Source organism: Takifugu rubripes, chromosome 5 (assembly GCF_901000725.2).
Source record: "Takifugu rubripes chromosome 5, fTakRub1.2, whole genome shotgun sequence".
Classification (NCBI taxonomy): Eukaryota; Metazoa; Chordata; class Actinopteri; order Tetraodontiformes; family Tetraodontidae; genus Takifugu; species Takifugu rubripes.
In genome coordinates, this window is record NC_042289.1 from 10,543,113 (window position 1) to 10,681,740 (window position 138,628).

The 138,628-nt window shown below is 49.9% G+C and overlaps 8 protein-coding genes and 1 long non-coding RNA gene across 18 annotated transcripts; 4 read left to right on the forward strand and 5 right to left on the reverse strand.

The window, feature by feature from the left end:
• The first annotated feature begins 7,101 nt into the window (after nucleotides 1-7,101).
• On the forward strand, nucleotides 7,102-16,127 carry shisa9b (shisa family member 9b). 5 transcript variants are annotated; one of them, XM_029836842.1, is made up of 5 exons: nucleotides 7,102-7,239; nucleotides 10,268-11,004; nucleotides 11,865-11,971; nucleotides 13,853-13,993; nucleotides 14,630-16,120. In XM_029836842.1, the coding sequence occupies exons 2-5, from the start codon at nucleotides 10,496-10,498 to the stop codon at nucleotides 15,007-15,009; spliced, it is 1,137 nt and encodes a 378-aa protein (XP_029692702.1). In that variant the 5' UTR covers nucleotides 7,102-7,239; nucleotides 10,268-10,495; the 3' UTR covers nucleotides 15,010-16,120. The 5 variants fall into 5 exon arrangements, with proteins under 5 accessions (XP_029692702.1, XP_029692703.1, XP_029692704.1 ...); XM_029836843.1 differs by lacking the exon at nucleotides 7,102-7,239 and having other exon boundaries at nucleotides 8,712-11,004; nucleotides 14,633-16,121; XM_003964843.2 differs by lacking the exon at nucleotides 7,102-7,239 and having other exon boundaries at nucleotides 10,496-11,004; nucleotides 14,630-16,125.
• A 3,109-nt stretch (nucleotides 16,128-19,236) lies between these two features.
• Nucleotides 19,237-21,772, forward strand: igfals (insulin-like growth factor binding protein, acid labile subunit). The gene is made up of 2 exons (XM_003964844.3): nucleotides 19,237-19,608; nucleotides 19,698-21,772. Exons 1-2 carry the CDS (start codon nucleotides 19,509-19,511, stop codon nucleotides 21,425-21,427), a joined length of 1,830 nt encoding a protein of 609 aa, XP_003964893.2. The 5' UTR covers nucleotides 19,237-19,508; the 3' UTR covers nucleotides 21,428-21,772.
• Nucleotides 21,773-24,253: 2,481 nt separating this feature from the next.
• On the reverse strand, nucleotides 24,254-33,035 carry unkl (unk like zinc finger). 4 transcript variants are annotated; one of them, XM_011604122.2, is made up of 16 exons: nucleotides 32,916-33,035; nucleotides 32,092-32,301; nucleotides 31,322-31,498; nucleotides 30,851-30,984; nucleotides 30,627-30,762; nucleotides 30,439-30,556; nucleotides 30,270-30,354; nucleotides 30,037-30,194; nucleotides 29,661-29,837; nucleotides 29,371-29,421; nucleotides 29,110-29,287; nucleotides 28,948-29,037; nucleotides 28,637-28,873; nucleotides 28,369-28,556; nucleotides 28,038-28,295; nucleotides 24,254-27,881 (listed from the first exon to the last, which is right to left on the reverse strand). In XM_011604122.2, the coding sequence occupies exons 1-16, from the start codon at nucleotides 32,978-32,980 to the stop codon at nucleotides 27,726-27,728; spliced, it is 2,418 nt and encodes an 805-aa protein (XP_011602424.2). In that variant the 5' UTR covers nucleotides 32,981-33,035; the 3' UTR covers nucleotides 24,254-27,725. The 4 variants fall into 4 exon arrangements, with proteins under 4 accessions (XP_011602424.2, XP_011602425.2, XP_003964820.3 ...); XM_011604123.2 differs by having other exon boundaries at nucleotides 24,254-25,062; nucleotides 29,634-29,837; XM_003964771.3 differs by having other exon boundaries at nucleotides 29,634-29,837.
• Nucleotides 33,036-34,785: 1,750 nt separating this feature from the next.
• On the reverse strand, nucleotides 34,786-39,035 carry gper1 (G protein-coupled estrogen receptor 1). Its single transcript, XM_003964773.2, has 3 exons — nucleotides 38,913-39,035; nucleotides 37,390-37,639; nucleotides 34,786-36,763 (listed from the first exon to the last, which is right to left on the reverse strand). Exon 3 carries the CDS (start codon nucleotides 36,427-36,429, stop codon nucleotides 35,329-35,331), a length of 1,101 nt encoding a protein of 366 aa, XP_003964822.2. The 5' UTR covers nucleotides 36,430-36,763; nucleotides 37,390-37,639; nucleotides 38,913-39,035; the 3' UTR covers nucleotides 34,786-35,328.
• A 1,150-nt stretch (nucleotides 39,036-40,185) lies between these two features.
• On the reverse strand, nucleotides 40,186-47,762 carry gpr146 (G protein-coupled receptor 146). The gene is made up of 2 exons (XM_011604125.2): nucleotides 47,476-47,762; nucleotides 40,186-43,152 (listed from the first exon to the last, which is right to left on the reverse strand). The coding sequence occupies exon 2, from the start codon at nucleotides 43,116-43,118 to the stop codon at nucleotides 42,123-42,125; it is 996 nt and encodes a 331-aa protein (XP_011602427.1). The 5' UTR covers nucleotides 43,119-43,152; nucleotides 47,476-47,762; the 3' UTR covers nucleotides 40,186-42,122.
• Nucleotides 47,763-49,421: 1,659 nt separating this feature from the next.
• LOC115250006 (uncharacterized) lies at nucleotides 49,422-56,472 on the forward strand. Of its 2 annotated transcripts, none has more exons than XR_003888584.1 (3): nucleotides 49,422-50,299; nucleotides 51,611-51,768; nucleotides 51,852-56,472. It is a non-coding gene; the product is annotated as an uncharacterized lncRNA (long non-coding RNA). The 2 variants fall into 2 exon arrangements; XR_003888585.1 differs by lacking the exon at nucleotides 51,611-51,768 and having other exon boundaries at nucleotides 51,852-51,949; nucleotides 52,878-56,472.
• A 6,980-nt stretch (nucleotides 56,473-63,452) lies between these two features.
• Nucleotides 63,453-81,241, reverse strand: baiap3 (BAI1 associated protein 3). Its single transcript, XM_029836826.1, has 34 exons — nucleotides 80,964-81,241; nucleotides 76,234-76,388; nucleotides 73,143-73,230; nucleotides 72,921-73,001; nucleotides 72,642-72,749; nucleotides 72,488-72,547; nucleotides 72,186-72,252; nucleotides 71,848-72,061; nucleotides 71,716-71,760; nucleotides 71,480-71,557; nucleotides 71,275-71,380; nucleotides 71,081-71,188; nucleotides 70,915-71,007; nucleotides 70,621-70,724; nucleotides 70,415-70,532; nucleotides 70,131-70,255; nucleotides 69,934-70,024; nucleotides 69,605-69,661; nucleotides 69,426-69,523; nucleotides 69,287-69,338; nucleotides 69,064-69,215; nucleotides 68,792-68,915; nucleotides 68,505-68,645; nucleotides 68,333-68,428; nucleotides 67,853-68,068; nucleotides 67,705-67,773; nucleotides 67,541-67,620; nucleotides 66,963-67,071; nucleotides 66,810-66,881; nucleotides 66,649-66,732; nucleotides 66,385-66,505; nucleotides 66,201-66,324; nucleotides 65,924-66,129; nucleotides 63,453-65,758 (listed from the first exon to the last, which is right to left on the reverse strand). Exons 2-34 carry the CDS (start codon nucleotides 76,365-76,367, stop codon nucleotides 65,655-65,657), a joined length of 3,525 nt encoding a protein of 1,174 aa, XP_029692686.1. The 5' UTR covers nucleotides 76,368-76,388; nucleotides 80,964-81,241; the 3' UTR covers nucleotides 63,453-65,654.
• Nucleotides 81,242-83,997: 2,756 nt separating this feature from the next.
• usp31 (ubiquitin specific peptidase 31) lies at nucleotides 83,998-93,854 on the forward strand. 2 transcript variants are annotated; one of them, XM_003964846.3, is made up of 16 exons: nucleotides 83,999-85,215; nucleotides 85,352-85,480; nucleotides 85,698-85,792; nucleotides 85,887-85,979; nucleotides 86,373-86,508; nucleotides 86,848-86,995; nucleotides 87,079-87,259; nucleotides 87,348-87,459; nucleotides 87,539-87,633; nucleotides 88,004-88,081; nucleotides 88,221-88,350; nucleotides 88,746-88,865; nucleotides 88,938-89,163; nucleotides 89,237-89,395; nucleotides 89,467-89,619; nucleotides 89,758-93,854. In XM_003964846.3, exons 1-16 carry the CDS (start codon nucleotides 84,691-84,693, stop codon nucleotides 91,194-91,196), a joined length of 3,819 nt encoding a protein of 1,272 aa, XP_003964895.1. In that variant the 5' UTR covers nucleotides 83,999-84,690; the 3' UTR covers nucleotides 91,197-93,854. The 2 variants fall into 2 exon arrangements, with proteins under 2 accessions (XP_029692685.1, XP_003964895.1); XM_029836825.1 differs by having other exon boundaries at nucleotides 83,998-85,215; nucleotides 88,746-89,163.
• Nucleotides 93,855-115,376: 21,522 nt separating this feature from the next.
• On the reverse strand, nucleotides 115,377-123,059 carry hs3st2 (heparan sulfate (glucosamine) 3-O-sulfotransferase 2). Its single transcript, XM_003964847.2, has 2 exons — nucleotides 122,172-123,059; nucleotides 115,377-116,410 (listed from the first exon to the last, which is right to left on the reverse strand). Exons 1-2 carry the CDS (start codon nucleotides 122,657-122,659, stop codon nucleotides 115,792-115,794), a joined length of 1,107 nt encoding a protein of 368 aa, XP_003964896.2. The 5' UTR covers nucleotides 122,660-123,059; the 3' UTR covers nucleotides 115,377-115,791.
• Between the last annotated feature and the right edge of the window lie 15,569 nt (nucleotides 123,060-138,628).

Consider the following 138,628-nt stretch of genomic DNA (forward strand, 5'->3'; position numbering starts at 1 on the left):
ACGCGTCGCGGCTCATTTACGCGGATGGAAACGAGAGAGATGTGATGCGACGATCAGCAATATGGCGGTTGATGATGACAGTAACCTAAAATGTGGAAATTAGGTTTGATGCTGGCGTTTGACCGATACTTTCCATTTCCAACGCCGATATCAGCCGATACCGACGGATACGCGTTCCCCTCCAAAAAAGTTGTGGCAAACAAGCAAAACTCCCTCTAAAACTACACATCAGGTCCTATTTTTTCATGAGGAGAGAAGAGGCCGAAGAGTCTGACATGCAAACATGTGCATGTTCAGTAGAACCACTCTCACTCACTCACTTTCTACCGCTTGTTCCTCCACTGAGGGTCGCGGGGGGACTGGAGCCTATCCCAGCTCAATGGGCGGAGGCAGGGTACACCCTGGACTGGACGCCAGTCAATCGCAGGGCTAACACATATAGACAAACAACCATTCACTCTCACACTCACGGGCAATTTAGAGTTTTCCATTTGGCCAAATCCCCAATCATGCATGTCTTTGGACTGTGGGAGAAAGCCGGAGGACCCGGAGAGAACCCACGCAGGCTCAGGGACAACATGCAAACTCCACACAGAAAGTCCCCAGCCTCAACCGGGGATCGAACCCAGGGCCTTCTTGCTGTGAGGCAACAGTGCTAACCACCACACCACCGTGCCGCCCCCAGTAGAACTAGTCGTTCAAAAAAGTCCAAATTGATATCGATAATTTCTCATATTTCGCTTTATAGGTGGTATTAAAATGTGTCCTTGAGTGAGAAGCTGCTGGTGTGCTGTCGCATTTCCAAGGAAAAACTGAATTCAGCCATGACTTCATGTGTGATTACGGGTCGGCGTCCAATCGGGCAATTGGGGTTAGTTCAGAAGTCCATTCCACAAACAAACAACTGAAAAGGGTTCATGTTCTCAGAGGGGCCTTGCTCTTAAATGGTCAGCACCAATCGAGCTAGCAAAGCCCAGTTCTGCGATCCGCTCGCTCACAACGCCCCTGTGTGTGCACGGCGGGTGTTTGGGGAGAAGTCGGAATGGTGACGTGACAGACGGGTCGCAGCGAGAGACGTTAGCAGAGAATGTTGGCTGACATCACATCACGGCCTTGTTTTTCCTTCCTTTGTTGCCACGCTTGTTATTAATGTGGGAACGAGTTCCCCCGAAAACATGGGTGTAGCGAGGGTGGAATGACATGCGTAGAGGAACGGATGGAGGCTTTTAAACGGTAACAGTAGGTTTTCACTTCTCGGAATGCAACAAAACAAGGAGAGTCTTCAGTGACATCCTGTGTTTACCAGTGTGCCACTTCAATGAATCATGGTTGCGCAACAATTCTGTAGGCTCACGGAGGATTAAAAGGACAACATGAGACACCAATACGGGCTGTTTTCTATTCATCGTTGTCGTATTAACAGTGTGTCGCTTGAGCACACACACACTTATTTCTGGTCCCGCTCAACAACATCATCGATGTGTGAAATGAACGTCCGGAAGGTCTTTAGGCGGCAAACAAACAAGAACGAAAAACGCTGTTTGTCTTTTGCACATCGAGAAAAAAAGTCCAGGCTAAAAAAGCCTGGACAGATGTGAGGAAGCCACGATGCAACATTTCAATAACAACTGGACGTTAAAACTCCCGTTTAAAGACCATAATAATATCAGACAGCTATGATATCAGAAACCTCAATGTAGAATTAGCTGAATTATTAGCAATTGGTTAGCTTAACGGTTTCTGTCTTTAATGTTAAACAGTGATACTTTAACAACACAACTTGTGTCCAAACCACCACCATGTGTCAGGAGCTGAACATCTTACAGTGAGGGTAAGTTCTCCCTTAAGTTCTCCCTTTGATGGTTCTTGATGTCGACCGGAGTCAAAATATTTGTCAAAATATACCTGAATCTTTGCCTCTCAGTCAGCTTAAGTTTGAAAATGCATCATCATAACAATCCTATTAGATCCCTGACGCCGGATGCCAAAAAATTCTTCACAGTCGATTCCACACTTGACTCTCCCTGAGAAAACGTCTTTGAACATCAAAGCGGTCATTAGCATGATCATTCTGAGCATATTTCTGTCCACGCTAGTGCACAGCGCCATGGGTCAAAGCGAGTTTGGTGACGACCTTCGGTGCACTTTAAAAGCTCTGGGAGTAGCTCTGCAGAGCAAACGTAATCAGCCTCAGCTGCGCCGTGCGGCTCGACCCTTTCGGCGCTGGAAGGTGCTGCCTATAAAGATTCCTCGCGGATTCGCGGGGAAGATCTGGATGCAGATTGGACGTAGCTCTGAGCCAAGACGTCTGCCCGGAGCACGACTGATCCCACGTGTAGCAGCGGCGAAGACAGATGGTCCATACGTACGTATCAGGTGCAGATGACTGATAGCGCCGTTACGTAACACCCACGTGTCACAAAGTGGAGTTATTTATCAGGGGAGTGAAAAGTCTGGGCGGTTGCCACGGTATCGCCCGAGGCTTTAAACATTCCCTGTTACAGTTCAGAACCAAACACACGTTCTGATTGTTGCCCGTGAGTGCAGCAGCAGATGAGGGAACATTAAAGACGCCACCAGCTCGGGGGTGTCCAGCGATGGTGGGAACGCCGGGAATAAATCCCCAAAGACCCTCCGGGTTCCTTTGGGGATGTGCGACGCTCAGCCGTTAAACGGGCGGATCGGAAAAGATCACCAGAAAGCAGCTAATTACGTTACACCAAAGAGTAAATGTCTCAGCCGCTGGCAGGCGACCCGAGCCGGACTCTGATTACGTCTATGTCAACACGCGCGCGGCCAAATGTCGTTTTTATTTGCCCTTTCGGAGCAGCGACGTTGCCAAACACCATCGCAGACATTCCGTCCCGCATTTTTAACATGGGTACATAATGATGCTGCCAGTTTGTCCCGTTTCCTGACTGGTTGTCCAAGATTAACAACCGCGAGCAACCGCTTTTTCCATGACATCCGAAATCCGCACCCATGACGACGCACAATAAGCCAGATCAAAGCATCAAAAGGCCACACCTGAGGCGTGAGCGAGAGCGTGTTTTCCACATTGATGTTAGCGTAGCTTAGCGCGAAAAGCCCAGTTCCCAGGACGGCAGCGATAGTCGATGTTTAGCCGAACAGGAAACAGTTGAGGATTTAGTGAATTAAAAACGTTCCGAGCGAAGAGACGTAAAATAAAATATGCACCCGATTGTTTATCTCCCAGCAGCGGAGATAAAGTGGGAGAAGGACGAAGCTAAAAATAGCCGATTGTATAGCCAGAAAGAACAGCTGGACAAGTTGGAGGAAAACATGAGATTTTCCATGTGTGTCTGTACGTGCGCGCGTGTGTGTGCGTGTGTGTGTGTGTGTGCGTGTGTGTGTGTGTGAGAGAGCGACAAAGAAAAGCAAACGTTGCAGCAGAAGTGAGAGGCTGATGACTTCTTCACACTTCCCCTCTGACATTCCCACTTTTCAACAACCGTAACTTTCCCATACATCCAATTAACCCTGGAATGGCTGCTGCTCCAGGACATTCCCCCCCCCCACACACACACACACTCTGCCCTGTTGATGGGGGGTCAGCCGGGGCCCATCGCAGACAGAAATAACCGCCTGTTTGCTCACAGACGTGCGAAGAGTGATGGCGTCACTCCGGCGTTCCTGCAGGACACCGGTGTTGCTCTCCGGAAAGATGACGGACCCTGAAGCCCCCCCCCCCCCCCACCCTCACCCCCAAACCTGCCCCGTTTGTTTTCACAGGAGATTCCCTCCCTCGGCGGGCGCTGTGACCCTGGCGGTTGTGCTGACTCCGGAGGAAAGATTCCTCCCCCAGCACCTGGTTTCAGCATCTGTAAAGAGCAAAAGAAATAATAATAAAATAACAGTTATTAATTCAAACGGCTCCTGACGCCTTTGGCCCCGCGCAGCTTTTCCACGCCTGGGCGGAAAATAATTGACACGAAGCGCTCCGCACGGGCCCGAGTCCCTCTCAAATGGATAATGTTTCACGTGGCCGGCACCCCCCCCCCCCCCCCCCCCCCCCCCGCCGCCGCCCCCACCCCCTACTTTCTTTGTCAAGTCTGCTTCCTTCATTCGTCCACTCTCATCCCGCTTTACTTCCCAGCTTCCCTCTGGGAAACCAGTTGCCCCGATTACAGACGATTTCCTTCCTCCAGCCTTTGCAGTCACGCTTGGAATGGCTGCAGTATTTACTCGGGCCCGAAGCGGTAAACTGTGGATCCCACACCCACATGACATGTGCATCACGGGCCACGAAGGCCAAGGGTTCCTGGGAGAAGACATGGTTCTAATCCCGGCAGGAAAACAACAGGCGTTCTGGGGAAACTGGGCCAATCAGTCAAAGGTCCAAACAACCTGGAGGTTTTTTAGACTGAGTACACATGAGGACCTCCGATTGGCTTCCTAACTGAATTTAGCAGGCAAAATTATAGAGAGCCCCTCTGATTACCCCCTTCACTGTGGCTTTGGGCCCCCTGAACACCCCCTAAACTTTCCACCGAGCAGTCGGAATAATGTTGGGAGGCTGGATGAGTTTCACGTCCCCTTTTATTGGGTTCTAACATGAAGAATGAGTTGTTTTTCAGCGCCCCACCACCGCTGAAACTCACGCTGAAACACATTCACGTTTAAAATGTCACAAACCATCACGTTTACTCACCTGCAGGGGAGTAGGATCCAGACCTGTTGCAGGCCTCGGCCAGACGGGGGCGCTGTCCACCAATGTTTTTAGTGGTTTCCCCACATTTAAAGGACTTTATTGTGAGGATTTACAGCCGTACCCAGAAAATTTCTAATCATGCTTTAAATGTGAACTGAAACAAACTATATGTTAAATCTCTAAACTCTTGGGAGATCTCTAAAGTCCTTAAAACGGTCCAGAAATCCTGACGGTGCCTGGAAAATTCCATCGTACAGATTACACCCCCATCTAGTGAAATGAAAGAGTGCAGGCGTTTGCTTCTCTGCTACATTTCCTCGCATCCCCTCTGATTAAATATAGAAGCTCTGTAATATCTGAAAGTGTGATAATATTATCCCCGGAGGCGAATGCTGGATCCATCACGATCCCGCAGAACTTTATCAGAACTAAATTAGGTCTGCAGCCACCAGGGCCCAGACGTTTAACAGATATAAAAGACACATTTGATGGGGGAAGAACTTTAAATCTGAAAGTTATTCATTGCAAATCACGTTGGACACAAATCTGTTATTTTAACCTCTGATGGTAAACCGAACTGAAGTGAGCGATGCCGACAGATTACCCATGAGTCACAGCGAGCCGCATCCGACTCTGACTGTAAATGTCAGATAAATACGACAGCGTGTAATTTGTCTTCCATTTACATCTGTTAAAAATAGAGATGTCTCTGCACAGCAGCTCTGGTGTTTATCAGGCTTGTTCGAAGGATTCCTTTTTCAGACGCGTGGCCTCTTGTTTCATTCTGGAGGAAATAAAGGATTCCTCGGCACCAAATGGCTGCAGCGGAGCTCTGAAGCGGAGCGGAGGGACAGCTGAAGTGAGACACACGACTGTGGGGGAGACAAAGGCGGCAGCCGTCGTCCATCCTGGCTGCTCCTGACAAGAAACACAAGGACGATCTGTCAGGAAGAGAGACGCAGCCTCAACAAATGGAGCCGCTTCATCATGCTGTCACAACAGTGTCCTGAAGCGTGTTGTGATCAGGAGCAGCTGCATCATCAAGTCCAGTCCTCCCCGTAATGGAGGAAAGACAGTTTGGCCCTCCGACCCCCCCCCCCCCCCCGGAGGCCTGATCAGAGGCAGCAACGCCCCCGGGAGGATTCAGCATGGCCGTGGGTGTGTGTGTGTGTGTGTGTGTGTGTGTGTGTGCGTGTGTGTGTGTGTGTGTGTGTGTGCGTGTGTGTGTGTGAAAGGCAGATCAGCTCCAGGGAAGAGTGTGTGCTGAAAATAGGCCTGATCGAACAGAAGTGTTTCACGTTACACTGCTGAGCTGGAGCCCTCACTCAGGTCCCCTTCACTTCCGAGGTGTCCACGACACCAAGGTCATCTGAGGGCCTTAGTCCATCAGTAGAATCTTGTCTTACTCGTGCATTTAAAGAACAAAATGTGTTTTCAAATACAAGCATTCAAAAGGGATGTCGCGCAGAGCTCGGGCAGACGTCGTTATTCGTGTTAGCCACTAGAGGGCGCCAGTTGTCCCACCCTGTTGTGCGGCTATAAATATAAAAATCTTTATTTTCCTCTGAATTATTAATCATCTCTTTAGCAACGCTACACCAGCCCTCTGTTTTGATTTGTTTCAATCAGCAGCACCTTTTCAGTGAGAGCTGAAGGTAAACCAACGAGCCACAGCAGCGTAAACATGGCCAACGTGCTCGTCTCGGGAAGAACAGGCGGACATTTCAACTTTGTGCTGTTATCGAGTCATAAGTTTCTAGGATACGAGCCAGTTCTGGATATCTCTGCAGAGGCAGCTAAGCAGTTTCTCCCCTCCAAGCATCTAATGTAGCGAAGCAGCAAAAGCATTAGAGCCCCCCCACCACCACCACCCCATCCCAGACCCAGGGTATCTGGGTCTCTCGCACATAATGCATCGCCTCCGGCCAAGAACGTTTCACAAAGGCAAGGTGAACAGTCAATGACATCCGAAAATAGCCACCAAATGGACGAGATCTCCGGAGGAAAACCGCCGACGTTCATCTGCTCTGCGTTTCTGGCCTTTTCAGTGCATAAATGTGACTTTGGATCTTTAAAACAGCCACGCGTTTCAGTGCATTAACAAGAAAAGACGACACGCATGATGAACCCGCGCCTGACTGAGGGTTTGGTTTCGGTTTCTGGCTGCTTGTGTTTTCACTAAGTGTTTAAAATACCAGTAAAAGCGAGCGCGAGGAGTGAGATCTGCACCGTCAGACCAGCGTCCCTCCCAGAGGCCGGAATGCTCATTATGCCTGAAGCTCACCGGGTTAGAAGAAGTGAACCCTCGCTCCTCAGTAATGAGGGCCGGGCAGGCGGCCAGAGAGGCCTGCAGACGGACTGGGGGAAGCAGCATCCTCGGCGGGCTGCAGTCAGGCCCGGCTGCCTCCTCTCTGGCAGAGTCAGAGGTGAGGAGGGCGGGAAAGTGCTGAGGAGATGGGAAAAGTTCAGAATTCCTCCCTTTTAATGCAGCGGCGGCTAATTTGAACAAACCAGGGCGGGTCAGTCCGAACAATCAGCATCTGCTGCAAAGCCCTTTAAGATCAAAGGTATGTTTTAATTTAATTTCCATTTAATGAAGCGGGTCGTATGTATATTTAATTAGAAGCATTTGCTGTGATTCTCCCGGTGTGTGAAATCGGACGGCTTTTCTGCAGCTCCTTCTCACTGTTATTTTTAGAGGAAATCAGCCACTTGTGATTAGCTCCTGTTTTCTTAAAGGGACCTGACCAAACGAGGCCGAAACCGACGGCCATCAGCTGCCATCGGTGCAAACGCTTTGGATCTTCCTGGGCTCGGACTCGGGCTATTTTCGGCTGCAGGGGTCCGATTTTCTGAGAGATCACAGAGACAAACTCATCTTCATCATTACCCCCCCCTTTCCCTCCTCCCAGAAAAGAATGGGAATCATCCGAGCAAAAATTGACATTTCCTCTCGCATCGGCTCATCTGATCTCACTCCGCTTTGATCTGATGGTGGAAGACTCAGAACTGCGGCCTAATCCAGCTGCAGATTAGATTTAAAATGTGCCAAAAAACCCGGGGAGGGGGGGGGGGGGGGGGGGGGGGGGGGGGTGATTTAAGAATTAGGACGCTTTGACAGCGGCGACGGGGACGTGTGTGCATGTCGACGTGCATGTGCGGCTCACAGAGAGTAGCGTCAGGTCTCCGACGGTCATCCTGGCAGCTTTCCCCCGTTGCCATGACGACGCCTCTCCGCACTCCTCTGCCTCTCGAGTACGAACGCGCGCGAGGAGCGAAAATGACAGACAGACAGACACACAGGCGGACAGACAGACAGACAGACGGACGGACGGACGCCGCTCGCTGCCCCACTTTGACTACAAATGGCTTAAAGGCGTCTGAGACGTCGCACGCGCCGCCGCTTTTAGGCCGATTGTTCTCGAGCTATCTATAGTCGTGCAAAAGTGTGTCGCTCCGATCTAAACTTCACTGTCATCCCACATTAATGGAGCCGATCACGCGGATCTCGGGATTAAATGATTAACGCGCGCAAACCTACAGCTGGATTAAATAACTCAGTGTGTGCGTGCGTGTGTACGTGTGTGTGTGTGTGTGTGAACGGTAAGACTGTTAAATATATCATCTACACACGCACACACGTGCATCTTCGGGGCTGAGCGTTTTCTCGTCGTGGAGTTTAGAGGCGAAGGAATCAAGCTGGACATTTGGAAAACCAGTCTGAGAGAATCAGTTTTTCCAAAACGTGCCAGCTCGTCTCTCACTCACACACGCACGCACGCACGCGCGCGAGAGTGTTTCCTTACTGTCACCTTTGTGTGTGCGTGTGTTCCTCTCAGCAGATGAAATGAAACCGCAGTTGAAAGTGTGTAATCTCAACACACACACGCACACACACACACACACACACACCCACACACTCCTTCCAGCGTGTGTGACTTTGATCCGGCGGTACCAGCTGCGAGCTGAGGCCGCGACACTGGATCACCAGACAAAGGCGCGTCTGTGCGCGAGTGTCTGCTGCACGTTCACGCGCCGCATCTCTGTCACGGAGTGTTTTCCTCGAACTTCTTTCGACGAGATACAGGATGGCGATGCAGACTTAGAGGTGTTTTTGCTGGTCCCGGGACAGTGAAGGGGCCGCTGCGCGTCCTTGGTCACCATCGACAGGCGCCGATGCGACAATCAAACCTGTTCACGCAGCTGATTGTTGGTTCCGAAAAGGAAAAAAGGAGCACACACACGTGTATGAATATGCAGAACTACGCGGCTTTTGACGGCATTTGCAATGAGCGGACTGAGGCAGCTGGGTGACACCGGAGGCTAATGCTAACAGCACAGCCCCATTACTGAGACGGAGTCGCTTTCTAATTGCGGGTTATCTGGGGCTCCGCGTTTTCACGGGAAGCAGCAGAAAATGGACAAAGGGGAAAGAAAGCTGCTTGTTAGAAACCCCCGGAAGCTCCTAATGTGAAGCAGTAATGAAGCCCAGCTGCTTCCACCTGAAGCCGGATGTTGCAGAACAACAAATGTGAAAGCGCCAGCAACCCAAAGAGAAGCCGGACGTCCAAAAAACAACGACGCCACAGCGCGTTAGTTGGACTTGGCAACGATGGGATGTTTAAACCGTCTGAAGTCAGTCAGATCTCAGGATTTTTTTTTATTTTTTTTTTAAAACAATCAAATCAAACTTTCCAGCCTCCTTAGGGAGCGTGCAAACTATTTCTAGTTTCTTTAAAGATGCTCCCAAAACTCTCCTGACAGTCAGTTGTAAATAAAAGCAGCCTCATAAGATGATTCAGCATCAAAGAAAGAAAAGGCTGAGATTCCTCAGGCGGCCGCTAACGAGCCTCTGTTCGTTAATCATAATTTTAGATAAAACGGATCCTCTAAAAATAAACAGCGGGCGAGCTTTTCTCCGACGTGAGGCTGTCAGGTCGCCGTGTTTGTACCTGATCACTGAGGATGCCTGTTTGACACGTTGCATAAGCGTCTAATAATAATGTTATTACGTTTCAGACAAACTCGGATTATTGGAATGTTGCTGTGCGCAAAAGGAATCTAAATAAACCCAATTATCACACAAAACGCTGATGTGAGGAGTTTTTAAAGACGCCCCAAGAGTCTCAGTGGCCAGAACAGTTGGATCAAAGCATAATACTCGACTTGTGCTAATGTTAGCAAAATTGGTAGTGGCCCTCACAGAGAGGGGCAGAGATGGACTGATAAAAAATGTTATTAGATATGCCTGAAAGCGCTGAGGATCACGGTGAGGCCCTAAAAGCGAGATGAAGTCATAATTTACATCATTTTCATTAAACTGAAGAAAAATGTCTCAAAATCTGTGGTTTGAAGAGGCTCAGTGACCAAAAAAAGAAGTGAAAATCAGATTTACGTAGAGGTTTCTCAGAAATTAATGTTTAAAATAACATCATGACGCAATACGGTAGATACTTTACCGTATGTACATTAGAATATACGTGGAAATTGTCTCATTACAGTGTTAAAAAGTGGCAGAGAGGGAAGTAATTACAGCTAAATGCGCCTCCTCTCTCCCTCTCTCTCTCTCTCTGTCTCTCTCTCTCTCTCTCTGAGGTTTCTGACACCCCCAGCAGAACCGGGCAGGTGCGTCAACAACAGTCAGAACATTAGTGCCACAGCCTGTTTTCCTTTTCTTTCCCTCGGACAAAGAAGACCTGCTGCGCTTTTACGCATCGCAGTTGGAACGAGGCGCGTTTACGCATGGACGCGGCTCTGTCCGGAGGATGCGTCCGAATTCAAGGGAGCCTGTCGGAGCGTAAAAAGGGGTGAAAACAAGCAACGATGCGGGGGGCAGAGCTGCTACTCGGGTACTTTATGCTCAAAGTTCTGGTGTGTGATGCCGAGGGCGAGCCGGGTGAAGCAGCCGACGAATTAATGTTGGTGACCGAGTTTAACGACACGACCGAGGCGGACAGAGAGCCGACAGAGAGCCCGCGCACAGAGGACAAATGCCGCGGTTACTACGACGTGATGGGCCAGTGGGACCCGCCTTTCGTGTGCACGACGGGCAGCTACCTGTACTGCTGCGGGACGTGCGGCTTCAGGTTCTGCTGCGCGTTCAAAAGCTCCCGGCTGGACCAGACCACCTGTAAGAATTACGACACGCCGCCGTGGTTGATGACTGGGAGACCCCCGCCCAAAGTGGAAGTGTCACTGGACGCCGCCAAGGATAAAACCAACATGATCGTGTATGTCATCTGCGGAGTGGTGGCCATTATGGCCCTGATAGGAATCTTCACCAAGCTGGGTTTGGAGAAGACGCACCGGCCGCAGCGGGAAAACACGTCACGGTAGGAGACCCACAACTCTCTTTCAGCTGTTCAACACAGTTCTCTCTGATTTTTAACCCGAGTGGATCCGTAAAAACGTGCCCAGCGTGCGCGGGTGTGGTGCGCGAGTGCGCAAAGACGAATGCAACAAGTGAATGTGTGGAGAGCTGCAGAATTTTAAACTTTAAAAAATGATAATTCTATAACCGGGTCAACATCTTGATCTGGTATTTACTCATGAAACAGAAAACACACACACACACACACAGACACACACAGACACACACACAGACACACACACAGTCTGATCTAGCAGCCTTTCTCCCACCCATCAATTACAGCGCATCGCCTCTGATGTAAATGGTTTCTGTCAGCTGTTCTTTGTTGACAGGCCAGATTTACGCTGACATGCTGTTAAGCTACACGTTTCCAGTCGGGTTTTAAGCACTTAATAGATGCAACTGTGAAATGTGATTGACAGCAGAGCTCTGCCTGCCATGGGCTCGGTACCCATGTCAGCGTCTGTGGGTTCAGTCTCAGTTCTTTTAGCTTCAGTCCCCAAAACGCCTGAGAAGAGAGCTCTACACCTGCGTGGCACAGGTATTCCTCAGGGTACCGTGCCCGGGCTCTTCCTTTTTACCCTTTACACTATGAACCATCACCTCCAAAAGTGATGGCAGGTGTCCCCTAAACTCATCATCATCATCATCATTGATTTAAACACATAAAGAGCTGATTGCTCTTGAAAGGAAGTGATGGAACACTTGCACAGGAATTAGGGTTGTTTCTGCTCTTGCTAACTTTTGTAATCAACAAAAACGAAGAGACAGACGCTCCTCTCCTCTCTAACGCTGTTACGCCTCTCCTCTCCACCCTTGCAGAGCCCTGGCACACGTCATCCGCCACCCTGCCTCCGACCACATGGACGACATCGGCCTCGGTCAGCACTACGAGAACATACACACCCGAGTGACAGTGAAAAGTCTCCGTGAGTACCGCCCGCCACCATCAAAACACAACTCCCCACAAACCCACGGTCCTTTCTTGGCCAGCCGGGGTCTCACATTATTCCACGCACTTATTCAGGAACGCCGATGCTGACACGCTCCCACAAAGATGTATAAAAAAGCTAACCTGATCACCGTGCTAACCCCCAACACACTCACACACCTCTCCCTGGTAGCTGGATAATTATGCAAATGACGGGCCATAAAAGAAAAGCTTTCACCGGCAGGAGAGCCTTTCACTGTTACATTCATCACCCGGACAACGGCGTTTTTTAAAGAGTAATTGCTGCCGACGCCGATTAAGTCAGCTGTCGTGCGGTTTGCACCGCGGCGACAAATGCCAGCGAATGCTTCAAAAAGTTCAAATATTCTAAGAAAAGCGCCACGTGTAAAATAAAAACAACACACCCCCTGCTGGCTGCTGATGGGCACAGATCCAATGAGTCTCCAAATCCGTTTATTCGCCGTCCGGTTTGACCAAAACCGCCTGGAAGCTCCGGTCAGATCAGGACAGGCAGCCTGGACGGACGATCCTTCCAGATGTTTGGTTGCTGGCTGGTTCGGAGGCAACGTCCAAGTCAGGAGTCCCGTTTTTGTTGCAAAACCACGTGCTTGTGTCCTCTGCTCGTCCTCTCCGGCTGGACAGATGTTCTCACATTCCAGAGGGAGCCCCGTTTCTTCAGAGAGAGCAACAATCTGTCGGGCTGGACGCTCCGCAGGCAGCCGCCTAGATGGAAACACAAAGCAAAGCATTTCAGTAGCATCGGGAAAAGGACCCTGAGACTTCCGGAGGCCGTAACCTCCCCCCCCCCCCCGGAGATGTTAGACAGGTCTAATCATTGAGCCTCTAAATGGTGACTGTCTGTCTGTCTGTCTGTCTGTCTGTCTGTCTGAGCAACCTTCTCCTTGTCCCGTTCCTTTCAGGTCGTATAGCTCCGAAAATACTCCCTTAAATCTTTGATGAGTTCCGGGGGGGGGGTGGGGGGGTGGGGGGGGGGGGTGTCTGGAGTGGAAACTTGCTTGTTTCCCCAAACAAGCGCTGAGCCTTTAACCTCACAAGCGTGCGACTCTGTACCAGCGGCGGGCACCGGCGCCACCAGCACGCCGCAGATCTGATCGTGTGATGCCGGAGCGTCGATACTTTCTGGAATTCCGGATTAATTAGAACAGTTAGAAAGTTTCCAGCTTGACCAGTTGGGAATAAGAGCCTATTAGCCTATTTCCTGTATTAATCATCTGTTTTACTGGACACGTTTTAAGTCCGTAAACTTTAAATTATGAAGTATAAAACTGAGGGATGTTCTGTGAAGAAGTCTAGAAGTTAGGTTTAAACTGGACGGATGCGCACGTGTAAAAAAAAGAGAGAGATCTACATCGTGCACAAATGGTCCCCTCCTATAGGTACAAAGCTGCATTGATCTCCTCCGTCTAAACGAGGAGGCGCCGCGAACATCTGCTTGTTCTGTGGTGCCAGCAGGCGGGAGGCCAGACTGTTTGCTGTGCACCCGTTAATTTAGCAGATGTCTACTGTGGGATTAGAACAGAACCGTCACGGCTCCCCAGCTGGGTCTGGAGGAGAAACACTGAGGGGAAAGTGGTCGCGTCTCCACGTCAGGCCGTCAAGCCCATTTAACCAAAGCCCGGATTGAAAGCAACACTTCCACCCAGGGCGGTCGCACAATCGCTCGCTCTCCTTTTCTATTTAAGCTCATGACTTTTGTCGCCATGGTAGCACGAAGCCCTGCATGCAGGTTTCCTTATATAAAGCCTAACGTTTAGCATCTGAGATCAGGAGAGGCTTAATAAGACTCACGACTGCTAACTCATCATTTCTTAGTACCTACTTGCGGTTCCTCTCCCAGATATGGACCACATGAACAACATGGCGCAGGCGTCCGCCCTGGTCACGCAGCCGTATCCGGACGTGGGGCAGCTGACCAGCCCGTACGAGCAACAGCAGCCCGTCAAGGACCTCAGCCAGTACACCACGCTCAAGGCTGTGGGTGAGGACACCTCTCCCGTGCGTCCACACAGTGAAAAAGATGCTCGCCCCTGTCCTCCTTCGCCAGAGAACTCAATGTTTCTAAAAGACAAAACGAATATATTTACGTGCCAGTTTCTCAAACACCATCTGAGGAAAATCACAACAAGTACCAAAATAGTCCCAGTCTGCAAGATCACGCCAGTGAAATTCTGCCGAGCGCTAAAATAAACACGGAAACGTCTCATCTGTATTTGTGAAATTGCGTTCTGGATGATTCTCTGAGCAATAAAAATAAGTGCAAGAATGCACCGAATAACCAGTGTTTTGCACTGACGGTGTCAAACCGGTTAACGTGCATGAACGTCTGAGCCTCTCTGGCAGCTAATCGGCTGGAGTGCAGCTGAATAAACTGATAATTAGAGAAAATAAAAATAGAGCAAAGCTTAGCTAATGAGACTGGGGACAGGGGACAATCAGGAGCTTTTAAAGCCCAACTGATTCAGGGCGCAGAGAAGAGATGCGGCTCATATTTGACCTTTGACCTGCATTCACTCTGGAGGCAGACATAGTCTGATTTGAAGTATGAGCACTGGTCCATGTGGAGGACAGGGTGCTAACGAGAGGCCTGCAATCACCATGTTTATCTGTTTGCTAGCAGAGAAAGCTAACGAGGGCTTCTACGGCAACCGGCGGCAGGTGATGGAGATGGCGACCAAGGGGAGCCTTCCCATGGAAGCGCTGGATATGGAGCCGGAGCCCAGTAACCCCTACAGCCCCCCCAGGCAGCTGAAGCAGAACGGACACAGGTATAAGAGCCACAGGAGCCACAGCTCTCAGTCGCTGTGCTACAGCGCCGCCGCCACCGCCACCAGCCCGGCGGCGCCGTGGCCCTGGGAGAGCCAGGAGGCGGCGGGCCTCCGACAGAGCTGCATCCCCAAAAGACTCTGCATCGTGGAGAAGGAGGTACGCTCCACGCGCTACGTGCCCCCGCAGCCCTACTTCGTCACCAACAGCAAGACGGAGGTGACGGTATGAGGAGGCCTGGGGACGGCGGCGGCGGCGGCGGCGACAGGGGGATGCTCAGCAGCATTCACCTAATCAGTTAAAGCACATAACTCACTGAGGCTGTGGATTATAACATCCGGCGGCCATTTTGTACATTTTCAAAAGCGCGAGCTGTGGCGGGTTTGTGGCGGGTGTCAGACCCAGGACTCCGCCCACCGAAGGCTTCATGTACTTCCCGAGCCGGTTCGCCCGCAGCCGCGTTGCCATTAGTACCAGCATGTGTGTGTGAATATCATCAATAGTCAAGGATTGAAGTTATGCCACCAAATATCAGATTCAATAAAAATCAAACACCTGCCCCGTCTGTGCTGGTTGGAGGCTCCCGGGGACGCGCTGGCTGTCAGGTTGCGCGTAAAAAAAAAAATGTATTGATTGAAATAAACGATTATGGGGATTGGATGGGGTCGACCCCTGTGAGGACGTAGACCCTCTCCTGGTGTTAAAGGCCGTTCTCGGAGGTCCATTTGGTGGGACAGCAGCTTTTCTGACGCGGTTTAATGGGCGAGTTTCCGCCCCCTCTGAAGAGGAGCCACCTGTGGCCTCAGAGCAGCCGTCTGGACCTGTTTACAGAACTTCGGCTCCAACGAGCCTCATTTTAGTCAGAGAGAGAAGAAATGACGCCAGGAGACATTTCGGTTAATTAGCAAATGATGTCTCCGACCGCGAGGGTGAGTCCCTCCGGAGATGGAACAGCACAATAACCCAGTTCAGTCAGACGGAGAGATGCCTCGGTGTCCCAGGGCGCGCGTGTGTGTGTGTGTCTGTGTGTGTGTGTGTGTGTGTGTGGTGGTGGTGGGTGGGGAAGGGGTCTCATAGTAAATTTTTCATGAGAGAATTGCATCATTTGTTGGCCGTGAAAATCCACGGGGAGGAACAAACAAACAAACAAACAAATGCACCGGCGGGAAAAATAAGGCGTTAATTCAGGGGTCGTCCTCAGAGAGCAGGTGGTGTCTGTCTGTCTGTCTGTCCTTCAGCTCCAGTTTGGGCTGAAATACACTGATGTTGACTTCAACACTGGTCTCCATGGCGATAATAATGTTTTTTAGTGTGTGTGTGTGTGTGTGTGTGGGGGGGGGGGGTGGTAGAGTTGTCCGTATTTTATGGTGTGATCTGCTGTAACGTTGGATTGTTTGCTCTGGTGGGGGGGCAGATGCTGGTCTGGAATGCTGCTCACGCTCCGTATTCACTCTGCTTGTAGAGGACGGATATCTCACATCATTGTGCTGCGGCACAATCAGGCGCTGAAGCTCCGAGAGCTTCTGAAGGGTGAGATTAGGAGCTCAGTGAGGAGCTCCTGCACCCGGCAGCAGCGGTGGTTCCAGGCTGAAGGAGCCTGATGACTCTCACAGGATTACCACGGCGACCTCTCACTTTTGGAAAGTTTGGAGGGATCATTTGTTCCTTACAAAGGGAGATAAGAGCACACGGCTCCATGACACCATCAGTTCTGAGGACGCTGATGTTCCCTCAAACACCTGCTGGAACATCTCGCCTTCATTTTCTCTCCTTGAATATCAGAGCTAGACTGAAGTAGATCCAGCAGAACCTCTGAAACAGCCACAGGTTCATCAAAATCATCAAGTTTGATTGAGTTTAAGAGAGAAAAACATCCCTAAAAATCACCATCTGCATTTGGATTGTGATGTATTATTTAACCCCCCATTATTTCCTCCTCCTGCTTCCCTGGCCGTTGCCGTACGCCTCCTCCAGAGGCGAAGACACACGACTGCCCATTTATACCGACCTGTCAGGGAACTGAAAGAAACAGGTCATCTGGAGTGGATCTGCTGGAAATTGGGTTACTTTTAAATGTAACACATAAAGACACAAAAGGAGACAAACTAACCAACATGACAGCTGAGCTATAGGCTGCAACGCTAAGTTAATATGATAACTAGGCAATTTTAACGGTTGTTGAACTGAATTCCTACTGGAATGAGGATCAGGTGAGGGCACGAGCCTCCGGGAACACGCCACCACCGTGGCGAAGGTTCAGAGGGGCTCGATGTCCCACAACTTTGACAGGTGCTGTGGTGACTTTGCTCCAGCCTGCTGTTCCAAATGAGTTTCCCGACCACAAAAATTGGATCAATCTTTCCCCTGGACACAGCTGCTGGGGAAAATGAACGACTCGTCCTTCCGAAATGACATTCAGATGTTGTAGGGAGCATCGGGGGGGCTAAAAACAGCAGCTTTACCTGAGCAGCATCGTTCTGCGCTCCATCAATGGAAAATTAGCATTCAAACATGGAAAATTCTACTTATTACTCACTCTTCCTGACTCAGAGATCCAGATGTTGGGGGACTATAAAAACAGGCCAAGATGGTTCATCTGCCGTGATGGGGGAGGGGGGGGGGGTCGAGCACAGAGAGTTTATCTTCCTCTTCAAACATTTGGAAACAGTCTTTTGTAATAAATCCTCAAATGTCAACAATCTAATATTTAAATTGGGGATTCAGCTGGAATTGGCAGCAGCACCGGTCACGTATCCGACCAGGAAAATCGAAGCGGCTTCGTGATGTCGTGGGCAGCTCGGCTCTGATTGGGTCACACCGATCACTGTCAATTACGATACGGCGGCTGGGTCCCTATCACATCTGTTACCAGAGGAGATGGATCCTCTGTCATCCCGGAGAGCAGCGAGACCACAGCGAGGCCGCTGTTATTAATAGAAAATGCAGTGTGTGTCGAGGGTCTTCGGCTGTCACACACAGGAGGGGGCATCTGGGTTCACACAGATAAGCTGAGACACAGTACCTACAGGGGTGAAAGGTGGCGGAACAAGCCTGTTTGTGGCTGATGAAAACAGAGGGGATGGAGATTATACAGCCGTCTGCCAGATGGGGGCAGTGTTGAGCGAGCATGAAATCAAGTTAATGTGATTTATATTCAAATTCAACGTTTAGAAGGGGCATCTGTTCTGCTCAGAAATGAGACAAGAGAAAAACAAATCTCAAGATGTGCGCGTGGCGGGGGGCGGGGGGGGGGGGCAATAATGCAGATGGAATATTGTTCTGGCTGTCTGCTTTGGTTGTACGGACCACTAGGAACCACGTCATGTGCAGCAGATGAGAGCAACAGCAGGGTGCAACATTGTCCCCATCCAGAGGGTCCCTTCTCCCAGGCAGGCTGGGCCAAATAGCACCGGTTCGGATCCTAATCTCAACTCATCAATTCAAACCATTTGATTGTTGGACCCTTTTTAGTCATCTATGAAACAGATTAGTCGAGTTTTACTTCTATAACAGCAAAACCAGTTCAGACCAGTTCAGGAGCTTTTCCTGGGACATTCATGTTCCACCAACTCATCTGACTTGCATTCATTCATGTGTCTGTAATTTTCAAAACTGTTTGAAGGGAAAAACCTTGTGTGACAGTGCTGGAGCCAATCAGAGGAGTTCATCAGGGCAGCAACGACCACTTCAGCGCTCCAGGTGGCAGGTTTGGACCTCGGTAAACCTGCAGCCTTTTTATTTCTGCAGGAACAAAAGAGCTGTTGTGTTGCTTCCATGCACACACGTGGGACGTTTAAAAGCAGCAATTATAGTCATGAAATGTTCAGAATGAAATACTTTGCTCTGGAAGGTTAAGAGAACCCCGGGGACAACGGACAGTAGTGTCGTCTGACACTGGGCCAACAGCGCCCTCTAACGGGCATTGAAATAAATTTAAATTGACCCATTAAAATGTTTATGAAATGTAAATTTATCCTTCATCACATGACATGAGCACGACTAGATCCGAGGGACAACCAGGATGTGTTCAACACCGAGCAGGAAGCAAATCAATTAAATTAATGTGCAAGCACACAACCTTATCGGGGGCTGGTTGTCCTTCAGAGCATGACCAGTTCATGGATGTCCAAAAGTACCCAGATACCAAGAAAGAGTAAACACAAAGTTAGTCATTGCAGTCATTGAGATTATTAGGAAACAGTCCTCTGAAACTGAGCCTGTCCTGCTTGAACTAGTGAACGCGAGCAGGTTCACAGGGTCAGTGGAGCCTCAGACCACGTTATCGTCTCCTTAACAAAAAGGTGGCGAGAAAATAAAGATCGCTATTAGACCACCTTATGAACTTGGCCGTGGGCGAGAGGGCTCATTCCGTCTCCTTATCGCTGCATAATGGTTAAAATCCACATCACTGTAAAACCAACACAGCCGGTGACACAAGAGTCAACAGTAAAAGGCCACTTGCATGGTCGTCTCCATAATGTTGATATGACTGTAAGATTATGTTAAAGAAATCACAGCGATGATTCAGGGATCCCTCTCAAACGGGTCGTTGACGCTCACGGGGGCAAGGGTCAGCTAACGTATTCTCCTTTCTCCTTCACGCCCTCGTGGAAGGGACAGAATCCAGATCAGCGGTTATCAGGCCGGGTTCAAGCTTTAGAATGGATGAAAACTGCCGGATGGACACAAACGGGTTAAAGTAAATAATCTGTACACCTGACCTGCGGGGGATGGGGGAGCTGGGGGGCGCCTCCAAACCACATACAAACAATTGCACAATTCAGCATTTCACAGCCTGGATAGCTTCAATCCGGACCGCTCTCGATTCAGGTAAGCTCTTTATTTGTGTTAAAAACCGAAGGTGTGATATTTACCAACGCGCCGCCTCCAGAAACACTTCTCCTCCTTTGTGCCGACAGCTGTGATGAGGACCACCGTCCTGTTGGTGCTGGGGGTCCTGGGAACATCCGTGGCGTTGCTAGACCCCGACGCCGTTGCGACCGAGGCGCCTGTTGTGTGTGCCAAGGGATGCACCTGCCAGCACGACGACTACAGCCTGGAGCTGCACGTGTACTGCAGCGCTCAGAACCTCACGCAGGTTCCGCCGGACCTCCCGCCCGCCACGCATTCCCTGTGGCTGGACGTCAACCTGCTGGCATCGCTGCCGGCCGCCTCTTTCACCGGCCTCGTGCATCTGGAGTTTTTGAATCTGCAGAGCGGCCAGTTAGTGACACTGGACCCTCAGGCCCTCAAAGGTCTCAGGTCCTTGGCCCACATCCACCTTGAGCGAAACCGCATCCGGGTGATGCCAGCTGCGATCTTTCAGAACACACCCAACCTGGCTTCGCTTAGTCTCCATAACAACCAGCTGAGCCGGATTGACGACAGGCTGTTTGCGGGACTTTCGCACATGTGGCTTCTCAACCTGGGGAGGAACTCCATCGCGGTTCTGCCCGAGACGGTCTTCCATGACCTGCAGGGTCTCAGGGAGCTCATCCTCGCGGGGAACAGACTCGCCTACCTGCAGCCGCAGCTTTTCCAACATCTGGTAGAGCTGAAGGAGTTGGATCTGAGCGGGAATCAGCTGAAGGTCATCAAGGCCAACGTGTTTGTTAAACTGACTAAGCTGCAGAAGCTCTACCTGGCCCAGAACCAGATCGTGACAGTGGTGCCCAGAGCCTTCGTGGGTATGAAGTCCCTAAGATGGCTGGACCTCACCAACAACAGGCTGAGCTCCCTGCACGAGGACACCTTCATGGGCCTGTACCTTCTGCACGTTCTGCGGCTTTCCAACAACTCCATCGCTGGAATTAAGCCCAGGACCTTCCGTGACCTGCAGTACCTAGAGGAGCTGCGACTGAGCCACAACAGGATCAGGGTGTTGGGGGAGAAGGTGTTCGAGGAGCTCGGCCGTCTGGAGGTCTTAGAGCTGGAGCACAACCGCATCCAGGAAGCAAAGGTGGGGAGTTTCATGGGCCTTTCTCACGTGGCTGTCATCAACCTGTCAGGAAGCTGCTTCCACAAGCTGCCCGACCAGGTGTTCAAAGGTCTGTCGAAGCTGCACAGCCTTCACCTGGGCCGGGGCTGCCTCACCAGGGTCACCACTCAAGCTTTCAGCGGACTCTCTAGTCTGAGGAGGCTTTTCCTGCAGCACAACAACATCTCTGTGGTGGAACGCCAGAGCTTTGTGGACCTGGTGGGCCTACTGGAACTGGACCTCAGTTTCAACAAGCTGGAGGTTCTCACAGGCCAAACGTTCTCAGGCCTGAAGAACTTGGAGTACTTGCTGCTGTCCAACAACGACTGCAGACAGTTTCTGCAGAACGGCACCAAGCTTCTGCTCCCGAGGCTGCGTTACCTGGACCTCAGAGCCAACGAGCTGACGAGCATCGCCCCGGAGTTTGCAGAGGGTTTGGAAAAACTCCTGCTCTCTGGGAACAGATGGAGATGCGACTGCGGGGCCCTCCCACTCAGAAATTACAGCGCGAGAAATCCGTCGGTGGTGCCGCGGCAAGTCGAGACCCACGCAGAGGGCGAAGAGCCAGACACCACCATCACCATATACAACAACATTACATGCTCCAGCCCAACACGCTTAACGGGTCAGGACCTGAGGGACGTTGACGGCGCAGCCTTCCAAAGCTGCTAAACACCTGTCAGAGATGGCAGACGAGGTACCAACGGGGACGGTGCCTTCTATATGCTCTCATCTTAATTGCTAAATGCTATTCTGATCACCCGTTAACAGGTAAACCGCCCTCACTTTCAGTCCTCACAGGAACCAATTTAGGGATGCGTTTAATTATCTCCAATAAGAAGCTGTTAACACACTCTTGTTCTTCTCCATGGGACTGTAGATAAGAGTAAACATGAAAAATGATTATTCTCCAAATGTGGTTTATAGGTATGAGTCATACAAAGTGTGCATTGTTACATGAATCGTGTGTGTTACTTAAATGGTGTACAAGTGCAATAAATGCTTTCGAAATCTGCAGTTTCCTTCCAAATCTTTTCCTACAGGAGATATAAAGTACAGCAAATGTTCTTTCACTGAACAACTGTAGACCATTTCTGACATTTCTCTGAATAAATGGAAACCAGGATGCTGCGATCAATATTGACTTCTATAGTTACACGGTTCTCACAATTCTAAAGAGCCCGCAAAAATGTTTTTAAAGCCACAGGTGAGCATACAAAGTTCACTTAGTTGTGTTGTGTTGATTTATGCTAGCAAACAGGGCCATGTTTGTTTGACCCACCTCAAATATCTCAAACGAAGAGCCGGAGCAGAAGGAAGAAACAGCGGACTCACCAGGGAGATAACCAAGATTTCCGATTTTCCTCTTGAAACCTGAAGGCAGCATTGTTGACGCCGCACACTTGGATTTAGGAGAAGCTACAGCGGTAACCTAGCAACCGTACTCGGTAGGCACCTTAAAAAGGACATTTGTATCCCCCTCATCTAGAAAAATGACTGTATAATTTAATTTCTTAATTTGTTTTGTTGGAAATATCTTGTAAAGAAAGAGAATTTTCCCTCTACTCTAAATTTCAAATACCTGCTGGATAATCCCAGAAGTATTTGAAGATTTTTTAATGGATCATGCAGAAAAGGTGTTATATTTTTCATTATAAATAAATTCATAATTCTTCAAAAAAATATTCTTCCAATAACCAGGACGTGTCGACATCTGGATGGAGACACCTGCCACAGAGAAGGTGGAGGATAATGAGAGAGGTGGAGAGAACATTAAACATTCCCGTCACCGCTTCAGACCAGGGCTTGTGGAGGAGGTGCTGTGGAATTAGCTGGACCCACGCAGTCTGACTCAGGAACAGCTTGATCCCCTCATCTTTGGTGAGTTGGATGGATGTACTTGGATCCAACTACTTGGATGTAGTTGGATGGATGTACAGGATGTACTTGCTGAAGAGACTCAGATCTTTCCTTCTGCAGGAAACTCCTCTGGATGTTCTACCAGTCTGTGGTCGCCAGCGTGCTGTCCTACGCTGTGGTTTGCTGGGGGGGGAGTGCGACAAAAGCGGACCTCTCCAGGCTGGAGAAGCTGATCAGGCGGGCCAGCTCGGTGGTGGGGATGAAGCTGAAACCTCTGGCGAACTATTGACAAGCTGCGGAGCATCATGGACAATGACCGCCACCCTCTGCACACTGTCATCCACAGCCAGAGAAGCCTGATCAGCCAGAGGCTGCGCCTCCCCAAGTTCAGGACCAACAGACTGGGGAACTCATTCATCCCCCGAGCCATCAGGCTGTTCAACTCCTCACAGGGGGGGAGGAGGGCCAACAGGAGAACTGGAACATTTTTATAGTTTTATATTTATATTCATATTCTATTTTTAATTTATTCTATTTTATTTCTTATTTTATTATATTTTTATTATCTTTAATAGGTTTGATGGGGTGAAATGGTGGTGGGAAATTTTGTAGATGCTGTAGATCTTTGGAGATGCTAATTTCCCTGGTGGACACCCCCTAAAGGGATCAATAAAGTAATCTTGAATCTTGAATCTTGAGTTTAGGAAAGTCCAGCTCAGACCAGTTATGGACACATTCGCTGTCTGAACAGTCCAGTTTTATAGACGGCAGATCCCCAAATAAAAACAGCAGGTATTTAATCACGAGAGGATTTCTAAGATGGGTCCAATACCTTTCTCCAAAATAATATTTATGTTTTAAACTCCAGGGTGAACAATGATGAAAGGACGCCCTCGACAACGACGGCAAAGGCTCAGCCTCTCCAACACAAACATCCAGCTGTTTACACTGATCCACGCTGTCCTCACGCTCACGACAAAACTGCCAAGAACATCCCAGAATGATTTATTAGAGCCCGACTCAGCAGCCAAACTAAACACTCAGTGGGGGGGGGAAGATATCTCCCTGAAATGATAAAGTACTCGGAAAACATGCGGGGAGAAGTTAGAAGTCTCGAAGGGCATCGGCGGCGCCCAGATCTCGTGTTCATGGTCGTGAAGCTGCACCTTCAGACCTGAAGGGATCAGTGGAGGCAGAAGAGGCTTCACGGTCATCTGCTCCCTGTCTGGGGGGGGGGGGGGGGCGCGTCAGCATGTCCTGGTCAACCTCTGAGGAGCAGATGGCGACTTTGACTGGAGCCAAAGCCCAGAGAGTGAGAGAACATGGGCTGTTTGAGTCCACCTGCTCTCTCGTCCCTCAGAGTCTGGACCGGTCTGGTCTTCTGGCCGACGCGCTTCCCACTGGTGCTGGTGGGTCTCTGAGTTCTGGATCTCTGACTGGGCTCTGCCTGGAGGGACTGTCTCCTGAGAGTCTAAGGTCCTTTCCTGCTAAAATGTTGGGTTTTTGACCCTGGCTGCCAGACCAGGTTCCATCATGGAGGGGCTCCTGCAGCTCCCACCGCCCCCTGCTGGCAGGAATGATACACCCGTCGCCGCGACCCGGCTCAGCGTCTCGTCTGGAATCAAGAGCTTCACGCACTTCAGATGAAAAAATTATTTTAATTCCCAAGATGATAAAAATAATTGTGAACTTCTGTAAACCATTTGCATAACTGTAACAATTTAAAGTGTTAACAAACTAGTGATACATTACAGAACATACGCAGCACAAAATCCTGATGTAGAAAAGAAAAAAAAAAAAGCCTATTTTACATCCACAACACAGAAACCATCAACATACCAACAGAGTGATCAGAAACTGGTGTCCCACGTCCCCGCGGCTCCTCGCAGAATCAGGGAGGTCTTTCCTGGAGGGGGAACGCCTCCGTCCTCGGCCGCCGTCCGCTCGCAAACCCACACCTGAGAGCTCGCGCTCGCTTCACTTCCAACACTTTGATTGGACAGAAATTCACAACTGGGTGCTACATCGTGATGAATGAAGCGACATCCAGGGGCCTCTTCATGGAAAATCTAATTAGGACTAATACATTCAATACTTCTGGGCTTCTAATGTTAGAATAACCTCGCTGCTGCCGCCGCCGCTGCTGCTTTAATCATCAGAACAGCTCCAATTATCATCACATGTACATGATTGCATAAATCATCTGGCTCCACTTTTATAGTATTAAAAACAAAACAAAAAATGAAGACAAAAGACTGACAATAACGGAGAAATGGATGAAAGTCTCCCGCCGCAGCGCAGGTGATGCGTCAGTACGGCTCCTTTTCAACATTTTGGACTATTTGCTGCTTTTTTTCCCCCGAGTTTTGGTGCCAGATCCAATTTTTTTTGTCGTGTGGCAAATCCAGACGGACCAGTCAGCTAAACTGGTGCTCAGCTCCAGTTGCCTGGATACACAGGAGTCACAAAAACAGTCTAAGGCACTGGAAATTTGATCCTAATTGGACTTTTTTAAAAATCTCCTCGCATTGATGGGGCGAAGAAAATCCAAACTGGCTCCGTTTCTAGAGTCAAAGAACCGATCGGAAGAGTTTTAATGACGTCGGTGTTTGCATCAGTCGTCCGTCTCCTGCCTGATCAGAAATGATTAACACTATGAACCAGAGCGAGGACCGAAGCCTTGTTAACGACACAATGTAACGACACTTGAAGTGCACGCGGCCACTTCAGGGCCGCACATCTCTGCTCCTTCCCCCGTAGATGAAATTGATGGCGACACGACTCCTCTTAAGGTGACCAAACCTGCCATGAACGCAACACTACATCAAATATACCAATAACCGCGGTTTTTTTTCCCTTTTATGTTGTTTTTGTGAAGCCATGCACCACTACAGCTAAACTTACTGTGAATCAACATCTATTTAAGGTCCTAGGTGGTTACCTTCCTCTAAATAACTTAAAGAAACGATGAAATGCACAAATGAAATAACAGTCTTTGGTAAAACGGCGATGTTAGAAAGAGGGCTCAAATCTACAGACGTAAACCATCAAAGACTTGACGTTAGCTACCAACCCGCTTGGCTCCTTTTCTGGACCCTCGCACCTAAACTTCCTGGGGAATTAGCTGCAAATATGGGGACCACCCCCCTTCCCTTCCCCAAAATCCTTCAGCCGACCCATGACTGCGCCAGCGCCAGGCGCTCATACGGGTGATTAAAACGCGCATTAGACGGAGGCGGTTTCTCACTTTCAGCACGATGGAGGCAGAACGACATTCAGACATCTAAACGTGAAACACCAAACTAGGTTAATACCTTCTCCTGAAGCTCGCAGATGCATCGACTACACGAAAAATAAGTTTATACAAATACTCTGGCAGTGTTACAGAGCGGCCGCTTTTTTTAGAATGGAGCTGGTTTATATATCGCATAACATGCAATATAAGAAGTGTTTAGGGTGCTGCAAAAGGTGGAATAGAAGGAAAACACTAAATAGCATAAACCCCTTTATATATATATGTATATATATATATATATATATTCCTCTGAGTTACTTAATTGCCATTAATGTGAATGTAAACAATGCACCTCCCCATATTAATACGTAGCAAAGTGTCAACCTGTAGGTGTTTTTATTGAATTTAAAGCGAATTCAGCACAGTAGGAGGTCATTTTAGAGAAGCCTAAAGACAAAATCTTGTTTAAAAAAACTCGCCAGGATTCTTCCATCGCTGCTGAATAATTACAAATTTTGCGGTGCCGTGTTTGCATACTCCCAAAAGTGAAACTGAATTTCAAAGCTGCATCAAAAGAGCACCGCAGCCGGAGGATGAGCAGACGGGCGGCGAGGGGGCGGGGCTACAGAGCCGGGACGGCTTTGCTTGAATCGTCGCAGGGGCCAAATGATATTTACACATACGGTCATTGTGCAGGGGTTAACGAGAAACCTGCAGCCGCGTCGGCCCCAAATCCTCCACATAACCTCCTCAACTAAGGCAAGGCACTTGGGAGTTAGAGGCCGATATGTTCTGGAGAAGGTTGAACTTCCTGCGCCACAAATAAAAAGTTTAGCCTTCGGCTAAACGCCGTACGTGCGTCGCTAACGACTACATGAATCTACAAATCGGATTTAACAGCCTTGACGTGTAGCGTGTGCCTTACCCATATTACAGTTGCTGGTTACGCCTAAAATGCATTTAAATTTGCACTTAATTGATTGAAATTTTATAAATCTATCTATGAAAGTAGAAAGTATTCTGTCATTTACTAGGAAATCTTATAGAATATATAGAACATGCCATGATTTCACTATAGGAAACAGGTAATATTCAAATGACGTTTCACAGTACACAACAAAAGCTTCAGACATTAGCTTATATAGAAAAAAATATATACCAATCTACAAAAAAAGACACAAAAGAAGACCTACAAAGCAGCTTAAAGCAATATTCTATCATCCCCTTTAGTAAAGTCCCAGGTCAACAAAGTGCTTTAGTAAGAAATCTGAATTCTTGGTCGGAATAATGATGCCTGACTGGCGAACGTTTGGGATTAAAATGGCGTTTCCTCCTTCAGATCCAAGCCAGAGGAACAAATCTGCATATTTAGCTCCGACTGTCTGACACGTCTGCCCAACATTTGTTACTTTCTCAACAATCAGAGTCCTTTCATTCCCTTTTCTGACAGACGCAGCTTTTGTTCTCGGAAAAACTCATTCTTGAAATGTCTCCGTCGGTGCCTCTGACACACACCAATTCTTTTCTCTTTTTTTTTCATGATTTTTAGCTTTTGTGAAAAAACAAAACATCGACACGAGTTTTGTGTAGACTTCCATATCATTCTGGGAGGTTTTACGGATCCCTCTGATCCTTCTGTTCTGGACCTTTTGTCGTTTATCGCCCACACCGTCTTATTTCCGGCGCTCTCGCAGGTTGGATGGGTCCCGTTTAAGGTGAAATGGTCAGAAGAGGTGGTTTTCCAGTCAAACATCATTATAATAAATCAATTCCCCCACTGTTATGAAAACAGACATGGCTGCCTCGGAAATGAATCTGCTATTAGCACATTTTAAAAAGGCTATATCTTTAAATAGTACCTGGAGTAATTGTACATTACCACTTCAATATTTTTGTTCTACAATAGGGACATTCTGTTTTACTAGGTGCACAGTTCTCACATAGTACATAATGTTGGCAAGGCTGCAGAACGATGCAACGATCATGCTTTTGGCAAACTATACATTTCTTTGACTGAAGCTGATAAATTACCTGTTGGGGGGGGAGAGAGAACTGGCATCAGCTGCATCTCAACACAGTTCATGCAGACTTTGTCAAGCTAGCAGGCCCGACGGTAGCTGTGAACGTGCTTCTCCGCTACTTTAGGTGCTACGAATGAAATGCCGTGTGTGGGCTCGTCTTTCTTACCCCGTCTATGAGGTCAAGGTCACTACGCAGCTGACTCTGGAGGGAGTGAAGCTTCGACAGCGGGAGCTGTTCCAGCTCGCCGTAGCTACGCAGGAGAGGTGTTCCAGGCGTGCGGCAAAGCACGTCAAAGTCTCCTTGGAGCTCCTTCAGCTTGCGGTCCGTTTCCTCCCACTTCTGCTCCGCCAGCTGCCGCTCTGCTTCGGCCGATTTTGCCTGTTCCTTCGCTTCATGGGTGTCTTTCTGGCAAGCTTCACACGCCTACAACCAAAACCAGTCCGTAACTCTGCTATTAAAACACGCGCGGCGGTGAAGGTTTGCTGAAAGCACTGACCTGTTTGACCTGGAGCCACGCCTCCTCCCACTGTTTGAGCTTCTTCTTGGCCTCCTCCAAGTCTCTGAAGAGCCGAGCCAGATCGCCGCTGCTGCTCGTGGACGGCAGGCTGCTGAAAACTGGAGATGGACTCGGGGAAAAGCTGCCGCTAACAAAGTCCCAGATGCTGGTAGCACCTCCGTTCAAGCCTGAAAGAGTGACAAAACCAGTTACATGAGGTATCCAACCCCCCCCCAAGCTCCAGCGAGAGGCCACAGCAGCAGCGTACCCAGGGAGTTCTGGGAGGAGGAGGTGGGTGTTCCCCGTAGGCCCAGCTCTTGCTTGGCTACCACGCTCGTCTGTGTATTCTGCTGTGCCACAGCGGCAGACAGCAGGGACTGGGACAGAGACTGAGACAGGGAGCTGAGCGGGGACGTGGAGAGGGATGACGAGGAGTTAAAAGAGGACGATCGAGCCAGGGAGCCCGGAATGTTGACGGGAGCGGATCCCCCAAGCGCCCGTTGACCTGCGCGGACAAATGAGAGACTGTTGTCAATTCTGAAATGACCCAACGTTTAAATGTTGACGTATTGTCCTCACTCGGCATCCCCGCGCTGCTGTCTCGCTCCTCCAACTCTCTATCCAGAGACGCCACGTTGATATCACTGAAGTTCAGGTCCAGAGCGGATCCTGGGAGGAAACAGAACCGTTAGATCAGACAGGACCCCCCCCCTCCTGCAGGTGGATCAGACAGGGACGTACCGATCACGGACTCCACCGTGTTGCTCCCCGGGTAGAACGGAGTAGCTTTTGCATTCATGGTTGACAAGGTGGTGGGGGAGGAACTTTCAGAACCAATACTGGAGGCCAGACTGGATGTTATACTGGAGGTGAAGCTCGACGCCAAAGGGTACACCGTGGAAAACACAGAGTTCTGCATCTACACACACATCACACCTCAGAACTGGGGGCTTCCTTAACGATCTGCTACACCAAATTCACAAGTTTAATCAGAAAACAAACCAGTTTGTCTTGGTCCAACATTTTCGGATCGAGCTGCCCCTTGGTTTTAATCTAAAAATGATAAAAAAAAACCAAACAAACATCAGAGTTCAGCTCACGCCACGATGCAGAAGCTCATCAAACATCTCGGAGGATTCTCAGTCACGAGCAAAAGCTGAGGGCTTCGTTGCCAAACTGACACTTATAACCAACAGATGAAGCGATTTAAATTCAAAACAGAGAAAAATGAAAATGGCAGGAAAAATGAAGAAAGCGCCTGTAACCTGGTGAGCGTGCGTCGCTCCGTGTACCTGATCTTCTCGCTCAAAGCCCGGAGCTTTAGGGTAGTGAGACGAGACCGAGGCGCTGGACTCTAAACATAAACTACTGTTAGGTACGGATTTGGGCCTGCCGCTGGATCCCAGCGGAGACACCAGACTGTCGCTTCCTGAGCTCGGCGTTACGGGCGAGACATTACAACACGAGACCTGAGAGAGAGAGAGATGAGCTCGTGAACGTGATGGCAGGATGGTGAAAATAACGGGGTGGAAATGTGCTGAACGGAAAAGCGAGCGTGATGGAAACATAAACGCTCCCTCGGGATAACGAGGATAGACGCAAATGCCTCCTCAGGCGAAGGAATTCCCTCTGCCGAGCAGGTCAGAGGTTCCCACGTGCGCCTCCTACCTGTCCGTTGCTACTGGTGGCGTTCGCGCTGGGGTTGCATCCGCTGTTCCACTCGCTGACTGGACACTCGGAATACTGCTGGGAGCCCAACTGGGACTGTGATCCGGACTGGATCACCGTCAGCAGTGAGTTCATGGTCTCTTCGCTGGAAGGAATTCCTGAAAGAATCCGGGTTTTATTCACAGTCCCAGAAATAATCAGAGCTCCGACGGCGTACGAAGAGCAAAACTTACTTCCTACATGTGCGAAAGCACAAAATGGTCCTCTGGGACAGTATCCGTTCTGCCTCATGTCGTTGCATTTGGTGGATTTGTAGATCTGGGAGGACAAAACAAAAGGGCAACGGTTCAAACCCCGGCAACGGTGAGACGGGCCGGTGCTGCAGACGCCCAACGGTCTCACCTCTGGGTGAAACTGCTGCTCGGTGCGCGAGTGACAATACTGGCAGCTGTCGCCGCTGTCACACTTTGATGGTTCCCCCCACTCGTCCCCGTGTTTCACGCTCGGACAGGGCGTCGACCTGCAGCCACGGTTACAAATCTCGTCGCACTGACACAAACGGAGGAAGCCTGAGTTTCAGCACAGCTTACCTGTATTTGAACTTTCTGGGGTTCCGTCTTCGATCTCTGCTGTTGTGATAGTGGGGACAAGCGTAGCCCTGTCTGCATAGTCTCGGGGGTTTAGCACACTGGTCCGTTTTATAGTTGGATAAAACAAAGTTGGTGTCTGCAGGGGAAATAAAGGGAAAGACATCATTTCACATTCACCGGGGAGATGATAGAAACTGTGGGTGGTGAGAGCGGAGCTGGCTCACCCTGCCAGCGGGGGTCTTCCGTCAGGGTTTTCTCAATCATGGCCTGGCTGGCTAACACCCCAGGCTGCAGGTCGGGAATACCTTCTCCGGACCCCAGCTGGCCATTCTGAAGAGCTTCTTGTGCTTGTATCTCTCTGCAATATAATGCGGTGCATCGTATGAACACGGAGCTGCGTGAACCCGCGACGCGATGCTCACATTGCTGAAAAAGACTCGTTTTATTGAGGCCGGCGCCTTAAAAATACACCTGGAATTACTGAAACCTCTCAAGGTCGCTTCCTGTCAGCCTATTTTTGCTGTACTGCGGCACAAAGAGGAAGAAAGCGTGTTTTTTAGCACCACATTTGTTGTAAAAGCCCCCCCCGCTACAGCGGTTCCCTTAAGTTCTGGCTAATTTGCTTCTCTGTGAGGCTGGTAAGTGAAAAGTTTACCCGAGAAAGGAGAGACCATTATTTGCTTTTGCTTCATCACCTGATATCGTAGACCGGAGGTCGGAGGTCATGTGGCCCGTGAGCAAACGCACAGTGGAGGCCATTCTTCACACAATGCCCCCGAGCGTCCGTCTCATGAATACAGCTGCCAGTCTTGTAATAGCGTAGATGGTACTTGCGCTCGGTGTCACCGGTGGTCCGATGTAAATAAGGACAGCTGAGAGACACAGGCAAGAACAGGTTCAAATATTTAGCTGCGTAAGGAATGAGACAATCATTTTGTTAAAAAGGCCTCAAAAATCTCCCAAATTCACCTTAAACCTTGTTTATTATGAATAGCCATGAAGCACTCCAACAGTAAAGGCATTAATATCACAACATCCTCTGAATAAACCCTCGTTCCCGTTCTTGAGTAGCAACAGTTGCTATAGTAACACACAAGGTCATACAAAAATAGCAGCCATTGCTACATGAAGAATTATCAGAGCGCCGGCGTCCATTTTCGAGAATTTTTTTGAAGCTGCAAAATATTACCATTAGATTTTATGGATTAAAGGGTAAATAAATAAATAAATGCAATCAGAAATGATTTGTAGAGAATTAAATGCAACATATAAACTTCATCTGTGAAACTCACCGTCTTAGAAATTGTCTGGATACAATGAATTAAACAGTGCTGGCTGATAAAGGGAAAAGTTCCTCAGCATTTACACTGATGCTGAACCATTAATGCACACACACACACACGCACGCACGCACGCACTTAACCGTCACCTTCCCGACGCACCGACAACCCAAAGGCAGACTTACTCGTCTCCATCCGGACAGAGGCCTGTGGTCTCGTCGTACTTGGTGCAGTAGACGTCGGGGCTGTAGTTGAAAGTTCCGTCTCTCCTCCTGATGGGTCGCCTCCGACGCTGGTTGAGGAAATGCCAATTGAAGCACGTAAAAGGTCTGTGCTGCGTGCACTTGTGCTGCAGGAACAACGGGCACTGCTCTGTCCTGAACTCCTTCAAGTACCTGAAACGACCATAAAAAAAAACTACCATTATCATTGTTTTCGTGAGCTGAGAAATAAATGAAAAAGAGAAAAAAAACATTGGCACGCCAAAGAGTCGCGTCGTATCGCTAGTGATATACAATATTACATGTTTTGGGTCATCGGCGTTAGCTCCATATTCAGAGAGTAAACTACGGACGTATTTTGACGTAACACTTGTTGCTAGAGCCTGAGCGTACGTCCAGAAAAGTGCGTAACAAGAGGGAACTCAAAATAAGGCCGAGCTATTTACAAGCAGACTGGTTAGCAAGTTCCTGGCTAATCGTTTAGCGGAACGAGTTGACACTGTAACACACCACGGTTTGTTAAAAACAACCCCTTAACTCCCCAAAATAACCCAAAACCCATCCGCTGTCGACTGGCCGCCCAGCCGAGCCGTTTTAGGGCGTCCTCATCGCCAGGCTGGTCCGTGTGCAGTCGCTGCTCGTCAGTCACAAAGCCAGGAAAAGCTCCATGTTTTCCACACGCACAAGAGTTTAGGAATGCGGGTCGTGCAAAGGCGCGTAGGTGCTCTCGGGAATAAGGTTTTCCGACGCGAGGGAATCGGCAGCCCGCGAGCAGCAGCTTTACTCACGTATAGTGTGTAGGTTTCTCGGTCTGGGGGGACGCATTGGCCGCCGTTTTCGAAACCGACGGCATTTTCAGTCAAAACAATCAAGTGCGCATGCGCACTGCGCCGCGGTCGGCCGCTCGTCAGCGGTGACACATTAGACAGTTTGGGGGGTTTTCCCCCTCATATTTTCCTCTTTTCCGTCCCATTTAACGTGCATATTTCATTACAATACAACATCACGGATAGTAATCAAGAAAACGGACGTTTTATGACAGATTACCCGAGGTGTGCTTGAATACACAATTTAAATTCTAATTTTACTGTTTACTTATTTACATTTGGCATCTTAGTGTTATAAGATATTGCACTTACTCCATATCTTATATTTATATAATAAGTGCCACTTATTGCCAGCCCACCTATGGGAGAAATGGACCCAAAATAAACACACATTACAGATAATCACAGCGAATTTTGGCAATAACCAGGTCGATACAGTCTGTCTCTTCATTTGCCAAACAAGTACAAACTTCTTTGTGTGTCCTTGTGCGTCTGGGAGGATAATTTGATCTTTTGGGCTCCTTTTTCCCTTGAGACATTTTAATTTACAAATGCAATTATATGTCTGATCCATTATTCAGCTGCAGGAGTCCGACAAGTCTCTGCTATGTATTTATGCATAAAGCAATTGTAATTGGTTTACTATGCCCCCCCTCAACCCCTCACTTAATGTACAACACCGACCACTTTCTTACCTAAGAGACATTTTTGAAGCGGCTCATTGGGTTGTCAAATAGTGATCAAATCATGACCATCTTATAAAAAATATTACATTTTCCCCCCTGCAGATGAATTCCTTATCTAATCCAGAGGAAGTCCTGAATGAGAGCGAGGGGAAAAGTCGCCCCCCCCCCCTTGGTGTGACGTCAGTCACCGCAAACCTTTGACCTCAGTCAGTGGTCTCAGCTGCACACACAAATCATCTGTCCACGTCTTCTCACAGAGCGTGTGTGTTGAAGATCATCTGTCGTCTCCTTGCTGCCGTTGAACTGGGGAGGGGGGGGGTCTTGGCTCTGGGGTCTGAGTGGGCGGAGCTTGCCGACGTCAGTAAACCCGACGCTCTGATCGAATCCTGACCCGTCTGCTTTTCAGGCCGTGATTGGGTCGTTTGCCCTTTACAGAAGATCCCTCTTCACTTTCGCTCCACACGTGAGGAGTCTTCCTGGAGACCAAAGGTCAAACAAAGTGACAATTCCCGGAGAGCTGTCCCGCACGGTGGATGTGCTGCATCCAACCCTGCAAGCGCAGCGTCACGCGGAACCATTTTAGCAACATGTTCCACAACAAGTTTAGCATTTTTTGCAGCCCTCCAATAAACAATCACATCAGCCAATTTTCCCAGGCTGCAGGACTGTTACAGCTGGAATAACAGTTTGTGGTCTGGATTCCCGGTTTTCCCAGTCACGCTATCATCTCTGCTCAGCCCCAACGCAGGCTGGCGAGACACGGACTTCATTTGGAGTTATAAAATCCTGAAGGCACACCTGCTGCAGCACATTAGCGTCTGCAAGCTGACGCTAATTGAAGGCGATACTCTGCACTCGGAGTTGTGAATTTCAGGGAAGATTGCGGCGCTACAGTCGGAGGAAGAATTTATAATGCTTGCTGTGGCCGATGAGCAAACAAGTGCAGGCTGTAAAACTTTATGGCTTCTCTAAAATCTCCGGTTTGGAGGCTCTAATAAGTAAACAAAAGGAAATCTTCGTATTAGCGTAACAGCGTATCATGGTTACCTGTATTGGGCAATTAATGACCAATGGAAGAACCTTTACAGCTTTAAAACTGTTTAATTGTTAAATGTAAATGAAATGAAAACACCATATACCTGCAAAAAAACCCAAAAAAACAACTGTCTTTAGTTCTAAAAATTAAACAACATTTGGTGAACGGGCTTGTTGGCTGCATGGAGAGAGCAATGCAAAGAAGTGAACACAGTATAGAATACAGTATGTAAATAGTATATGGAAACAGCAGTATAGGTCGTCATAACAACGGATTTTGCATTTAATGCATTTAAAGCACGACAGTAGACACATTTTGTGGGTTACCATGGTGATGATGGAGTATTTTAAATGTGTGATGTACTTCTTACAATACACAGGTAAGAGTAACCATTAGGTCTTACCTGAAGGAATAATATGCAGCATTTTATCAAAAGTTCTGGTTTTATCTACGACGTCGTTCGTGATTAATGGTGACGTAATGCGCTTTAAGGGAAGTCAGTTTGGCATCTTCTGGTGTTTAATTGTTTTGTTCTGAAAGGTTCCGACAGACAGGAAGCTGAGGTGATATTTCCGACAGGCGATAAATCGCGTTCGTGTGAACAGCTCTAAGCGCCCACTTCGTGCACGGCGCCCCCCCCGGGCGGCCGCGGTCACACCTCTGACACCTTGGTGCGCACGGGCAGGTGTAAATCAAGGCCGTGGCGACAGAAACGGTCCACCACCGACCAGCTGGCCTTCTGCTTAACGAAGAGTCGCAGCTTGTCCCTGAAGGTTTCTCCCAGAAAGCTGTAGATAATTGGGTTGAGGCAGCTGTTGGAGAAGGCCGCCAAGTTGACGATGTGGCCCGTGAGCGGGTAGTCGTGCCACAGGGTGGTAGCAGTCCTCCGGGAGGGGTCGGCCGTGCCCTGCAGCAGCTGGATGCTGATGAAGACGTTCTCCGGCAGCCAGCAGATGAAGAACACCAGGACCACCACCACGATCATGCGCAGGGCCTTCTGCCGCCGGGGCCACAACCCACGGTGCTTCTGGGCCCTCATGAGGATTCGTACGATCAGGGAGTAGCACAGGCCGATGATGGAGAAGGGCACCAAGAAGCCGATGGTGACCTCCAGCCACTGAATCTCAAAGACGTTGGCGAAGCAGAAGTGCAGCTCGCCCCGGTGCTGCGTCTGCACGATGGTGAAGGGCAGAAGGGTGGCCAAGATGGAGGCCATCCAGATGAGGCCACAGCTGAGCTTAGCGTGCTGCATAGTCCTCAGCGGGCTGCTGCTCACGGAGCTGGCCAAGGCGACGTACCGGTCGAAGCTCATCCACGTCAGGAAGAAAATACTGCTGTACATGTTGACCTGCAGGAAGAGGGACATGAAGGTGCAGAGCACGGCGTAGTCGTAATACTTCTCATTCAGATTGAAGACCTCGATGAGGGAATCTGCCACCAGGATGAGGTCGGCGAGGGCCAGGTTGACGAAGTAAAGGTCGGGGATGGTCATCTTGTCTCTGTGGTTCAGGTTGACCACCAGGATTAAGATGTTGCCGATAAATCCAATAGGGAAGAGGAGGATGGTGTACATGCAGGACAGGAAGAGGCCGACGATGTAGGAGTGGTACTTTTCGCCGTCCTCGGTCAAATACGTGGAGTTGTGCTCGAGGGAGAGATTCAGGCGCTCTGTGTTGTTAACGTACGTCCAGAGCAGAGAGGTGGGCTGCTCTTCCATACTGACCATGGTTGGAGCGTGTCTCACAGGCCACATGCACGTCGCCCGTAGCAACTACATCATCGGAGCCTGTTAGTTCCAGCGTACGTCTCCTAGGGGCCCAGTCGTGGATGCATTCGTGCCCTTCTGTCATCGAGGTTCATCTATCGATCATCCCTCGCGCAAAAGACGCGTCTCCGTGTCCTAACTTTGTCTTTGGGGTTTGTAACCCGATCGCCGCATCCCTGTCTCGTCTGAACCGCAGTCCTGAGATTAGAGGGTGGACTTATTTCCCCTCTCCAGTCATCGGATTTGGGTGCTGTTTTGTCTCTCCAGGTCCATCTTTATTCAGCAGGTTTTGGTCCAAGACACTCGTGTTCTGACACCTGAGCTGCGGAGCAGAAAGACGGGGAAAATAAAAAGAAAGAGTAGAAGAAGAAGAAGAAGAAACAGGGAAATCCTGCGCAAAGTCAGTGATTTGTGGTGCTTTATTTGCTGTGGTGTGCACGATTTGCCTGAGAATGGGATCATAAATGACTGTCGGACCTCAATATTCAAGCGTGGGACTTAAACAGATGCATTGAACTCCTCGTCTGTCTCTTCGGGACAGACTTGATGATTTTTAATGCTCGTTGAGATAAACATATCAGTCCCGAACATTTCACAGCCTCCTTTGTTTTCCCGATCTGGACGTCGCACTCATAAACGGTCAACCCTTCCTATTAAAAATAGCCTTAAAAATAGTCTCTGCAACAGTTCAGCACCTTCCCAGCGTGCACGGAGGCAGCGGAAAGGTGTGAAGGATTAGAATGATGCTTTCTTTTCTAACTGTCCAAGGCTCAATTTGACCTCAGATTAAGCAAACAGGCGGTGAAAGAAGCAACGACTGAGCAGTTCAAGGAGAAAGAAGGAGGACAGAGCAAAAGTTTAAACACCTGGGATTTTCACAATCTTTGAATCCTAAAAGTAAAATAGATCACAGACATTAACAGACGCAGGAATCAAAGCCTGACTTACGTTTTAGAACGTGGTTGTTTTGCCTTGGACGCTGGTCCGGTGCAGATGTCAGAGGCAGAGATGTGTAAATCTCATGTCCGGGCTTCTCTTCTGCACCACCTGCTGTTTGGCCCAACCCTGTCTGCAGCCGAGGGGAGGGCGGGAGCCAGACGGCGAGGCAGGGGTTGAGCCGTCGCTCCGGGTTTGTCACCATCACCACCCCATTCCCCTTTTTGGCGTCGTTGCCGTGGCGGCCTGTGATTCCAGGAGTCTACCGGAAGCAAAAAGGTCAAAAATCTGACCTATTTGGTGTGCGTGCACGCGCTCTGAGTAATTACACTCTGACGAGATGGTAATAAAGCGCTCACTACTGTAGGTTCCTCGGGCAAACAGGAGACAGACGGATTAATGTTTAATTCATGATCGGAGCCGTCAGTCTGAGTCAGAGGGACACAGAAAAGACCACGCTCGGGGACAAGGAGTGGCGCTAATGTCATTTACATTTATTTTTTGTCCAGCTTATTAGATGCTGTAATCCTTGGGTCATGTGTTGGGGGACACATTAACCACTGATAATAACTGCAGCACGTCCCACCTTACAGCTGATATTCACCAGGCACGATCGTCTTCAGGTCACACCCTGCTGTGCACCCTTTACTGACTGAACTGGGCCTTTGATGATCCTGATTTGATGGGTCTACGGCTGATTAATGGCAGCAGGTTACTCAGCGGGTCATTTGTGTGATTCTGAGACACTACCAAGGTGGGGGAGGGGGGGATGGGTCACTTCCTCCACCCTCCTATAATGCTAACTCCTCACACAGTGGAGCTCCGCCATCATTCATCTTAAATGGAGGATAAATGCAGCATGCTCTTATCGTTTAAATATTCAGTGTACCCGTTCAATGACTTAAGTACGTAGAGGTAAAATATGACCTTTAATGAATGCTAATTCTGCATTATTGAGCAGCATTTTGTTTAAGATTTTAGTCCCATCTCTGCTCTGCCCTTTACCTGCAACTAGAGCTTCATCTATTTTTAGGCGTCTAAACTGAAGTTTTGTCTAGTAACTGAAACAACTTGATTTCTTTTTCTACTCAGGAATCTGACTCGGTCTGTAGCCGTCCCGGGTGAATGACCTTGGCCCCATGCTAACAGTCCTGCCACTGCTTGTCTTATATTCTGGAGCAGGAGTCAGTTGTGATGCTGAGCCCCTGTGGAGGGTGTGAAGCCTCCTGTCTCTGAAAAATGTAGCTCCAAAGGTGAGAAAGCAACAGTTGTGGTTTGAAGGCCTCACTGCTCGTGGCCGTTTCCATAGTTTTTGAGAGGCTTTATGCTTCTGTGTTGTAACAGTGATGAAGAATGAGAGCAGACGGATGGGGCTAGTTTTTCCTTCGAGCTTCTTATCAGAAGGGTTGCACTTCCCCCTGTCACCCACTAGGTGTCCCACTGACATAACTGTTGAAAACCATGAAAAGCCCGAGGCAGAAGAAGAAAAAGTGTGGTTGGGCAATAAAAGTAGACCCTCACCTGACTGCACTCACCTGTCTGGTGGGTATTCCGCTCGCGTCTCCCATAGCAACGGTCTCCGGATAGAACAGGAAACATGTTTGATGTCGACGTTTTATCATTGGGTTTTCACTTTTCTGCTCCCAGGACTGTTCAGACTGGGATCATGTGTCAGCGATGCACTTCCTGAAGTGATCTGAGATAATTCCCCCCCCCCCCCCCCCGGTGTCTCTGAGTGGGAAGACGTGCACGCCGACACAAGCCACATTCAAAAGAACTAAAGCTGTTTAACGACCTGGAGTTCAGTGCCACGAAACGACATTTTTATCTTCTCCAATTAGATGTGAAAGCACGGCGACACTGGTGTCATCTATTCCGTCTGATCCAGTTCCACCTTTGTCAGGTGACTTTGAGTCGGCCCCTGCAGCTCTGACACTTTTCCTCTCTTCTCCTACTTCAAACATTCCGGGGCTTTGATTCACTGCCGCCCTCTCTGTGACTCTGGAACCCCTCGGCTCGTTCTCATCTTTACAATCTCCTTCCCCAGTTGGACCCACAATAGAAGCATCAGGAGGGGCGGCGTGCGCGTCAAAGCTGGACGCAGGCCAGATAAAACATGTAAAGCCAAATGTTTTTGGCTTCATAGGTGGTCTGAACGTCTGACTCGGGCTCAGAGTTTCAGTCTGGCTGAACATCAGATGGGGAAAAAACATTAAGACTAATGTGGTGCACACACACACACACACACACACACACACACACAGTGTGCTTGCTCAGCGTTACCTGACTACCAGACCGATTCATGCAGTTAAGAGCTTTTCCTGCTCTGCTCCGACTGGATGAAAGCCTGAGACTATTTCACAGCGCACGCTTGTGCATTTCTCAAATGTGGGTTTTAGACTTTAAAAAAATAAAATAAAAAAAAGTTTTAAACGACGCTATTTTATCAAATCTCACTTTTCAAATGGCCACCTTCTGCAGCCTGCCACCAGGGGGCAACAGGGACGCTTGCATGAAACATGTGGATGCATGAGTGAGCATGACTTGACTAATGAAGCTCTTATGATCCAACTGGTTGGTACTGGGAACACACCAGTTTGGTTGGAAGGTCGACCGCTAGCCTTGGCCTCTCTTTCCCGGCCGCCGCCACCGCCGCCGCCGCCACGCCTTCGCAGCGTTATCGTCCGACGCGGCGCTGGCAGATGTGCAGAAGACAAAACAATTCCCGCAATCCTTGGAATGTCTCACGTCCCCGTCCTCAGCGGTCTGGTTGGAGCGAGCAAGAGAGTGCTTTCATACACGGACACGTTTTTTTTTATATCCACGTTAGTTTATTTATCTCAGAAGGTAATACTGTATTTTAGAAGGTATCCGTATTGTCCCGCAAATCTCTCACATCCAATATATACACATTATTTTATATTACACACGTGCATACAGTCACAAAAGCGTCACATGTGGATTCACCCGGACAGATGAGGTTCAGCCGTTCACACATCCCATCACAACCACCCATATTCGGCGCCAGACTCAGACGGCGCCAGCGTGGACTGGAACCGGTGTCAGTCCAGTTTGACTCCTGTTACGCGTCAAAGAGCTCGTTGTTCTTTTCTTCAGCCATTTCAAAAGGTTTTTTAAAAAAAAAATCTTGGTGATAAATGTGGGCGAGAGCCTCAGAGCAGCCTGGTTTTACTGTTAAGAGTGAGACCTCTGTCTGCTATCTGACATCACGCCCAGCGAACAAAGGTTCTGGGGAAAGTGGAGAAATTCAAATAAACGACGCCTGAAACTCTGCAGGCGGAGCAGCACACTGGCCTCAGCTACGCTGCTGCTGGCTCCATGCTCGGTGCCAAGAAACCGAGGGTTTATCTTAAGGCCGAGTGTGTGTGTGTGAGTGTGTGTGAGGGAATGTTGGCAGGTAGAAGCAGCAGAACTGGAGACAGGTGAGCGGCTGATGGACCCAAGTTCAACCCAGGGTTCCTACTGGAGCTAACTCTGTTGGACTGGAGGTTCTGGCGCCTGCGGGCGGTTTGGATCGTTCACAGCTTGCGTCGCAGCGTGACCTCTGACCTCGCAGAGTCTATCAAAACTCCCACGGATTACGAGCTGATCTGTCAAAGCTAGAACGATAATTGGGGGATTTCATTGGGCTGGACATGTTTGTCTATGGGAGGATTTCTACGACAGCCGTCCTCCTTCCCGCCAGCACATCTGAGCAGCGTTCCGGTTCAAACCCGGTCTCCAGGTGCTCGGCAGGCCCGTCTGCTCGGGCCCGACGTGCCCCGCCAGCGATCGCCCTTAATGTTTAAACCCTCCCAAGCACTCGACAATGCTCACGCGATTTGGGGAATGTGCGCGCCGCCTCTCCGGGACCGCTCTGCGACCACGTGAGGCCCCTGGCGCTTCGTGGAATCAACACGACCGAGCGGAAAAAAACAGAGCGATGAGCTCAAACGAACAGCCTTTGATGACTGCTGGTTGCTTATGGAGGACAGGTGGTGTGATGGCGCAGATCACGAGGTATAACGGTTAAGTCTCAACCCTGAATTCAAGCTTTAAATAAGCATTTCACGCGTGAATGTGTGGGAAAACCTGTGGGGGAGCTTCCAAGAGCTGTCTATGCCTGAACGTGGAAGAGAGAAATGAGAACATGTCTTCATACCAGTGCATACACCTAGCTAAAAGGCAACAAGAATAGCTTGGATCTATAAGTTCTCTGCGAGAACGTTAGACATTGAGTCATTTCCAGATGACTGGCAACACAATTCAGAATGAAGAAACCCCCGATAGCGCAGGATGCTGGTTGGAGTTTGAGGGAAGTAAACAGTTAACGGTTATTTTGAAGCGCTGTGCAGCAAGCGGATGAATTCTTGGGGAGAGTTATGTTGCGCAGGAGCACGTAGCGACCCCACAGACAGCCATTCTGGCACGACGTCGGCACTTTGGAAATCCTTTTCTCTCTCCGGTTCGCTGGCTGGATCCGTTTACTCCCCTCAAACTGGAACCCGACAGAAATAACACAGCATTTAGTGGTTTGTGCTCGGTCTGTCCTCCGACAGATCGGATTCTGGAAGGTGACAGGAAATTCCACAGTCGGCTATGGCGCTCTTAACACAGTCCAGAGCAGCGAGGGCGCCCAGTCAGATACTGGCTCTGTAGGGAGGGGGGGAGATAAGTGCTGGCCAGGCCGGAGAGATGGAAAAAGAGGAGGAGGCGGGGCCTCCGGAAGCTCTCGAGGGGAGCTCTCACGTCACTATTTGCTGCACCGTGGAGTGTTCGTGAGGGCAGGACCGCTCTCCGCAGTGCAGCCTCCTGAGCAGCCGCTGGAGCCTGCCGGAGAAGTTCTTGTTCATCTGCCTGTACATGAGAGGCGTCACGAAGCTGCTGGAGAAGGCCAACAGTTTGGACACGCAGCACACAAAGTAATAGGTGGGCACGTGCTGGCCGTTGCTGACGTAGCCCGGCGGCCTGGCGACAGTGTGGACCAGCAGGATCATGTAGTAGGGGGTCCACAGGACAAACTGGACACAGACCGAAGCCAGCAGCAGTCTGTGGATGGAAGGATCCAAGCGAGCGGAGTCCTGGTCCAGAGGGGTGGACTCCTTCCGGATGCGCAGGATCAGCACGAAGGCGTAAAGGACGGCCACAGCCGGAACCACGTAGCCGATGAACATCATGATGGCGTCCGCCGCCTCCTTGTTCTGCATTTTGGAGCACTCCACCATCTTGGTGGAGATGTGGTTGCACACGTAGAAGAGCAGCGAGGAGAAGCTGGTGAGCACGGCCCCGCCCCAGATGAAGCCGCACACGTGTTTGGTGTTGTACACGCTGGACATGTACGTGCGAGGCAGCGCGCGCTCGATGTAGTAGTCCAGGCTGAGCAGCGTGGTGGAGTACATGATGACCAGAGAGGAGATGTTGAAGAGGATCAGCAGGGTGATGTGCACCTCGTTGTTGTAGTCCCACACGTGCCAGCGGGTGAAGGTGGAGCTCAGGAGCTGCGCCAGGGCCACCAGGTTGAGGACCAGTCCCGCGATCGCCATGTTGACGAAATACACGTCCGGCATGGTCATGGACACCTTGTTGGAGAGGTTGACCACCACCAGCAGCGCGTTGTAGCACAGCCCGAGCGGGAAGCACACCAAGAGGTACACGAGGGAGAAGATGGACAGGATGAGCCTGTAGTCCTGGCAGAGCTGGAAGTCCACGCTGGTGTCATTGTAGGCAGCGCAGATCCACATCGCTGGGCTCGGACGTCGAGTCTCAACAGGCCCCCTGCGGGGAGAAAGCCAGAGACGTTAGCCATCGCCACGGGAGAAGCCCTGTCACTTCCTGTGCTCGGTAGCCAGCGCGCACGCAGGCTGCAGCGGCGCCATTAATCGCCACTTCGCCGCATCTGACTGGCTGAACACAAACACGCTCCGGGTTTCATTTGGAACATTACGCTCACACCAAGTATTTCTCCTGGCTGGAGCAGAGCTCTGACGTCTTAGCGTGGCTCTGCTCCCAGCTGTGCGTCTCCTCCTCAGGGCCACACGTCGCACTACCGTCACGCTTTTCTCGTGGTCGGGCGGTTTGTTTTTCTGTCAACGCCACGGGTCGAGTCACACCTCCTCATCGGGTTACCGCCGAGGGAGCCGCGACGCCGAGCGCGCGTTGATGGGTGGATTTAGATTTAGGAGAGAAACAGGACGCAGACGCCGGTGAAGGGTCAGCGAGGACCTCGCCGAGAGGTCGGGGTTCAGACCAAGGTCGTGGAAAATGACCCCCGGTGGGGGGTCTAGCTGTAATTCAGGTTTCTGCCAGTCACGAAGGACGAACCCGGTCCGTTTAACGGAAACCAGGAAGCAGGCGGAACAGCTCAAAAGGGTTAACGGCGTTTGGCCGCGACCACCGGAGATCGCCGTGTTTTGCTTCCTTGGTAACGGGAGCGGCTCACCTAACAACGCGAGGAAATGCAGGAGTAAATACGCTTTCGTTTTCTGGTGCCAGTAAAGAGGAAATGTTCTTGACCTCACTTACGTAACAACACACACTCCCACACACACACACACACACACACACACAGTCCCTTCGCCCTGTAATCCAGTTAACTGTAATGAGACTATAGTGGAGGCGGCTTAGAGACGAACTGAAACTGGATCAGGACGGTGTAGAGTTCCGTTCAAGACAAGCGATAACGGACGGACGGTGGCTCTAATGACGGCCCTTTAATGAGACAAGCCTCCATGAAAGGACATAATTAGCTATGATGCTCTGCTGCGCTCCTTCCGCAACCTCTGATCATTTAATGAGAAAAAGACTTGAAGAGAAGGTGGATAATTAGAGAAGTCGGAGAAGGTGATAATTACAGAGCTCTCGGCCTGCTCCCATTCATCGGCACCTGTTGGAGAGATCCGACCCGCTCTTTCATTTCCTCTTGTCTCACTTTGTGGCTTCTTATAGCCGCTGGGCCCTTAAAAACGGGGAGATTTCGCTCGCGCCCATGCCAAATATTAGTCCAGCTGTGGTTCTAATCAGACAGATGTCCCCGTCCAAGGCCAGACGGACAGGAATCTATTGACAGATCACCAGTTGACCTTTCCAAGTCGAACCGTTATGTAATTGACCAAGCAATCGCTAAACAAGTTAGCTAGTGGCATGCTAACAGCATGTCAAGGTGCATTTCAGAAAAATCTCTTTTTGGTGAAGACTAAAAAGCCTTTGTTTCCCTCTTTTGTCTTCCTCCCACCATCCCATCCTTTGCACAAGTGACACAACATGAAAGGACTTTCAGTTGCCACCACCCAGCTTAAAAACCGCCTCTGCAGACACACACCGGTGGTGGTAACAGGCACTCTGCAGCACTCTCGGGTTCGAGGAAACCTCAGACAATGCGAGATATGTTTCAACAGTTCCACCGCCTGTGTTCTGACACGCTCATGTGTTCAGGGAAATCAGCTGATCTGAGGCCAGGCCGCAGCAGCTCAGGGCACAGGATGTGTACGTCTCATCTGACTGTGCCCGTGTTCCGCGGCGTCAGCGTCACACACCTCTCCTCTATGTGAAATGCTCATGTTGATCTCCTTCCCTTTTCCTTCCTGTGGAGGCTTCGCAGTCATGGGAGCGAAGTGTGATCACGGCTTCCTGGAACTGTCTGGAGTTGTTGTTTTACATGAGAATTGGAGAATTTCTTCAGATTCCGAATTAGCTGCATGTGGGAGGTTTGAAATCAGTCCAATCCGCCCGCTTTAGAGGTGGGTGGGGATTCCACGGAGGGAGGAAATGGGATCATTGTTCATGCTGTTGCTCTAAAAGTAAAATGGGAGGTCATCGCTGATGCGCTGGAGTTCATTATCAGAGCGCGGCTGCACCACAGAAACTCCTCCACAGTTGAGAGAACGTTCTAAACTGCTCCAGCGTCCACCAGAGGTCTATTTACTGTGCGTTCCTCATGCAAAAAAAACTCGTAGCAGAGTTGATCCTGACGAATGAAGATGGAAATGGAGAGAACAGCAAAGTCCGGGCAGTTCTAAACCCTGAAGGTACGAGGGGAACGGGCAAAAATGCAACACGGGGAGCTTCATTCTGGAGGTTCATGCTTGACTGTGAGCGCTATTAACTGTAATTATGCCAATTGGACCAGAAATTCCCTCTTGGGCCAGTTTACATCACCTCATAGTGCAATTACAAGCAAAAAAAACAAAAACCATGTGGGAAAGTACAGTCGCTCTCTGAGGAGCTCCTCAGGTGGCTGGTTCCTATAATTATGCTCTTCCTAACGACCTAATGCGAAAGAGCCTCCAGCCCAGACGCTGCCGTTAGATAAGCTTCCATGTCTGATTATGACTGAAGTCGATTCCTAACCGGCTCTTTCAGGGACGTGTTGATGAAGTTTCACACACGCTGCGAGCTAAAAAAAAGCCCCGATAACCTGCAATTAGGTAAAGAAATCCAAGAAACTGGACCATCATAAAGTAGCCACGGCACAAATTTGCTCTTACCTTCACCTGTAAATCATCTGCCAGCTGCTTGCTGTATAACTGTATAACATAACTGTATAACATAACTGTATAACATAACTGTATAACAATAAATATGAGTCAACAAGTGAAACTAGATCTGCAAAATCTGCAATTGTGCCACTGAAAATGAGAAACGGGGAGGAAATCTTTCTTCAGACTCTTGACGGAGCCTTCATTAAATCCTGTCTGAACTTTCCACCCTACTGGATGTCACAAGTTATTAAGCTAAATATTCCCGGGGGGGGGGGGCTTACTTTAGCCCCACCAAAAACAGAGAGAGAAAAAGAAAACGATCGTGCAAGAGTGACGCCCACGTGTTCCACGCTTCAGCAATCTGAAGCCAGATATGTTGGACTGATGGGAGCCGTGTGACATACTGGGCCCACACCCCTCATATATCCTAACTGGAATTTACAGGCTCTTCTCAGAAAGACTCACGTGACCTGCTAGCATCTGCAGCGGCGTGCAGCGGGGCAGAGCCCGAAATACTACGCACAGAAAATCAGATTACATCACAAACATTCCCAGATGTTGTGCGTGCGCTGAAATGCCAGAGGGTAGGTACAACACTGGTGTTCCTAAGCAACATTTTAGGCTTAAAACACGTCCAATCAACTCGTATTTACTCTGCACATCGCGCCGAGTGAATTCCTTAAATAACCAATCTGCTTTTAATCAAAATAGGCGGAACGATTTTTAGAAAACGTGCATTTGAAATCTTGCAAACAAAAAAAGAACATGGCACATTCACCTGCCAAGCAGACCCAGATAAAGTGGGGGTGGGATGGATTTCAATCACCCCCCCCCCACAACCGAAATGAGCCTGCACAGCTTCTTTGGCGTCCTTTAGAATCACATGTTGAACTGTCACAGGAATCAACAAAGTCAAAGCTCAGTGGTCAGCGGAAAGCTGGCTTTCCTCCCATTGAGCCCGAGCCTGCGGCCCTGGGTCCAAGGCAGCCCCTGGACCTGCCCCAGGGGTGGCAAAAGGCGAGATAAAACAGAAATGCCACAATTTGGTGAGTGTTTTGGAAAGTCAGCCAATGGCAAATGAGAAGGTTGTGGCCAACACATTTTTTAAAAAAAAGGACAGAGAAGCGTAAAACTAGGTTTAAAGTGATTCTAACCTTGTTTTATATGAATCCTGAACATCAACATCATGCGGATGGAAATATACACTGTAATTACACATTGTTAGCATTTTATTAGCCTCGGCAGATGAATTTAGCTGCGGCAAAGCCTCCAGCTCGGTGCGTAATTTCACCGAAAGCGTTTAGATCCGTGTGATTAAACTTTTTTCTGTAGCTCCGGAGAAAAGTGGCCCCGTAGGAAACGTTTTGTGTCGCTTTCTGACGCTTGAGAGCCACCGGGGAGGGTGAAGGCTGGGAAAACAAGCCCGTTTGCGTCTGTTTATGATCGCGTCTCCATCACACTTGACTGCTCGGCGCAAAGCCCGGATAGCTGTCACGGATTTTCACCATTATTCTGCCGCTTCCACGGCACAAACACGGCGACGAGCGGAGCCGAAACATCAACTTCTGCAGGCGGCGAAAGTAAGAGGGCATCGGGGAAGGTTTTAGGAGGGGAAACTCACCAGAAACGCAGTGATTTGACTCGACGACAGTCCTATGGTGGCATTGGGTCCGGATGGAGCATTTCCACTGGCATCTCTGGCTCCTTTCATTTGACAAACGGACGCGCTCGGGCTCTTTTTGCGCCTTAAAACGTCCAAAAACCGGGCGAGCGGTCCGCTTTTAGCGCATCTCCGCGCAGACTGGCCGTATTTCTCAACTTTTCTGACGAGGCTTCTGAGAAGGGGCCGTCCGATACAGACTTTACAACCGCTCGCGCGCAGCACCAGCCCACAGTGTGTACACACGTGACCCTCCCCCACCGTCTCCGCTGCCGCGAGGCCCGAGCGGCCGTTCTCCCCGCTGATTGGTCAGGAGGCGGAGAGGCGGGGTGCGCGGTGGCGAGATGGCGAAGACGCACGTACGCGCGCCCCCGCGCCCACGTCACTCACCCCCGTGTTATTAACAATTAATGATGCCAATCAAAGAGTTCGATGGTTGAATATTGATACTATTAATGATTAATGATGATCAGTTTGATCGCTAGCTAATATGAAATCAATTGAAGGTTCAGCGTGTCGGATTTGGCACCAGCCAGTGACCAAATACATTTTATCATCAACATTCAAACTTTAAACTTGACAGACTGGAGCTGATCAAACTCTTATAACAAGCATTGCTTTCTGTCCTTTTTTCGGAATATGCTAACAACTGTGGAGCCTCCATTTAAAACTACTCTTTAACGTGTTATCTGCTCGGACGAGCAGGTACTGCTAATAATAGCAATGACAGAGGCTTTCTCATGTGTCATTATGTTGCTTTGCAAACTCAGAACAAAAAAGCAACTCTCCACCAGACACATAATAGCTGCCGGGTTGTTTTAACTCACTTTTTTGACTATTAATGGAGCTTGAGCTAGCTTTTAACTAAAGTAGGTAAATGTGGTGGTATTGCACCATGTTTGCAGTTCTATTTAATTTGCTGTTTTCTCTCTTCAAATATGAGCACGACAGTAAAGAGACCATTCAACCCGTATCACAATGTTTAACAAACCCAACAGACTCGGCTGTGCTTCTATTGTAATTGTTTTCAACATATAGTAGCATTCGCTCTATCGCACCATTGTGTAGGTCATGTGTGTAGGCTGGAGCTGTGAGCGGAGCCAATGCACAACTCCAGATCAAAGTCTGAAAGGGATCTGCTTGCTCATCAGTTGCAGTGAAAAGGCATTAAGTGAAAGTGTGCATGACACGTTTTAACGAGGTTCCTAAACCGTGACCTTATCCTTTAACCCTCTCCTCAGCCTCTAACCATAAACAGGAGGTCTTGTTTCTGCATTAAAACATCGTTGGACACTTTGTTGGTGGGCTTCTTGTTGCTTCAGGCTCCAGTGAGATATGAAATAAGACCCAGAGAGGTCAGTTTGGGTCAGATACTCCTACATTAGACAATCTATCTGTCGGGAGTGATCGCTTTAAGCTCAATATCTGTTCCTCTGGGGAATAAATGATCACTTAATGTCTTCAAGGTTCTTTCCTTTGTCCTTCAGGGAAAATGAAATGTCAGTCTTGTTTCTCGGAATGAGAGGAAACTATCTTTGAAAACAAAAGAACAGCAGCTTTCCCCTCTGCATACTTGATTTGCACTCTGGGACTCGTTACAATAAATACAGCGTGTTGTTGACAAGGAGGCTCTAATCAGGGAACCAAAGTTTCCTACGAAGATTAAGGACTATGATGTCGATTCTTGCAGCACAAAGGATAACAGTGACAGAGAACATATTTATAAATTCAACATAGACGCAGTTCCAGACTTTAAAAAAAAAGATCTATGACATTGTGAGATCATGTTTCCATGGATATAATCCTTGCTGTATGGGATTAACTGTTCTTAGGTACTAATGAGTCACACAGAACTTGGGAGGACACGGCGTATTGTTAATAACACAACTGTAACTTGAAACATCAGTCCTTTATTAAAAAAGAAAAAAGGAGGTTTGGGTCGTTGCAGAGGTCTGAGATAATCCCGCACAGGCAGCGTAGTAACATCAGGTATTAATCAGAGCTTCTCTGTGTGTAAATCCGTCCCTTAATTTCCTGCTCAGCACCAGAGGGGAAACAGGACTGAAGTCCTCCAGTGAAGCCCCCAACTTCACAACACAATGTGGGGGAAGAAAAAATGGTGGGAGATATTTTATAGCTCTCTAAAGAAATGGTTCTATGCCCCCTTGACCTCCACTGCAAGTGATGGATTCATTCAGGGGAAGCAAAAACAAAGATAACAAAAAAAGAGTCAAAACATGCCAGGCAGACTCGGTGGGCGGACTGGAGCAGGAATCAATCGCGCTACATTTGTAATCACACTGAAGATTGTGGATTTGTCACACTTCTAATCTCTGTCCTCACTCTGATAAGAGGAACGTTTGGGAACAGTGACTGGAATGGCATCTGCTGAGGCAGAGAACATTCCCTTTTCACAAACAACTCCGGAACATGTGCTGCACTGATCAGGCTGAGACTCATCTCAGGAGTCGACGCTCAGCTTCCCACGCTTGTTTTCACTGAAGGACGAGTGAGACCAACAGTAAATGGTAAATGGTTCCAGCAGGAGTCTCTCACCTAATCAGTGGAGAGCGTTGGTGATGGGGAGACTTTTCTTCCAATAACACTGAAAAGAAAAAGACTGGTGGCTACTGGGTGGCCAGTTTGACAAGAACATGGAAAATCCTCTCGGTCCCAGCCTCCGTGTGAGCCTTTCCAGCCCGACAGTGACACGGCAGCTTTCTGATGGCCCCGGAGGCAGATCTTCTGGTTCCAGATGCTGTTCCGGACACCGTTCCCTCGTCAGGTCAGGCCTTTTTGAGTCCCTCCTGACAAAAACACGGCCGAAACGTTCAAACAAGGACAGTTTAGATACAAAAAGTAAAGTAAACATTGCGCAAATTCCTGTATTTTTGACTGAAACCGGTAAAGACAAGTGTGTGTGTGTGTGTGTGTGGACTTGTGTTTAAAGAGAAAACACATGTTTACTGGTGGCAGTTTGCGTGCCAGTCCCCAGGGATGTGATCGTTTACTGCAGGGGGGGGGGGGGGGTGCTGGGTAAGGGGCAGAGTGGACTGTGGGCCCGAGGACTAAATCACAGTTTATCCCCAATCAAGCTCGGAAATCTGTTCCTATTCTCGGAAGCCGCGGCACCACTGCGAGGCTCTGCTCCGCATTTACTCGCCCTTAAGACTTTAGGCCGGATGACGACACGCCGCTTGTTGACCAGTGAAAGTCTGTGCTCGGATGTTTGCAGAGTCAGTTCGGGACGAGGCAGCCACGTGCACGTTTCACGTTAATGATTAAACGCAGTGTGAAACCGAACTTCGGAAACCTTTGCCTCGCCACAGAAAACCGCCGACGGTGCAGATTTTGCACGGCTCCTTCCGAAAACCTTTACAAATTGCTTTTCAAATCGAGGGAAAGCACGGCGGCGGGCGTGTGCACGTGCGATAAACCTCGGTAGCCTGGGAGTGCACATTAAGCTCATTAAGTCTGTGGTGGAGATTATGGCAGACCGGGCTCCCTGTCCAGTAGCTGCAACGGCTCATCATTTTCAGATGGCAGGGAGGAAGTGGCTGGAAGAAAATGGCACACACCCACACGGCTGAAACCCAAACAATCCTCACCACACACCCCCACACTAACACACTAATCCCAAGTGTGTGGAACACTGTAAAAAAGCAGCTTATTTTTGGGCCCCAGCGGCTGATTCGTGGCCACACTGTGAGCCGACGTCCTGCGGGAACAGAGACGCTTCCCCTACAGCGAGATGCGTCTGTGCCGCCAGGCAAATCCGGCTTGTCCTCACCAGGCAGCGATACCAGGACGGATTCAGCACCGGACCGGTTCTGTCCCGCGTGATCCTGTTTGAACGGGTCGGACAAATAAAACAAATGCAAATATCTGCTGTTGCCTTGCGGCTGACAGGGCCAAAGACTGCAGAGCGTAGATGAACGGGACATGAGCGAGTTTGCAGTTGTCTGGTTTTAATGATACATTTTCAGGCTGCCCCCCCCCCCCCCCCCCACCCCCCACTCCCCACCCTGCCGCTGTCTGTCTCCGTTCATCTTTTTAAGTTAAATACTTGTGGTGTCTGTCTGCGTTGCTGTGACAGACGTTGCCAGACAGCACATCTGCTAAACTGGAGCTAACCGTGAGCATCAGTCCTGCGTATGAGTGAATCAATCAGACGTCTGCACCCCCCCCCCCCCCCCCCCCGCCCCCCACGGCACCCCTGCAGCAGGTCTCGGGTTTCACCGGCTCCCCTTGTTGGTACATGCCTGGCAGTAATTCTCTATGCTCCTTTTATAATCGCCGCTACGCAGATGACATCCTTTCATATCTTTGCATACCAGGGTGAAGGTGAAGATGAGGATCAGCCTCGTGCGGGAAAACCTGGGAGGAAAGCTGTGTCTGTCGGAGTGGGACCAAGGAAAAGATCGCTCCGTCACATGTAACATGCATGGACACAAGTTTGGCATTCACTCCTTTTGTCTGTTTTTGCTGTGGGAACATGGCAGGCTAACATTGTAGCATCTCCATATTTACACAACTGTCCCAAGGGAACAAAACTCTGTATAACGCGTGAACCTCACTGACTGTTCTCCTGGCATAGGTCACACGACCTCCCACACGGCAACCTGCGGACAATGCTCCTTCCTCTAAAACTCTGGTTTAAAATGAACCAGATGAGGCTCAAGTGCAGCAGGCAGTGATTTCCACTCTGTCCTGCAGTTAACTTTCTCTCAGACGCAGAATGAGCGCTGACCTCAGGTCAGCCTTGTAACGTATCCCTTTCAATAACATCCACCTCAGCCGTGCGCTCTGCAGTCGTTTTGCGGCACGTTTCTCCAGCTTTCTTTTGTCTCTCAGGGGATTTGCTGCCTTTTGTCAGAGGACAGTGAGTCGAACACTCCCGGAGAGCGGAGCGACCTCCATTAGGGATGCGGGATAATAAAGCTCTTCCCCCATCTCCTGCAAATTGGTCAGGGCCGTCGTCGTGGGAGACGTGCTCATCAGCGCGCTCGCATCATTATCCGGAGTGTCGTGCGCTTCGGGTTTGTGGCGAATGTGGTCGGAGGCATCAAAACAACTGTTTGTTTGTGGGTTCAGCCTCATTTAGAGTCACATTTGTTCAAAAAAACCCTCCTAATTTGTAGTTGCTTGGGTAGAATCCGTGTTCTAGTGACAGATTTCTGTCCAAAACATAGATCATGGTCGTATGTTGAAGCCTAGAGAAGCTTTGGCACCACCAGTCCTCAGACACAGGAGTGGGGGGGATCCAGTGAAGCCCCCCCCCAGGACTTCCGCCTCATGGGCCCCTTTTGCTCTGTTCTCCCCTGACCATAAGCCAAGCTTATTCCACTGTTTGGCTCCACCAGATGCGGCTGCCTCTACTGGACCGGCACCGTCTGGCCCCCGTGAGCAGATCTAAGAGGGATTAGCGGCCTGTTGTGGCGGATCGGCGAGAACAGTGGGAGGCTGTCCACACACAGCTGTGTGTTTGTGTGTTTCATAATGCTCCAGCCTCCAGCGTTCCTCGATCCCCCCCCACCCCCCATCCCCGGACCACCTTTCCCTCCCCCTGACCTCCCACCTCAGGGAGCTCTTGGACTACAGACAGCGTGAATTCTGCAATCTTTTTGGGAACTGGATGAAAGCTTTCAGAGTAACACGGTCCTCCCCCCCGAGGATAGCGGGGGAGTGCTCAGACATGCCCTAAAATACATAAACCAGTTTTTTATAGTGTTCCAGCCTCGTTAATGAACTCCAAAACCTGCTTTTATTGAGGAGGAGATGATATTTCCCCCACAATGCATCAGCCCGGACACATGACCCAAAGATGCCGCTCCTGGCGGAGACAATCGCTCACGTTCTTTCACCATCTGTTCGTATTTCCACCACGTTAGCGCCGTGGCGTCGGAGTCTGTTTACAGAAAACAGCCCCTGGAGCGAAGGGTTGGTGGTAAATGTCTGATGGAGAGAAACGTCACAACAAACGAGCGCGGAAAGAAAAGTGTGATGGTATAAATATGTTAAAAGCACCGTGATGAGTCGCTGCGGCGGCTCGGCGGCCGCAAACACACGGAAACATTTGTACAGACAGAAGCGCCGTCCTCCGGGGTTAGCCCCGAAGCTACTGCCTCGACGGTAAACAGGATTAGCTAAAAACAATTGCCGCGTTAACAATGTCATCAAGCAGAGCGCCAAATGAAGCCGCTCGTCTCCCGCTCGTCCAATCCGGCAGCCTGACCTCATTCCGTTGTTTACCAAAGGTTTAATTTTAGACTCATTGTTTGCTCCAAACGCCGTTCCTGACAGAACCTTCCCGCTTTTACTGGGGAATGAGGGCAGTCGGGGGAGAATTCTCGGCCTCTGGTCGGCACACATCGCCAACATCGTCTTTGCTTTTCACTCTCTGTGCGTTTGATGTCGCGGTTTGGCCGACCTCGAAAGCGCTCATTTCGGTTACTTTGGGCCTCATTTTGACTCACTGGCTGTCTGCCTACACCCTGTGGTCTACCATCCTCTACAACCTCCGCCTCTTGGTGTGTGTGTGTGTGTGTGTGTGTGTGTGTGTGTGCACATATTTTACGTTCCACATTAAACTACGTCTCATGTATGTTGTCATATATGTGAAAAATTCCCTTTTTTGTGGAAATGGAAGTGGATGAGGAGCCAGCAGAAGCCGGGCCGGCGGTCGGCGCTGCCCCAGCCGCCTCCCAGTCAGCTGATGTTTTTTTCTGCTCCAGTCACCACGTGGAAGCAGAACGCTCCATTAGCCTGTTAATGGACGCACAATCGCTACATTTAGTCGGCTCACCGATTGTTGCTGTTGTGGTTTGGAGTGCTTTTTTTTCTTTTTTTTACCCCTCTTGGACTTCCAGGAAGTGATGCGAGCAAATCTGCTGTGCCGTGTGTTTTTATCTGCAACAGGAAGCGGACGTCGAGCGACCCGATTGTGAATCGAGGGTGTGCACTTAAGTAAAAGTCAATACCGTTTCCATGGCATTTTATCTCCTGAAAATGCAGCTTCATAAACGTTTTTATTGTCTTCTTCTGGTCACACAAAATGAAAGCAAACCCTCATATTTACCCTCCGTTGGTGTCAAAGTCGGCCCTGCTGATGGGTTCGGAGGCAGCAGCTGGAATGTCTTTGATCCCAACAGCAGGAAAATAAATCAAAGCTCCGATAACAAACCCCGCCCTCCGAACGTTTCTTTATTCCCCGTTAAAACTGTCTTTGATGTGCTCCTTCGCCCCGGCGTGCCGAGGAAGCTGAGACAGCCTCACCTCTGAGACGGGTTTTGAGATTTCTGCCTGACGGCGGCTGAGCAGGAGACGGAGACGAGGCGCCGGAATGCTTTTAAACGCACAACAAAGAGACTCTGTGGACTCGTGCGCTTTATGAGCCCGCGTGTGCGGATGGAGGTCGTCCCGTCTGGTCCTCGCAGTGAATCACGTCAGCCCGTGTCGGCGTGAATGTTTGTGCGAGCGCCCGATGACAGCGGGGCAGGAAACGCTAACCATCTTTATGGGCCATAAATAGGAGATACATCCCCGGGCTGATGGATGCGCGTGACCTTTGGGCCGATTTGGTGACCCGGAGGAGCCCGGGTGGGAAACCCCAACGATGGGACGTCACAACTGGAGCACGGAGGAAGAAAGGCGGAGGTTCCGGCCTGATCCCCAGGAAGCAGGAGGGAACATCCCGCTCTGGTTCATCATCACATTTGTGTGTCGGAGCGTTTAAACCCGTCGGTGCTGCTGGTTCTCATCAAACCTGTGACGGATCAAAGCAGCTCCGGCAGCTTTGAGCGCAGCCAAACAGTTTCTACATGAGCACAAATGGGTCAGTGCCATCCTTTAGTGCACTGTAAAAACGCACTTGTTATCTCCCTCAGCCTGTAAACAACATCGGATAAACAGTATAATAAATAATAGAGGACCAGAGTGTCCCCATCCAACACTGTGAGCTAACAAATCTACAGATTCTTAATTAATCACAATCCAACTTTTAATTGGGAACATTGTGAGGACAATTAGTTTAAGAGAGGGGCAAACAGAGAATATGATCCCCATAATAGTTAAATACAAACATGTTTAGCACAAACAACAGGCCCATCAACAGCGAAGGCCCATAATAATAAACAGATTTGCTTCAGATTAGACTTTAACGACAGGTGAACTGACAGTAAGCTCAGCGTGAAAAGGTAACGCCAAGTTTACCATCTGCAGAAAGGTGCATCCAAAAGGAGAGAGAAGAACTATTTCTGGTTAATTCTGCAAGAATCGGAGCGGAAATGTTTCGTTTTAATATGGTTTAGCAGAACAAATGTCTTTTCAGCTAAGCTAACCTGTCGCCCTGTGAGTTCATTCTGTCTTATATGGAGTATAAATACAGAACATAGTTGGAATTTGGAGCCTGTAAAAGGTCCCAACACACCAGGGCCTGAAGTGAGCTTGTTGTTTTCCTCTTTCCCAACAGGGACAAATAAATAAGAATAAATAAATGCTTCTGACGCCTGCAGACGCCAGTTTTCCGTGCGGCCTTCTTTGCTCAGTCGACATGAATTTCTAAAAAAGCGGCCAATTTGTGTGAGTATTGTTCTAAGTACATGTGATGCCCACATGTTTTCCAAGCCGAAGGCTCTTGATCTCTCGTTCATCTCCTTGTGGTTTGGGCTCACGTTGTAGCTTTTCCACCAGATCAGACGAAATCCACAAATTCTCGGAGCTTTCTCTTCACTCCACAACCCCGCTGGCGTAGCGACGAGCAGCCAGCAGGGGATCCCAGTTCAAAATAAAGCTGTGGAACGGGGTCGGCACATGTGAAGTCTTGAAAAAAAATGTAATCTGCAAAGCTAAAAATGGTATTTTCTAGCAGCAAACACACACGCTCCTTCAATGCCGAGTCGCTCTCTGCGCAAAAGCCAATTTTCTGCTGCAAACGTACAGCGAGCCGCTCTTCTTATATAACCTGCTCCCTCCTTTTAAGTTCAAAGCATACTATTTGTCCCCGTGGGGTTTTGCTACGCTGTACTGCGGAGCTCAGAGAATATGAAAGTGCATTCCCGAGAACCGCGCTGATCTCACGCTGATGCCCTTTTTTTTAACGCTTGAACAGGCACCAGAACTCTGCTGTACCAGCTACAAAGGCCGTCGCTTCACCTGCTCCAGCTAGCGCGACAGGTCGCAAACCCATTAATTAAACGTCCTTTTTACTCCCCCTTCCCCCAGCAAACTCGGCTGTGAAGGCAGGGGAAACAGGAAGAAAGAAGAATAAATGCAACAGCAGAAACTGCATGAGGGAACGGGCGGGCCGCCGTCTGAGGGCTGCCAAACAAGCAAACGATCTGCTTTCCACTACACAAAGTACACGATGTGAGTCTGACTCCCAGGGGGATCGCGAGAAAAGGTGGAGAAAAACAATATCCGCCCGTTTGTCATAATTTGATGTACTATTAAGTCATGCTTTTGGCCCGGCTAGTCCTCGCAGATCTTGTTTCCTGCCTCGGTGGTGTCCTGGCTGCGGACAAAGCTTGCGTCACTGTGGACGTAATCCTAGAGGCCGGTGACTCAGTCAGCGGGAACAAAAGTGGGTTTCTTGTTTCGGAGAATGTCAGAAGCTCGCAGCTGTAACGTCGTTAGCGTGCTGTACAAACACCATTATTCAGAACAGCGCGACATTTAAGACCGCGGATGCAATATTTCGACTCCGATCTCCGGGGTGACGGCGACGACCATTGTGGGATGTTTTTTTTTTTTAAAAACACAAAACTAAGCATCAGTCGTGGTCAGTTTGACCCCTGACCCCTCTGCACTAAATATCAGCCACCTGCACAGCTATCTATAGCTAGCTAGCTTTAGCCATTTTCCGGATGGATTCGCCCGTCTGCGATGGCGTCTCCTGACCCGCTCGTGCACTCGCCGGGGCTTCCCCTGGATCATCCCAGCCTTGTTTTATATTTAGATAGAAAATGCTAGATTACATTTGAGCGGAACCACAGTAGCCAATTAGAGCAACATGTGACCGTAGTGGCTCGGCTAGCGCGAAAATGTTTAGAGAAGCCGAATCCTGCATCCATTTATCGCCCAAGGAGCCAGAGCCTGTGTTGACCGCGCTCACCACATCGCTTGCAAATCCAGACCTCACAGAGTCAATTTACATCACACACTCCCACACACACACACACACACACACACACAAACACACACACGCCCGACCTCACAGGAGACAGAATAGGCGAGGTGGTGCTGTGCAGCTCCTGGCACCATAATCCTGTTTCATAGTATTATAATCTATCGTACACCTTTGTGTCCAAGTCTTGTCATGCAAATTTGAGATTAACCAGATGAAGAGATGAAAGTCTCTTTCTCCAAAAAAAAGAAAAAGAAAACCACATTTCTGGCGTCTGAGCCTGGCTTACGTAGCACATTAGCTCGTTTATGCTCCCGGGGACGAGTTTGTCTGTCATGTGACCTGAGGGTAAGAAGGGCTGAGATGAAGGCGAGTTAACTTCCACACTTGCTCTCCGGATAATAAACATAGCGTAGCGTTCTCTCCCTGTGCGGGGACCGACTGGACTGCGACGTGATCCTTCCCAAATTCTGCTGTTCAACTATCAACTAGCATAACAAACTGGGGAAGCTGCTGAAAGATGCTGGTTGCCTCCCGCCCTGCCAGCCTTTCAGCCTCCCCTCTCTGGGCCCCCCGTCCCTCCCGAAGCCCTCCCACTCTCCATTGTTCTCCTGTTTGGTGTTTTTGTTTGAGCCCTTCCTTATCAGATACGGGCCCCGAATTCTCCGAGTCATAAACAGCCCAAACATTAGCCCCTGTTCAAAGCGCGAGGCTAATCCATCAGAAAGGGTTTAATCCACCTTCTCCCTGCATTTTACCGCAGACTTTGTCCTCACGAGCCCCGAGTTAGCTTTATTTATGTAGTGGAGGTGGTGGGGGAACGGATTTTGAGCGAGTTGAGGTCACGAGGTGGACTGGTTTGTTTATAGCCAACACATGGAGAACGTTGGGTCCCATCGGTCAACATTGTGATCACATTGTTTTTCTTGCATCAGCCACATTTCCTTCACACCCAAAAACACATGACTGTAATGCAAACAAAGGTCACGCCGCCGCTCTGTCTAAGAATCACAGAGCCAAACCAGGGAGGGAAATAAAAAAAAAGGTCCTCCGGATCCTGCAGGTTGGCTCCGGTGACATCTGGAGTGTGTGTCTGCAGCAGCTGTGCAGGAGAGTCGGGGATCAGGCCGAGCGGACGCAGGAGGCAGCTTGAATAAATGCTCGGGCCTCCCTGCGCTTTCGATCAGATAAGGAGAGGGCCGGGGAGCGGGCGCCGGCTTCCCCGAGCATTCCTCCGCTGCCGCACACAAGGCGGCTTTTGTCCGGCCGCTAAATCTGAGGCCCCTGCTCCGGAGACGGGGACGAGACGCCACCTGTACGTCAGAGTCGCTCTGCTCTTTCTGCTACTTTTGGACTCCGGTGTCTGACGTGTGTGTTCCATCCTTCACATGGCGAGGATCTTTGGTGTGTTCTCCGTAGCGTCCATGCAAAGGCCCCTGCGGACTCGAACCTCCTCCGAGACTCTAAATTTGACTCCGAACTGCTGATTTCCCTGCACTCCGAGGGTCAAATTGACAAATATTCCAGGGTAGAGTCGAATTCCGGAACCCCGTGTTTGTTGTCTCCGCTGGGACGTCAGGATTAAGCAGCAGACGGGGGCTCATGGGGAGGATGAAAATATACGTCGATGAAACCAACCCAACGTGTGATTTTACAGCTGCGGTTCTTCCCGCGATGCCACCGGCGTTCGCTCACTTCAAAGGAAGCGGCGCATTCGGGGGGGGGGGGGGGGGGGGGGCGCAGGACTCTGCCGTTGTGTAACCACATTGGGGTGTTTCATGTGTGTGGTTCTGTCTGTAGTTTAACTGGAACGGGAGGTTTAAAATGAGGCAGGTGAAATGGTCGCCAGGGCTGGATGAGTGACAGCTGGAGGGGGGGCTTTGGGCCCCCGCATCGGCGACATCATCGATCTGCAGAACATCTGGATGGCGTTTCAGCCCGGTGGGGCCGGGCCATCGGCACATGGTGCTCATCACACAAGCAACGCGACTCTTGAGAGATGGGGGGGGGGGGTGCGTTTGGCCAGAGCAGGGGAAGCCTTTGGTCGCCGTGGAAACAGCAAGGATTAGTTCAATGCTGCTGAATTAGTTTCTGAGTTAACAAGAGGAATTGAGGACAGATGCTGTGTCGCTGGTGTGGACACGTGTCAGATGGTGCTAGCGGCACAGCCTGATTAGCTTATTACATAGACGAGGCGGGGGGGGGGGGGGGTTAGCTACTGTCCTACAGGATGGCGGTTTCTTACCAAACGCTTGACCACATGACATGAAAACGTGGCACAGCTCTGTGCAGCGGTGGTCCCCGGCCTCCATCGGGATTTGATGGGCAGGGGACGCCGGCTGTGGGATTCTGGGTAAAGCCCGGATAAACAGGGAAGGTTTTAGGGCCGCGCGGTTCGCCCGCGGGAAAAGCCGTCGCCGCCGGTCGGCTCCCCTCGTCCGTCGCCGCCGTGCTTTCAGAAGACACGGTTCATTTGGGAGGGGAGAGTCATTTCGGCGAAAACCCCGAAAACCCGCCCGGCTGCTCCTGAAATACGATAACGGATCCGGGAGCAGGAGAGGTTCGCGGTCCTGGCCCCGGCGTACCCGCAGACCCCGTGACCACAACGGCTCTCTTTAGATCTGGGTTCTCACTGGTTTTCCCTGTTGGGAGGACTCTTCCAGCCTGTTCCCACAGCCTCAGTGTGACGAGGGCCCGGAGAGGACGCTGCCTCCCACCGCCCCAAATCTGACTGTGCAGAATTTTAATGAACTGCCAGAGAGGCAGAAGTCGATCTCCACCTGATCCCAACTGGGAATGTTCCCAACAGGCCGGCCCTGAAAAGCAGCCAGACTCCTTCCTGCCCATGTTCTGTCACACATTCGCTGTCATTTTTGGGAAAAGAGGAAGGAACAGGAGAGGAAGAGCATTGTGTTGAAGTCTGCTCCGGAGCGCGGAGCTTCCTGTCCAAAACCACAACACAGTTTTCCCAACGCGCTCCACCTCCGGGACACAATGTGCTCCGGATAAGCACGCTGACCTGGAGACGAACGAGTAGATCTCGTCTGGAGCAACGGGCTGCATTCTCCATGTTCCACCAGCGGTGGCCATGGAGACAGTCGTCTTTGTTAGTTAGCCGCTATCAAAGACATCAAAGAGAGCGCCGCTAGCACTTTAGCGCTGCCACTGACCACTCGACCCGTGGAGCAGCGCGCTTGTCGAGTCCTGTAATAGGAAATGGACTCAAGATTACTCCGACCACAATTACGGGTTTGAAAACAGGGGCGAGTGGGGGGGGGGGGAGGCTGCGCACCGGAGGATATTAGCTTGCGCGGTGTGGCCTTTGGGAGATAAATTCAAAGGTGGCGGCGCTTCAGATTCAATTAAGCCTGACTTTGGGCGCCGCTGTGAAGCGTTCAGACAGGGATCGTCTGAAAATGGCAGCAGTGATGAGAAACGAATGTGAGCTGGGCGACAGAGCTGCGGCAAAATGTCAGAGCGTTGTACATGGAGCAGACATAAGTACTGACCTTTAGTGAGCTTCTCACACACACACACACACGCACACACACTGGGCGCAGCTGAAAGTCTGAAGTGTTTCATTTGCTGAGAGTTAAAAATGCGCCCAAGGAAATAGATGCACAGCTGAAGGAAAGTTGTTCCGTTTGAACTATTTATCGGGGCCAGAGTTGCTGGCGCGATCCCTAGATAAGTTTTCCTCGGAGTCTGCCATGTCGGAGCTCGCACCGCCAACGCAGACATGCCTAAAAGGCAGGAGAAGGTTGCAGCAGAGCTTCATTTTTCCCGCTCCGCAGCGACTGCCCCTTGTTTCGCGCGATGCACTCACAGCCTTGACAGCTTGTCGCATCCTTTGGTTCCAAACGTGGAGCCGGAACCTTCTCCGGCACACCTCGCTCCACGCCAAGCGTTTGTGTAGCTTAGTCTGCTGTGCATTCAATCCGAGTAAATTCCCAAATCCGCAGCTCCAGAAGCGAGCCCCTCAAGTGAAAGCAGACTCTCGGCATGTGGTGACAGACTCGTTCGGCCTGGATGGTTTAAGGAAAAACGTTTCACTCGCGTCTGCCAAGTTAGCCTCCTCTCGCACGCATAAAAATACCTGAGTCTTACGCAGAAATGCACAAATATGAGGGTTATTTACGATTTAGGCCTGCGGGTTTCATATGCGAGTGTGTGAGATGGACGTCAGCGTTCGGGTCTGTGGCTCGGTGAGGACGCTCCCTCCCCAGCTCTGTTTTCATTTAGGTCCCTGAGTTAAGGTTATTAGCTGGCGCTGCTGCTGCTGTAGGCCCGCCCCTCTCAGCGGCGCCCGTACATCATCCAACCCCGAACAAAAAGGTCAGAGGTCAGAGGAGTCCGTCGGCCGAGCGGCCGAGTTCATGAACGCTCCATTGTGTTGTTTTGTTGACCGAAGCGGCGAGCTGCTGTTTCCTGCGTTAGCGGAGTTTACTGGAAGTTTCTCAGCTGCCCCTTTGTCCGAAACTGTAACTGCGTAGGTCGAGACCGGCTCCGACCTCGGCTTCCTCCATCGTTCCAGTTTTATTCGTAGAATACTGCGATAAATTGTGGAGCGAGCCCTCAGGCATTCACTGGTTTTACAGGGTTATAATCCCTCTCAGAGCGTGCCAAATCCCGCTGGTTAGCCAGGAAGAGAGGCCTGTTGGACCCGGCTCCGTGCGAAGGAACAATCGGGCGACGGGTTCTGTGCAGAGCTGCTGGTCACATTCCACCTGATTGCATTCCTCTGGAGCAGGCAGTGTTATTCTCTCTCTCTCCCCTCCCCCTCCCCACAAGTTCCTCATTATTCCCAGGATGCACCTGCACGCAAACAGGTGTTTAAAATCCCTTGCGAGTAATCTTTGTTGTTTTTAAAGGATTCAGTATGGTGGAAATTCCGGATGTGGATTTTTCTGTGGAGCGGCGCCCAGGGTATCTATTTCACCCCTTTCTGTGACCCTAAATGACCCGACGTGTGCGCGCACGCCAGCAGACTGCGCCAGTTCTCCCTTAGGTGCGACATGTGTGGAGGGGTCAAGCCGTTCAGGGAATTCTGCCACCGCGGCGTGACATATCTCCGTGGAGGATTCCCGTTGTCTGGGGGCAGATACGAGGTGGTAAACGGATCCACCACCCTCAGCAGCAGCCACAACACCGAGGCTCTGCCAACATTCCTGGAGCTCATCAAGGTCAAATCCCACCTCTCTGTCCTCCCCCGGGACCTTCGGGAGCGGCTCACGGACGCCCGTCACACGTGTCGAAACAATACGCAAGTGATAACACTCTGGACTTTACCCCGTTTATGGGGACGGTCAGGCAAAACAGAAGCTTCTGTAAAAGGACGAGGACACCTAGTGGTTGAAAACGAACCACCCCCCTGGGTAAATATCCGTATTTGCTCAATGTTATTAAGTTGCAGCTGCTCAGCGGCTCCTGAAGCGGCGGAGCGCCGTCAGGCTCAGATAGACGTGGCGTCTGCAACCCTCCAGTCAACACGTGAAATGACAGGGCTCGCTCTGCACCTGAACACCACGTCCTTCAGTCGCGCCTCCTAATTTAAACCGTATTGACTGGCGTTGGCAGACACCGGCGGCCTCCGTCCAGAGGAGACGTCCCCGTCTGGTCTCCGTCTGGCAGCAGCTGCTTGTGACACCCAAACGTTGCTCCTCTGGCCCTCAGATGTCAGGACGCCGTCCGTCACATTCTGGATGCGGTCTTAGCTTCTCCGCGGCGCTTCGCTTCGGAATTCGACTCGAGGCAAAGAAAAACGTGTCACGCTGGTCTGAATTTTCCTTCCCCCCCCCCCACAAATGTTAAATACAATCTTTATTCAAGGTGATAGACATCTCCCAAATGTGTAATCCAGTAAACAGCAACACAGGCATTTACAATTCAAGGACAAATAATTCACTAGGCACGATAATAAAACGGCGCTTCGCCTCCCGACGATGCGTCTCACCAGCCGTCGCCTTCGGATCCCGACAGCAGACGACAAAACGGAACAATACTTCGTTAAAACTGGTGCCTCTGACGCTGCGGCGGGAAAATTCACAGTCTGATCTCCTCTGCTCGTGACTTTGTGGTCTGGTTCAGTCAGTGCACGCTTTAAAAAAATGGATATGACGATATCAACGACTCGGATAGTTTATATTCAGCTGAAACGACACCAGACTAAATCTACTCAACCGATACTGACCAGAGATCTCGTCTTAAAGAAACACGGAGACGTTAATAAGACCGCGACTGAACGGACGAGAGAGTTTGAGCCACATTTGGTGTAAAACACTGGGTTAAACTGAACTGACGGGTCCAGAGTTTTAAAGTGTTGAGTAATACTAATAAATACTAAAGTTTGTCCTTTCTGGGCTTCTGTAGATGAGTCGGTCGCTCAGTAAAACGTCGTTTCAAAAACACAAATACGATTACAATCATCTCTGTTAGAGAAAATGACATTAACAAAGCCAGCAAATATTTAGCTATCCACCAAAATCCACCGGTTTTTCTTCATGAGAACCAAAAATGTGTCTTTAAAACCTGAAAGCCATGAAAGAAAAGTGGCTCCTGCGGGTCAGGAGGACCCCGTTAAGGCAGTCTGAACAACCCTGTTAGCTAAGAGCTCTGCAGGCAGCGATATGTTCATTTCCTCAGGATAAACCTTCGTTTCTCGAGTGCTTCGTCCTCACAGTTGCACAGGCTAATGACAGCACGACACAAGCGGCTACGGTGAAGCTACGTCACTATTGGAAAAAGAACCCACATCTTTCTTTTGTCAACATCTTTCAACAGTCGCTACAGCGCTTCTTTAAAACTGCCCGTCCCCGTTTCCTCGCTAATCTGAAGCTGGAGCGGTTCATCACTTAAACATCTATTAAGGTCCTGATTCCTCCTGTGGTTGAGCAGATCTTCTAAAAAGTCGACCTTAAAAGCTACAATGGCGAGTGTACCGGACAGTTTCCTGGACAGGAACTGGGTTGGAGTTAAACTTTATATCTGAGGAATTGGAATGTTCGATCTTCCTTTAGCACAAACGTTCCTCCTGTTTCCGTTTCATGGGCTTCTTACGCGGAGCCTCGCTGGGCTCTAATAACACTGACTCCAATCAACACGACTACCTAAAGAGAGAAAGGTTGGAGTTCTTTATTCGAGCTGTAGTCTTATTCTTTCCTGACTAGAAAACTGACCCTGTTTGCTGGCTACGCGTGCTAGGTCACGAGGTCTAAACCTTTCTGCTGAATTGAACGACTCCTTGCTGTCATTTTTACCCTTTAAATGTAATCATACGGCCTCACAGGTTTCCTTCTACTTAGAGTTACATCACTTGGAAGGCAGGAAAATTTGGGCATTTTTCCTTCCATGTTTTTACCGGATTAGCCGTTAGCAGTTAGCCAACAATGCAGCGCGTCTTGAGCTGCGCGTCCATTGTTTTCACTTTAAATGCTAAATTTATAACGCTCGGGCCACCGCTTCGGATGCTGTAAAGTGCGATACACGCTGATTAATGCCACTTTGGTAACACGGACCGACGCTTCATGCAACTGATCGGCAGTCGGGCCGCAGGAAAAGTGAGCGACCCTCCCCTGCGATGAAGAAGAGTATCTGAGGTATAGACTGAATGACGTAGACTGGCTTAGCTACTTGCACAAAATAGTTCTGAAATATTAAATCTATCATATCAAAGATTATACAACAAAGATATCAATTACCTTTTACAAAAAATATAGACTAGTCACATTGAGGATCAACTATCCCATTCAGCTCTAAAATACAGTGTAGGTGAGACAGCAGAGGGTTGCACAGTGACAGGATGTTCTCCCAGTTAGAAGACAGCGACCAGCCTCGCTTCTGCTTTTTTTTTCTTTCTTTTTCATTTTGGTAGAATTACTGAACAAACGGTAACCTTGGGGAAAACCAGAAAAAAAAAAAAATAAAAAAAATCGCATATTGTAAACATGGTACCAGTACAAAAGCACAGGTTGCAAGACGTGGTCAGAAAACACCAACACTAGCGCGGCGCCGGCGGCTTTCACTCCTCCTCCATCGACTTCTCGATCTCCTTCAGCCTGCGCACGAACTCCTGAGCCTCCCTGTCGCCGACGCGGGCGTCCAGCATCCTCATGATTGGCTTCTCTGGAGGTGAGAGCAAACAGACGCTGACACAAGCATCCGGTGGGCGAGCGGAGAAGTAATTGCGAAACCGGGCCCGCCACCGCCGCCGCCGCTGCTCTTTCAGGAAGCCGATATTATGTTTGTATTAAGAGAAAATAGGCAGAGCCTTGAGCTGCACGTACGCACCGCTGGGTTTGCTGCGAGACAAATGCAGGATGGCGGGCTGGACGCTCTTGCCGGCCGGAGAGGCGTTGGGTCTTCCCGGCCAGCAGAAGTCACTGAGAGGAGCCACGGCTTCACCGGCGAAGTCGTTGGTGGAGAGCCAGTCGTAGTCCATGACGGTGAAGGTCAAACAGGCGAAGCGGTGTCTGTACTGCTCAGGACTGACGTGGCTGGAGGACACGGCGGCATTGATCAGAGGGCGCACGAGGGCAGGACGCCAACAGGTGGAGGCGGGACTCACAAGTAAAAGAGCTCGTCGAAGACCGGGTGCAGCGTCTTCAGCTTGACCTGCGTGCGCTGACTCTTGGCCATGGGGAAGAGGTGGTGAGGACAGAGCTCCACGATGACAAACGGGTCACTCAGCCCTGCACAGGAAAGACGGGAGTTCCAGAAACCTCAAGAACCGGAGGAAGGTGCGGGTTTACCGTTAGCATCCAGCGCCATGATGTCGGCGGCGTGCAGGATCTCCACCGTCAGCCTCTGCTCCGGAGCATCGTAGTAGCACTTCACACTGATCCGACCGTATCGGGTGTGTTTGAGTGTTTTCTGAAACACATTCACAGGTATTTTCAGCTCGATACTGATTAGACCGGCCGCCCGGCTGTTTTGAGAGGCGGGATTTCAGCCAGAGGTGAAATCAATACACTTCCTCTTTGAGGCTAAATTAAATTGTCAGCCTGGTTGCGCACCTGGTGGGAGATCTTCTCCAGATAGTACTGCTCGATCAGCTCAAAGGAGGAACATTTATTGAGCCTGAGCTCCTCATCCAACACCTGAAACAACAAAGAGTCAGAGAAGACGTTCGGAGACCAGACGGACGAGGCTGCAGGGGGGACAACCATAGTCTCACCTTGTAGTCGCCACTCTTCATGTCTTCCAAGGAAAGACCCTCCCCCTTGGCATGGAAGAACTGCAAGAGTGTCTAGGGAGGAAATAAGGAGAAAGCCTACTTTGAAACAGGACGAGCGCGGCTCAGTCGAGCGGGCCGAGTAGATTAACGGACCTCCACCGTGTACTGGAAGCGGTTGTAGAACTCCACCTGAACCCCCCTGTTTTCTGTCAGCGCGTCCAGGATCATCCGCAGGAGCAGCTCCCACATGCTCTGCAGGACCCTAGTGCACACAACATCATCATGTCCTCCCGTACATCCCATCCTGTCCTGAAACCACCTCCATGCTGAAGCTAGTTTTAGCCAAACACTGTGGCGGGTAATTACATCCACACCTGCGGATCTGTAAAGACGTTCGTTTGAGTTTTACTTGTCAAATGTGGCAGCGAGGAGGAATAATTAAAGCGTGTTCACACCGTATGCTGATGACTAACCGTTTTATTTCTAGGAGCAAAATCAGAGAGGACTATTTTAAATGTAAAAAAAAGAGTTGTTGAAGAACTGTATTTTGGGAGAAGTGCCTCATACGCTAAATACGCTACAGCGCTTCATCTGGTATTGTGTTGTGTCCTAGTTGTAGAATTCCAAAGCTTAAATCCATTTTAATTTGGAAACGTCAGATTTCAGCGGCTGCACAGGCACCTTTATCTCAATCTTTCTGGCCCAGGCAGAGGGGAGGGACGTACACTCACCTCGTCAGGTTCTCTTTCATCAGGTTCTCAGTGAGGATGACCATGGTGTCCTGTAGGTACTTCATGAGAGGCGAGACGGCCTACAAGAACGTTACATTCAACCTGAGCTCCGGGGCTGCAGCACCGGCGTTTAAAAAACAACAAAAAAAAGACCAGGAACCTACTTCATCGTTGTTGATGGAGTCTGGAGACAGGCTGATGTGTTGGATGTACCTCCGCAGCTCAGGCAGCATCTGCAAAGACACGTCGCGTTTATGCTAAGAAGAGAGACCCGGGTGGGGTCGAGGTCGCTGTAACCGTCCTGCCGGAGACCTTCTCAGTCAGCATCGTGATGAGGTGCTTGGCTTCCCTCTGCAGGTCCAGGTCCATGTTGTACAGCTGCCCGTTGAGAGCTTTGTAGACCTGCTCCTTCCCCTCCAGACCGCAGGACTCCTCCATGGCCCGCTCCACGCCCTGCCAGTCCAGGTCGCGGGGCAGGTGAGCCAGGAAAACGCGCACGTGCTCCATGCTGTTCAAGGCGATGCAGAGCTAGCAGAAAGCAAGGAGGAGAAGAAGAGGAGAGACAGAGGGTGGAGGTGGAGACACAGAGAAGGAAAAGAAGCAGGGCTACAGAGAAGCGGAGGGATGGGGGGGGGCGACCGTGAATGACTGACAGCTGAGGGCCCCCCCCTCACCCCCGAGTACAAACGTCGCTGAGCTCTTTGTGTTGCCAGGGAGAACGCTTGGTGACATTTACTACCCACGTCATCGTTTGACCCCCCCCCCCCACCGCCGCCTTGCTCGAGGTTTCACCTGCACCATGAAGCTCTTGTAGTCTCGGCCCAGCTGGTTCCTCTCAATCTTCCGCGTCATCATCTCCGAGTAGCAGACGGCCTCGCTGCAGAAATTCTGTGAGCGCCACAGATACAGATGAGATCCAATCCCGGCCCGCGGCGAACGTGCGCACGCTGGCCGTGCCGCTTACGTCTGTCAAGCGGGTGATGAAGATGAAGGCCCCCGCAGAGTCTGGCCAGGCCAGCTGGAGCCAGATCTTGCGTACCTGGCCGAAGCAGGCGATGACTTCCACCGCCGAGGAGCTGTGCTTCTCCTGCCCAACGGGCTCCAACTGCGCTGGAAACGCGTCCACAGAGACAACAGCTATCGATTTTCTGTCCCTTACTACCCCACCCCCCACCCCCCCCCCCCCCAAATGTCCTTTTTATTTGCACAGTACACAACCAATATGGAGGGGGGGGGGGTGATCAATATCACCTTATCCATTTCCACAGCTTTAGAGATTCGGTCGCAGGATCTGTCGTGAACGATCTGCAGCCACTTGTGGATGGGAGACTTGAACCAGTTATGGAAGCCTGTCAGGGCCAACATCTTGGCGTCCCTGTCAGGGAGGAGAGAGGAAAAACGTCTCTTTTCCATAAAGGCAGAGCCGAGGAAAAAGGCTGAAAGCTCCCCCCCCCCCCCCGACATTTCAAACAAACAATCAGGCGGCTGTACGAAATGTCACTTCGGTCTAACTGAGAACCAACTTGAGAGGGAGGAACTCTCGGAAGCCTTTCAGGATTTTCAGAGAGATGAAGAGCTCAAAGATGGTCTCTCCCATGGTCTGAGTCAGTCGGGAGCTCTCCTGCTCCAGAGTCCCGCAGACTCGCTCCATGGCCACGTTCACGTCATCGGCCACCTGAAGCGGGAAAGGCGGACGTCAAAGCCGAAAACACAGAGGCCTCGTCTGTCCCTCGTCAGTGACGTTACCTGTTTCTCCAGCTGCCTGTAGGATATGCTGAAGAAGTCCACTTTCACCGTGCTGCGGCAACAACAAACACAGGTAGCCTAGCATGAGTCCGCTGACAGCTAACGCGCAGCTGAACGTCCCCTCGGCACAGACATTCACCTGTAGAACAGTTTGTTGTAGAAGTTCTGGGCTCGCTGCACGTCGGCGCAGACGTAGTCCACGATGTGAACCAGCTTCTTCAGCTGCTCCTCCAGACTCTGGCAGGAGCGACACGCAGGGCGTCCGCTTAAAGGCATCGCCGCCTTCATTCACAGAGACGTAAGCGAGCGTATACTTACCCCGTCCTCTGGCTTGTACCGTGCAATTAAGCCCTCGTACCATTCTGAGCTCCCTTTCTGCAGAAATGATCACAAAAGCTGGCTTGAAAACAAAGACACGAAGAACGGAACCTTCTTTAGCCTCCCTCCTGTCAACTACGCAGCCACAAATGGCAGTTTTAATTCTCATTTACAACGTCAGGGAAACAATCCATATAAATCGTGGCTATATGAATCTCCAGTCTCTTTAGTAATGACTCTTGCCGCCACTGGGGGGCGACAGAAGTCCCACACTGCAGGTTAGGGTTAGAACTGCGCAAGAACTCAGAAGTACGCTGTTTCGCCGTTACCTTGACAGCGGTGGTGATGTCCAGGTGCAGCTCGTTTCGAAGAGGACACACGGACTTAAATGCCCGCATGTTTTGCATGTAGCCGATGCCCCTGGGAAGCAGAGGCAGAAAGAAGCAGTCATTGGATCAAATCTCTTTAAATCTAACCAGCAAATATAGCTGGAAAAAAGAAACACATCAGGGCGGGAGGGCTTTACCTCAGCATGAGCTCGAAGCGTGTAATGGCGGCGGCGCTGGCGCACGGGAAAACCTGCCGCATGTTCTTCATCAGGCACAGGCAGTGCTCCGTGTACAGCCTGAAGCTGTCCGACAGCTGCCTCTCCTGGACACAGGAAGGGCCCTCGGTCAAAGCTCCCCGGGAGACATTTTTGGCTCAACCAAAAACCTTGGTGGGTGTCAGCGAGGAGCTCGTGACAGGATGGAGCTTTTTGCTGTTCCGACTCATTTCCGGCCTGAGAGAAGACGACGGCGAGCGACCTACCAGGTCCCCCCTCACCATGCCGGGGTCCCACTCCGCATCAATGCTTCTCAGGAGGCGCAGCAGCAGGGAGTAGCACACCCTCTGGGTCCGGTGGTGGCTGCTGTAGCACTGCCAGCGACTGCAGACACAAACAAAAAACAAACGATGCCCGACGCGGAAGCGTCCCCGCTTGATCCGATCGATGCCATTGGCTAATTAACACTCACATAATGGCCTGCTGGAGGGACGGGAGATCCGTTTGCACAGCGTGGTGAGTCAGCACGGTCCAGGCCGCCGGGCACACCTGCCCGTTCCAGTTGTACGGTTCCCTCTGCGATCACACAGAAAGTGACGGGAGATTCTGGAGAACCTGGAGACCTCCGTCAGTTCCAATTAAAAAAAAATAGCAGGCTAATCCGTTTGCACCCCGGAGGTCACGTTGGACGTTGCAGTTCGATCAGTTTGTTCCAGGTCAACTTGTTGACGAGTTAAACTAAACTAACTAAACCGGACAAACTCACTTTGACCTGACTGTGTTCGTACTCCAGAATCTGAGTCAGCAGTTTTCGATGAATGGAGACGTTGGAGTCTTTCTTCGACAGAGTCGTGTCTCTCTGGGGGGGGGCAGGAAACAGCGTTAGCGCGTTGTTCTCCGACGGCCGGCGTGCCGCGGCGCCGCTCACACACCTGATTGGTGAAGAGCTTCAGTATCAGGTGACACTCGCCCTGGACCTTCGACGTGCTCGACCGAGGCTCCAGCTTAAACCAGGTGTCGTAGCCGACGACTGGCATTTCCTGCGCCAAAACCCCCCCAAAAAACACACGTTTGGCCGCACGGATGCCCACAGGATCTGTGGTTTTGGCTATTTAGTTACACTCACATTCAAGGGGATGTTGATGCAGCCGAGGAAGTCATCGGCGTTCTCCTCAGAGCCCGATGACGCCGACCCGTTAGCGCGCACTGACTTAGCTATCTGCTTAAAGTACCTGACCATGAGAAGCAAAAGCGCAGCAAAAGCATCATAGATTAAACCTTTACCGGTCAAAATGGATGGAAATGAAGAGTTCAGACTTCTGTTTCTCTACCTCCCCATCCCTCGAAGTCCACTGACTTCGTTGAGCTTCTTGCAGGCCTCGGCCACGGACACGTCGTCATCGTGGTCCCTGACACGAGCAGATGTTGAAAAACATGCGTTAGCATTTTAGAAACTGGAAAAGGACGTCGAGGCTCCAGAACAAACCGAGGAGAGCCCTTCTGGAGCTTGAGGCAGACTGAACTCTAATTTAAGGCGTTAGCATGTAGCCGTTCGTGCTCATCTTACCAAATATCCAGATGTAAGAGGTCATTGTTGACATCATCTATCTCACTGCAGGGAAAAAAAGAGCAGGAAAATCAGCAGAAGTGTCCCCTGCCCCCAACAGTCATCTGGAACCAGCACGTCTTCTGCACTCACAACAAAAAGTGCTCGTCCCACACTGGGTTCAGGGTCTCGGGTTTGACCTCCGTCACCTGGATGGACCTGGCAGGTAACACCTCCTTGGTGCTGGAACGTTTCTCCAGCTTCTCTTTTCTCTTCCTGAAGCTGAACTTTCGCTCCTTTTTCTCCTCCATTTCTCGGGGGCTCTGGCCCATCAGGATTCCCAGCATGCAGTAGGGGTCGCTGTACCCTGTCGGGCCACAGGGGCGACATTAGGAGAAGGTTATCGCCCGCTCAGAGCTGTTTACATCATGTGACCCGTCATTTGAAACCTCAAATATCTCTTTACGTGAACTTGAAATACGTTTTCTCACCGTTGGCGTCCTTGGCCATCAGATTCTTCGCTTTCACGACCGAAACTCTCAAAGAGAAACTGGCGTGCTGCGAAAAGGTAAAGCGACATTCTCAAATAGCCACACACCACTGAAGGCCTGAAGCAACGCCGTCGCCACCTCGATCCTCATTCAAAGTGACATAAAATGACAGTAAACAGTAAACGATTTCCACACGATGATCAGAGAACATGTGTGTAATGTTAATCAATATTAACGACCACATCCGATCTGAGAGACATTCTGGGGGGGGGGGGGGGGGGGGGATCAGCGAGAGGCCCCACCTTCGCTTCTTGAACCTTCTGCAGGATGATTTCATGCTCCTCTTCCCCCATGTCAAACACCTGTAGGAGAGGCCAGCAGGCAGACATGAGCATCAACAGACAGACAGACAGACAGGCAGACAGACAGGCAGGCAGGCAGGCAGACAGGCAGCACCTTGAGCAGGTAGGCAAACAGCTCCTCGTCACTCTTCACGTGCTCGGCCGACGGCACGCCCACGCGCTGCACCACCGTGTACACGGCCTCCTCGTACAGCAGGTCCAGCTACACGGAAACGCAGAGCTTAATTAAAAACACCAGAAATAAAACCTCGCCGCTCCGTCTTGATCATGTCTGCACCGCCACACACCAGGCGGTGGGGGGGGGGGGTAAGATGGGAAAACTGTTTATTGGGACTTTTAAGGATCTAGACTGGGAAGGGGGGGGCAGGCGCACCTCCGTCCTGCTGATTCTGTCCATTATGAAAGGCTGGTCCACGTGCTCGGCGGGCGGCGGCACGGCGGCCCCTCTCTGACACTGCGAGGGGACAAAAACAAAACCCACCCAAAAAAAGTGAGAAACTCCAGCTTAACACCACCCCCCGAGACGCGGATGGCGTCGAGGCCGGAGCTTGAAACAGGTGACAGACGGAAACGTGGCGGCGCGGTTGGAGGTTACCTCAGCCTGGGCAGCCTGCAGCATGTTCTGCTGCTTCTGGAGGACGCCGTTCACACGCTCGAAGAACTCGGCGCTCTCCTCGGAAATCCTGCCAAGGCGAGGAAACAGAGATGAAACAGACGGAGACGGCGGCGTTGCGTGTTTATTTCGGAGCCGCCGTGTCTCCACAACAACCCCCCCCCCCCCGTTCGGAGAGAAACGCCGAATTCTGCCAACATGAGCGGTGCAAAGATGCTAATGATGTTTTCTGCTTCTCCAGGTGTGAGTGCGTCCCCGGATACCCGCTGTTCCCAGTTGTCATGGTGATCCTGGCAAAATCGGGAAAGGAGGAGCTGGCTCGACACCTTGGGGATCCCCCCCCCCACCCCCACCCCGACTCACGGAGGCTGTGTTGCCCCCTCCAGCAGAACCATCCTGACTCCCACCCGTCACATTATACAGAGGAGCCATCCGTGCCGGAGCCCCGTCACGCTCCTTTATTAGTGTCACTGCATCCCAGTGGGGGGGGGCAGGCCACAAACACCCACTGACACCCACCATGGTGGGGGAGCGGATGGCAAACCCCTGAGGTATCGATGAGCAGTAATGGCAGCCATGCTGGGAGGGTTGGTCAGGTCTGGTTAACAAAGACCAGTTGACAGCAGCAGAATGTTTGTGACCAGGTCACAAATGGGGGGGGGGGGGGTTCTTGATTTCCATTAAGGAGCTTTAAACAGACAAACATCTCGAGCTCAGACGAGCTGAGTGGTGACAGTGTTCTCGTCCAGGATGTTCTTGGGATCCCTCGGATCACCTGTTGGCTGGACTATAGTTCCAGAGAGAACCGATTTTTTCAAAGACAACGAGCGGAAATACGTTGGAAATTTAGCCGATTCAAGTGGAAATCAGCACAAATAGATGTTATCTTTTGCCCCCAAACACACACACACGCGCGCACGCACACACGACCAGAATAACAAAGTGATTTCATGTTGCTAGGAAACAAGTCCTTTTCAATTAATTCTAACTTATTTCCAGGAGTCGTACAATTATGTTTCAATTGTGGAAAGAGTGACGACAGAAAGGAAACGTAAACAACTACACGAGCGTCTTCAGATCTGCTCATTTAAACTCATGAAAAGACTTAAGAACTATGGTTGAAAACAAAAAACCCACATTTTAGCCCCTCCTGAGAAAAGATTTGTAGCATTAGAACATTTTTGAGACACCGTTATCGATACCAAGTAGAATTCATACAATTATGGAGCTTTAATTGATTTGTGGAATTTACACGAGTGAACACAAGTATTCTTTTCTGGGGTTCCCCAAGGATCTGTTGTTGGACCCAAGCATTTATCAATTAATATCTCATCAGTCTCTGTCCCTGGACCCCCTGGTCCGGTCCTCCAGCGCCGGAGGCCCGGACCGCCAATAAGTTCTGAAAGCTCAGAGAGAAGAGGGACGGTATTTAAACTAAGTCTCGGTTTAATCGTTTTGACTTTATTATTCCTCATATAATAAAACTGTTTAATGAGATGGTAGAAGAATTACCTAAATCTAAAGAGGACGGTCCACATTAACGAGACACGGCAGCTGAATCTGAACTCATCTCCAGGCTGAGCCTCCGAGAGCTCAGCTGACTGCCGACTGTGGCGCCGGGTCAACAGCCGCAGACGGAGCAGCCTGGATCCTCCGGGCTTCATTAGCAAATTCCCAATTAAAGCGCGGGTGCAGGAGGGCAGCGGCAGCCTGAGCGGGGACCAGAGATCAGCGCTCTGCCTCTAATGACCAGCACCACCAGTACCCTGGAGACCGGGACGAAGCCGAGACGGGCGGCTAAAATGCGCCTGCGTCCATCAAAGGGGGGCAGATGTTGCGTCACCATCGTCAGAAATGCAAAGCGAGAGCATCTGTGCGGATCCCTGAAGCTCTTCCACAGCCAAAACGTATCAGCGTTCAGCATCCGAGGTTATCTTCGCGGCTAAAAATAGGCACAGGCGTCATTCCATGTATAAGTTCACATAGTGACAGCAGCCTGCGGTGGGTTGCTATGGAAACGCGGGGCTGACACTACTTTTGGCTTCCAAACAAAGCCAAAAAAGACACAAACAAAAATAATAACTGGGGGGGGGGGGGGGTTTAATCAGCCGGAGCCAGAAACAGGGACCCCTTCACCTTGATCAGAGGCACAGCGCTCGTGGCTCCAGTAACACCGGTGCTGCTGACGGGGAAATACAGTGGGACCTCTACTTACGAACGTCTCTACATGCAAAATTTTCAGGTTACGAAACTTCTCAACGGGAAAATATTTCCTCTTGTTACGAAATAATTTTCAGGATACGAAAGGCAAAAATACGCTACCGCTGCTACTCGCAGCTCGCGGAGTTTAGCGAACGCAAACATGCTTGTAGCTGCTCTGCCATTGGCTATCGCATCTTCCTGTAATCCCATTGGCTAGGAGGGACGTCAATATGTACAAGTTTGTGTGTATCTTCGGGATTTATTGTGGGTGTTCGTATGTTTGTCCATTAGATGGCGGTGTTACCACAAGTGTTAACGTTCGTTGCTAGTAATGTAAGATTCGGCTAATGTAAGATTAGCCTGTAATAAAGTTCATTTTGTTCCTGGAGACATTTATTGTGTGATAATCTAATTGTAACATGTATTTGTTACATGTTTTGATGCATTTTTATGATTTATAAAAAAAGTTATGTCCGAATTTTTGGGGGTTTGGAACGGATTAGGGCATTTACATGGAAAACGCGTCTCTACTTACGTAATTTTCAGGTTACGAAACAACTTCCGGAACCAATTAATTTCATAAGTAGAGGTCCCACTGTACAGGCGGCCTCCAAAGGTCGGTCACGCCACATCCCGGCTGCTGGCTCGTTGGTGTTGGGGTGGGGAACACGTGTACGCAGGAGTCTGAGATGATATGAAAGGACGAGAGGCGAGCCGGTGCGTGTGGTAGAGACGGCGACGCCTCCTCTGGGGACAGGCTGCGTTAGCGTAGCGGCTCAGCGAGCGCGGACGAAAGGAAACACGCAAGAATTGACAACCCGATGGAAACCAGAGGTGCGACGGACGTGAGACAAAAGAGAAGCGGGCTCACCTGTGGGGTAAAGGGTCCGGGCGGGGCCTGAGGGGGCTGCTGGGGGTCGACGGCGGATCCCGGCGGCTCCTCAGGGACTGACTCCTCTGCACCTGCCTCAGCACGCTGCTCTTCAGATCCAGCAACGTGGTCATGATCCCTCCAAAAGATCTCACCTGTGGGAGAGCTCCTTCTATTAATACTACCCTTAATTTAATCAGCCCACCAACACACACACACACACACACTCCACCCCCGCGCCTTTAACATAATTATCTTCTTTCTCTGTATTCTATTTTTAACGAGCGTGCCGCAGGGTGCGAAACTCATCTTTCACCGTGGGGTTTATTCACCGCGGAGTCAATCATCTTCTGAGTTCCGGACCACGTTATGCAAATGAGGCGACCCTACAGAACCGAACCTCGGCTGTTGTTCTCAGAAACCCTCCCCAACGTGCTAAAAATGGGCTCTTAATTAGAGACCTGGGTTACAGCCAGAAGGAAAACTGCAGTCTGAAGAGATCCAGCAGGTCACACCTGCACAAGGAAAAAAACGTCATTTTAAACGTTCGTGCCGACCATTTAGCAGCAGAACCAGCGAGAAAATCGTTGCATTGTTACAATTTATTACAGAAGTCGGTTTTAGTAAAAGACACCCGAGTAATGCTGAGTAATTGTTTGCTCCTTCAAAAACCCCTGAAAACTGGCTGCAAATTCCTCATCTTCATCGTGATTCTGCGCTGCAGGAGGATCGGATCCATTTAATCTCGACAGAAGGTTGACTTTCCATAAATACTCTTCGATATTAAACCGGTCAAAACCCCTCGGAGGAACAGAACCCACTTATTAGCCGCGGCATGCTTTAGGTATGACATTAACATTTGGCACCAGCGTGGCCGTTGATGCTCCCGAGAGCGGATCGCTCCAGTTCACCTTTCGATTCAGGCAACAGGGAAAGTGGGAAAATGTCACGATAACTGGATGAATATCAGGAAAAAACAGGATCTTATCATGTGCTCATTTGTATTATTCTTAAAAATGCCAGTGCTTAGATGCTAGTTCTTGCAATCTCGATTCCAGCCATCGGATGGCGCCATAACTCAGACACTGGAGCATTACTGGACAATTTCTAAAAGTAAACGGGGATATTTTAGACTAATAAATGAGTTAAGGCTTTGATTCATCCTTATTTTACATGATGCCTGTCACTCTTGTCAGATTAATCAACACCTGATGGTTGGATGCTGGTTCATGAACCACCTGGATCCTTGAGATCCATCTGTTGACCTTCTGCTGACAAACGGCACGAGAGCCCTCAAACGGGGGAAAAAAGGAAAAACCGGACTGACAAGTGCACAAGAGGGGGGCTTTGATTGACGGAGAAGTTGTTTCGGAGGACAGTCATACATCATCCGACAGTCAGACGCTCTTTTCTCCAGCTGACAGCCGACGTCGACGCGGCGCCGCTGCGTGGAGAGAGTGGCGAGACGTGGGCTGGAAGCTCGTTCTAATTCCCCCGCTGGCACAAAGGCACAATAGCGGCCGTTATTACCCAACCATAATGGCGCACAATTATCTCAGTGCGCCCGTGGATGCTGATTTTTAGCTGATGCCGCCCGTTTCGCAGCAACGTTGGATTCCTGGAGAATCGACCCTGGTGCGATTGTTGGAAGGACTGAAACGGGTTCGCCTGCGAGGGAGGCGAGCGTCCAGAGCGCACGCCGTGGGCTTCACGCTACATTAGCTCTGAACGGGTTATTGATCCGGCAGGTCGGCACCTGTTATCCGCGTGAAGCAGCCGCACTTCAGACTTGAGTGTGTCGAGCGTCTGTCAGTTAGATAAAGCTGCCAGGTCGAGACGCCGTTAGCGTCCTCACCCCCCCCCCCCCCACACACACACACACACCACCACATCGTGATTATCCAAAATGGCACCACGCGCTCGCCAACGGCAGCTGTGGCTGGGTGCAAAAGGGTGCAAACGCAAGAGGAAAACTTGACCGGTCACTGTGGGGTCGTGGGGGCGTGAGGCAGTTGGCGTTGCCTAAAGGGGGCGGGGCATCAGAGACATCAGCCTGAATAGTGAGGATACAACGCCTGTGCTTTGATCTTTCTTTGACATTTCCCAGGATGATGATGGTTCATATTCAGATGTGCTCATGTGAAATGTGGACTTTTAACATTATTTATGCAATTCTGTTGTTAACGCCCAGATTTGAGGCTGGTCCAGACCAATTTCACGCCATGAAGCCAGAGGCTTGAGTGACCTTTGACCTCTCACTCTCCACTCCTGGGTACCGTCATGGACGAGGGTCGGCAGAGAAGGTTGTTTGATGTGTTTGGTCGGTGAGGTACGAGGTTCGGCTCCAGGTTCGGTCTCCCAGCTCCAGTGTTGCATAGCAACGCCATTCACTGGTAATTACCCATCAACACTACTTAGAGCCGTGCTCACGCTATCTCACTGTAGCGGCTCGTTACCTTTTGTTACTCTTTATCAGAGGTTTTCTAATTAACTCACACTTCATTTTTTCCAACCACACACGTCGTCGTGATTGTGTCACCGTCTCAGGACGGAGGAAGACGTCCTCGTGTCAGCGCTATAACCTGTACCGCAGCCAGCCACCGGGGGTGGGGGTGGGGGTGGGGGGTGTTTCCTCAGCTATCACAGCTTTATTGACTGTTCTCGGTTGTGGTAAAACGTGTGGAATTCAAACGTGTCACGGAGAAAAGGTCCCAACGGTTGACAGGTACCAGGGGCGCCGTCTCCCAGGTGAGCTCTTTTCAATTCCGCGCCTGGAGCTCTCCCGGGCGTCAAACCGCGGTGACACAAACGAGTGTCGGCGACGGCGGAGAGCTGCCGGGCTGCCAAGGAAACACCGTCTGAGCCAAGTAAAAGGCTTCCTGCTACACCGGCTCCGCAGTCGTGCCAGGGAGGCACTTACTCACCAATGTCTCTCTCCTGAGAGAGCCAATGAGCCCGGCAGCCAAAGGCGCCGTGCTGATAGGGATGGAGCGTCTCTATGGTAACAGCAGAGGGAAAAGGAGCTGATAAATACAGGTAAATGAAATTCTACAAAGACGGTGGGGAAAAAGCCCTTGATGTTAAAAACGGGCCGGAACCGGCCACGCCGCGGAGGGGGAATATAGCGACGGAGATGCAACCGAACGCGATGATAATGCCAGTGACTCGTTGAGTCGCGCACCTCATCGCGTGCTCGTCGAGGTGGGAACAGCCAGCCGTCGCCACACAACCATGAAGTGCCAAGATTTTCAATATGCCGCTTCAAACAGACGGCTCAAATTAGGCCTGGGAGCTGCACGCCTTTCAGTGTCATTACCGTCTGCTGGGGGAAGAGGAGGGTGTGTGTGCGTGTGTGTTGGGGGGGGGGGGGGGGGGGGTGTTAGTCAACACAGTTACAGTCAACACAATTAGGAGAATGCCTTTAATCGCGTTTGTTCCTCCTGAACGGAGAGGAGGACTCACGCGCCTCCTCCGAGGCTGACAGCTCGGATAATTGAATCGGGCCTGTCGTGACGCGTTCGGACCTTTGTGCTGCCTAATCTGATCACTTCAGATCCCAGAGTCAGATCACCAGCGCGCGTAGACAGGCCGAAGTGCGACGTGCGCACCTGTAGACACCCTATCATCCACACTCAAGCGTCTCCAGCGCTCCCCTCCCTGAAGCTGAAAGTCTCCTCAGGGAACACGACGGGGGACTGACGGGGGAACATTCCCAGGAATTGCTGGTCGGCGTCGCTGCCACTGTGCCTTTGAGCAGAGGGACTGACGCCACCTCCAGAGTCGAGGTGCAAAACATGCGCTGCCTCATTAGTGACAGAGGGGACAGATACTCTGTTGTTTATTGCATTTATAGAGGTGGCGTTTAGAGCAACACGCGCAGGCTAATGGACTCTTAATGAATAAAGTGCAGTTATGGGATGTTCTTAAGAGGGGAAAACCTGAACGCACTTTCATGCAGATAAGAAATAGTGATCTGTTACACATTTAATCTCTAATAATGTAGAAAATAAATGCAAATTATGAGAGAGAAGCGATAGGGAGGAGGAGGAGGAGAGAGCGCTCACTCCGCCAGCGTCTCCAAAGATTGATCTGTGCACAGTGCGAGGTGGGCTCAGCGTGCAGCTGAGGGGGTTAAAATCCCGCCGAGATGGAGAAATTTTCCTCTTTGTATAACCTGCAGACTGGTGTGAAGCACCTCCAACAGCAACACGCCATGAATCCCTCCAAAAAGTGCAGAAAAACATGAAGGACTGGTGAATATGTGCTTTATTTGCAGCTGTGTGAGGATTTTTTTTTTTGTTCTAGGTGTAGGAAAAATGTTACAAAACTGATTTTTTTTTTTAAATAAAAAAAAAATACAAGTTATTGATTGACCAAGATATTGATTTTGATATAAACTGTGTGACTTTTTCTGACCTGTAAGAGGACTTTTTAGCATTCAAATGATTTTTGGGGGGATAAAACCTCTCCTCATTAAACTAGAAATACACCTAATTAATCAATCACAACCAGCACATGCAGATTAACGCCTCTAACTGAGTCTTGAAAGCACTTTCTCACCGCAAAAAACAGTCTTATTTGGAATTATTTACCAAAACATGAATCAACAGGTGTCAATCAAGCGTCTTCCTTAATGACGAGCGCATCATTCATCAAATTGAGCAACATTTTCACCTTCCTTCGACCGACAACGTGGATTTTTAGTGCATCAAATGATGAAAACATGTTACCTGTGTGTCCAGACAGTTTTCCCGTGTGAGATGTTTTTGCAGCTGCGTGTGTCAGACCTCCTGCAAACCAAAGCTCTGCGCTCTGCGCCAGGACGCCGCTCTGCTCTCCAAACTGGATCAAATCAACTTCGGCGGCTGTGACGTTTGGATATTTGTCTGCCCTCACACGACGGACTAAAGCTCATTTTTTGGTCCTTCGAAGCGTTTTCCTGAACGCACCCTCCACTGATGCTCGCCCAAATATGGCCAAAGGAAGCAGCCGCGATACTTCACTGACCTCTCATACTGTCGGAAACATCGCACCTGTGATTCGATGAGCGATACGGTGACGCGTTAAGGCTGAGATGATTGTTGTCGTGTTGGCGAGGGTGGAAGGGGACGATATTAGAAGAAAATATTAGAAAGAAAATGTCTGTTAAATACGCTACTAACTTTATGAAACCGCGTCTATGAGTTTATAACGCAGAAAATTTATGTCTGTGGTGCTCGCAAAATCAACAGGTTAAAATATGTTATCAAAGATAGAGCAGAAACAGAGAGCCCCCCCCCCCCTTCTCTACTATTGGAACTTAATAATAAAATATGCTATCCAGTAGCATAAAATATCATAAATTATCTTAAAATTGGTTACCGGTTTCCCCCCACACAGTTTCTCCTCAAACGATTAACTCTTTGCAGAGGTTTACACACGCACATGAAGGCATCATTTGACTGTTGCTGAGGGATGTCAGAGGAAAAAAACCCTTCCGGTGTGCTGCGGAGGTGCAGGTTGAGCTGTCAGTCACCCACCAGATCATCTTCTTTTGCTTTGTTCTTGCTAATGAGCTCATCATCCGCCTTAATTGGACCCCGTCTGAACGGACCTCCAAGGGTCCTGCGGTGTCACTAAGAACACCACCAAAGGCTTCCCGTGCGGGTCTCAGTGACTGGGTGTAATAAACAGCACGTTTCCTCCCGGCAAACCAACTATAGTGTGTTAGCATTTAACAACAGCCATTTAAACCAGTGAATTGAGGTGGTCTGGGGGATTGGAACCAGCAACTCTTCCTGGTGCTGCAGGTGTGGACACACATCCCACCGTGTCAGAAGGTCTGACTGGGACATGAACACATGGCCGCTACGATCCCACATCCGTTCTGTTGTTGTTGACGTGTACGCCTACAGCCGTATATTACCTACACATGCAGAGGAGCCTGGGGAACACGTCAGGCGTTTTCTCACTCAGCCGCGAGCGTGCGAGGACGTGCAGACGGAGAGGAAACGTGCACGGATGCTTTAAATAGGCGGAGGAGCATTAATTATCATGTGTGTTTGGAGGGGAAAGGTGCTGCCATGTAAAGTGTGGGAATATTTTATACGAGCCAATTAAAGCACGCGTGTGTCAACTGGGACTGACGTGCGTGCGTGTGTGTGTGTGTGTGTGTGTGTGGGGGGGGGGGGGGGTGACGACAGGATCAGAATCTAACTGCCGTCCTTCTGAAATCTTCTCCAACATGGAAGATCAGAGGAGGGAAGAACGAAGGGATTTTTACAGGATTTCGGCTAAAGTGAACAGAAGGCTTTCCCTGCTTGGAGCACAGAGACATGTGTGACCCTTGTCTCCTTGTTTCCATGGACACATCTTCATAGAATCTCCCCCAGCTGGCCCCCGAGCGCACCAAGTGTGGAAGGAGAACAACAACCGGAGGATCCACCGAAGACAGACGCAGAACCCGCCGACGTGATGAGAGAGTGGAAAGTCGTGTTTTAATCAGGTGGGTCTATTTTCTGGCGGAGTCATTTCCAACTTTAATCTAGCGCCACGGCAGCATTTTCATTACCATCCAATCACACTTCTGAGTCAACCAAAGGTCGCTCAGACACTGGAATCAGGACATCGGTCCGTCCCTCTTTCGACCATCTGGGAGCGACGGTTTTAATAAGTTGAGGGCGTCGGAAAAACTTCATCAAATCAGAGAATAGGCAGGTCAAAGGTCAACATGACCCAGCTCGTGGTAAATTACACCATAATTGGATGACGGAGATGTATTTAAAATGGCTGCATTGACATGTGCACCTGTGTGTGTCGATGTGCACGTGCCCATTCGTGGATGTTCTGATCCCACCATTCGGATTCGTGGGTTAACGCTAAAAACAACAGAACAGTTAAACAAAGTCACCCACGCCTTCCGTCAGACGTCTGAGGACACGACATTCACAGCTCACGTGCACGCGCTGAGTGCAATATTTCACCGTGCGTGATTTCTACACAGCAACAATGCTGCCGTGACATCGTGTTTACATCTCCATCGGCAGTTTGCTCCGCAAGAACAAGCAACTAATCAGCTCCCAACAACACAAAGCAAACGTCCTCGAGAAAATCAAGGCTCATTTTGTCCACAATGCTGGATGTGGCCATCGATGTGACGAGCGTATCCAAGGCAAAGGAACGGATGGATGGATGGATGGATGGATGGATGGATGGATGGATGGATGGATGGATGGATGGATGGATGACGGATAATTAACCTCAAATGGTCTCTTTTCCTGACCAGAGTTTAAGTTCATTTAATATTGATTTATACAGCCATCCTCTCTCTCTCTCTCTCTCTCACACACACACACATGCACACACACACACACACACACATGCACACACACTTTTTCTTCCCTTGTGTTCATTGTGCCTCTCACAGGCAGAAGAGGGAACTTTGCAATTTAATAGATTGTTTTTATTTTCTTTAAATATTGCCCGGTAAAATATGATTTACTTTAGTGAAAATTAATTAATTACCCAATATCTGTTGTCATTTTAAAAAAAAACCCAAAATATTTGTTTACTAAACGACAGGTTACACTTGCACATACAATTGGCACCAAACTATACGCTGTCAAACAACAACAGGTATTTTAAGGACTGTTTTTTTTATTTATTTGAACAGATTATGGCATTAAACTGTAATATAGCGGCTATCACGTGTCCTGCAGAACTGCAGTTCTACCTCCAGTCCAGTAGGAGGCGATCGTTTACAGTAAAACGCGAGGCGCAACATGCCAACACAGGCAAAACGGGGAGAAGAAGAAGAAGAAGAAGTAAAACGATCCTCCTAATTGATAGATATGCTCGAATGTCCCTGCAAATATGTGAGAAGCGTGGGGTTATTCGAACTCGGAACCGCTTCCATACTGTTTCCATCATCACCCGCACAACATGGCGGATCGTCGGTGTGTTTGGGACTTGGACGAAACGCCTAAAGGGACTACTGCTGTTCGTGGCGGTCTTGTTATTGTAGCTAGCAGCGCTAGTGTTAGCTAACTCAGCTAGCACTGCTGTCTTCTGCTCTCGACGTTGCTGATGTCGATTCGTTCAAATAAGCCACGGATTTGACAGTTTAAACGACTGACCTTAACGATGTCGACGTTCCGCTGCTCATTTATTTACGCAACGGATCGCGGCCAATATAATGGGCGACATTGTGCACCGAGGTTAGCTGAGCCGTGATTTTTACCTACAGTCACACGCTTTAAAAGAAGAGACCTCTGTGAAGATGACACCATCAGCTGAGCTCGGTTACAACACTACACACGGCGCGACTTTGAACGCTAAATAGTCGTCGGTCTTGCTGTCTGCATGTCTTGAAATGGAGCTGCAGGCAGCACACGGCGAGGTGGCCCTGCATCCTCACGATTCCTCCGTCTGAGTTGCTCATCTGCGGCTAGAGATTGGAAACCTAGAAAAACCCTAAACATGTCTTGCAAAGCTGCGGCCAAAGAGAAGAAGTCGAGCTTCAGCAAGAAGCTGTTCAGGAGGGGCTCGGTGCGCTCCGTGGGCAGCTTCATGAGCAGAGTCCTGAGGACACTGACGGCCTTATCTCACTTCGGATCTGAAGTGCAGACGGAGGACGACAAAGATGATGGGGGGTTTTCCACGTATAGACCTGGAGGTAAAGAGCCGCCCGTGGATGATGGGGACCTCGGGGGCTTCTTGTGTGGAGAGAGGATTCCTGGAGTGTCAGGCCTCAAGAACCATGGAAATACCTGCTTCATGAACGCGATCCTGCAGTGCCTCAGCAACACTGAACTCTTCGCCGAGTACCTGGTGTTGGAACACTACAAGGACAAGGAGCTGGAGGAGGTCAAGCCGAAGATAAATGGTGTGCATCTGCAAAAGAAGGGTCCTCTGGCCAAGGGGGAGGTCACGGAGCAGTTGTCGGGTCTGGTACGGGCGTTGTGGACCTTTGAGTACACCCCTCAGCACAGCAGGGATTTCAAGGTACGTTCACCGGCTCTGTGTCCTACTGGGTCTGCGCCGGTCTGCCTGCCTTTATTACCACTCGCATGAATGTCAACGCTGCCTAGCAGATGTTTCCAGGTGACATGTTCTGGCATTTGTGATGCGTTTGTTTCAGAACGCCGTGTCAAAGAACGCCATGCAGTTCAAAGGGAACGCTCAGCACGATGCCCAAGAGTTCCTCCTGTGGCTGCTGGACAGAGTGCACGAGGACATCAACACGGTCAACAGCAGGCCTCCTATAAAGGTGAAGCTGACCCATACTGGCTGATATCACTTTTTATTATTAACGATCAACATGAACAACATGAGCTACGTTCAGGCGCCGCAGCAGTCCACTGCTTCAGCCAGTAATAACAGTGTAATAATAAAATAATAACGCAGTATTGCACTGTGGGTGAAACAAGGCTTTTATTTCACTGTTATATTCAGGAATTCCTTTTTTTTTGTTTGCATTTACTCAGCCACCTATTGAAGAAGATGACCAAAGCCTAGAGGGGCCATCTCCCCCTCTCTCTGCTGGGTCATTTGTACAAGAACTGTTTCAGGCCCAGTACAGGTACGCTTTGGAACCAATAACTTGATTTAGCAAATATTTCTGCTCGGCCGTCTGATCGTTTGTCCATTAACACCAGTTGTTTTGGTCTGTGAAGGTCTTCTCTCACCTGTCCACATTGCCAAAAGCAGAGCAACACCTTTGAACCCTTCCTCTGTATCTCCTTACCGATCCCACTGCCGCACACACGGTGAGTTGTGGCAGCAGGCTGCATGTTGTTACACGTCTGGTTATCGTCCCTCAACCGTTTATACAGCCTGGGTACTGGAGCAAGGAGAAGCTTTTTCCCTTTGATCAGCAGCCTGTGTTTAAGTTGGCATTCTTTTTGTGTGCTGATAAATCTTTGTGTGTGTGTGTGTGTGTGTGTGTGGTTACAAAAGAAGGAATGTGACGTGGCTGACCGATGTGGGAGGGGTGTGCACTTTCAGTTTCAAGTGTGTTTTCATTGTAGAGGTTTTCTGACCAACAGAACCGAGGTGATAAAAGTTGGAGACGTGATGTCATAATTCATGTCAAAGCGGCCACGGGGCAGCAGAAGGCGGCCGCCCGCCTTATTTTGCTTATCGAAACTGTCTTTTTCCAGACCCCTGTATGTGACTGTGGTCTACCAGGGGAAGTATTCTCACTGCATGAGGATCGGCGTCGCCGTGCCCCTCAACAGCACCGTGTACCGCCTCAGAGACGCCGTGTCACGCGAGACCAAGATCCCAGTGGACCAGGTGCTATTCCTGTCTCTTTATCAGCTCAGGGGCCGACACAGTGACACTTTGTTGCCGTAACAGTCAGTTCCCAGAGCCACTGTACTCTTTAGTGCTGAAACTGTGAGTGAGAATGTGTGTGTGTGTGTGTGTGAGTGTGTGTGTGAGAGAGGTGGGCTCAGTGCACAGTTGGACTGTCAGACATGTTTCAACACAGCTACCCTGGGGGCTGCAACAACAGCCGAGCGCTAACATTGATTAAAAGTGGCAGGATGGAGACACCTTCAGTAAATATTAATGAGGATGAGAAACGCTAACGTTAGCGTGTTTTCCCGAACGCCCCCCCCCCCCCCCTTTCAGTTCGTCCTGACTGAAATGTACTACGACGGTTTCCATCGCTCGTTTTGCGACGACGACGACGACCTGGACATCATCCAAGAGAGCGACTCCATATTTGCCTTTGAGACGCCGGAGACCTTCAAGCTGGAATACCTGCGCACAAAAAGAGGTGGGAAACCCCTCTGCCAGATCCTCACAGACAGCTTCTAGACTCTTATCTGTTGTGCCTGCGTGGGTGTCTTTTTTCCCCAGGGAGTCTTCTGGCGAACCTGAACCATAACAACTTGAAGTACGGACCAGAAAGCAGCAGGTCTCCGTCGTTCATGCAGGGCGCCATGACGCCGCTGAGCTCATCACCGAACAAAAACATGGGACCTGAGAAAATGATCCTCCTGGTGTGTAACAGAGCCTGTAGTGGCCACCAAGGAAAGAGGTGATCCAGTCAGGAGGTTTGAGGTTGGCGGTCACCCGAATCATCCCGCTCTTCTGCTACAGCGACCACCTCTGGTGTGTGTGTGCAGGTTTGGGCTGCCGTTTGTGCTCTACATGGACCGCACGGTGACCTGGGACGCCCTGCAGAAGGAGATCCTGGAGAAGATGCGCCACCTGCTGAGGCCGGGGGTCTACATCCAGGTAGGGGGGGGAGGCTCGAGCGCTGAAGCTTTTGGTGAGATTTGTGTGGAGGATACATGATTTGGGGTTGTCTCTGCAGGTGGGACCCTTCAGTCTCCGGGTGGTGGGTGTTGTTGGCATCACCTACCTCCTTCCTCAGAGCGAACGGCCTCTGTGCCACCCCACAGTCGACAGGTGAGTCCGTGCTCTTCGATTCCGGGCTGATCCCAGTGATGGATGAGAGGTGACGGTGGAGATTTGTCCTTTAATCCTCTCCTGACACACATCCAACCGGTTGGTCTCATTGGCCGGCTCAGGCGGCGTGCTCCGACACGACCGACCGCCTGTTATTGTGCCAGTTTAGCACCTTTGGGCTTTAACCCATGAACACGACGACGCTGAAACATGTCTCAACACGAGCCGCACGAAGGCGCCTCTGATTAACCGGATCCGGCGTCCGGGCCCTGTTTTTAAATGAACAGGATCACGTTTCAGCCCTGCAGCCACAGAGATGGTGTCGGCGGTGAAATGGCTCCTTAACCGCCTGCGTCCGTTTCCCCTGCAGAGCGTACAAGTCCTGCGGACAGGGCGGGCCGCCGCACGTCAAGATTGTGGTCGAGTGGGACAAAGAGACCAAAGACTAGTGAGTGAAAAAGCTCCGATGGTGACCGCAGCTTCCTGTGCTGATGCCCAGCTCAGAGCGGGAAGCATCATTGGAAACAAACGCTCCGTCTCCACCAGCGTTTCTCTAGATATTTAAATAGACTGGATGTTCTCCACAGCCTGTTCGGACACACTGAGGAGGAGTACATTCCTGATGCTGAGAGCGTTTACCTGCACAGGGAACAACACCATCAGCCGCAGGCCTGCACACTGGCTCAGTGTTTCCAGCTCTACACCAAGGAGGAGCAGGTGACCCCCTGCACACACACACACACGCACACACACACGCACACACATCTTCTGTGTGATTTCAGATTATAAATGTCAGATTTTTCTTGGCACGCTGGTGGTGCCTCACACCTGCCGTCCTCATTGCATCATTATGCTTCTGAACTTACACTTTGTATTTCCTGTGTATTTCCTGTGTGTATTTCGTATGTATTTCCTGTGTGTATTTCCTGTGTGTATTTCCTGTGTATTTCCTGTGAGTCCATCACATATTCTCAGCTTTTGACTCCTAATGCGTTTAAAGTTGTGATGTTTATTTATTTATTTTTCCTGGTGAGGGGGGGACACGCAGCACGCGCCCTGAGTGGGGCTGGTCGTTCTAAGCGTTGTGGTTTGACGGGCGCCGTGTGTTTCAGTTGGCCCCCGACGACGCCTGGCGCTGCCCCCACTGCATGCAGCTGCAGCAGGGCCGCATCAAGCTCAGCCTGTGGACGCTGCCGGACGTCCTCATACTGCACCTGAAGAGGTTCCGACAGGTGAGTGAGTTGACTGGAGCACGGCCTGCCGTCCCCTCCGGCCTGTCTGGCTCACACGTGTCCGCGGGTCAGGAGGGGGATCGCAGGGTGAAGATGCAGAACATGGTGAGATTCCCGCTGATGGGCATGGACATGGCGCCTCATGTGGTGAAGAGGAGTCAGAGCAGCTGGAGCTTGCCCTCGCACTGGTCCCCGTGGAGGCGGCCGTACGGGCTGGGAAGAAACCCAAACGACTACCTTTACGACCTGTACGCTGTGTGTAATCACCATGGAAACATGCACGGCGGCCACTATACAGGTAACGCTGGCGACAGGTAACGGAGGCGTGGAAGCAGACCAAAGTTACACATGCTGGTCCTGTTGGTGTGCAGCCTACTGCAGGAACTCCATCGACGGTCAGTGGTACTGCTTCGATGACAGCGAGGTGTCTCCAGTGGCCGACGAGGACGTGTGTCAGCAGACGGCCTACATCCTGTTCTACCAGAGGCGCACGGCCGTTCCCTCGTGGTCGGCGAACAGCTCTGTCGCTGGTCCGTATTTCTCTCGCTTCTGTTCTGGGTTTTGGTTCTTTCCCGTGTTTTTGAGCTGTTTCTCTGCTCAGGCTCCACCAGTTCCTCCCTGTGCGACCACTGGATCAACAGGTTACCAGGCAGCCGGCCCGCCAGCCTGGCCTCGGGAGCCTCATCCAGGCGCACGTCGCTGGCGTCGCTGGCAGAATCGGTGGAGTTTCCAGTAGAACGCAGTGAAGATGATGGTGAAACACGGCTTCTTCTTCTTCAGAACTTTCTTTTTTTTTTTTTTTACCTAGACTGACCGAAAGAGGGAGATTGAAAATAACAGATTAAGGAGACGTCAGTGAACGGCTCATCTTCTTTCCGTGTCCTGTTCTTAGGTGGCTTCACCGTTCGTCCTTTTGTGAGGAGCATCCAGCGGCAGAGCTTGTCCTCCAGGTCGTCCATCGCCAGCCCTTTAGCCTTCAGCGACAGCGGGATCAAACCGTCCTGGTCTCTCGCCGCCAAGCTGAACATGAGGTCCAACTCGCCGTCGCGCTTCTCCCTCGACTCTCGCTGCTCCCCCCCCCTGGAGAGGATCGGCGAGTCCTGCGACGACAAAGTCTCCACGTCCTGTTTCGGCAGCTACAGCAGACACGAGCGCTACTTCGGCAGCCGGTCGCCGTTATCCACGATGGAGAGCAACGTGAGCGAGCCGGACAACACACGCTTCATCGACATGATGTACTGTCGCGCTCCCACGCCGGTGGAGAAGAAGAGCGGCAAACACGAGGCCACGGAAAACAACAACCAGATCACGGCCATAGACCAGAACACGGTCGCCGCCCACGGGACTCCCCCCAAAGAGCAGAAACTCAAGAGCAGCATCGGGGGCTTCGCCTCAAAGGCTGAAAGCACAAGTTCCAGCAAGAACCCCCAAGAGAAAACCCCCAAGAAGCGCCTGTGCGCGACCCTCAAGGCCTCCGAGTCGTCTTCCAGCACCCCCGTCAAAGGGAAGAAGGTGAGCAATAACAAAGACAAGAAGAGCACCTCCACCCCGGCGGGGACCCCCTCCAAAAAGAAGGACACGCCTCCCCCGGCAGAGGCGACGCCGCAGCACAGGCCGTGCATGCGCTCCACGCCGCAGCTGTCCGCTTCGCCCTCGCCGGCGGCGAAGAAATCCTCCGGCGCCGCCGAGAAGAGCGCCGTGAGCGGGCGGAGAAAACTAGAGGAGAGGAGCTTCAGCAGAGATTCTATGCACAGCAGCCCCACGGTGGAGGGGCTCAGAGGGAGCTCGGCAGCCCGATCCCCGCTGCCCAAGAGCGGGGAAAGCTGCCGAGCCGAGAGGAGGCTGATCCGGAGCTCCAGCAGCAGCTCCTCCGTCACCAGCCTGCGCTCGCCCAGCGTGTCCACCAGGGAGCAGCAGCGAGGCGGCAAACCCGAAGAGAAGGGCATGTCGTTCTTCAGGAGCGCGCTCCGACAGAGGGAGAGCCGCCGCTCGGCCGATCTCGGGAAGAGCAGCGCGCTGGTGAAAAAGGCCTCCGAGAGGACGTGCAAGCAGAACGGGCAAGCCAAGGACGCCGGCGGCGACGGGCCGAAGAGCGGAGACGCTCTCTCCACGCCGGCATCCGCAGAGGCGCAGGAAGGAGAAACAAAGCCGTCTTCCAAACCCCCCGGCTCCCTCAGCCGCACTCTGCTGGGCAAATCCAAGTCTTCCACTTCTGAAGTAAGTCTCAAATCTCCCGCCAACGGTAAGAAGCCTCTGGAGCGGACGGCTTCTTCCCGGAAGCTGCCGTCCAACACGCCGTCTCCTGCCCGCACGGCGCCGAGGCCTCAGTGACTTGACCTGTTTTAGACCCAAACTGGAGAGCTGCTGGCCCGATCCGCCCCTAACCAGTATATTTTCTCTAGATTAACGTTTCGATCGTACGTTTCCTGTCATCCTCATCCATCATTCATTCCGACGCGCGACATCTGCTTGGGAATTTATGTCAAATGTAGCGAGCCGGTGCATAATTGATCCCGGAAGAGATTCGGAGTCTGTTCCTTTTAATATCGCCCGTTTTTAAGGCTGCGTCAGAGGTCTCTGGGCGGACGTCGGCGCCGCTCCAGCCTCGTCTAAACCATCAGCAGAGCCCACATCAAAGCCAACTCTGCTGGTTTGGGGCTTCTTTTTGTTTCACTCGAGTGCTTCTCCAACTGGAAATGTTTTTTATCAGGACTTGAGCAGTTTTCTTAAAGGAATCAAAGGTTTTGGAAGCCTAAAGAACTTCTGAATGCATATATTTACTGTCTGTACAGATCATGTCGTGTCTTTTGTCCTCATCAGCCAGACAGAATAGAAAACAAGCGCCTTTCAATGCTGTAGGTGAAAACTCGCGTCGTAGTCTCCGACTGTATGCATCACTCGGTAGGATTGTTGCATCTTATGCACTTTAGAGAAGCTAGTTTTCCCCAGAACAGGAACATAGAAACACGCGTTTGTAAATACCTGACGGCCGTGGTGTCATCTCGGGTGCAGGAGACGCGGAGCAGCGTCACGGACGGGCCTCGGACACCTTCACGTCGGGTCTTTTTAATTATAGGACCGCTCCACACCTGGTGCTGGGAGCCGCCGCCGCCGCCGCGGCGCTCGTCTTTTCTCCCGTTAGCCTGTTTGCAGATGACCTTCAGAACTGTGACCCCACACTTCAGGCGCCGCTTTGTGCTCCCGGGATAATGAACGTTACCTGTGTCCTCTCCGTTGTTGTGTAAATACACTGGCGGGATCTGGCCGAGGCCAGCGTCGTTAGCGCTAACGTGGCGGCGGAGGGACGCGGTTGTTGTCGGTAAATGCTGCTTTTTCTAAGAAACCCGGGTGTAATCACAGTCCTGATACCTGCCGGCCCAACGCTGGAATCACAGCCCGTTAAAGGTCCGTTTAAAGACGGTCGTTGGCTGGAAGTCACTAAACGGCTCCGTGAGGACGACATTAAACCCAACCGTCGTCCTTTATGGGGGTTTTTTGGCGCCAGAGTTTGGGTCTGATCAGGAAACGATGGAGTCCCGGTGTCGTTCGATGGTCCAAGCCCGTCCGTCTGAGCCGTCTTTAGCTGCTCTTTCCATCTCCTGTTCGCGCCGGAACCGTTTACATGGCACTTTGGATCAAAGCCCACCGCGTCCTGCTGGCTTCCTGTTGGAACCAGACCGAGCTGTTACACTCTGTTTAGTACATTTATTATATTAATAATCCATTAAAAAAGGCTAAACGAGCGCGGGGCGAGCCGTGCTGCTGCTTCCTGTATATCTGATCAAAGCGGAGAATTTCCATTGAAGCTTCCTTTTATTTCTGTTTGTTCAGACACTAAACACACACACACACACTTACACACACAAACATTTCAGATTTGGTTTATTCCACAACAGAACGCTACAGTATGTTGTTGTTATTCTGCCTTCTAACAAATATTAGAGCAATAATCCATAAACGATCAAAGAAGGCAACTCGAGACTCGACATCATTTAGAAAATGTAGCCTGACAAAAGTCCTCCCGTCTTTGTGGCTGAAAGCGTTGCGTGCAGGGGGAGGAGCTAAATAATGCAGTAGAGCATGTGGACACTAATGCATGTACCTGTTAACTATGCAAGAGTCTTCGTACGGAGAGCCGCCGACGTGTCCCTCAGCTTGATTTTTGCACATCATTCCCACATTTCCGAGTTTGAGAATGTCTCCTGGATGTATCGGCTAACATTTATACGCTACCTTCTGATTCGGATCCGTTTCCTGGGTGCTCTGTTATTTTAAAGAATCCGCTGTTTTACACCAGCAGACGCCAAACTCTGGATATCAGTCGACTCCACTCTCCTGCGTGTGGCCACGTGCGATATAAACGTGCACTTTTATATTGCAGTGACATGGAAAAGTGTTTGTATCCAGGCAATAATCTCATCTCAGCGTGGCGGAGGCAGAAACCCGGCGGGCGGATCTGGGCCGCGTCTCGTTACTTCTGTGCGCTTTTGTTCCGATAAAACGGCGTTTTCAGAGGCGCAGCAGCCGACCGTTCATTTCAACCAACTTCTGACGCCTTAAGAGGAGAAATGAAAGGTTCACGTGGAGGAGCTGGATGGAACGAATGTTACAGCCTGGTTTTTGCTTTCGACGCCTTTCGAAATGTTTTACATTCATGGATTTCTTTTGTTTGAGACGCCCAACTTTTGTATTGTTACGGATCCGCGACCGGTTCATTCTGACATTCTGCCTCGTCTCGATCATTTATACTGGACTCACTCGCGTCCCGTTTGTATTTCCTTTTTAAAACGAATGCGTCTCGCTATCTGAACGTGTCAAAGTCTTCTGTGTTAATTTATTTTGAGTCATTTTTCATGTACGCACTTTTGTATGTTTTTATTAATTTTCTCCAAAAAAGGACAAACATGTACATACTTTGTTGGTTTATGGCAAATTTCAAAATGGGGAAAGAAAACCCCCCAACACAAACCATAAAAATGCTCCAACATTCCTGCTGTTGTTCTTCTTTCGTCCGCTAGAGGCCGCTTTAACGTAACAGGTGAGCAGTAAAAGACAGGACACGATTCGTCCCGACCAGGGTACTGCAGCTATAGGCGGCGCTAGACCCCCCAGCTTTATACATACAAGAAAAAGATTCACTTAATCCTTTTTTCAGCATGTTTGCTCCACAGATCTGCTCCAAAATGCCCAAAAATGTGTAAATTGAGGTTCAGTTTTTCCATAGTAGCCACATTTCCCCCTGAGCTCTTTAAATAGAATCAAACTGGTACCCGAGGCCGTATCCTCGAGCGCCTGCGGGTCGCCGGAGTCGCCCGTGGTTTTATCTCCTTTGTCCCCTCTTTTGGCTCGGCTCCGGAGAGCGCAGGCAAATCAATGAGGATTGATTTTGGATGGAAAAGAAGAGGCGGTTTGGAATTCAGGCGGAGGAGCGGGAGAGGACAGAGACGGAGAGGTGAGACCCCGCAGGTAATAAGAATGGGACGGCTCGGCTAAAGGTCGCCGGCCGCGCCGGGGTCACATGATCAAGCGTTCAGCCGTTAGGATGCAGAGCTCCTGTTAATACCCGGAGATGGAAACACGCACGGAAACGAATCCGCTGCTCGCCAGCTCCGATTTGTCAGGTTCCTCCAGCAGCCAATTAGCCGCCCGTCTTCCTGTCGGAGCTCGTTCACATCCAGCCGTTTATCTGCCGTCCATCGGTCAACGTTCGCCAGGTAATCTTCAGAGTCGCTCCCGGAGGGTCCGACCGGGGGTCCTGGAGCGGCTCAGAGATGAGATCCTTCCCGGGCGGAAGAGTGTCGGATAATCCGACCCGTCTGTTCCCTGGTGTCATTTCCCGTCTCTCCTAATCTGCAGACAGGTTATCTCGGCGAGGAGTCGCTCCTCCGCCATCGGCCCAAGTCGTTCCTTCCCAGGTCGACCCCGGGAGCACCACAGGTGGTTGGATCCACCTTTTCCGATTGGTTTCTGCGGCACAAACACTTTGTGTTGGGTTTTAATCCGGGATGAGACGTCTCATGAATCCTCTTTATCGTGATTCATTGTTGCGCTAGCGCGGCAGCTAATATGAAGCCAGATGCTCCCACGAGCGTCTCCCCATTACTTATTTATGAATGAATATTCTCCATCGGCACTAATGCGGCCTCGGACCCGGGGAAATGGTGTATTTGTTAAGCTCGCGCCGGGATTCTTTATTACCTGCCAGATCTGTGAAACCAACACTTTATCACGCACTTTCATTTCCTCCTCTTTTTGGGGGGGGGGGGCATCGTCCTCAGATCTGAAAAAGGTGAATAATCATCGTCCGCGTGATCAAATCCGAAACTTTCACATCATCCGGTTTTCGTGTCGCTATCACCCCCCCCCCCCCTCCCCACCTGTCTCGTGGTGACCCTGAGGCGCTCTTATCCCCGCTGATATTACCGTTCACGCCACATCCGATGCTCTTTGAGGAACCTCCTCTCCTCCCCCGCCCCCACGTTTCCGTGTTGGGAAGAAGGTTGTGAGAATGGAACTATAGACTTTATTCCAGCGCGGTGGCAATAAGTCAAAATTTTCAGTCACCTAATGGCCTCGTGACACATTCTTGACAAGGCGCGTCACGCTCCTCGCGCTCCTAATTAACAGGCAGAAAGGAGCCGACCACATCTCCTGGACTCCGCTTCTCACCAATGAGGATAACAATGAACCCGGCGGAATGAATTATAGATCGGCCAGTGCTCTGAAGAATCGCTGGAGCACTTTTGTGATTTTTGGTCACCATTTAAAGTTGCATTTAAGCAGTTTCAGCCGGCGCCGAGGCTGACTAATGAGCAGGCTGGCAGAGCTGTAATGAGCCGGACCTGCAGATTCTGCTTCGACCGGAGCGACGCGCCCTCAGCCACACACCTGCTGCACATCTTCATGCCTAATGGGGACCATTCTGAAACAACAGCCTTTAAGGGACTGTATGGGTTATGGGTTAGCAATTACAATAATAGTCCTGGTTAAAATATTGTCATGATCACTTATATGCTGTTATAATAGTTGCAATCTTAATCTTTTAACCTAGTTTTGTGGGTGTTTGTTGTTGTGGGGTCCTGACCTGTGTGACCCTCAGGGTTCAGACCAACGTTTTGGGCCGCACAACAATAAAGTTTCAGATTATGAGGTTAGGAAGAGAGTTCAGGCAATAACTCTAATAAAGACAGCAGAGGACTGTGTGTGTGTGTGTGTGTGTGTGTATGAGTGTGTTAATGTGTGGTTTTGAGGACATGTCCGTCTTAGTTACTCCAACAAAGTTCACATCTCCAGATCTCTTTCCAAAAAAAATTAAGATAAATTTCCAACAGAAGCTTTAAGATTGAAGATGAGGTTTAGTAAGAATGAATCAGCCACAGGTGAGCGGCAAAAGGCACAGAAGTCGCGTCTGGGGGTGAAGGACCCAATCATTTCTATATTAACAACAGACAAAATGAGACAGCACTTTTCAAAATCTAGAAAACTTTCTATTTATGCTTCATTTTGAACAAAATCTCCAAGTTTGCGGCCTTGATGACTGTTTTCATCATCATTGCGCAGCTAAAACTGGTTTCTCCCACGTAGCTAAACTTGCTGCAGTCAGTCACAACTGTCAGCATGAGGCAGCTCGAGCGTGTCTCTTTAATTATGATGTAAGGAAACACACTAATGAATAAAATATCAAACTCTGCCTGCAGTGTGTAAACTCCAGAAGCCCCGTGGCAACTTCTGAGGATCTTAAAACTCTTATTTTCATGAAAGTTTAATGAGCAGCAAAATAAAAGGGAGAAGGAAGAAAACACTCAAATGAACTCCACTAAAAAAAAAAAAAAAAAGTCCTCACATGTAACGTAGCAGCAATTTACAGCCATTTAGTGAGGCTGGAATCCAGCGGCGCCTGTGGGCACCTCTTTTATTTTCATAGAGAACGTGGTGACAGTAATGAATCACAGTTAGGACCACCTGATCTCCAACAGCAGCTCGGCGCTGCACCGCCAACGCCACCGTCGGAGGCCCTCCCACCAAATCCTGCCGCATCTTCACGCTTCCCTCCCCAAAGATCAGAAGGAGGAACAGATGCAAGGAGCGTTACTCTGGAATGCGAATGCGGCGACCTTGGCCGGCGTCGTCCTCCTGAGCGTCAGGTTCCCGAGGCTGAAGGCGGGAATTTAATCACGGCATTCTTTTGTCTCGAGGGCGCGCTCGCGCTGACATTCCGCTGAAGGACGAGATCCGCTCGGAGAGAGTTATCAGCCCCGGCGCAGGAGCTGAGCCCTTTCAGTTTGCCCCCCCGACTGTGTCGTTCATCGTAGGAAGATTGATACTCGTATCCAGCGTTGACGTGATGTCGTCCTTCTCAATTCCACTGAAACATCTGCCATGGGTGCGGTGGGTCGGGGGGGGGGGGGGGCTCTAGACTCCCACGTGTCAATTAACAGGGCAGATTTGACAAGTTCCTCGGTTCCTTCTGCAGCCTCTCACTTGTTGCCGCGTTCGTTGACTTATCCTTTAATATACTTTTATCATTCCCACACGACACAGCTGCTTCTTTACGAACGACTTCATAAAGTCGCCCAGAACTGCGGAACCGCTGCTCCAGTGGTCAACAACAATAAGGAAAGCTAATCAGCTTGGCAGATATTCTGAAGCAATGAAGCGCGGAAACCCGGCGGGGTGAAGGGGCGGAGGTGCGGCTGACCTCCGCAGACACTCGGGCGGATGGAGGTCCCGCTGTGGAGTCCTGCCTGCTGGTCGTAAAGTGCACGAAGAAGGATCCAAACGGAATATATTCAATACTTCAGACCCTGGAAAATGGGTTGTCGTATGTAGACGCTGCCCTTCATCTGTCCTTGTAAATGATACAGTTACAAAACACCACAGCAATGAGCTCTTTACATCAGGAATTTGTCTTCCTTTACATCCGTAGTTTTCATTCCTTTACATCCGTAGTTTGTCTTCCTTTACATCCGTAGTTTGTCTTCCTTTACATCAGTCGTTTTCATTCCTTTAAATCCGTAGCTTGTCTTCCTTTACATCCGTAGTTTTCCTTCCTTTACATCCGTAGTTTTCCTTCCTTTACATCCGTAGTTTGTCTTCCTTTACATCAGTCATTTTCATTCCTTTAAATCCGTAGTTTGTCTTCCTTTACATCCGTAGCTTGTCTTCCTTTACATCCGTACCTTGTCTTCCTTTACATCCGTAGTTTGTCTTCCTTTACATCCGTAGCTTGTCTTCATTTACATCCGTAGTTTGTCTTCCTTTACATCCGTAGTTTGTCTTCCTTTACATCAGTAGTTTTCCTTCCTTTACATCCGTAGTTTGTCTTCCTTTACATCAGTAGTTTGTCTTCCTTTACATCATTAGTTTTCCTTCCTTTACATCTGTAGTTTGTCTTCCTTTACATCCGTAGTTTGTCTTCCTTTAAATCCGTAGTTTGTCTTCCTTTACATCAGTAGCTTGTCTTCCTTTACATCCGTAGTTTGTCTTCCTTTACATCCGTAGTTTGTCTTCCTTTACATTAGTAGTTTTCCTTCCTTTACATCCGTAGTTTGTCTTCCTTTACATCAGTAGTTTGTCTTCCTTTACATCATTAGTTTTCCTTCCTTTACATCCGTAGTTTTCCTTCCTTTACATCCGAAGTTTGTCTTCCTTTACATCCGTAGTTTGTCTTCCTTTACATCATTAGTTTTCCTTCCTTTACATCTGTAGTTTGTCTTCCTTTACATCCGTAGTTTGTCTTCCTTTAAATCCGTAGTTTGTCTTCCTTTACATCCGTAGTTTGTCTTCCTTTACATCAGTCGTTTGTCTTCCTTTACATCAGTCGTTTGTCTTCCTTTAAATCAGTAGTTTTCCGTCCTTTACATCCGTAGTTTGTCTTCCTTTACATCCGTAGCTTGTCTTCCTTTACATCCGTAGTTTTCCTTCCTTTACATCTGTAGTTTGTCTTCCTTTACATCCGTAGTTTGTCTTCCTTTACATCAGTCGTTTTCATTCCTTTACATCCGTAGTTTGTCTTCCTTTACATCCGTCGTTTGTCTTCCTTTACATCAGTCGTTTTCATTCCTTTACATCCGTAGTTTGTCTTCCTTTACATCCGTAGCTTGTCTTCCTTTACATCCGTAGTTTGTCTTCCTTTACATCAGTCGTTTTCCGTCCTTTAAATCCGTAGTTTGTCTTCCTTTACATCCGTCGTTTGTCTTCCTGTACATCAGTCGTTTTCATTCCTTTACATCCGTAGCTTGTTTTCCTTTACATCCGTAGCTTGTCTTCCTTTACATCCGTAGTTTGTCTTCCTTTACATCAGTAGTTTTCCGTCCTTTAAATCCGTAGTTTGTCTTCCTTTACATCCGTAGTTTGTCTTCCTTTACATCCGTCGTTTGTCTTCCTTTACATCCGTCGTTTGTCTTCCTTTAAATCCGTAGTTTGTCTTCCTTTAAATCCGTAGTTTGTCTTCCTTTAAATCCGTAGTTTGTCTTCCTTTACATCCGTCGTTTGTCTTCCTTTACATCCGTAGTTTGTGTTCCTTTACATCCGTCGTTTGTCTTCCTTTACATCAGTCGTTTTCATTCCTTTACATCCGTCGTTTGTCTTCCTTTACATCCGTAGTTTGTCTTCCTTTACATCAGTCGTTTGTCTTCCTTTAAATCAGTAGTTTTCCGTCCTTTACATCCGTAGTTTGTCTTCCTTTACATCCGTCGTTTGTCTTCCTTTACATCCGTCGTTTGTCTTCCTTTACATCCGTCGTTTGTCTTCCTTTACATCCGTAGTTTGTCTTCCTTTACATCAGTCGTTTTCATTCCTTTAAATCCGTAGTTTGTCTTCCTTTACATCAGTCGTTTGTCTTCCTTTACATCCGTAGTTTGTCTTCCTTTACATCAGTCGTTTGTCTTCCTTTACATCATTAGTTTTCCGTCCTTTACATCCGTAGTTTGTCTTCCTTTACATCTGTGGTTTGTCTTCCTTTACATCCGTAGTTTGTCTTCCTTTAAATCCGTAGTTTGTCTTCCTTTAAATCCGTAGTTTGTCTTCCTTTACATCCGTAGTTTTCCGTCATTTACATCCGTAGTTTGTCTTCCTTTACATCCGTCGTTTGTCTTCCTTTACATCAGTCGTTTGTCTTCCTTTAAATCAGTAGTTTTCTGTCCTTTACATCCGTAGTTTGTCTTCCTTTACATCCGTCGTTTGTCTTCCTTTACATCCGTAGTTTGTCTTCCTTTACATCATTAGTTTTCCTTCCTTTACATCTGTAGTTTGTCTTCCTTTACATCCGTCGTTTGTCTTCCTTTACATCAGTCGTTTGTCTTCCTTTACATCAGTCGTTTGTCTTCCTTTAAATCAGTAGTTTTCCGTCCTTTACATCCGTAGTTTGTCTTCCTTTACATCCGTCGTTTGTCTTCCTTTAAATCAGTAGTTTTCCGTCCTTTACATCCGTAGCTTGTCTTCCTTTACATCCGTAGTTTGTCTTCCTTTACATCAGTAGTTTTCCGTCCTTTAAATCCGTAGTTTGTCTTCCTTTACATCCGTAGTTTGTCTTCCTTTACATCCGTAGTTTGTCTTCCTTTACATCCGTCGTTTGTCTTCCTTTACATCCGTAGTTTGTGTTCCTTTACATCCGTCGTTTGTCTTCCTTTACATCAGTCGTTTTCATTCCTTTACATCCGTAGCTTGTCTTCCTTTACATCCGTAGTTTGTCTTCCTTTACATCAGTAGTTTTCCGTCCTTTAAATCCGTAGTTTGTCTTCCTTTACATCCGTCGTTTGTCTTCCTTTACATCCGTAGTTTGTCTTCCTTTACATCAGTCGTTTGTCTTCCTTTAAATCAGTAGTTTTCCGTCCTTTACATCCGTAGTTTGTCTTCCTTTACATCCGTCGTTTGTCTTCCTTTACATCCGTCGTTTGTCTTCCTTTACATCCGTCGTTTGTCTTCCTTTACATCCGTAGTTTGTCTTCCTTTACATCAGTAGTTTTCCGTCCTTTAAATCCGTAGTTTGTCTTCCTTTACATCCGTCGTTTGTCTTCCTTTACATCCGTAGTTTGTCTTCCTTTACATCAGTCGTTTTCATTCCTTTAAATCCGTAGTTTGTCTTCCTTTACATCAGTCGTTTGTCTTCCTTTACATCCGTAGTTTGTCTTCCTTTACATCAGTCGTTTGTCTTCCTTTACATCATTAGTTTTCCGTCCTTTACATCCGTAGTTTGTCTTCCTTTACATCTGTGGTTTGTCTTCCTTTACATCCGTAGTTTGTCTTCCTTTAAATCCGTAGTTTGTCTTCCTTTAAATCCGTAGTTTGTCTTCCTTTACATCCGTAGTTTTCCGTCATTTACATCCGTAGTTTGTCTTCCTTTACATCCGTCGTTTGTCTTCCTTTACATCAGTCGTTTTCATTCCTTTACATCCGTAGCTTGTTTTCCTTTACATCCGTAGCTTGTCTTCCTTTACATCCGTAGTTTGTCTTCCTTTACATCAGTAGTTTTCCGTCCTTTAAATCCGTAGTTTGTCTTCCTTTACATCCGTAGTTTGTCTTCCTTTACATCCGTAGTTTGTCTTCCTTTACATCCGTAGTTTGTCTTCCTTTACATCAGTCGTTTGTCTTCCTTTAAATCAGTAGTTTTCCGTCCTTTACATCCGTAGTTTGTCTTCCTTTACATCCGTAGTTTGTCTTCCTTTACATCCGTCGTTTGTCTTCCTTTACATCCGTCGTTTGTCTTCCTTTACATCCGTAGTTTGTCTTCCTTTACATCATTAGTTTTCCTTCCTTTACATCTGTAGTTTGTCTTCCTTTAATCCGTAGTTTGTCTTCCTTTAAATCCGTAGTTTGTCTTCCTTTAAATCCGTAGTTTGTCTTCCTTTACATCCGTAGTTTGTCTTCCTTTACATCAGTCGTTTTCATTCCTTTACATCCGTAGTTTGTCTTCCTTTACATCAGTCGTTTGTCTTCCTTTACATCCGTAGTTTGTCTTCCTTTACATCAGTCGTTTTCCGTCCTTTAAATCCGTAGTTTGTCTTCCTTTACATCCGTAGTTTGTCTTCCTTTACATCCGTCGTTTGTCTTCCTTTACATCAGTCGTTTTCATTCCTTTACATCAGTCGTTTGTCTTCCTTTACATCAGTCGTTTTCATTCCTTTACATCCGTAGCTTGTCTTCCTTTACATCCGTCGTTTGTCTTCCTTTACATCCGTAGTTTGTCTTCCTTTACATCAGTAGTTTTCCGTCCTTTAAATCCGTAGTTTGTCTTCCTTTACATCCGTCGTTTGTCTTCCTTTACATCCGTCGTTTGTCTTCCTTTACATCCGTAGTTTGTCTTCCTTTACATCATTAGTTTTCCGTCCTTTAAATCCGTAGTTTGTCTTCCTTTACATCCGTCGTTTGTCTTCCTTTACATCCGTAGTTTGTCTTCCTTTACATCAGTCGTTTTCATTCCTTTAAATCCGTAGTTTGTCTTCCTTTACATCAGTCGTTTGTCTTCCTTTACATCCGTAGTTTGTCTTCCTTTACATCAGTCGTTTGTCTTCCTTTACATCATTAGTTTTCCGTCCTTTACATCCGTAGTTTGTCTTCCTTTACATCTGTGGTTTGTCTTCCTTTACATCCGTAGTTTGTCTTCCTTTAAATCCGTAGTTTGTCTTCCTTTAAATCCGTAGTTTGTCTTCCTTTACATCCGTAGTTTTCCGTCATTTACATCCGTAGTTTGTCTTCCTTTACATCCGTCGTTTGTCTTCCTTTACATCAGTCGTTTTCATTCCTTTACATCCGTAGCTTGTTTTCCTTTACATCCGTAGCTTGTCTTCCTTTACATCCGTAGTTTGTCTTCCTTTACATCAGTAGTTTTCCGTCCTTTAAATCCGTAGTTTGTCTTCCTTTACATCCGTAGTTTGTCTTCCTTTACATCCGTAGTTTGTCTTCCTTTACATCCGTAGTTTGTCTTCCTTTACATCAGTCGTTTGTCTTCCTTTAAATCAGTAGTTTTCCGTCCTTTACATCCGTAGTTTGTCTTCCTTTACATCCGTAGTTTGTCTTCCTTTACATCCGTCGTTTGTCTTCCTTTACATCCGTCGTTTGTCTTCCTTTACATCCGTAGTTTGTCTTCCTTTACATCATTAGTTTTCCTTCCTTTACATCTGTAGTTTGTCTTCCTTTAATCCGTAGTTTGTCTTCCTTTAAATCCGTAGTTTGTCTTCCTTTAAATCCGTAGTTTGTCTTCCTTTACATCCGTAGTTTGTCTTCCTTTACATCAGTCGTTTTCATTCCTTTACATCCGTAGTTTGTCTTCCTTTACATCAGTCGTTTGTCTTCCTTTACATCCGTAGTTTGTCTTCCTTTACATCAGTCGTTTTCCGTCCTTTAAATCCGTAGTTTGTCTTCCTTTACATCCGTAGTTTGTCTTCCTTTACATCCGTCGTTTGTCTTCCTTTACATCAGTCGTTTTCATTCCTTTACATCAGTCGTTTGTCTTCCTTTACATCAGTCGTTTTCATTCCTTTACATCCGTAGCTTGTCTTCCTTTACATCCGTCGTTTGTCTTCCTTTACATCCGTAGTTTGTCTTCCTTTACATCAGTAGTTTTCCGTCCTTTAAATCCGTAGTTTGTCTTCCTTTACATCCGTCGTTTGTCTTCCTTTACATCCGTCGTTTGTCTTCCTTTACATCCGTAGTTTGTCTTCCTTTACATCATTAGTTTTCCTTCCTTTACATCTGTAGTTTGTCTTCCTTTAATCCGTCGTTTGTCTTCCTTTACATCCGTAGTTTGTCTTCCTTTACATCATTAGTTTTCCTTCCTTTACATCTGTAGTTTGTCTTCCTTTAATCCGTAGTTTGTCTTCCTTTAAATCCGTAGTTTTTCTTCCTTTACATCAGTAGTTTTCCGTCCTTTAAATCCGTAGTTTGTCTTCCTTTACATCCGTCGTTTGTCTTCCTTTACATCCGTCGTTTGTCTTCCTTTACATCCGTAGTTTGTCTTCCTTTACATCATTAGTTTTCCTTCCTTTACATCTGTAGTTTGTCTTCCTTTACATCCATAGTTTGTCTTCCTTTAAATCCGTAGTTTGTCTTCCTTTACATCCGTCGTTTGTCTTCCTTTACATCCGTAGTTTGTCTTCCTTTACATCCGTCGTTTTCATTCCTTTACATCAGTCGTTTGTCTTCCTTTACATCAGTCGTTTGTCTTCCTTTACATCAGTCGTTTTCATTCCTTTAAATCCGTAGTTTGTCTTCCTTTACATCAGTCGTTTGTCTTCCTTTACATCCGTAGTTTGTCTTCCTTTAAATCCGTAGTTTGTCTTCCTTTACATCCGTCGTTTGTCTTCCTTTACATCCGTCGTTTGTCTTCCTTTACATCAGTCGTTTGTCTTCCTTTAAATCAGTAGTTTTCCGTCCTTTACATCCGTAGTTTGTCTTCCTTTACATCCGTCGTTTGTCTTCCTTTACATCCGTCGTTTGTCTTCCTTTACATCCGTCGTTTGTCTTCCTTTACATCCGTAGTTTGTCTTCCTTTACATCAGTCGTTTTCATTCCTTTACATCCGTAGTTTGTCTTCCTTTACATCAGTAGTTTGTCTTCCTTTACATCATTAGTTTTCCTTCCTTTAAATCCGTAGTTTGTCTTCCTTTACATCCGTAGTTTGTCTTCCTTTACATCATTAGTTTTCCTTCCTTTACATCTGTAGTTTGTCTTCCTTTACATCCGTAGTTTGTCTTCCTTTAAATCCGTAGTTTGTCTTCCTTTACATCCGTCGTTTGTCTTCCTTTACATCCGTAGTTTGTCTTCCTTTACATCAGTCGTTTTCATTCCTTTACATCAGTCGTTTGTCTTCCTTTACATCAGTCGTTTGTCTTCCTTTACATCATTAGTTTTCCTTCCTTTACATCTGTAGTTTGTCTTCCTTTACATCCGTAGTTTGTCTTCCTTTAAATCCGTAGTTTGTCTTCCTTTACATCCGTCGTTTGTCTTCCTTTACATCCGTAGTTTGTCTTCCTTTACATCAGTCGTTTTCATTACTTTACATCTGTAGCTTGTCTTCCTTTACATCCGTCGTTTGTCTTCCTTTACATCCGTAGTTTGTCTTCCTTTACATCAGTCGTTTTCATTCCTTTACATCCGTAGTTTGTCTTCCTTTACATCAGTAGTTTGTCTTCCTTTACATCATTAGTTTTCCTTCCTTTAAATCCGTAGTTTGTCTTCCTTTACATCCGTAGTTTGTCTTCCTTTACATCATTAGTTTTCCTTCCTTTACATCTGTAGTTTGTCTTCCTTTACATCCGTAGTTTGTCTTCCTTTAAATCCGTAGTTTGTCTTCCTTTACATCCGTCGTTTGTCTTCCTTTACATCCGTAGTTTGTCTTCCTTTACATCAGTCGTTTTCATTCCTTTACATCAGTCGTTTGTCTTCCTTTACATCAGTCGTTTGTCTTCCTTTACATCAGTCGTTTTCATTCCTTTAAATCCGTAGTTTGTCTTCCTTTACATCAGTCGTTTGTCTTCCTTTACATCCGTAGTTTGTCTTCCTTTACATCAGTAGTTTTCCGTCCTTTAAATCCGTAGTTTGTCTTCCTTTACATCCGTCGTTTGTCTTCCTTTACATCCGTCGTTTGTCTTCCTTTACATCCGTAGTTTGTCTTCCTTTACATCATTAGTTTTCCTTCCTTTACATCTGTAGTTTGTCTTCCTTTAATCCGTAGTTTGTCTTCCTTTAAATCCGTAGTTTGTCTTCCTTTAAATCCGTAGTTTGTCTTCCTTTACATCCGTAGTTTGTCTTCCTTTACATCAGTCGTTTTCATTCCTTTACATCCGTAGTTTGTCTTCCTTTACATCAGTAGTTTGTCTTCCTTTACATCATTAGTTTTCCTTCCTTTAAATCCGTAGTTTGTCTTCCTTTACATCCGTAGTTTGTCTTCCTTTACATCATTAGTTTTCCTTCCTTTACATCTGTAGTTTGTCTTCCTTTACATCCGTAGTTTGTCTTCCTTTAAATCCGTAGTTTGTCTTCCTTTACATCCATAGTTTGTCTTCCTTTACATCCGTAGTTTGTCTTCCTTTACATCAGTCGTTTTCATTCCTTTACATCAGTCGTTTGTCTTCCTTTACATCAGTCGTTTTCATTCCTTTACATCCGTAGCTTGTCTTCCTTTACATCCGTAGTTTGTCTTCCTTTAAATCCGTAGTTTGTCTTCCTTTACATCCGTAGTTTGTCTTCCTTTACATCCGTAGTTTGTCTTCCTTTACATCAGTCGTTTTCATTCCTTTAAATCCGTAGTTTGTCTTCCTTTACATCAGTAGTTTTCCGTCCTTTAAATCCGTAGTTTGTCTTCCTTTACATCAGGACTCTTTCTCTCCTTTCTCGGCATTCTCTGCCATGGTGAACGTTTGACCTTCTGGCATCTCTGAAATGAAGGTCTCATATTCAGAAACATGGACTTTCACCTCTTGGCTTCTCCACCTTGAGCTTGTTTTTGAAGAAGACTCTCGATTCTCCTCCCGACCGATTTAACAATTCGGATTTTGGAGACTGTAATCCGTAGGCGTGTGGTCTTGCGGGAACGTGGATCGCCGGATCAGACAGGCTCTTTCGCCATGTGATGTGTGTCTTTAGACGGTGTCACTGCGTCGTGAGACGTTATTGCGCGTGACCAGGCGGTCGGCCCCGCTGGGCTTCACCGTGCCGACGCGAGGCTGCGGTTTCAAAGCCGCTTCGCTAACGGAGACGGAGCGTCTGCAGGGCGGCGGTCCCGGGAGTTATCCGTCCCATTTGAGCTCGCTGGCCTGTTCTGTAATTAATCTTAATTCTGGGATGTGGTGAAGGCGGGTGCTGTGTGGAAGCATCAGGTTGTCAGGGAGGGTCTTTTAATAAAGCAATGAGGGAACTGAACCCGGCTGTCGCCGCAGAACTGAAGAGGTTGCAGGACTGTTCCTCCTCAGGGATGTGGGTGGCTAATTTACACCGCAGGAAATGATGATAAACCCTCATTCAGCCTTTTTTCCCCGCGTGCTTTATGGTCTCTTAAATCACTGTTTTCCACTCTGAAGTCAGCGGGATCTATTAGTAGCGGAGAGAACACGCACTTCTTTATGATTATTGCAACAACAAAGGCAGCAAAGACTAATATTTCTGAGATAATTTAGCGGGAACGCTACCGTCAAGCCGCCAGCATTGGCACTGCACATTCCGGTGTCATTTCTGATGAATCGCATTACAGCCTTTGGCAGCTCATCCCGGCATAAAGAAGCCGACAGCTGGGTGTATTTGAAATATAAACCTTCTTACTGACCCGACACCAGGCCGGCGTGGCCGCACATGCTAATACAGTATCTATTTTCTGTTCACGCCGAAGCCAAATAGATGAATGGAGCATGAAATATGGCTCGGGAGCCCGGGTCGAATCGCTCTTTCGGCTTAATTGCAGTGATTTATTTATTTAAATGTGTAAAAGAAAGAAAAAAACAGGGTGTTTTAATGACCTGCGGCTTAGTGGAGGAATGCTAATGAGGGTGGGGGGGGGGGGCAGCAAACGCGCTAAACTCTCAGCAGTTTTCAGAAGAGCCTTCAAACATTAGCAGGGGCTGCCAAGGCCTTCCTTTCACTCCTCCGCAGGATAATGACGGCGTTTAAGATATGACAGAGATTATTAGGCTGATCCTCGTCTCAGGTCGGCGCTGGAAAATCCAGCCGCCATGTTTGAAATATCAAGCAGCTCGGCGCTCGCCGCCGCGGTGTGTATTAGCATCCACGGCCTGGTGGATGCTAACTTCTGGACTCCTGACACACTGGATCTACAACAGACCTCAAGGACGAGAAAAGGAGTGATGAAAAAAATCGAGTTTCCACTGAAAGCGGGAAGAAAACCAGTGAAGCGGACGCCGACGTGGGTTGGCGAAAGTCATGCGAGTCGCGGGCGCAATAATGGAAGCTTGGATGAGGAGGCGGCTGTGAATCTTTCATGTCTCATAGACGGAGTTAACTTCAGTGTGTTGATGTTCAGACAGGAATCGTGCGCACCCTCGCGCTGCACGCTAATCCGAACATCAAACAAGCTGCACTGGAATGAATTATATATGAAACGCTGCTCCTGTTGGTCAGCTCGCCAGTAGCTCCTGCTTTATTTCCTCAACCCCTCATCGGCTTGTGTTTCCCGTGGCGTCTTGATTTCACGTGTTTTGTCTTTATTATTCCGAGATTTGTGCGCCCAGCTCCCAAAAGAGGAGGTCCGCTACTGCATTCCCCCGTGACCATTCTGTCCTTTATCTTACTCGCCACATCTGACAGAGTTTTCTTTAGACCCAGATGTCTCGATTTACTTACTCACGCATCTTCTCTGTCTTCTCTACCCTCAGCTGCTATTTGACAGAAATATAGATTAATGCAGATTTCAAGGCCCATTTGCAGGCTGATCGTTCAGTAAAGACTGAGTGGGTGGGAGGAGAGGAATCAAAACTTCATTTAGATGCAACTATATACTTTAAAAACCTTCGTTCTGGCGCTTTTGCGGGCTGATTAAGCCTAATAATCAGCATTCTCCTCAGTATGTGCTGGATTCTAACAAGGATGAATGTGATCTAATAGAGTGACACAGAAGAACGTTCAGCATTGTTATTCCAAGCAGACGAACAAGCCGTTGCAACAGAGTAATAATCCCAGTACTCACATTCAGAACCGGTTACAGTGTGGAGATCATCAGTGTGTGGGCCGGACGGCGGCGATCGGCCCGCGAGAGGCTGCATCCGCATCATAAACATTCCTAGATCCTCACGGATTCAGTGAGAAAACAGGGAAAAAAAGCCACCACAGACACCAGTCGCAGCAGTTGTGTAAGCGGGAGTGTGAAACTGGTGCAAACGAGCAGCCAGTGCCGTCTGAGAGGTGTCGACGCATAAATATTCATATCTGGGGATCTTTGTGGCCGAGCTGCAGCCATCAGAGCGACACGCTCCGTCTCCGGGGGACCGGCAGAGAACCCGGCGTCTAGCTTCCGGAGAGTTTTCCTCCTCTTCCTGCATCAAATTAGCGTTGTCTGATCCAGCGGTGAAAAGTGGCTTCGGGAAGTTCTCACTGGTTAGGCCCATCATTCCTTTAAGCGCTACCTGAGGAACGCTGTGCTAACATTTGCAGTTTGCGTTAATATGCGGTTCCGTCGGTGTCGTCCCGCGAGGCCGCCCTGCCGGTGCTGCCGTGCATCCATCTAACAGACATCGGTGACTTCGTGATGAAAGCAGAGGGATCGCAGCAGATCCCAACTGCTGTACGAAGCTAATTTCACATGATGCCGCGTTGTTTCCGAGCCTAAAACAATGTCGCCAAAGGTGATGCTCTCTGAACCCCGCAGCACTTTTTCACTGTTTTTTTTTTTAACAATCCGAAGGACGTAGCTAAGAAAAGCCAAGCAACTGTCAGGTTTTAGCGCCCCTCCCGAGGACGGTACGTGTGTTGCGGAGGCGAAGGAGGAAGAAAACTTCTTAGTGTGATTGGACGGATGCATCAAACACCTTTCCGAAGGCTTCCTTCCTCGTGTGAAACGGCGCCTGGTCCCGGAGGAACATCACAGTTTGTGCTGCTGTGAGCCGGAGAAGAACAGCGTCAGCACTCCGGCGTGAGGCTCCTCATTATGCTGGATTTGAACCGGCGGTGGGATCTGGGACTGGGTTTGCATGCCGGCCCAAGGTCAACAAACAGGAGACTCAGCTGTTTAGGAGTCCACCACAGCGCCACCTTAAGTTCTCTCTCAGCAGTTTGTGTCATAATCCAAAGTTAATCCAATCAGAACGCCGCCATCATCCCTTCTTCGGATGTGCGGCGGGACCTCCGCGCAGTAACACGCCTGACCTTTGCTGGACGAACCAGCACAGTTCAGAACACCGCTGTGGGGTCACGTGACCAGTCCGGCCGCTCTCAAAGGTCACAGGGGGCATTTATTAAGCAGCGCGGACACCCCGGATTCCCCCCACTGATCATCTCAGCACGACGGTTAGCCGCGTCTTCACACTCAATTTGTGGCAATGACTCAATGTGGAACCTCCAAACTTTAACCGACGCGATGTTTGACAGCGGCTGACTGTAATAACAGCATCCGTTTAATGAGTCCTTGAATTTTTAAGCGTCGAGGTCTTTGTTCTGCAGTTCGAGGCGGAACACAAGCCGCAGAGCAGAAAACACAATAAGGAACCTTCACTCACTCCTCGAAGAGGTGTGGGAGTGTTTCAGCGTCCCCGTTGACGCGTGTCGACGCGCCTCACAACAGCAGCGTGAAGTTTCTTTTTAACCCTGGAGTTCAAAATCTTGTACCGTGAGCAGCGTATCAGGAAAGAGACGCAAGGGGCGATCCTAGCTAACATTACAACATGCTAGTTTATACCTGACAACTTAGTGGCTCAATGATGGTTGTGTCTCTACGTCGATGATGTTATCCTCTTTTTTTACGATGAATACAGAGATTTCCAGACTCAAGGTGAAGGTCTGGGGCCAGTTGTTCTACCGGAGGCCGTTCCACCTCTGAATATTGGTTTGAGGGCTTCACAGACCACTGAGTCTCCAGCACAGGAGACAAGAGATGCCTGAGAACCAGACCGTCAACTGTTGGGCCTTGATGTGACACAGATCTTTGAGCAATCAGGACAGTTTAGTTGCAATATTCATAACCACAGCCTCTCAACTTCATATAAAGAATCCAGACTTGATTGAGTCACACATTGAGACTTCATATTGGTGTGTGTGTGTGTGTGTGTGTCTGAGTCAACTTCTTGAGCCACTTTTAATGATTCAGTATTCAAACATCTTTGATGCTAGAAAGCACAAAGGCTGACAACTCCAGTGGAGCTCCCCGTAAGTCCCAGTTATGTCAGCAAACATTAATAATCCTCTTACATTCTGAAGTCGCAGCTTCTCATGCATTTCTGATTGATTCTTTTGTTGACTTCCTGCGGCTGCCGAGCGTCTCCACCATCCGTAGTCCACTAAGCTGTGCCCTGTTCACACTCCAACACACCCCGGGCTGTTTTTTTCCCCTTCTATTTCCAGGGTTTATGGGAAATCACTCAGGTGTACGTTTCCAATCCACCACAAGATAAGAATTTTAAAAATCTATTGAGCGAGACATTCTAAGGCTTTTTAAGTGAACAGTGATTAGCAAAACAGTGTTTCCTCTTTGAAAACAACAATAGGCCATTTGTTACATATGTGGCGTTCTGATTGCGCAACCAAACAGAGCTATTTCCTCATTTGCATGAAGAATAATGGCAGCAGAGCCAACTGCAAAAATCTTCAGATATTTAGTATGCAGGTTGTGGTGGTCTGGAGGAAAGAAAAGACAGAAAGGCAGACCCGCACCGACTGGATGAGCTCATTTTTTTATGAAAGCATGAGTGTGGCGACACAATGAAAATGGTTTGATAAGTCACATTACGCTAAAGCGGCGCCAGAACGATCACGGAGAGCTTCATTTCAACCCATGCTAATTTCCCTCAGAGAGGAGCATATCTCACGCCGGCAGATGCAATCTCAGAGGCTTCTTTATTCCCTGATTACGCTCTCCTGTTCTCCAAAGTCAGGCCATTACGTCCGCAGTTACAGAGCCGTATTCAACGATTCGCCGTTCCGCTGACAGAAATGGCGTGACGTTAAGTGGCCTCGAGGCTCCGTGTCAACAGAGTCGGTCCTCCATGTTTCTGACGTCCCCGTAACGATCATCGTTACGGCTCCGCTTCATTAGAGACGCCCGCAAAAAAAAAACCTCTGTCTCGCGTGAAGGCTCTTATTCTGATTACTGGCGACCTTGTAAACGGATCCACCGGATTAAAACCAGGCAATGTTGTTCACACCAAAAAGCTCATTTTCATTCCACGTCACCTGCCGGGATTTCAAAGCACTCAAGTCTCGGTCGGCGCTGGTCGCTCGGCCGCCGGGCACATTCTCAGGACTTAATTATCTGAGCTACTGACCGCGTTTATCGCACATCCCGAAGAGGATGTCTCTTATCGCCGCATACCTCTGCTTCTCCCTCGGCCCTCCCCTCAGCGCATGCTTGTGCGCGCCACCAACTTTGTGTCAGATCCCAAATTCAGATGGAAAACGTCCACCAGCTCTGACCGTTTCTGCCAGAAGCAACCCCGCGACTGGAAATGGAGCACCGAGAAGTTCCAGCGCTTTAATTAAAATCATGGCAGCGCTGGGCCCAACTGACGTGACCACCAGGGGAACCTTTGCTACTCTAGCGCCCCCAGTGGTCGGGGTTGGGCTTAGCAGCCCAGGAATTCAAGTGCGTCTAAAAAAACGTTCGTCCTGACTTTTACGTAAACCTTGTCGTACGTTGAAACCTTTTGTTATCTGCAGCAGGAACTTGATCAGCTGCCAGTATTTTCACCCGCTTGGTTCCTTTACAGCTACGCCTCCCTGAACAGTCACCAGACCTTTTCAGCTACGTGTCCTGGCTGTTATTTGCCTCCTTTCTAAAAGTTCAGTCTGAAAGAAAAGGGTAATTTAAAAAAAAAATAAAAAAATAAAAAGGATGTGCCCGTTCACTGAGTCGTATTTAATGGAAATATTAACAATTTGGATGCAAACAAGAATAATAGAACTCAAAATCAGACGGGCTATTAGGATGTGCAGACATGCTAGCTGTGGACGCCGTGAGAGGCTGCATCGCTTTCAGTAACATGCGAGCGGATCGTGAGACTGCGTTGCCATGGTAACGGAATCAAAATGCAGAAAAGCACAGTTGAAGCAACCTCCACGAAGCCGTACAGTCGCTCCCTCTCCTCCCGTCATCTTTCTGCTGCATTTGCATGAGAACAATGTAATGCAAATCCCCCCCCCCCCCTGACTGCGCACAACACTCCCGTCTGGTCCCCCCCCCCACGACGGTGGAGGCCTGACCGCTGCGGGATCCCGGGAGCGGGATTGCATCTTCTGATGCCGCCACTTAATTAGTGCCTGGAGACCCGGCCTGCACTTGACCTTTGTGAAGGTACGGCAGGCAGCACGTGTTGTAACAGACCAGAGTGGGGGGGGGTCCTCACACCGGTTAGCAGGGTGTGTGCACACAGCAGGTGTCTGTGTCTGGTTTCTACCTCATCAGGTGGAGCACCCAACAGATCAGCAGATCAGGCAACTGAGGAGAATTGTGTTTATTTTATTATCCTGTGTTGTACCCTATGTTTCTGTTTCCTGTAAGAAGCACTTTAGAAGTTAGGAATGGTAGAATGTTTAGTAAGTGGAATAAAGGTCAGTTGACCCTTATTGACACGATTGTTGTTTAGATAGTTGGAATCAGCAGGAGACACTCAGACGGGAAGAGTTAAACCCCATCGTAAAACGTGACAGAATACTTTACTGGTGTTGATAGGTTCCTCTGGAAGAATGTGAACTTTGAACTGGCCATTTGGGAGACAACGGAGAACAAGGACTGTGTCAGCATCCAATGGGACGGGAAGAAGAAGACGAGGTCATCCAAGAAGGACTGGATTGGACTGAATTAGCATCAATAATTTACATATGTGTTTCTATAAAAGACTGGGTCAAGGGATAGTTAGGTGGTCAGACTTCATGCCCTGGCAATGGACTCTGTTATTGTAGGGTTATGAACTGGCTTCTGGTAGGGTTATGAGCTCTGTAATATTTGTATCTTGAATTGGTTCTATTGCTAAATACATTTTGAAATTGGCATTTTTCTTCTTGAAGTCTTCATTCAAAGAACACACGGATTGGTATTGCGATCCAACACAACACAGGAAATGCTGATCTTCAGAGGAGCGAAACGGGGAGTGACGGCGTGTTAGCAGAGGTTAGGTGCCATCTGAGGATTTAATGAGATTTCATCTGGAGTTTCTGCAGCAGATTCACATCATCTTGAGGGAAATCTGCTGCTCTCATTGTCCACAGGAGGAGGCCATCACCCTTATTGTGATCCGGTGATGCAAGTATTTGTACTTAACGCCAAAAAAAGCCATTTTTCCACCCTTGAGGTGAAGGTTTCCCGATTGAGACACCAGTTTTTGGCTGAGGTTTATTGGTTTTAAGTCTAGAAATGCTTATTTATGCTTTATCGGGAGACCAACACTGTTAATAAACAACCTCCATAATTGATTTTACAGCGTCTGGTTTGATGAGCGGCGGAGGTGTCTTCTCCCTCGGAGGCTTTCAAAGTTCATGACATTTTCAACAGCTTCCTTGGTATTTTCTCTGAAGGTTAGAGTGGTCAGTCAGGTTTTTATGGAGCCGACCGGATCGCTTTGTTCTTTTCATAACGAGGAGCCGACGCATCGATGAACACCGACAACGGCCCCGGATCACGTCTCCGATACGGCGAGGAAGCAGGAGAGGACGGAATATTCTTAAAAACTTGGAGGCGGCAGCGATAACACATCAGAATATTCACCGGGTGACACGGGGGGGGGTGGCAGCATGCCTGCAGGGAAATATTATAATTACCTGAGCTGTGATAAAGCTCTTCCTTAACTGACACATCTGCTGGTGGCTAAACAGCACCCCCCACCCCCCCCCCACGCGAAAGAATCAAATACACAGTGAACGACAAAGGAGAGACACTCAAAAGTTTAAAGTTTAAATCTATCTTTCTCCTGTTGTTTCGCATTCGCTGTATGTCGGACCTGTCGCGCAGCTATGAAGCGTTTAAACACGCACGGGTCCGATTCCCGAGTCCTGACCCGTGAAGAAAACGTCAGAAAGGCACCATCGGGGCACTGACACGGGGAGGGTGTTAACTCCTCACACTAATTGGGCTCGATAAATTGGTCTGAAAAGGCAGAAGAACCACGCCAGCACTCCCGGCTTTGGCGCCGTTTGTTGTGTCCTCGCCGTGAAAGTTAAATCTTAAGCCGCTGTCAGTTGGGGACTTCATTTAAAATAAGCGGCGAGGTCGTCAGCGGGCCTGATCCTGCTGCCGTCTGACATATGTAATCTGTGCAGTGCAAACCCCCCTCGGTGCCTCCGTATCCCACAGAACAGCTCCATCCAGCATACATTTGCATGTATTAGCTTGGCCTTTTCCCTCCTTTTTTCTCCTTTTCCATCCTTTCTTCCTCCTTTTCCCTCCTTTCTTCCTCCTTTTCCATCCTTTTCCCTCCTTTTTTCTCCTTTTCCCTCCTTTCTTCCTCCTTTGTGGGGAGAATTGTGCCGGCCTTGGTGGAAATTATTAATGACAACTCTGATTGGCTTTATGGTGAAAATCCAGGAAGTTGTGAAGCGTGGAGACCCATTCAGAGAGAGATCAGATCTATCAGAGGGAATTCTTCAGCATTAACGGGATGGATCTTCCATGACGATGGACCTGCTGACTTTGTCTGGTTCTACCCGCCTGAAGTTGTCCAGGGCTGAGAACAGTTGCTGCGTGCTTCTGAAAGTGTTCCGTAACCCCGAAACATCGACGTTCAGCCGATCAGATGATAAATGAAAGGCCCGGTTGTGTCGCCCTCGTTAAATTAGAGCAGCTGCTGATCAATATTTGCTAAAAAGAAACTCTGGACTCTGCTGCACCTGCTGGCGGACGCCTAATGTCACCAATGACCACGTGACCGTGTGACCTTCGCCCCCTTTATTTCTATGCTCACATTAAACTAATGTCACAAAACCATCAGCATGTAAAATTAATCCAACTCTGACATTTTTTCCCCCCTTCATACATTTATTCAGCAGCTGTGATTCAACATTCCGAGGGGTGAAACCAGTTCGGCTGGAGTCAGGTGTGGAGTAATGCGGATCAATCCGGTTAACATGTGGAATCATTTCTTTACAGAATCACACTTGTTATCAAAACGATCCCACTCGGAACATGAAGCTATGAGTCCATTTCTGGTCTCCACGCCTGTCTTGTCGTCCATATTACTTTAAACTTTAAACATAGAACTTTATAAACTTTGATTCAACCAGTTTGTCGACGACGCCCTCCTCTTCCTCCAGAGGTGGCCACTCTAAAATCAGCGACAGTCTCTCAGTCCCATTTAAAATCCTGGCCCACCGTCTCGTAGAATTTGATATTGAAGGGTCGGTAGAACTCCCGCAGCTGTTCTATGACCTCCCGTTCGATCTGGACGTGCGTCCTGCCCTTCGACTTTCCCAGGCAGCGCGGCTGGCTGCTGCTCTCTGGCTTCTTCAGGCAGGGGAAACCTTTGGTTCGGTTAAAGTAGAAGTGCTTCTCGGAAATTATCCGTTTCAGCCCCAGAAAGTCCTGGACCCGACCCATCTCCCCCGCCGGGTCCGTGATCAGCCGCTCCCCACTCACAAAGTGCATCTGCGACGGCCGGAAGTACTGCAGCCAGTTCTCCAGGTGCAGGATGTACATTCCGATCCGGATGGCGTTCCAGGACGCGTCGACGAGGCCCAGGCTCCTGTTCTTGAAGGCCAGATCTTCAAAGGTGGGAATGTCGGGCTTCTTGGAGAGCGTCTGGGTGTAGTCGGAGATGGCCCTGGTGACCGGGTTCCGCACCACCACGATGAGTTTGGTCTCCTGGGACATGCTGGCGATGCGCCGCGGCGCCTCTCTGGTGACAAAGTAGCTGGGAGTCTTCTCCAATGTGATCTGGCCGTCCAGGGTCCGCGGCATGAGCCCCCTGAAGAGACAGGGAGGAAGACACACGGATGAGTTCTGAACCCAACTGACCCGGCAGTGCGCAGCGGTTCTGGCGTTGACCTTCTGTGAGGGTTCCAACAATTATTCTTTATTATTCTTGCGTGTTTGTGCGGCGACCTTACATTTTCCAGACTACATCCCGTAATTTCTCCGGTTCGCCGAGCGACTGTTTATTTCTTTTGACATGTTTTGTGATTAAATCCTGCACTCTGGATTATTGCAGGGGAAGGTTTCCATTAAAAGCCAACCTTCCCGCGCTGCCTGGCGGAGGCGCGCCTGCCTGTAGGTTACCTGTCCGGGCCGGGAAATATTGATCCATTTAGCTTTATTTATGAAGTTCTCGGCTTGGCTGCCTCGGGGCCACGAGGCGACTATTAATCTTTTATAACAACAGCTTCTTTTCGGTTTTACTGCACTAACAAACCGACAAAGGTTTCGCCGGCTTCGGGATCGGAACGCCGCTCCGCTCACGCCTCCGTCAGCTGGTTTTCATTACTGTCAGATGAGAGGATCCCCCCCCCCCCCACACACACCCCCTCCATCTTTCCCTTGGTTCAGAACCCGTCACGTCGCGACAGAACTGGCAGCGCGATCACGTCGTTTCGCCTAAAATAGTGTGTGCATTACGGTGCCGTGCAAACAAACGTGTTTCCAGAAAGTGAATAACATCAACAGATTTCACAGGTTTTTCCGGCGTCAGGCTGCTCTCGCTGGAGCACGCAAAATAAAAATGGATCCTGTGCTACCGGTTGCTCCCTTTAATCCCGGCTAGCCTCGTTAGAGCCTCCTCCGCTTCACGCCATTACACGGCGCTCAGACAGAAACCGTAGGAGACGCCTGCAGGTGAAGACTCCATCTCAGCGTTAGTCGACGGCTCCGATTCCAATCCCAAATCCCCGAGTTTTCCAGTGGAATTCAGATGGGACTTGGACGGGGATGTATCCCACAATACATCTCAACTCAGCCGACGATGGCAGCAAAGCGTGCACGACAACGTGCGCCCTTCCGAGTATATAGACCACATTATTAAGGAGCCGTCGTTGCCGGAGAACAATAAATGAATGAAAGCCGAGTTATTCCTAAAGCTGGTTACCGTGGCAGCAGCCTGCAGCCTACGGTCTCCAGCTAGCAGCTCACCTGTGTAATTATGTTAGCAATTGAGGCTGCTCTTGTGGAACATCTGACAGCTGGAAACAAACTTTGGCTTCTGTTTTAGGAGGTCAGGAAGAGACGCTGGAGCCGAGCGTTCCGATGGATTAGCGGCCCCTCGCTCAGAGTCTTTGAATAATTTACAGTCGTCTTCCCGGTGAAACTTTGCGTCAGGTTGCATTAGCGGCTCGCCTGTGACACCTTAATCAGCCGTCAGGTGAGGAAGAGACGTTTAATGAGATCTGGTCAATCGGAACAACACGGCTGAAAGCCGAGTGGTTGTGGAGGACTGGGGATTTGATCTGGCGCTGTAATTACAGAATTCCCGTCAACGCCACATTTGAAATCTCAGCAGATTGAGCTTTAGGTGTAACACAGAAGGTGGCTTTTTTTAACGCTTAAAGCAGCTTAAGTTTTTTTCCCGCTTGTTTAACAGCTGGAGAAGGCAGAAACCGGAAATTACAGGCCGCTTTGGTTTTTGTGTTTGTGCTCATTATGGGATGGGAAGCGTTGCAAAGGTAAATGAAGCACTTTGTCATTGCGGAGTGTTGCAAGGGTTCAGCTTCCTGGATGCAGCCACAGTCGGGGTCAACGATGCTGTGGGTGCCCCTCATTAAGGAGCCGCTCTTCTGCTCGGAGCCGCTGTGGAGATCGCAACGATGCCGAGAACCTGCCGGCGATCCAGCCGAACAATTCATCTGTGCTGCCGCGGCAAAGGTGGGGGGCGCTCCCTCTGGAAGCTGCTGGATCATTATGGTGGAATCGGCCACAAGCACAAATGTCCTTTTTAAAGAGCACCAAAGGCGCCTCATTAAAGACGGGGACGGCGTTCTCCTGCGGCAGAGAGCCGATGTTTCCTGTATCTGCAGTGGAGCATCCTGTCAGCAGGGGGCGCCCTGATTAAATAACTCTATCAGCACCAAATGGGTCGGCCCAGAGGACCACTCCCGGAGACAGAAGCTGACTCGGCATTTGTCGTATGTGATATGTGTGACGTGTGCTAATGCAGCTGAAGCTACGCAACGCAGGCCAGGAAACAACCGCGCTGGTTTTCACGCAAAATTCCTCACAAATGGTTTCAGGAGGCGGTGAGAGGCAGAAACCCAGCGGTGCCGTGGTCTCGTGCCGTCACGCTTTACTGTCCGAAACACAACGGAGGCTCATTAGTGGAGACAAAGACCACTGCGGTTGGATTTATTGCGAAAAGTCGGACGAGTGATGGGACGGCGAGGCCGGCGGGGGTCAAAACAAGCGACGCCACAACAAAGCTAATGGGGCACGGGCGGAATTCTGCGCCTGAATCCAGGAAATTCAGAGAAAAGGGAAGAAAGGAACACTTATTCCACACTCCAGTGTCCTGAGGAACCGAGAGAACACTCAGGTGTGCCTCCCTGACCCCCCCCCCCAGACCCATTAACAGTCAGAACCGGCCCGGCGAGCCGTGCGGAGCGAATGTTCTCCCACTGAGTGATTCCCATAAGGCCCGTGAGACAGCGCTTCCTAAAAACGTCAGCTCGCCTCTGTCTGGAGCTGACAGCAGAGATCTCCAGCACGGAGGCGGCTCCATTATTAAAGTATCACTCACGGAGATTACAGCCGCCGCGGCGTCTGACGCTTAATCAGCACAGAGGCCGGCGGCCCTGGGAGCCAGCGAAGAGTTAAATAAAAGGCCGGTTAAGATGCGCCGAAGCTGCACAGGTGAGGGTCGGGGTGAAGAACAATTTAGCTGAGGGACAATCCAGCATCTATTTTCCTCTAATTTAATTAAGGACAAATGACTCGCGACCACCTCGGCGGGGTCGGTCTTCGGTCCTCGGCTGCAGAAGAGCTGCAGTGCTGCCAAATACCCGACTCAAAACGTTAGCGTGTCGCTCCAGGAAGAAGCTCAGACAGAAGAAACTGAACCTGCACGTTCAGAGATCAGCAGGTTCGACCTGCGCATTTCTGATGCATCTGCGGCTGCTAGTTAGCCTTTAGCCACGGACACAGAGGGTGGGTGTGTCCAGCAATGGCCAACACTTTTATCGGAGGCTGTAAATACTAGATTTTTATACTCTAGAGACGAGGAAGAGGAAATCCGAGAGTTGAAGCCAGACAATGCTGAACGAATGTCTGAGTTATGAACATGGAGCTAATTTCATTACACATTAGGGACTTTAGCTATAATTAAAGCAGCTGATTTAAGATCAGTGCAAGTTTCAATGATAAACCTAATAAACTGGGTTTGGCCAGTGCTGCCTGCCGTTCCAGTACGGACACCTGGCATCTCTCCGTAACGCTGACCTGGAACTGCAAACGTATAAGGAACTCTGATCTAGTCCAGGTCACAGGTTTGGTTAAATTATTGGGAAGTCATTCAAACTGTCATCGACAGGGGAGCGAATCAAGTCTCTAGACGACTGAGTGATTGGAAAAAACCCTGGAGGCCGTTGCACCTGTCAGAATAAACAAATACAGAAATGTCTGCTGTTGGGGGAAAAACTCCACCGGGACCCTTATGAACATGGAGGCGTCGTCATCACGCTAACATCACGCTCGCCTTGTTGAGGGTCTCTGTTCAGTGACATGTTGTTATTTGTTGGCTGAGTTTGGACGTCCAGCCAAATGTTGAATGGTCCTGACCCGTTTAGTCACAAAATAAACCTTAACGTGTTCAAGCATTTTAGGTTTAAACCTTTTCCTCGCTAGCTACCGAGCGTGACGGTATCTCTGAACGGTCGACATCTCATTAATAATGCAGCCGTCCGATCCCGTCCTCCGGTTTATGTGTTAAAGGAGAACCTCCGACTTTCCGTCCTCGTCACCCTGATGCCGTTCCAGCGTTCTTCACCTCCCAGAGCTAATTAACGTTGTCCTGGAGAACTTTTGCAGCCGCAGCCTCTCGTACATCTTCAGACTTGTTTCAGAGCTTCTGGTGAAATCAGTGGCGCCGAGACGCCCTTTTAAGTCTTGAATATGTTCTTGTTTGATCTTTATGATTCTGCGGAGGACGGGGGGGAAGAAAGCTGCAAAGAAAGTGGTGACTGAAATATTTCATCAGGTTCTGCGCGGTTCTGCGGACGCCTTCGCGCTAAACAAACGAGGCCGCGCTAGCGCGCGCGGGCGTGGAAACCGACGCCGCAGAATCTCCCTTCTGAGGCTAAATGAACTGTCATGGACGGCCTGCCAGGAGGGCCAGGGGAGCCTTTTTGTCGTCCCATCCTTCAGGTTTCTATGACGATGACACGACAATAATGTGCTCTTTTATCAGGCTGCCTAAGCTGCAGTAAATGTGTCTCCCGTAGACGCCAGGTGTAGCAGAAATGACCATTTTAAATTCCACTTTAAGATTTTATTAGCTTGGCACCTCCCTTGTGTGTTCAGACGCCCCCTAGTGGCCGTTTCTCGACAGTTTTTGCTTTAACTTCCCACAAGATAAAATCTGTGGGAAACTTGGGGATCGAATCAATCAGAGGTTGCGTTCAAGATATCCCTGTTTTTTAAGACTCCAGTCAGTCGTGTCGCGTCACCTGATGAACGCCGCTTGACCGTTTTCGGTTTCTAATGCGACGCCGTCAGCTCGGCCTGTAATCGTGGTGTCATTTTGTGGCGTTTTTGCCGCGTCCACAGCAGCGGGCGGGGCGTTATTACCGGCCCAACTGGTGGATCAATCTGCTGTTTCCAGACAAAGACGCTCAACATTCCCCGAGAAAACAAAGGTGACAGTTAATCAAAAGGGAAGACGCTCAATGTGACGCGCGGATAATCGCCGAGGGCTCGTCTGGCGCCAACCAAAGCGTCTCCGCGTCCGCCGCAGCATCGCAGCACTGAGATCTGATCCCACGGCTGCCGCCCACCACAAGGGTGCAGCATCCCAGTTTGGCCATTTTGCTCAAGTGGCATCGTGTCAGCGTTGGACTGAATCTAAATGGGGACCGGCGGCGTGTTCAGACGTGTCTCTTCCTCACCCCCGGCCTTGTTGCTGTGCGCGTGTGCTACTCTCCCTCCGCCGCCAAGACAGAAGTTCAAGGTTGGAACTAAGTTCCTTTTATGAATAAATTCCGTTTTTTACCGCCTGTGGGACGATTCTGCCTCTCTAGAGGTTTTGGAAGATGTGATTTGTCCACAGACGAACACGAATCAGCCACATTGAAGCTTTTAATCCCGAGCTCGGACCGCAGCCGACACCTGCGACCTGCTGCGGGTGGTGCAGAAGCTCCGCTCCGAGGAACATCAGCCGTCAGGCCCGACGCTGCGCAAACATCTGCAGACATTGAGAGCGGAGCGGCCTCTCGCCGCGCGGCTATGAATAAGAGATATGAAGCGGAGCTACAAAGAGCTGCTCCGTCCCGCAGCGGCTGCCTGATCCCTGCACTGACCCCGAGCTCCCCGCTCGCCTCAGAACATCTGCAGCGCTGAGAGGACAGCCTGCGTGGCTACAAAGTACAGCCCAACTTCTGATCTCAGTCGGGGTGGGGGTGGATGGGGGTGGGGTGGGGGGGCAGTGGTGTCGGCCCTCAGCTCAACACACGCCGCCAACTGTGACTGCTGAATTAATAACGCACCGCGAGAAGGTGAAACAGATTCACGCCTCAGAGTCTCCTGGTTCTCACCTGTACCAGTCCAGCCCTCGGTCGTAGTTCCTGTCGAAAAAGTGCGGCTCTGTGCCGAGCGCGCGCACATCTGGATGAATCCGGATGAACTCCAACACCGCCCTGGTGCCGCCCTTCTTTACGCCCACTATTAACGCGTTCGGTAGCTTCTTGTTCCCGTATTTCTGAGCCACACTCGTGTTCCTCAACTTGGTGTCGACCCAGAGGCTCCCGGACGAGGCGGCGTCTCCGCGCTGCCCGCCGGAGCCGCGCTCCTCCGCGGTCCGGACTTCCAGCGACGCGCAAACGTCGGCTCTCCCAAGAAGTTTCTTACCGGCCGCGTTCTGGTTCTGCTGGCACTTCTTCCCTTCGTAAGCCCGGCGGGTCATGACGGTGCTGCGACAGAACAGGATGCTGTAGCATAAATAAGTGCAGGACAGAGAGACGGTGAGGAGGAAGGCGAGCCGGGCGCTGGATCGGTTGGAGGGGGAGAGGAGCCTCTGTGCCATGTCTCCATGGGTTCAAAGTGCCGCATGGTTCTCCATCAGAGTCCCGCTCCTCTGCTGGTCTGCGGTGGGAGTCCGACAGGATCCCAGGTTCCGAAGTCAGGCACTCAGCTATAGGCGGAGAGGGGCGGCTTTTTGGAGGCATCAACCGCGCGTAAACGGCGTTTCGTCCTCTCATAGGCTGCCGAACTGCGCGGAAACTGCGCGGGACGCGAGCTGCCTCCTCTAAAATGGGTCAGTCCCGCTTTAAAACAAGTTTCACAGCCAAGTAGAGTGAAGTGGAGGAGCCTTAAAGCCGATCCCCGGCGGACCGCGCTCCCCATCGACTGAGGAGAGAAAAGAGGAAGGAATGTCCATGAAAGTGTGCGCGGCGCGTCGGGGGATTTCGGCGTTCGGCCCACCTTCCTCCCTCCGCTCTAATCACGCTGTGGAGATACAGACGCCGAGGCTACCGACCATAAATATTTAATCACCCCTCTGACGTCACGCACCATCATAATTCTATATGCGTTTTGTCTTTTAAAGGAACCCCGTGAATATTTCACAGAATATCGACTTTCAGCTTCATTCTCATTATTTCATGCCAGGACTTTAAGGGACGCCGTCTTCCGATGACCTCGGCCGCCGTCAACACAACGTGGACGTTTCCTCTGTCGGCGCTCCGGGTTCTGTTGTTTGTGACCGTGTTTCTTTGCGCACCTATTGATTAGCATCCACGCTGGAACCAGCAAAGGCGGTTTTGCCGCGGTCACGTCGCGCTAAATCCCGATGAGCGCGATGCTAATACGTCAGTAACACGTCACCCTCCGAGGGTGAAGGATCATGAAGATCCTGCACACGTCCGATAATTCCAGGCCTCGTCTCAGGTTTTAATTGTTGTGGCGCGGTTTGGTCGCCTGGTAAACGGTGATATGCTACCTGACCTCGGCTATGCTAGCCGCTGGAGCGCCTTTAACATGCTGCAGGGACGTTTGGCTGGATTCTCAGAGATCCTCTGAAAGTTTGGAATGCATATTTTGTCCTTGAGAGCGCCTCGGCTCTCTTCCACTCTGGCGCACTCGGCGCCTGTTTCTGAGGCCAAATTATTCTGTTCCGTTGGTACGGCCCCCGCGGGGGCTGTGAAGTGCTCCGAGTCCTTGCCGGAGCCACCTCAGTATTAAGCTCTGCTTTGCTGCGATACACCGTTTAAAGCTTTTCCAGCATCAAGGAAATAAAGTTTTCTGCATCTCCGGAGCGAGAATTTCATCAGGTTAACCCGTTTTCCTCCGCTTCCGTTTCTTCCCCTCTCCCAAAACAAATGGCGGGATGAGAGGTTTGGATCCGTCACGTGTGAAAATCCTCTGGCCCGGTAACGAAGCGGCGCCAGGCGGGCCCTCAGGGGCCGCTCGTTTTGGGTCCGTTACTCGTTTTTAATGAAGATTCGAGATATTAGCCTCAAACGCAGCTTTTATCAGGCCCTCCAGGTTGGTCTGAACCTGTCCAGAAAGTTCCAGTTATCATCGGGCTTTAAACGCATCCCCAGGTGTCACGTTACGATCTGTTTTCGCCGGAACGGCTAACGGTCTTTATCTTCCCCCGGGAACTGGTTTTGACGGGGAAAGCTCTCATCGCTCCCCGAATTAGAGTTAGCATCTCTGCGCTTCCCGACTCTCGGCCCATAAAGTTTCCGAGAAGGGACTTTTTATTGCTCCTGAACCGCAGAGACCGAGACGGGTGTTAAAGAGGACGCTGCTGTCACCGCTCCGGTTCAGCAGTTCATCATCATCACTTAGCAAAGGTCAGGGATTGATTTTTACATCAGGTGGGTGGTGGCGCTGCCGTGCCTCACTCCTGACAGATACAGGGGCCCGGGGGGGGGGGGGGGGAGCGGTCTGAGCGGCATCGATCTCGTCCACTTTCAGCCTCCCAGAAGAGCCACCTGTTTGCAATTTGCATGAGAGGAAGAGCAGAAAAGAGCATCCATGTGATCACGGAAAAGGTTAAAAATCTGGATATCCTGTGCTAACGTTGAGCCGCGTCTTCATCCTGGTGTGTCAACGCAACACTTTTAACAAAAAAAATCCCTGTTTTGCTCAGCTTTGTGCCAGTTAAGCTCACGCAGCGTTCCTCCAGCTGTGCTCGGATGCTGCTCGGCGTTCCCGGCTAAGAAGTCCGTCCCCAGGGATTCAAATAATCCCTTCCTTTTTAACGTGGCCCTAAACCACCGGCGAACAAGCCGGCCCGGCAGCTCCGGAGCCCCGCGGCCATGAAAGCATCTCCGCACTGCCCGGGACACCGGGAGATCTTATTTTTCATTTCATGCTAGTTGGAGATTACAGGATCACAGCATCAGTTTGGACATCTGGATTCCACAAAGTTTTAGTTATTCCGTCCCCTCTGTGTGGAAACCAGGACCTCTGAGTTTTCTGGCGCACTTCGGAAGGGGGCGTGGCCTGACAACAACCGGCGGCGCTTCCAGGTTTGCCCGAACACTGAACCGTTGGAGAATTTCAAATTTTTTTTGCTAAATAAGCTAAACTCAGCGTTGCGTAAAAGCCTGGTTTTTATCAGCAAGGTCACTTATTTAACGTAAGCTAATCTGCCCGGCGACAGCTCAGACGGCTGTTTGCTGGTTTTAATGAGGTAAATCTGTTTGTTTTAACACCGCGCCGCTTCTCCCGATGACGGTTCTCACGTATTCCTGTGGAGGAACAAAGGAGAAACTCGACACCCTTTAAAAGAACTTTTCCAGACAGGAAGTGCGACACCATTCCGCATACCTCGTATTAAAAAAGACGCCTGTGCTCTCTGACTGATCTCAGCGGGAGGCACAGAGGGAATTCTGGGAGTTACAGCTGAAAGTGTTGTCGCTCTGAGCGGCGTCCCGATTGTTTATTCCCCCCGGCCGTCATAAACACGGCAACGGTAAAGTGAAGCGACTCAGCAACAGAAATGTGGGTTGTTGTGAATCACAGCAAGATTCCGTCGACGCTCGCTCAGCTAGCGCTGGCGGGCGTCGACAGGATTCAAGCTCAAGTCAAATAACGGGCGCTTATCCTCCAACATTCAGACCAAGAGGAGATTTATCTGAGGCGCTCCTTCTCATCGAGGATCATAAAAACAGCCCGATCGCTGGCAGAAACAGGCGCCGCCTAGTGGCGACAGTCGGGACTGCAAGCTGACAATGGATTTGTAAATGACGAATAAATCCACACGTTCGATCGCAAGGGAAACAAACACGCGAGTCAGACAGGCTGAAGGCCGCCGTACAGCAGGGGGCCGCTCTCATCACCGACTGCGCTGTCGGCTAATTGCTGCTGACATTTAGCCCGCGTCGCGTTTTCAGTCACAAATATTCTGATACATCTCTGCTTTGTTTCTTCCTGACGGGGGGCGGCAGAAATGCCAACCTGTCTCCACTCAAACTGTATAATTAGCTCCTGGTTTGGTGGGCGTCGGCAGCTTCCCGTCTGCTGAAGAGGGAATTCACGCGTCATTTAGGCGCCAACGCGAGCGGGGGTGAACCCCGAGCGTCCTGCTCCGGGTTTCTTCCTGTTAAAAGCAGTTATTCTGTCTGCTGCTGGCTGCTCGGAAGTTTGCGTTGAGACAGAGGCGCTAAAAATTGAACTCAATTAGGTAGAAATCGTTTAAATTCTCCGTCCGTTGAGCCCGGATGTTCGGGAACGCCGTCCTGAAACCGTCCACACTCTGAGGGACGATTGAGTGACGGATATCGGTGGGAATGTTCGGTGGCAGGCTTCCGGAGATGGGAATAATTAATTTGGTGGCTTTCTGCTGGCAGACGGACCAAGGCGTTTAATTTCCTCTCAGCGTCTCGTCTGGACACAAAATATTTCAAATAATTGTTTTTTTCCCCCGACACTAACGAGACGTCGTTATTAGCTGCTGTTGAGAGTAAACAGGACAAATAAACACAAATAAACAAAAGCATGAGAAAACTGAACACAAAAGCACTCGTTTGTTTCAAAGAAAGGGACAATATTGAGTCAGACGGGTAAATTGCCTAAATTGAGCCAATTAAGATTAAATCCAGTTCAAACAGGTTTTCATTTAATTGTTCAAATTAAAACCGATCCAGGCTGAATTTGTACCAATTAATCATCCAGCAACAGGTGAACAACAGAGATGATCTCCTGTCCCGGGAGAATCAGGCAGCAGAGGAACAGGTTCTCCCAGGGGGGACCTGAGGGAGCCTAGGGGGACCTGAGGGAGCCTGGGGGACCTGGAGGGACCTGAGGGAGCCTGGGGGGACCTGGAGGGACCTGCGGGAGCCTGGGGGGACCTGAGGGAGCCTGGGGGGACCTGAGGGAGCCTGGGGGACCTGGAGGGACCTGAGGGAGCCTGGGGGGACCTGAGGGAGCCTGGGGGACCTGGAGGGACCTGAGGGAGCCTGGGGGGACCTGGAGGGACCTGCGGGAGCCTGGGGGGACCTGAGGGAGCCTGGGGGGACCTGAGGGGACCTGGAGGGACCTGAGGGAGCCTGGGGGGACCTAAGGGAGCCTGGGGGGACATGGAGGGACCTCAGGGAGCCTGGGCGGACCTGCAGGGACCTCAGGAACCTCAGGGAGCCTGGGGGTACCTGGAGGGACCTGGGGGGACCTGAGGGAGCCTGGGGAGACCTGAGGGAGCCTAAAGGGGCCAGGTTTCCCACTGGGCTAGAGGTCAGGGGAATCTATCACCCAAGTGAACCTGTGTCAGGTTGGATCTGGTCTCAGAAGAGCAGCAACAAAACCCTCTATCAAAGGTGGTCTAAAGACCAGGAGTCAGGAGACCAGGAACTTGGAGAATCAACAGCATCAGTTGGTTCTGATGTGACATAAGCCCCTTTTATAGACCAGCAGCCTGATCAGCTGGTGCAGCTAAGGACACACACACACACACACACACACACACACGCACACACGTACACATTCTCCTGCTCCTGGATTAAATGTTAAAGATCCTGGGTGCTGTTCTGGTCCGGACATGCTGGTTCTGGCTCTCAGCACCTTGTTTGCGGAGGCGTCGGTGCAAAAGTGATTCCACATGTCGGCGGATCTCTCGGATGTGCAACGGCGGTTAAATAATTAAGGTCCGGCTGGGTCGTGCCGGAGAGGCGGCGCCTCTCACCTGACAGGTGAGGCCACGCCAGCACGGACCCACGCCGGCCAGCATCCGTAGGCGGGTCTGACCCAAACAGGTGGAGCATTTCAGTCGCCGGTAATTCCGGCTAAATGCTGGAAGTTTGGCGCCGCAGCAGCGTACGTGGTTCCCCTGTGGATCAGAAGAGCACTAAAGCAGATCTATTATTGAAGCGGAGGGGAATTTTTAGAGCGCGGCGAATTTATGCCGTATTCATAATTTATATTTAAATCCTTCATGGCCTCCACTAAATATTCCGATCTGATTTACTCGCCGCGGCGGTCCTCTTGGAATCTGGCCTTGTTGTTCCGGAGGCCTGGGAGAGGGTTGGAAAAGGGGAAGTTTTCCGACGTCCACGTGAGCTTTGTTAGGAACCTTTAAGATGCTCGACGCCTCAGACGCTTCACGATTTATGCGTCCGTCTTCAATCCCCCCTTTAGTTTGTGCTTCCCAGACGGCTGAGTCGGCACCAGGAGTCCAGGCTCGTCCCGTCTGTCAGGGGGAACATTAGGGATGGAGGCGGATGGATGAAACGCAACGTTCACGGCGCTCCGACAGCAACGGAAGCGGAAGTTTCGGGTGATTTGTCACACTTTTGTCCGGCAGACAGAACTGCAAAGTGTTCCATTCAAAGCCCGGCGGAGAGAATTCCGCAGTCGTTTGTTTTGATGTGTTTGATTCCGGAGCAAAGATCAAAGCAGACGCGAATCAAAGGAAATAATTTACTCTATTCTCAAGATTTCGTCTTCGCTAACGCAGTTTTACCAGGGAAGACGAGTGCGCGTGCGTGCGTGCGTGTGTGTGTGTGTGTGTGTGTGTGCTGCTTTCATTGCTGCTTTTCTGCCAAATTTGTTTTTAAAATTCAGCAATTTGATTAAGTTCGGTAGCTCCAGACGTGGAAGCCCCGCCTCCACGACGGAACGGTGCGCTGCTAGCATGTTTAAGCTAACATGGCAACATAAGATTGTCCAGCGCTGCTAGTTTAGGCCACACCCACCGCTCACACATTGATGCCGGGAAGCTGAACTTTTTGTCCCCTCAGAGGCGTAAATATGAGGCGTCTGAAAGCTCGTTGGAGGATTAACGTCTCCTTCAGGTCGCTGACGTACCGCCGTGTCGAGCAGGAGGCCGCGAGGAGGTGGGGGAGCTCGGGAGGCAGCGACTGAAGCCCAGACCGCCGAGAGTCAGCGGTGCTAATGTGGGGTCTGAGCGTCTCACCTCCCTCTCTGATTAAAGAATGATTTATAGGCTCGCTGGAGAGCCGATCAGCAATCCGTCTCCCCGATGAGCTTTTTTTCCCTCCCTCTTTTTCAAGAGGTTTGGTAAATCCAGCCATCTTGAGTAGCAGATCTCTAGTGGACCGAGTCGCAGCCGTGAAGTGTTCTCATGATGGATCTGGGACTTGGTGGGGGGGTGGCCACGCATCGCGACATGCTCGTCACGTGTGTCACCACGTGTGTCACCTATGTCTCAATAAGCACCGAGAGTTTTCCGACGACAAAAACTGGAATATTTAATGTAAAAAAGCTAAATCAATCCCAGCTAGCTTCGGCCGTAGCCTAGCCTCAGTTTTAGCCGCCCCATTAGCACGACAGTATTCTGGATTTCTTGTGTCTATCCGACAGCTCGTCCTCTGAAAGAGACACACCCGAAGGAGCAAATTCACCTCCGGAGACGTGGACCGCCAGCGTTCTTGTCACTGCGGAGCGTTCAGACACACGCATCAATCACCGATAAACCCTCCGCGGTCTTAATCCTCCCCATCAAACAACGCTACGGTGCCATTTGTCACGGGGGCGCCGGTGGCCGACAGGCGCTGGACCAGCTCCTGGTGTTTCCAGATATTAATCGCAATATAGAATTAAAGCTACCTGTTGCGCGTGTGTTTGTTCTTTAATAGCCGCGGCGCACGTCGGCCCAGCTATCTCCTCCTGTTTACCCAATTTTATTAATTAGAAAGCTTTGTATTTACAGACCTCAGGACCAATTAGCCATTGAGCTAAACCTCCCATTAAGCTTCCATGAATATAATTATTCCACCTCATGTTGCCATTGTAATAACGTTGCTACACCGTGGGGAGCAGAACCGTGACAGTCAAGATGCGTTACCCACATCAACGTGAGTTTACTGGTAAATTAAGCTCTTTTTAAAAATGTATTCATGACCAATAAAAGTACACAACTGTTCACATTCTTGTGTAACAGAAAGATGACTGGTGTGTTTCAGTAGATACACCTGACGGCCCTCCCGCAAGTCATTATTCAGTGAAGGCTTAAAATAAAAACAACAAGAAACGCCGTCCTTGAACGCCACACTGAAATGCCGAGACAAGAAAGACTTTGATACAGTCAAAAACAAAATAGAAGTCAGCGGAGGGTGCGAAAGAGTGGCGCGCTAATGTCTGTTTTCAACGTTAACAATGTGGCCCACGTTCCCACGCCCGCCGCCTGAACAGCAGTCATTAAATTGATGGTTTGCTCGTCTTGGAGCCGTCAGAGGATGCTTGAAGGTGCTCGGCGGCTGGGGAACGCGCCGTCTTTCTCCTCTGATTAGCCCGAGCTCAGGTGATGATTATTCCAGAGCGCGTCCAAGGCAACGCGTCGGAGTGGATGTGGAGGAGTGATGTTTACGTTTCCACCCTGAGGTAACACGATGTCCTGATTGCTAATGGTCAGAAACACTAGCTCTGGGTGTTAGCCGCGACGGCGCTGCGTGCTGGAGAGGACAGGTAAGGGCCTCTAAATGTGTGTTCTCAATATGTGAAACATTTGTGTGTGTGTGTGTCCTTGCAACAGAGCCTGGAAAACGTGCCAATTATATTATTAAAGCATCTTTAGCAGTGACCTTTTTGCATTTGCTATTACACTCAATCAGGAAAGGTCAGCGGCGGACGTGGCGCTCATGCAAAACTTTGCTTTTTTTATTTCTCTTCCAGCTGGCGCTCCCACCTTTCCACAAGTGGATGATGCGCCATTTAGATGTGCACGTAGAGCTTCTGCACGCCAAGACACGGAAGCTAAAATTTGCCGTCTTTATTCTGGAATTCTCGACAGTCTTGGTAAATTTTGATGCCAGGGCTGGAATGTGAGTCGAATATTAACCCCAGTTAACCTTAAACGTAGCTCATATGGACGCTAACCTACATTTTACACATTTCTGGGACGACATTAATATTTACTAAAGAGCGTTGACATCAAAATGTGACACTCGTGGGAGCTAGCATCGTAGCATACGGCCGCGTCTGACCCAGCTTTATCACTGGAGGATTTGGAAGCCAGAACATTTGACTGCTGTCCTGTGATTTACGAGATGAAAAAACAATCTTTTAACGTTGAGAAGGCCAATGTTAGCGTGCAGCTCGGGGCGTTAGCATAAAACAAAACCTTTTCCTGTTGAACGCTGTTTAAATATACCCTGTTTTGATGAATTGAGCTTTATTCTATTTCTAATACCTAATTTTAGGGCCAGAAATTCAGTAATTGAGGTATCAACATAAAGAAAGAAAACCAAATATAAATAAAAAAAAACAAATATTCACTGATCAATATTGATAATCCTGATTCTCCAGGCTGCAGATGTGTTCTTGCGGCTCAGCTCATCAATGTTTGAGAAGGGAGACACTCGGTGGGCAAACTCTGAATTTACCTGTGAGTCCGGAACCAAACTTTAAAAAAAAAAGAAAAGAAAGATGATCCCGGTGTAAATAGGCGCTGACGTCATTACAACAGAAGATTAACCCGATGCTCTTCTGATATTCGGGATCATTTTGTGGCCACACCTGGATTTAAAGACAGGAAAATTCCCAGATGAAGTGGCGCCGCCCACAGGCCGGTGGGGGTATTACACCCAGTGTATCGGATAAAGCTGATTGGCTGTGAGGTCAGAAGAGGTCGCGGACCACGTGACCAGCCGGCTGACGAGTTCATTTATGTTGTTTTAATGGCGGCGGTTTGTTCAGCGGACACGCTGATTCTGATTGGCTGATCGTCAGTTATTGATCAGCTGTGGAGAAGATTTGCAGAGGAAGCTCCGCCCCCTGCTGTGTGTGTGTGTGTGTGTGTGTGGTGGGGGGGTTCTCGGGGTTCCACCACGCTGCGTTCTGTTGATTCTGGGTGTCATCTACCCACAGAGCGCAACAGTTCTGAATGAATGCTGGCAGATTCCATTTCTGCCCCGGATGGCGCCGTGAACGGGCGCCTTTTGACGGCGGCGGCGGCGGCGAGGAGGCCATGATGAGACCCCCCGCCTTCTTCTCCATTCTGATCGATCACATCAGCTGAGTAATTGTTGAAATGTTCGCGTGAATCTGGCTGCGACTGCTTGGCGTTTCCATGGCGTCCGCTCCGATTCGTCTTTGAGACGCCATCCTCCGATCAATAGCCGGGACCAAAGTCCACTTGAATAATGTGCTAAATGAAGACCTTTAGCAGGTATTGATCACGGATCCGTCTCCGCCCGTCAGCTCCATCACAGCAGTTAACTGGTTTGGATCCATTAAGGCCACTCCGTCCTCGCGGAGAGGTGGGACGCGGGGACAGTCCTCGTCCTCCATCCCAGCTCTGGAGGACAGCAGCTGGATCACGTGACCCCAAACGCCCCCCACACCCCCACCGGAGCACCTTAACCGGAGCCACACGAGTATTGACCCGCTGCAGACGAATGAGGACCATTTTCCCGGACAAATGGGGGCCATTTGTTACAGTTTGGGATGGATTCTTTGTCATGGCAACCAGCGGCGGACGGCGGCGAAATTGCATCACCTGCACTCGGATTGATTTCGAAATCGTTTCCGAAACCGACGGCCTCGAACACACACGGAGAAAAATGTCAGGAAGTCAGCAAATGTCCCCCAAAATCCTCCATCCGCGCTCCGAGCTAGCACGCTAATGTTTAAGATGTTTAGGAAAACTGGACGCGCTGATTTAGAAACACTCAGAATGGGACACACTGCCCCCTACAGTCCCGGTGGTGGTACAGCAGCAGCAAATATCCCAATTAAAACTCAACGCTGCTGCTGCTACACAGATTTCAGCGTAGCGGCGGCGCCGGTGTCGGATCGGAATAGTTCTAGCATGTCCTGGTCCTCATAAATATGCAGGTTCTGAGGGACGTTGTGGCAGAAGAACCAGTTATTCGTGCTGATGAAACCCGGAGCACAATGGGAGGAGCGGTGGAGGGGGACAAGCTGGGAAGAGAAGGGAATTTCATCCAGACAGAACAGGAAGCGGTTCCAGAGGTGAATCAAAGCTCAGTTTTTACAGCGCGTGTCCACTTCATGGTGCGACCAGCTGGTGGCGCTGTAATAGGAGGCACAGCGACTCTCAGGGTTTCACACAGTCGCACTTTTAAAATGGAGGATTTCAAAGGCACAACAACAACAACAACAACAACAACAACAACAAAAGTCCCCCCTGGCTGCTACGTTGCACCTCTGCAGAACTGAGCCACTGTGCAACTGAGGCAATCTGGGCTGGGGAGCCTGGGGGGGGCAAATGCACCAGCGTCCTCACCGGGCCGCCCCAGCAGAGTTATCACGCCAAAGCGGCGCCGACACGGGATCAGGAGGCCGTTACCCCGGCACAGAGCAGACAGCTTTATTTAATCTGCAAGCTGCCAGCTGGGGGCCCAGACTGGCACAGCAGGTGCTTGTTCATCCAAGCGGGGGGGTCGTGTGTGTGTGTGTGTGTGTGTGTGTTTCCTCAGATTACGCTGCAGCATCAGTCTGAACTTTGCTCTGCCAGCTTCTTCAGGACTCCAGATGTAATCACCCCCCCAAACACACCACACACACCACACACACAGCACACACACCACACACACACACACACACACACACCCACACACACACACACACACACACACTGTGTATCCAGCCATGACGAGACTCCAAAACGATACAGATTCCATCTGACTGCTCACTCTGCGGATCCAAGAAGCTTTTTCATTTTTTCGGATTTAAGCGGGTGTAAAATGTGGAGACGTCAGAGAGGCGGGGGCCCTCTGGCAGGGGGGGCCCTGGCAGGGGGGGGGGGGGGGCTGGCGGGGGGGGGGGGGGGGGCTCCTGCCCCCGGTGTGTTGCATGTTGACCCAAACGTCTCTGATCTCTGGCCTCCAGCTCCGGATCTCCACTGCAGATGTGCACGTTCCAGGCCAAGACGACCCCCCCTTCCCAAACACCCCCCCCCCCCCCCAGATCTTCCGCTCCAACGTCTGTGACAGACGGAATATAAATTGGAAAATTTCATTGTCTTCTCCTTCAGATGGTGATTTGTTAAAGTAAAACGACAGATCTGGTGGAATGCTGGTGTCATCTGCCATATGAGCTTTGGAATTTATTACCCCCCCACAACCCCCCCTTGCACCCCCTCCCCCACACAGAGGCTTCAGTTGTTGCCACTTGTCCTTTTTGCACCATTAATGCTAATGTCTCCACTTTCTGTTCACACTAACAAATTACAGCCGCGCAACACAGTAAACAGACATAATGAGGGCTGTTTGCCCCCCCACCACCAGCACCCACCCCTCCTCCAGACCCCCCCCCTCCAGCCACAGGTCTGCTTTGTTGGGGCTGTAATTATTCCCCTCCATATTTCATGCCTGTTCTGGATGCGGCTCTGATCAGGTCGTCCTGCAGAGGCGGCGCCGGCCTGCAGGGGGCAGTGTGTGAGCAGGCATCTGAGGGGGCCGCCCCCCCCATCCCGACCACCCCCCCCGCAGCGGAGGTACTTTCTAATCACGTTTAGATTTATGATGACAACAGAGGGAAAATTCTCCCTCATCACTCATCCGGGATGAAATGGAAGCGTTAAATAAAGAGGAGGCTGTTGGGGGGGGACTGGGGGGGTGCATGAAAGGGGGACGAACTGGATCTACTGGATCCTCATTAACATAACTGGCTCTGCTGCTGCGTCACTGTTGCATCATCGCGGCCCTAATTAGAGACACTTCCGGGTCGGAACCGAAGGCTGGAGCGATGCGTTCACAGGAGGCTTCAGGGAGTCGGACAGCACGCCGCTGAGTCGGTCCGATGGTTGGCGGGTCTGGAAGGTCAAAGCCGGGCCTAATCCGAGCGGTGGATTACCCGGAAGCCTCGGCAGGAAGTGATCCGGTCGCTCCTCCGGGTCAAAGGTCACACTGGATTTGAGCTCCCGCAGCACAAGGTGGGGCGGCGGCGTCGCCTCGCATTCCTTTGTCGATCCGAACGCTCGTCAGAACCGGTTCAAACCGGTTGTTTGTGCCGCTGAGCAAAATCACATAAATCACAGTTTTGTGTCAATCACACAGGTGAACCACAGGTGAGACCCGCCCCCCTGCGCATTTTACCAAGACGCGTTTAGGTACACTTGGAATTTTCTTTGCGTAACCGAGCCGCCAATCATGTGACTCACACCGGAGCTTCCCCTCCCCCCTCACAGGAAGTGCTGCCGTGGTTGCAGTGGCTGCTGGGTAACGGCCCCATCAGAGGAGGATGTGATGCGTTAAGACGTCTGATGTAGGCGCACGTCAGCTCCCGTCCACCTACTAATGTTAAATAAAGTTCTCCACCTCGTCTCGCTCATGCCATTAAACTAACGACACATCTTCTACTGTGGTGCTGTTACAGCCGCTAAGCTAGCTGCATTCCTGCTAACAGACACTCGCGCGCGACCCAGATTCCGGCACCAGGCTGGTGACAGCGGCTCACGTCGGCTCTCGACCCGACGCGTGGGCGGATTTTCGGTGACTCGACAAGAGGAAAATTTTCCAGGATGAGAGAAATTAAGGTTTGACGCTTTATTTGGCCCGCGAGAACCCCAAATCACTCGATAGTTGAGCCACGTCAGCTAACGTATTCAGACATACGTTGTCTTCTTGTTACGACGTTAGCGCCGCGTTGATGGATTATCCGGGCTATTAAATACGGATATCCCAGCATTGATTAGGACATAAAGTAGCTTCATGACACCTGCTAAAAAGCGCTAATCCGCATTAGCCTCCTCATTATTTCCCCTGTGGTTTGATGCTAACACAGTCGATGTTGTCAGACTGCTGTGTGGTGATGTGACGTCATTGGATACTAGCGGCTATGTTAGCATGGTGACACAAATCTGAGCCTATAGGATCCTGGTCAACGCTTCAGCTAACGAAATTCCTCCGCCAGACAACAAACAGACTTATAATCACAGCTATCGGCCCCCGATGGAGACGTTAGCTGAATGTCGCGGCGTAGCATCCGCCACAACTTGTTTGATTCATAATGTCATTTAATTTTGGGCAGAAGTGGTTCGGAGCTGCGGGACACTATTTCTGAGATGATGGGGATCAAAAAGATCACATGAATTTTTAATGACTGGAGTGTTGTTCCTCCTGCCCCGAGGACGGCGGCGAGCGCTAACACTCTCCACATCTCATTTATTTGGAGGAAAGTTATTAAATCATGCACTCCGAATCAGAAGGAGAAGGAGGAAGTAATGAATGTCACGTCCTCCATATTGCAGGATGTGACTTCTAATCAGAACCCGAGGCCTTAATAAACAAATATTATTTAGATTTCACGTCTCTGGACCGCACCAGAGCGCTGTTAGCACAGGCTGACCGGCCCAGCTAGCTGCCTAGCTAGCATTAGTTAATGAAAGGTAACCCTGGCTAAGCGATGATTCTTAATAAAACATTAAAGTAAACATTATTTATTACAACTTTTCACCAATAGAGCCGAACAGACCAGTAAAATCTAGCGTTAGCCGTGTCCAACCGATTAATTTAACAGCCTTGAGAGAAATATTACTGCCTAGCAAACATCCAATCATGGCGGCGTGATGTAAGCTGGTTGCAATCAAATTGTGCTTGGCCGCGTCGGCGCCACGGGCGGCCGGGCCTGAGTTTGGCCCCGGCGCTCCATGGCGGCGAGCGCTGATGAAGGGGCGCGGTCAGCGGCGTTTAGCATGAGCGTCGCCGTGTCTGACAGCCGTCCTGCGCTGTGATTTATACACCTCCAGTCACGGAGGACCCCTGCGGGGAGCTAACGACCCGCCCGCCTGCTCGCTACAGCGTCTTCAGTCATTAGCGTTGTGTTCACGCCGTCTCGACAGCGAAGGAAAAACGCACATTTCTGGTACCGACGTTGTCGTGTAAACACGGCCCAGAGTCCATGTCTGAGAGGGAACCCAGAACCTGCTAACCAGCATCATCAAAAGATCAAAAAGATCAAAGAGAATGATTCACATTCCCCAACAAAAACGACCTTTTCTGGAGCGCTCGAACGGGGTCGTGTGTGATTCGATGCGCAATTAGCGATTTAATCACCTTCCCTCTGGTTAAAAATCCATCTAAAAGACAAAGTCGACGTTTCCTCCTTCAAATTGGTCTTTAATTGAAGCGACAATGTGTCGTCTGTGCTACGCTAATGCCGGGCCCCTCGTAAAACAGCTGCTCATGCTAGCCGCCCGATCTGTGATCTGCTGCCGACGCTAACGTGCACGTCCTCGTCCACGAGCAGCAGAGACAGGAGGACTAACTGGACGGCGGAGGGACGCGTGAAGTCACGGCGCCGCGTCGCTCTTCATTCCGAACGTGGGATGAACGGTTAAAGGTCGCGCCGCGGCGTGCACGGCCGCGTTTGACCTTTCTGAGCTGGGGGCTAATGTTTCTCTGAATTATTTTTATCAGCCATTCAGACAAAGTTCAATTAAAAACACTTCAGTCACACACAGGAAGAGGAAGAGGAGGAAGAGGAGGAGGAGGAAGAGGAGGAGGGAAGAAGAGGAGGAGGAGGGAGGAAGAACAGGAAGAGGAAGAGGAGGAAGAGGAGGAGGAGGCAGGAAGAGCAGGAGGGAAGAAGAGGAGGAGGAAGAGGAGGAGGGAGGAAGAACAGGAGGAGGAAGAGAAAGAGGAGGAAGAGGAGGAAGAGAAAGAGGAGGAGGAGGAGGAAGAGAAAGAGGAGGAGGAGGAAGAGGAGGAAGAGGAGCAGGAAGAGAAGGAGGAGGAGGATGAGGAAGATGAGGAGGAGGAGGAAGAGGGGGATGAGGAAGAGGAGGAGGAAGAGGAGGGGGAGGAAAAGGAGGAGGATGTAAGCAAGTAGGATGTAAGCTCCGCCCACCCCGTTCATATCGTAGGTGGGCGGAGCTTAATTCAGTTCCCTCCCACAGACAAAGCGTGAACGTGAACCCAGGGTCTGTGCTAACGAGTTTAAGATGGAATGTGAGCGCTGTGTGACCGGATTAGCAACAGGTGCTAGCTAGCGCTGGATCAGCACAGAGAGACGACGTTTCCCCACTCGATCATGAGACAAAACACCCAAATTCCAGCGGGATGACAGCAGATAACCAAATATCGCAGGCTATCAGGATAGCGACGCTATTGCGCTAGCGCCTGTTTCTGGGCCAAGAGCGACGGTGCTGCGACTGAAAATAAACTCATGGCTGCGGTGAAAAACAGCGTTGCGATAACATTAATGTCCAACTGTTATCTGAAATGCTTTAAAAACTCATGGCTAACAAAAACATTTGACACACACACACACACACACACACACGCACACACACGCTAATCTCTGCAGCCGTTCCTGTTTTCCCACCATGTTCCTGCGCAGCGATAAGAGCTCGTAAATCCTGGAAGAAGCCAAACTCAAATCTTTATCTCTGGACACGGCGGCTAAGCTCCGCGCCTGGCTGACCGCTATCGTCCACGGCGCCATTTACCCTCCGCCCCGGTCTGAATGAGCGCCGCCGCACATCTGGACTCCTCGGTCCAGCGGTTTCAGGAGTTTTCCTTCCGCCTCTCGTCATTTCCTTCGGCATCAACCGAGATCCAGCGCGGCGCCGCTAATGTTTTTATTTTCTATCTGAAATAATCGAATAATCCGGAATAATTAG

What these genes read in the sequence shown, in the direction of transcription:
- usp31 (XM_029836825.1), top strand. Translation starts at nt 84,691, where the DNA reads ATGTCTTGCAAAGCTGCGGCCAAAGAGAAGAAGTCGAGCTTCAGCAAG. An exon ending in AGCACAGCAGGGATTTCAAG is followed by an intron (nt 85,216 to 85,351) that starts GTACGTTCACCG and finishes CGTTTGTTTCAG; the next exon opens with AACGCCGTGTCAAAGAACGC. An exon ending in ACAGCAGGCCTCCTATAAAG is followed by an intron (nt 85,481 to 85,697) that starts GTGAAGCTGACC and finishes GCATTTACTCAG; the next exon opens with CCACCTATTGAAGAAGATGA.
- unkl (XM_003964771.3), bottom strand. Translation starts at nt 32,980, where the DNA reads ATGCCGTCGGTTTCGAAAACGGCGGCCAATGCGTCCCCCCAGACCGAG. An exon ending in GGAAGACCCCCGCTGGCAGG is followed by an intron (nt 30,763 to 30,850) that starts GTGAGCCAGCTC and finishes TTTCCCCTGCAG; the next exon opens with ACACCAACTTTGTTTTATCC. An exon ending in ACCTTGACCTCATAGACGGG is followed by an intron (nt 27,882 to 28,037) that starts GTAAGAAAGACG and finishes CCCCCCCAACAG; the next exon opens with GTAATTTATCAGCTTCAGTC.
- igfals (XM_003964844.3), top strand. Translation starts at nt 19,509, where the DNA reads ATGGGGGAGCTGGGGGGCGCCTCCAAACCACATACAAACAATTGCACA. An exon ending in CCGGACCGCTCTCGATTCAG is followed by an intron (nt 19,609 to 19,697) that starts GTAAGCTCTTTA and finishes TTGTGCCGACAG; the next exon opens with CTGTGATGAGGACCACCGTC.
- hs3st2 (XM_003964847.2), bottom strand. Translation starts at nt 122,659, where the DNA reads ATGGCACAGAGGCTCCTCTCCCCCTCCAACCGATCCAGCGCCCGGCTC. An exon ending in CGAGGGCTGGACTGGTACAG is followed by an intron (nt 116,411 to 122,171) that starts GTGAGAACCAGG and finishes CTGTCTCTTCAG; the next exon opens with GGGGCTCATGCCGCGGACCC.
- baiap3 (XM_029836826.1), bottom strand. Translation starts at nt 76,367, where the DNA reads ATGACCACGTTGCTGGATCTGAAGAGCAGCGTGCTGAGGCAGGTGCAG. An exon ending in GCATCAACATCCCCTTGAAT is followed by an intron (nt 71,189 to 71,274) that starts GTGAGTGTAACT and finishes GTTTTGGCGCAG; the next exon opens with GAAATGCCAGTCGTCGGCTA. An exon ending in ACAGGCAGCTGGAGAAACAG is followed by an intron (nt 69,216 to 69,286) that starts GTAACGTCACTG and finishes TTCCCGCTTCAG; the next exon opens with GTGGCCGATGACGTGAACGT.
- gper1 (XM_003964773.2), bottom strand. Translation starts at nt 36,429, where the DNA reads ATGTGGCCTGTGAGACACGCTCCAACCATGGTCAGTATGGAAGAGCAG.
- gpr146 (XM_011604125.2), bottom strand. Translation starts at nt 43,118, where the DNA reads ATGTGGATCTGCGCTGCCTACAATGACACCAGCGTGGACTTCCAGCTC.
- shisa9b (XM_029836842.1), top strand. Translation starts at nt 10,496, where the DNA reads ATGCGGGGGGCAGAGCTGCTACTCGGGTACTTTATGCTCAAAGTTCTG. An exon ending in AGTGACAGTGAAAAGTCTCC is followed by an intron (nt 11,972 to 13,852) that starts GTGAGTACCGCC and finishes TTCCTCTCCCAG; the next exon opens with ATATGGACCACATGAACAAC. An exon ending in CACCACGCTCAAGGCTGTGG is followed by an intron (nt 13,994 to 14,629) that starts GTGAGGACACCT and finishes TCTGTTTGCTAG; the next exon opens with CAGAGAAAGCTAACGAGGGC.